General features: G+C 36.8%; 1 protein-coding gene and 1 pseudogene across 1 annotated transcript; both read right to left on the minus strand.

Moving 5' to 3' along the window:
* Positions 1 to 16,429: 16,429 nt before the first annotated feature.
* LOC149773015 (snake venom 5'-nucleotidase-like) lies at positions 16,430 to 53,095 on the minus strand. Its single transcript, XM_089946882.1, has 9 exons — positions 52,687 to 53,095; positions 43,223 to 43,436; positions 42,534 to 42,722; positions 40,562 to 40,759; positions 24,254 to 24,385; positions 20,719 to 20,841; positions 19,366 to 19,521; positions 18,488 to 18,691; positions 16,430 to 16,682 (listed from the first exon to the last, which is right to left on the minus strand). The coding sequence occupies exons 1-9, from the start codon at positions 53,023 to 53,025 to the stop codon at positions 16,492 to 16,494; spliced, it is 1,746 nt and encodes a 581-aa protein (XP_089803008.1). The 5' UTR covers positions 53,026 to 53,095; the 3' UTR covers positions 16,430 to 16,491.
* Positions 53,096 to 84,152: 31,057 nt separating this feature from the next.
* Positions 84,153 to 115,973, minus strand: LOC149773016 (snake venom 5'-nucleotidase-like; annotated as a pseudogene).
* Positions 115,974 to 144,179: the final 28,206 nt, after the last annotated feature.

A 144,179-nucleotide genomic window follows, 5' to 3' on the forward strand; every position in this document is an offset into this window, starting at 1 on the left:
ATGCATACTTTAACAAAAACAATCTATTGTCATGCGACCTCGCAGAAACTAACATAGCTATAGCCATATTGGGACAAACAAGTGCAACCATGTGGGACAGGGAGTTGAGCCTAAATGATTATGGAGCACATGATGGTGTGATGCTAATGCTACTTGTCTAACGCGATGTAGTACAGACCAACCTGATCTCCCTGAAAGATCGGGAACAAACAAGAATAACTGCAACGAGGTACACAAACACTTTACTAACACCTGCGAGGAAGCAAATTCGTCATACAGAGCACGCACTTGTACAACATAACAGCTTTCATTTTATTTCCCTCTTGTATTTATTTTTAGTTTCAGTTTTCTTTTTTGTCTATCATATCATCACAGAATGTTTAGATAGGGATAAGTTGCATGGGGACGAAGGGATCGACCTCTGGGGTGGAAGCATGGCCTCGCCCATTAGAGAGACTGCGACATTGCTATATGTCAGCTCCACATGTGGATCATGGGCCCCCTAGCAAAATTTATTTTTAATTTTTTTAGATAGGTCTTTGAATAAATAACGAAAATTATTAGCATAATTCGATCCTTTTTTAATCCAGTCGTTACACATACACAGTGAATATAACTACAATAACTATAGCACCATGCATATGACATACACAGGACTCACTGATCCCCGGCTCTGGAGATTCCCATGTGAATTTTATAGGCTATTGTTTTGTAAGTAAACAAGGCTCATTAGATCATTCTAGAAGGTTATTTTCCATTAGGTAATGGTCGCTTTTAGAAAATGTTAATGTGACCTGAGGTCAAGCAGAGATCTATATTACCTTGTGACTGTGAGGATGTAACCAGTCGTGCTTTAACATCTGGCACTTTAAGTAGTATTATGTTGTAACCAGTTTAGGCTGAATTTTATTTTCTTCAAATTATTAAATTTAAGTGATTATTTTCTCTGGAAATACAAAGTCTTCTGATACAATTCTTGTATAAAGACATTCATTGGAATTTATATTGAATTCAAACCTGGAATAATATTTCAGTGATTCAAAAATAAACTGTTGACGCATCAATACTTCGTAGACTATAACAGACACGTCATCGTCTTCAGGACGTTTTACTACTAGGACTTGTGTCTTGGATTATGTTTGGATTTAATTCGCAATTCTTTTTTCTCATTTTTGCTTTGTATTCTAGGGAAATCAATTATTTGTCGAATTTTGTAAAGCTTGTTCTCTTCAATATTTTCTGTTACTTATTTTAAGTACATATACTAGTAACAATTGATACCCACCATTACATTTCCCGTTGATCGGGAAGTTTTATACATTACCCTCACGATCTCATCGTTTTGCTTTTAACTGTTTGATTTTATTATCGCTGTTCGATAATAAACCTTTTATCAATTGTAAATAATTATACGAATAACCTTTTTATGGCGCTAAATAGCCTTAATGTGCTGGTGTCCCGTAAAAGTACAGTCAACCAGTCAATCAATCAATCCTCATCAGATTAATAGTAATTAAACAATAATTACCATATTAAGAAACTACAAGTTTCTGGATAGCAGGGTTTATTTTATAAGAAAAACACAAGTGATTTATGAAAATGTAGTTGTTTTCCTACTAGTGCGTAGAGAATATCAAAAAAGTTAACCGAAGTGAGATAGACAAAGCACCATTTTTGATCATTCGAATATGTGCGAAAGGCGAGTAAATGAAGCTGTTTTGGCAAAAATGACAAGAATATAAGAACAGGTAAGCAATATTTAAACGTGTATACAAGATATATTGTACATTTCGAGTTTATTATAGTCACTATTGGTGTCACTTAAAAGAAAAATAATACGTCTCCTCTTCGGCGAAGACACTCCCGATGTCATTTGCAAGTGCAACCACTGACTCTTGGGCTGCTGTCTGTGATAGCGACCAAGTTTGACTTCTTTGATGAAGATTTATATGGACGTCGCCGTTAAACTTTGCAAAAGAAAAAGGAAATTCATAACCAGGAATTGATTGTGATTTCCTTTACAGAGGAGCTAACAATCGCTGGTGGGTCTATTTCACTTGTGGCATGGCGGAAGACAGATGATAATGCAGGTGCGTTGGACAAAATATTTGAAATATTCTACTTTGTTCAGGGGAATAAGTTGATGCAGTTATTTAATGAGTTAATGTTTGTTATGTCCTGATATTTATATTACTTGACTTGGCGGATTCTTTCATCATTTAGCTTTTGGATGAAGTGTTTCCAAATACTATAAATTGAAAACATTATACATACATATGTGCCATTGGTATGTACATATATGGGTGACCGGACAAAATGGTAGCGGACAAAATGGTACAGACAAAATGATATGGACAAAATGTTAAGTGAACATAATGGTATTGGACAAATTGGTATGGATAAAATGGTGCATACAAAATGGTACGGACAAAATGGTATGGGACAAAATGGTACTAGGATTAAATGGTATAGACAAAATGGTATGGATAAAATGTTGCATACAAAATGGTATGGGACATTACCTAAAAGCAATTTATGTCATTATACCTGTGCATTTAACCCAGACATAAACTAATGGACAATGGTTATTCATATCATCTGAGATAGAGTTTATGTTGGTCTCATTTTTAAATCAGACAACTAAAATTAACTTTATGATGACCTTCATCAAACTGGCTTTCTGGCATTGAAATTAAGCATTTACCATGAAACCTAGGAATAACTTGATCTAGTGTTTGTGTCACGCTTCCATACTTTTCCTTGCTTTAAAAACAAAATTTGTCTTTTTTACATTTTCGTATTAATAAAATTGTAGTCGTACCATTTTGTCTATACCATTTAATCCTAGTACCATTTTGTCCCATACCATCTTGTCCGTACCATTTTGTCCGCAAACATTTTGTCCTAGTACCCATATATGTGTTCACAGATTACACCACAGTAGTTTAACTTTCTTACACACATTGACTTAACGTACCTGCTATACATGTATACTTCATTATTACTATGGTTCTCTTTTTACCTTACTGGAGATTTATTACTTCATATTTTGATGAGGCGTAGATGAGAATGTCAGGTTAGCAAATATTAACTTAAATATCCTGAATTTAAGACGATTACGTCAATTAGATTGCTTCTTTTTAAATATTATGATATGTACTTGTCATCATTAAGTATTTAGAATTTACCTGTTATACGCATATCAGTGGGAGAGAGTCATGCATTAGCCATCATTTCACCCATGATCCCATATACCATATTGATATCCATGTGAATATTTTTAAACCAAGGACTGTCCGGGTTTGGTGTTAATCACAGAAACAACATTATTCAAAGTATTTGCAATGATCCAGCACATTCTTGTATTTATTTCATTAACACCTGTTTTGGTCTTGTTTTTGTCTGTCTTCAGTATCATAAACAATATAGTGGCTGCTCTCTTCTGTTTGAAGGGAGATACCGTCCAGAGCAGACTGTATCCTTCCTTTCACTGCCTAACATAAAATAAACCAGAGTATTCATTTTTCCTTTCCTCACGTCTACTTTGTTCCCACAGGTGATTGTGAATAAGCAACATGTTTTTCAGGATCGCTATAAAAATTTACTACTAATTCTTCCTTTCCATTCTGGTAAGTAGGTTATGCCGACATTTACTGAAATGACAGCAAAGCAGAATTGCATGAGCTAAATTAGTATCATTGATATTCGATAAATGGTGTAAATATTTTCCGACCTTTTGTAAGGTAAAGGTGTGGGTTTCTCCATTGTCTGAAAATATTTGTTTAATTTTAAGTTTGGGTGAAGTAAAGGTTGTGGTCGAAGATAAGACAAATTACGATCTTTAAATAAAAGCATCAATTTATACCAGTATCTAGCAAATTACGTGATTGAATTTTTTTTGAAAAAAACAACAACATTAGTCTGCCCTGCCTTTTCGTGAAAAATTTAAATTGCTGTTGTAAATAAACGACGAAATTAATATAATTGTAATGATAATGACATTTAAATTTCAAACCTCTAAAGCAAAGCAAAATAATAACGAACTAGTTGAAGTATGATTCAGGTATTAATTACTTCTTAAATACAAATAAGTTGTTTTTGCCTGTCTTTATGGTGCATTTTCATGATATTTTAACTTTTGTCAGTCTGTGTACGATGACTCAGCAAACTAATAGATTTTAAATACAGTTAGAAATTCGAATAAAAATACAATTTTCGCAACGTCGTTATTAGATTGAGTGATATGAAAAGCACCATTTGAATTATCGATGACATATTATTGGACTACAACGGGACAGAACGATGTGAAATGTTAAATATTGTAGTAATAATTGATTTTACTATCCTCCAATTATCACTTCACGATAAATTTTCAGATCTTCAATGTTTTATTTATTTATTCCATTTAAGAAATTTACTTTTAAAATTTCGGCATCTCCACAAGGACTGCAGACCTAAGTATTACGATGTACATGGCTGTCCTCGGATACATTAGTAGTCGCTATCTTATATAAATATCTAATCGACTGAATTAATTAAGCACATTTTCGTTACCTCCTGATCACTTTCCTATCTCCCTTGAAAATGTTCACTCTACAATTAATCACAATGGAATTTAAAGAAGACCGACTGGGCCAAGTTTGAAACACTCTGTAAAACTAGGCTCAACAGGGATACCCTATTCAACGTTAACGACCATATTGAGCATCTAGCTTCTATTTGTATCGAGATTGCAGAACAATTTACATTCCCAAGTCCTCACCGAACTGTAAAAGAACCCAAAAATCTTGGGTCACAAAAGAATTTAGAGAGGCCATTAGACAACGCGAATCAGCACTGAGAAAATTTAATAACCGTCCGACGCCTGAACATTTAATTAAGTACCGTATTCTCTGTGCCAAAGCTAGCCGTACGATCAAAGAGAACAAACGAGATTAATGGAAGAAATATGTTTCGTATTTGAACTCTCGTTCCTCTATTAATAATGTTTGCGACATTATCCGCATAATAAATGGAAAGAGAAAACATTTATTTCATACATCTGAAATTGAACAATACAATTTTAGCTTAAAACGTGTCATAGCAAACATTCTTGCCTACAGTTTCTCGAAACTTTCCTCATCATCTACTTATTCGGAAGCCTTTCGAAGAGTAAAACATCAAAAAGAAAAGTAACCTTTTAAATTCACATCCAACAACTTAAAGTTCTAACCAACTGGTGTCACTATCGGACCTTTTGGAGGCTTTAAAAAGGGCACATGATACATCCGTTGGACCTGACGAAATACCATCAAGAACCATAATTAACATCTCTCTTGAAAGTCCTCCATGAATTAAGGTTTACTGGCAATGTATCTAAGATTTAGGTGGTGTGCGGGGTCTGGGCCTCATGTCCGGCTCGCCAAGGGAAATTGAAGCGTCTCTCACAGCCTCTCCTTTCCAGGTGTAGTGATCTCCACAGGACCCCTGTCTGGCTCTGCTGGGCGGGAAATTACGCGCATTACACTATTGTGTCCACAACAGTACTTTCATGCGGGGGTCCCTCTTTTCACAGAGCCTGCTGTGTTGCGCGACCAAGTGGCCGGATATATAAATGAGTTGGCAAACTTGACTCGTTAGCCTTGGTAGGCAGTCATTCTCTGAGAATGAAAACTCTGACTCCAAACCCGGGCAGATGGAACTTGTTAGCCTGGTCAGGCAGTTCGTCTAGGAGAAGGAAACTTTGAGTTCAAACCCATGAAGCGCCAAGGAGTGCTGGACAGTCTTAGGGCGTGATCACGTTGGGTCCAAGGATGCCTCGAGCATTCAGCATCCCTTCCTCGTCTATTGAATGATTGCTCTGCTGACTTGTGGATATCTTTGGGAGAAGGAAGGGCTACGGGAGTAAACAGAGACGGAAAATCCGGTGTGGAGCCCTTAAGGCGGCTGGGTGTCAACTACGACGTCCTTTCGGCAGCTCCTGTATCCCAGCTGGTGCCAACTGTCATGCTCAGATTCCTTTGGACCCCACCAACAAGGAGTAGAGGGGGATCCTGACGTCTGGGCAGCACAGGATCTCCAGAAACCACGCCCAGGCTTGCGCCCTGGAGAGGCCACTCCAGCCACGCGCTGAGTGATGAATCAACATGAAAGCTGTCTGTCTACCGGTTATAAGTCCCACCCGATTGGAGTAGGGAAGGGGGCGCCACGAGACAGCATCGACGGTGTGAGGGATCATCGCGTCCTACTGACCGACTAACACCCGCTTCAAGCCGGGCAGATTTCAGTCAGTAAGGTGTTGGCCCGCCAACGTCTGCCTGCTCCAGTGGGTGCCTGGAACTCAGTGTGTTGCTCAGGATGACAAACAGACGAAAACTCAGCACCAGAAAAAACTACAGGAAACCAAAAAAGAAACCTTCTACTCGATTCGCAAGCTGTAACGTGCACACTATGTACACATGCATCTCTGACGACCTTATGGAGTAGGACGACACAAGGAAGACGATCATTATCGACAGAGAGCTCAACAAACTAACTTTTAGTATAGCTGCCCTACAGGAAACCATGCTCGATTTCAGCGGCTCCCTCAGAGAAGAAAGACTACACCTTCTTATGGAAGGGTCGAGAACCTGAGGAGCCCTCCAGCACGGAGTTGGCTTCGCCATAAAAAACACCCTTCTGGCCTCGGTTGTGCCTCCCTCGGGTGGCACTAAGCGTATCTTGTCCATTCGCCTTGCCACTGCTGAAAGTCCTGTCAATAACCTCAATGTCTACGCCCCTATCCTTACGTCTCCAGAAGACCAAAAGGATCAGTTCTATGGGCAGCTGCACGAACAGATCAAAGAATGCCCTAAAGACGAGCCACTATTTCTCCTCGGTGACTTTAATGCCAGAGTAGATGTGGACCACGAGTCATGGCATACATGCCTCGGACCTCATGGTACTGGAAAGACCAACGAGAACGGTCCGATACTGCTGCAGTTGTGCATCTAACAATACTTGTGCGTTACAAACACCTTCGTCAAGCGTGAGCCACAACAAAAAGTGTCATCGAAATACCCCAGGACTCGTAGCTGTCACCAGCTTGACTTTGTCATCACCAGGCGCTCTGCACTAAACAGCGTTCTCTCCACCTGAAGCTACCATAGTGCAGACGGCGACTCCGACCACGCACTCGTGAGCAGCAGGGTGGGCCTATAGCCACCAACACTACAAATCCAAAAGGTCGCCCTCGCATCAACACTGCGCAGATGTTGGTAACCTCCAAGGTCGAAGAGTATGTGTCCGCCCTGGACCAGGTTCTTCAGTACCTACCAGAGCACGATGTCACAGCCAAGTGGAACGCCATGTAGGTGCTATCTACAGCACCGACATGTTCACGTTTGGCCAGAAGAATCAAGGACAAACGAAAAACCATTATAGCTTACAAAAAAAATGCCCCAATAAACGGACATTTGCTGTCCTCAGAAGTGCCCAACGCATCGCTAGACAGTGCGCGAACGAGTACTGAGAGCAACTGTGTGGCGGAATCCAGCGCAGTGCCGAGTCTTGAAATATCAAAGGCATGTACAGTGGCATCACGAAGGCCCTAGGCCCTACAGTGAAAAGATCGCCCACACCCACCTAAATCTCTGACCGAAAAAAAGATCACAGATCTTGACCAACAGATGGCTAGATGGGTGTAGAACTACTGATGACTGTACTCTCAAGAAACGGCAGTCACAGTTGTGTCCCTTAGCAACATATAGAAATTGCCAACCATGGAGGAGATCGACAAAGTGCCCACCTTAGAGGAGCTCAGCAAAGCCATCGACTCCCTCCCAAACGACAAAGCACCAGTTAGCGACAGCATCCCGCCTAAATCTATAAAACGTGGGAAGACAATATTGGTTCAGCCTCTGCATCAGCTACTCTGTCTCTGATGGGAGGAAGGAGCAGTTCCCCAAGACATACGCGACACTACCATTGTGACCCTTGACAAAAACAAGGGTGACCACAGTGACTCTGTCCCTGATGGGAGGAAGGAGCAGTTCACCATGGCATACAAGACGCCGCCATTGTGACCCTTGACAAAAACAAAGCTGACCGCAGTGACTGTAACAATTACAGAGGGATCTCGCTCCTGACCAGCGTTGGCAAAGTGTACGCCTGCATCCTCCTCAACAGGCTGTTGCTGCTTGCGGAACGTGTGTACCCGGAATCCCAGTGCGGCTTCATGGCAGGCAGGTCGACAACATGCATGATCTTCTCCTTCCGAAAAGTCCAAGAGAAGAGCAGCGAACAAGGTCAGCCACTCTACATGATGTCCATTGACCTCACCAAGACCTTCGACCTGGTTAGCAGGAAGGGCCCATTTGAACTTCTCAGGAAGATCGGCTTCACTCCCCCCCCCCCCAAAAAAAAAAACAAACAACCGCCGCAGCATGGCAATATCTTTCCATGCCAATATGAAGGGAACATTCCTATATGATGGATACTCTTCAGACTCCTACCGCATCAACACCGGAGTGAAGCAGGGCTGCCTGCGGGAGCTGACTCTTTTTGGAATCTTTTTCTCCCTTTTCCTTGCCTACTCCATCGAATCATTCATTGATGGCGTATATCTGCACAACATGTCTGACGAGAAGCTACTCAACCTGGCACGACTGCGCTCGAATACCAAAGTGAAGTCGATTATCATCAGGGAGATGATCTTTGCTGATGACGTGACTCTGGAGACCCACACCGAAGATGCCCTCCCGAGAATGGATACCGTTTCGCTGATTCCTGCAAGCTGTTCGAGCTCACCATCAGCCTGAAAAATACAAACGTCAGCGCGCAAGATGCCGCAACTGCCTCCATCAAAATCGACGTTATCACCCTGGAAGCAGTCAACAACTTTACTTACCGGGGATCAACCAACAGTAACATTCTTTCGCTCGATGTAGAGCTGGACAGAAGGCTTGGAAAGGCAAACACAATCATGGCCCGACTAACGCAGAGGGTGTGGGAAAACAACGCGTTGACAGAGCACACCAAGATCCACGTATTACAGGCCTGCATTATCAACAACCTGCTATATGAAAGTGAGACCTGGAGCACGTACATGAGGCAAGATCGCCGGCTCAACTCCTACCACATACGGTGCCTAAAACGCATCTTGAAAATCACCTGGCAAGACCGCACCCCACACAGCGAGATCCTCCAGCGTGCAAGTATCCTCATCATGTACTCCCTGCTGAGCAAACACCACCTTCGATGGCTGGGACACATCCTACGCATGGAGGATGGGAGGCTGCCAAATGGTATCCTATATGGAAAGCTGGCATCTGGCATCAGAAGAGTCGGTCGCCCCTTACTCCGTTTCAAAGACGTGTGCAAGAGGAACATGAAGGCATGCGACACTTCATCAAATGACTGGGAAGTGCAGGCCGAGGACCGAGGCACCTAGAGACTGAAGGTCGCCAAGGGCATAGCAGTCGCTGATGTAAGGAGAGGTCAGCTGGCAGCAGAGAAACGTGAGAGAAATAAGAGTGCGGAAGCAACCTCAGCAGCTAAGACTACCCATTACGGATGCAATAGGCACTGTCACTTGCGCATAGGCCTGCACAGACACAGCAGACGATGCCAAAACCACAGAGACAGACCACACTCCAATGGCACTACTCGCATGCTCTCCCGACAATCAGTCGCCTATAATGATGATGACCTAATATTTGGAAAGAATCAACAGTAATACCAGTTCCCAAGCCAGGTAGAGATAGGACAGATCCTACAAACTATCGCTACATTACACTGACGAGCTGTGTGTGCGAAACAATGGAACGAAAGATTAATTCTCTGCTTGTATGGTACTCGGAGGCTAACAATTTAATATCTCATTGTCAAACTGGCCATCTGGTTAAACTGGAAACATTTATTCGCGACATTATCAAAAAGGAACATTTAGTGGCGATGTTCATTGATATAGAAAAGGCCTCTGACACTACATGGAAGTACGGGATACTGAATTACCTGCACAATCTGGGTCTAAAAGGCAGTTTGCCCTCTTTAATATCAAGCTTTTTCTCAAATAGGGAATTCAAGGTATGATTCCGTTATATCCTATCAGATTTGTACGAGCAAGAGATGGGTGTACTCCATGGCAGTCTTTCATCTGTAACGCTTTTCAACATCAAAATTGATAGCATTACCAAGCGTGTAGCTCCTGGTGTGGATTGTCCTCTATACTTGACTATTTCTTAATATGTTACCGATTAAAGCACATGCATACATTTGAAAGACACCTATAACAAAATATAAACGAGATTCAAAATTGGACCAATACCAACGGATTTAAATTTTCAAAAATAGTATGTATGCATTTCTGTCAGTTATGAAGACACCATGACGAACCTAAGCTCACACTAGAAGGAACACGTATACCATTTGTTGAGGGAACAAAATTTCTAGGTATTATCTTCCAAACCGACCTTTATTCTACATATAATGAACTTGAAAGCTAAATGCTTGAAAGCTCTAGATTTACTTAAAGTGGTAGCGCCAGAAAGTCATATTTGAAGATGCTTGACCCATTACATCATCAAGGAATAATATTCGTTCTGGGAGCATTTAAGACATCCCATGCGAAAGCCTTCTCACTGAAACGAACTAACTAACTTTATCACATCGTAGAGAAATGCTTTCCGCACAGTAAGCTCTCAAATTATGATCAAACCCTCTGAACCCTGCTTTTTTCGGCTGTCTTTTAACCGAAATACAACACTTTATACCAAAATAAACCAAACACCATACCATCTTTTGGAATTAGAATGTCATCCAGCCTTGACAGTATAAAATTTGATCTTTCTGAACTTCAGAAAACATCCATTTCCTAAACACCTCCCTGCCTACTGAATCAACCAAAAGTACTTTTCACGCTACACGATGGAAACAAATTTTTGACAAACCCTTCTATCTTTCACAACTTTTATGAGCTCCTCACCGAATTTAAATCTATACAAGAATTTATACTGATGGATCAAAGGATGAGGAAAAGGCTAAATTTGTTGGAGGAAAACAAACAGCACATTTTCGCTTACCAAATGATACATCGATATTTTCAGCCGAAATCAGAGCAATAGACCTTGTTCTGCAATATATCGAAAGCATACATACATTAAACAGCAGCATCTTCTTCGACTCACTCTCAGTACAGAATAGAAAACTGAAACATCCATTATTAAGCAATATCTTCATCAAAATAACTGAACTGTACCTCGCCCAATATAGTATAGTGTTGGTTTCTCAGCCCTATTGGTATTAAAGGTATTGAAAAGGCAGATCTCGCTGCTAATAGGGCACTATCCTTAGAACCATCTGATTTGAAAATACCGTATGCTGATTTTAAACCAAGTATCAAAGAGTCTTTATGTCAAAAGTGGTAGGCATCATGGAATTATGCAATGAATAATAAACTTCATGCAATCATGCCTACCCTAGAAGAATGGGCCCCTTCCTACAGAACCATCCGTAGGGATGAGGTAGACATTGCTAGAATTAGAATTGGTCATACTTGCATAACCCATTCCCACATGCTAAAAGCCGAAAACCACCAGAGTGCGTTTCTTACAATGAACTATTCACTGTTAAAGCACATTATGATAAATTATTACGATCTCCAAATTACGCGCGATCTGTAAGAAGCCTTTGGTTTCTTTTAAATAATTATACATATAACCTTTTGTATGTCACTAAATAGTCTAACAGTGCTGATGCGTAATAATCAATCGTTCTGTGCCTGTGAAAATCACGTTGGCCCAACATTTCCATTATGTGTAAATAAGACGCGTAAAGTTAGATTTAAATGGTTCATACCATCCAAGCAGTAAAACTTTTCTAAAGTGCTCTTGAGAATATAACAATTACAACCAAGCCCATACTTTTATATTACGTCTGGAAAACTGCCATTTTCTTTTAGATTTCGTTGCAAAACATTAATAAAATACGTCAACAGTCCATTTATTAATTGTTCATTACATTCAAATTGCATTAGTGTTTGTGTACCTGTGTGTCATGCATGTAGTAGTTTACGGTCACATATCTAACTTCTTTATCTTGCATCATATTTACAAGAATTGCGCATCCGTGATTGTCGCAGAATAGAAACCGAGTGGGTTTTTGGACTAAATGAATAAGACAAACACAATGTGTGAAAGATGGAAATTTATGAAATGAATCAATAAAGAAAAATATATGGTGTAAAAATACAATGATTCTCTCACGCTCTCAACATACGATTGACCCAATCACTCTACACAAACATTCACACATTGAAAATAAACCAAGAATATGAATTCAATATGAAATACAGATCCAGGAAACCTCATGGACTGCAGATACGTTTCAAATAATATTATACAGTACAAGAGAGATTCACATAATCTCAAGTATGGACTCCGATTAAGATTCAAAATAATCTTATGATATTCAAATGTGTTTCAAATAATGTTATAAACTGTAAGAGAGATTCACATAATCTCTTGGAACACAACTAAGATTCAAAATAATCTTATGAACATAAAAATAAACCCAATTGAAACAACAATTGGACCAAACATATGCTTCTAGACACTTATACAGTCGTACGGTTCATTATCCTTGGGTTGGCCCACACTTTTATCGGCCGCTCGCCCCCTTCCCGGATCCACCACATGTACAGTCATACGTATACACACGTACAGACAGCATACAGCATCCTCTAATTAGCTACGTCTACGTCCGTGGCTCCACCACATGTACAGACATAAGTACATACATACATGCGTATCGACAGCACGCAGCCCTAAATACTCTGGAAACTCCAGACAGCTCTAAACAGCTTCAGATAGCTCTAGACAGTTCTAGACAACTCTAGTCAGCTCTAGTCATAGTCACAGTCAGCTACAATAAAACCAAACTGATAATAATAATAGGTTCTGTAAAATCTCTAGATATATGCTAATACATCAACCTCTAATAGTGACTTTTAATTCAAAGTTCAAACCTGCGTTGTAATAATTGCATAATTGCAAGATATGACTTTACAAATCGAATAAGCTTCGCATATCAAATGAAATATAAATTTAACACTTACCCCTATGGCTGGAGAACAATGGAGAGAGTACACTCCTTGACGAGATCCAAAACGACCAGTGTGTCAGTTATAAATTGATCTTCCTCAAATCCATTGGAGAGTGAGTAATAGTTAGGGTAAAATACTCGTGCATAGCATGCTTTTAATGTGACTCGTCGCAAGTAATTTCCGGCGAGACACATGTTAGTAGAGTCGCTTACCTGGAAAAACACTTATTCACCCTAGATAACGTTGTTCGCCTGTACAACGAAAAATAGTCAAATAGTCCTAAGGCAAAACCAAGTGGTTTTTTTGCCTAATTCTGTGACAGTGATATCATTCGCGACGTGGATATATATATATATATATATATATATATATATATATATATATATATATATATATATATATATATATATATATATATATATATATATATATATATATATATATGTGTGTGTGTGTGTGTGTGTGTGTGTGTGTGTGTGTGTGTGTGTGTGTGTGTGTTTATGTGTTTATGTGTATGCGTGTGTTCTAATATCGCATAACTCGGTTGTCACCACAACCTTGAATTCAATTATCACAGTTGCTGTTAAATTATAAAACGGTAAGATTCACTATATGTGCAATTGAGCCTAAGATACATTATTATGTTGCACACTCAGTGCCTCAAATATCAGTTCATTATCTTTGCGATTGTGCATTATTTAGTAAACAGGATAATATACATATCTAAACATTTTTTGCTGTTGTTGTTCTAAACTCTATTATACTCAGATTGACATAGTGACAATAAAACGGTTGTTTACCTTCAGTCTTCTGTTCATCTGTATGCCGTGAGCTTATATGGAACATATTTGAAATAGTGACAATAAAACGGTTGTTTACCTTCAGTCTTCTATTCATCTGTATGCCGTGTGCTTATATGGAATATTTTTAAAATAGTGACAATAAAACGGTTGTTAACCTTCAGTCTTCTGTTCATCTGTATGCCGTGTGCTTATATGGAATATTTTTGAAATAGTGACAATAAAACGGTTGGTTATCTTCAGTCTTCTGTTCATCTGTATGCCGTGTGCTTATATGGAACATTTTTAAGTAAAGATTCTGTTGAATTCTGTCCCTTCTGTCATGCCACTGAAACTACTTGCTTTTCTGCTGTCAACTCCACCACTACCGTACTGCTATTACCACGTCCACTACCATCATAATCTTCCTGATTCTTTAAATCGATCATTGTCAATGTTTCTTGTTTATTGCTAGCTAAAGAAAATACGCATTATTATTACTGCTGCTCTTGTTTCTACTGCTACTAGCCCAATTTGTTGATTCAACATGGCCTTCTTTGATACCTCTGCACATACATTTGGGTTAACAAAAGCCTAGTACACAAATACTGATTATAACAACTAAAGAAACTGGTGATGAAGGATGATATTGTAATCGTACTAGTCTCCATTCCTAACTGATATGGGCTAGTTATATAAACTGTATGCATTCCAATGTTGCTTTCCTTTCGCTTTCTCAAACTTTAGAAAATGTTCACAATATATCACATTAGCCACTGCACAAAATCATCCTTCAACTATTTTTAGCCTAAGTCATAGCAATCCTCATAGTACACAATGAATATATTCTGTACACAATGAATAAATTCTGTACACAATGAATATATTCTGTACACTCTGAATATATTCTGTACGCAAAGAAACAAAAATAAAGACTAGAAGTAAGTTGAAATAAGTTTGAATTCAAAGTACGCAGCTAATTTGAATGCAGATTTATTGTTTGCAAAACATACTTTGGAAAAATCAAATGTTTTTATGCTCTAGAGTTTAAATTTGTATTGTCCCTTATATCAAGGAATATGACTAAACTTGAACAGCTCTATGACAAAAGTTCATCAGAGTCTATGAAAGGTGTAAACAGCCTATATGACTCAAATAAAACAGCATCCATCCCAAGAAGAGGAACTATGTGTCTCAAGTAGAACAGCCTATAAGGCTTTAGTGGAACAGCCTCTGTCTTAAGAACAGCATATGTCTCGTGTAGAACAGCTTTTATGCATCAAGTAGAACAACCTCTGTCTCAAGAACAGCATCTGTCTCGTGTGGAACAGCTTTCATGCATCAAGTAGAACAGCCTCTTCCTCAAACATTACAGCCTCTATGCTTCAATTAGAGCAGTCTCTGTTTCTTAAGTGGAACAACATTGTGTCTCAAGTAGAACATTTATATGTCGCAAATAGAGCAGCCTCTTTGTCTCAAGTAGAAAAGTTGATGTGTCGTACGCATAGCATCCTAGGTATCCTACTACTGCAAATTCCCTTTATTGTGGTACACTGTGTACATTGTCTGCTATTAATCAATTTAAAATAATATCATTACAGACCCCTACTTTATCCAAACTGACTTTGCCACCATCTATTCTCAGGTTATAAGTGAAGAAAACATCTCCACCGGAAATCTCTCTCATATATATATATATATATATATATATATATATATATATATATATATATATATATATATATATATATATATATATATATATATAAGTTCAATGTTTTCAATGCATATGCAAAGTGTCGTTAGTTAAAGCAAAATAAAAACTAAAAGAAATTTGTTTGAATAACTTTAGCGTCATTAGTACATGTTACACTGAACTCACATTTTGTGTATCCTTGTGAGGTATTGCAAATGATATCATCTTTTAAATTGTTAAAAGTTAACAAATGAATGTTCATTTGATTTTCCTTTCAATTATTTCGCTTACCGATATGGAACCTCCACAGAACCAGCAAAGGGACACAAGCAGGCCTATGTAGTGACCTCACTTCCGTCCCAGTCTGAACTTGAAATGATTTTATATCTGTATGTTCGTACTTTTTGTGTAAGTACATTTGCAGAAAATATAATAGAATTTGGAAAAAAATTAATCTGAATTGGGCTCAACTATTTTAGAAAGGATGTATTAATCTAGAAATGGTTAACTAGTCTGGATCCCTATCGCCATGTTTACAGTTTTTCTATCCCTCAAGTCTAAATTTGATTTAAATAAATCGGGTATGTTCTTTCTTCTTCAGGCGCTACATCAAATAGCTGATTGAAAGTATTAGTACTAACCAAAAGTACTCGTACCCATGATTCCATGAATATTCTTTCATGTGTGCATAGTATGTGTTATGTTTATTGTACAACCAACTTTTCAATGAATGAGAGAATATTGTTCTTCATTGTTCTGATAAATAGTATTTCATATAGATTCCCACCCCCACCCCACCCACCCCAAAAAACCAAAACAAAATAAACAACCCTCCAAACCCCCAACCCACAAAAAACAAACAACTTTACATCTTTGGACAATTGATCATTATTCAGGTACAATGGAATGGTAAAAATGAGAATGCTGCAGATTCATTTATATAAATACGTTTTAAATTAATTCATGAGCATTGTCATTAGGTAATAATACATAAACAATAATATTTGACATATAGGCACAGAGAGTTGTACTTGATTGGAGGCTGATGTCTGTGTTCTGGTGAAAACCTTTATCCTTCCCTCGTTGGATGGGAAAACAGACCCAGAATGTCTCACGTACTGCAAGAAAACTTCACTGTCCAGAGAATCTGAAATAAATGCGACTAATGAATATGTAAATTATGAAGACAAGACATCAGAATAGACAAATGTATGCTTCATAGTGTGCAATAGCTGTCCAGATTATGGACACTTCTTGAAGGAACAGTTGAAATTATAAACACTTAGAGCTGACCATATAAAAATGACAGTCAAAATATAACACTTAAGGCTGCCTAATCAAACAGGGACAGTTGGAACTACAACATATATGGCTGACCACATCAGTTGGACAGTCGAATCTACGACACTTCAGGTTAACCACATCAAAAGAACAGTTGAAATTCTAACAAATCGGGTTGAACAATTTAAACTAAGACACTTAGGGCTGACTACATCAAAGGACAGATACAAATATAACACGTATGGCTGGCCACATCAAAGGGATAGATTAACTATAACACTTGGGTAGACCATATGAAAGGGACACTTGAATGTTAACACTCCAGGCTGACCAAATTGGAACGTTGAAACTATAGCACTTAGGGTTGAGCATATCAAAGGGATGGTTGAAACTGTAACACTTTAGTTGATAACATCAATGCGCCGTTAAAATGATATCACTTCGGTCTGACCACATCAGTGGGACAGTTAAAGCTATAACACGTTAGTTGATAACATCAATGCGCCGTTAAAATTATATCACTTCGGTCTGACCACATCAATGGGACAGTTAAAGCTATAACACTTTAGGCTAGCCACATCAGTCGACAGTTGAAACTTAAATATTTCAGGCTAACACATGAACAGGAGAGTTGAGTTGAAACTGGATCACTTGGGTTGACCACATAAAAGTAACAGATGAATCTAACACTCTGGAAAGTGTACATGAATGGAACACTTGAAACAATACCATTTCAGACTGGCCACATTAATGGGATGGTAGCAAGTATGACTCTTAAGACTGACCACATGAACCAGACATTTGAAACTATAACTGTTACGGCTGTCCCACATCAAAAGGACAGTTGAAACAATAAAAAATAGGGCTGACTGCCTCAAATGGATAGCTCAGACTATAACACTTAGGGTTGACAACACATATGGCACACTTGAACCTATCACACTTACGGTTGGTAACATCAATGGGAAACTTAAAACTAAAACACTTAAGTCTGACCACATCAATGGAACACTTGAATATATAATACTTATATTTTACCACATCAAAGGGACACTTAAAATGTAATACTTAATTTCACCACATCAATGGGACACTTGAATATATAACACTTATATCTTACCACATCAAATGGACACTTAAAATGTAATACTTAGTTTCACCACATCAATGGGACACTTAAATATATAACACTTATATCTTACCACATCAAATGGACACTTAAAATGTAATACTTAGTTTCACAACATCAATGGGACACTTGAAACTGTAGCACTTAGGGCTTACCGAATCAGTGGAACACTTGAAAGAATTACATTACGTCTTCCCACATCAAAGGAACACTTGAAACTAAACATTTCGGGCTGACTAACACTTAATGCTAATATATTTACTATAATTCTGATAATTCATACTATTTTGTCTCTGACCAATAAAGTTAGTAGTTCTGATAGTAGTTCTGATAACCAGCTAAGTCTTAGTATTTTTATTATAAAGTAGCAAATTTTCGCAAGTTATTACTTTATTACATGAGTCTTACCTTTTTTAAAGCGCTTACAAAAAGAGGTAAATATATATGCATGTGTTTAACCCCACACTTCTGATGACACCACCAGAAAGTGATACAATCACATTTTTGTGTCTAATGCAGATGCGACAAAACACACGACTCACTTAAAGGGATATGTTGAATCATTTCCTGCTTAATTATAGTGTAGCCGTCACCACCGTCGATGACGAAATCGGGCAGAAGAATTTTGTACACTGTGTTGTCATCCAAAAGACTGTATGATGGCGCTTTGCAGACATGACACCTCACCTCTACCGACACCACTCTGTGACCTTTAGGACTTCCAAGGTCATAAGCAACATTTAGACCTGGAAAGAATGGCATACTTTTTTTTACAATACTTAACACAATTTACAGCTGCTTCTAATTGAGGTATTATTTTGCATTGCAGTCATTGGGGCGAAATGCGCGGATAAAATTGAAACGATCTGTATCAAAATATTAAACTCTGACTCAACTCTATAAAATCTATACTGATTGACATAGAAGTTATAATATTTATATTCCTTCAGCAATGAACGCTATCTGACATATAAACTAAACTATGATTAAAGATGTGCATTAATGAAATTCATCACTATGATGACATGTGTACAAGGTTGTTTAGAAACGTTTTATTTGATATTCAACACCAAAATATTGTTGTGCATTTCATTTAATAAATATCGAAGGTGGCCTCGTCAAAGTTAATGGCAGATATATTCAGGGGTACTTAATCAAGGATAAATGTATGGCAGTCTTCAATATTAATAAAGAGACCTAAAATATGAATGAGTCTGAAATGAGAATGTGAGCTTGGTGAAAACAGAACAGATTGTATTCAACGGTTAATACAAACATTAGAGGAGATCTCAAATCGTAATGCTTTAAACGTTTATCATATAAAACAATATGAAATGGGTCTAGAAACGTATAATGATGACGTTCTATAACAAATTAGGATTCCTTAGAAGTAAAAGAACTAAAAGAAGACCAAAAATACCTGACATCTGAAGAAAAGCTCCAGGCCGGTTTTGGGGATCGTAATTTTCAACTGCATGCTCAAGCATTTTCCGCAGAGTGATGCCCCGTATTTGGATCAAGTCGATGTTATTTCCAAAAGGAAAAACAGTTAAAACATTACCCATGGTAATATTTCCTGCAAATTGGAGAACAGTCCATTATCTGTATTAAGGACACAAATTTGGTCGCAAAAATCCCCTTTGAATGGATTGTACCCTTCTTTCAGAGGTTAATATTTACATGGTAGTATAAAAATGATACAAATGCTGACCTCGGCTAGCGTGGGTACGTGGGAAAGCCTGCCAGTAGCTTCTCGTGGGTCGGTGGTTCTTTCCTGGGTTTTCCAGGGTTCTTCCTCCACCAGTTATACTGGCCGCCATATATGGCCTATCTTGTGCTGAAAAATGGCGTTAAACCCTAGAACAACAACAATAACAAATGCTGACCTTTATGAACAGGTATTCGTTATATATCAATGTTCCCTCTGGGGCAGGTTTGTTTAGTTTCATTATCAGCTGGGCGAAAGAATGAAAATTTAAGGAAACTAATAGCCTGAGATGCATCATTGATTATACGATTTTACTAAGAGAAACTATTAATAACTTCAATATGTATCTATCTATCTATCAATCTATATATCTATATATCTATCAATCTATCTATCTAACCTTTCTCTAATGCGTTAAGCATCATTCTTCATACACTATCATTATGTCATATTACAAATGCTATTTGTGGATTGAAATTACATTGAATGACTTTAGAACATGTAGTCCGAAATAAAAATGATGACTCATAATTTTAATATCTCAGCTAATAATAACACAATATTAAAACTATATCAGTGATGTCTCGACGGGCGATTTCAATTATTGTTGAAGTTTAAAATCAACATTTTTGTACGCCTATTGAATTCACGTGTTTACATGAAAAATAATACCATCGTCGCACAGAAAAATCATCTGCACCCAAATACACCTTGCATCAATTATCTCACAAAACATAGAAAATGGAATTACTGTTGCAAAAGTGTGATGAATAAATCTACAATCATCAGTTAGAATTATTGGCTTGGGGATATCCTGGCAGATTTCATATGAATCAGCAAATAATAGCTTCTGGGGAAGTCAGGGATAGATCTTTGAAAATATTTGCGCCAATCTGGCTTGTCACTGAAACGCAGATCAAACGTTTTCAAAATAAAATAGTTAGAGAACTTTAAAAACAGTTCATTGTGTATTTATACTTATATTTAAGCAACTAAGTGACAACAATCTTTGTCAGGTTTAGATGAGGGTACAACTTGCACATGCAAATTCAGTAAACGTTTTACCTGGTTCAATGGAGGCCCTAATTCCCCCAGAATTCACCAAAGCAATCGAGGCAGCCGCCCATGTATCATTTGCTTTCAGATAGTCTAGATGATAACTGATCATTGCATCCGTGTACAGATTACCTGTGTGATAATTAAATTAGAATATTTATTATTTTGTTTTCATACTTGACAATTAATAATTGAATGTTCTTGTAATGATGTTATTCATTTAAATCTTTAAGAGAGGACTCCATAAAAATATAGAAAATGTCACCGGTCACTATATACATTCATATTAATTTTATATTGAGCAATATCGTGTATATAGCCCTTCGTTTAGAGGCCATACTATTCTGCATCATTGTAGCACATATTTACCGTTTCATTCACCTCTCAAACAACCACCCTTTCAATTAACCATTTGTTGTTACGGCGGACATACCTTAAACTTGGTCTTGTTGTAGGAGACCAAAGTACAACCAACAGCTGAAATGGTAAAATGGTACAAATGGTATATACTAACATATCAGTGTCCGATAAATAAGAGCGGATATAGTGACGTTGGAGTGGATTCATTGTTCTTTTGTTGTTTGGTTTGTTTTTTCTTGGTCTTTTCTTTTTCTCTGCTGGCTAGGTTGCCAAATAAATGCACCTCAAGTTTAGACCTTGAGAGTCAAATCAAGAGTCTGTAGGATTATTGTTATGAGGTTTTGTCCCTAACATGGCTGATTTTCAAACACACATTATATTTCATATTTTCTTCTTCCTTCCTCCTTCCTTTACTTCTTGCTTTCTCCTTTCTCCTTTCCTCCTCCTGCCTTCCACTGTTGACTTCATATTCCTTTCCTTTCCTTCAACTAAAGTACCCACCTGGTGCGTGCACCCTGGAGTTTTTTTTTTGGAGCTTTTAGTTTCCAATCCTACTTCCCTTTTGCGAGATACGTCACTGCACATTTCGGGTTGGCCTTTCTTTAGAATACAGTTAATCACACAATTCCTTTTCCTAAGATACTGGAATCTGAGACAGACTCACGTGTCTGTACTCTTCCGAAATTCTAGGCACACTGATATCTTACTTGATTATAGTCACATATTACCTATTGGCATGCGCGACTCGTTCTTTTACATGCGTTTGCGTGCTACTTAATATGTGCGATTCTTCGCCATTACCATGCCACAAGAGCAAGCCACGGGAAACAAGGACGCCCTAATATCAACATTTGTCCTCGACCTTTGAAGGCCCTCACCATCCATACAAACAGGTCTCGTTTCCTTACTTCATTTATTACACTTTCTTGCCCAGTTTCCTATTTTATCGAACTGCAACTAACTTACCACCAAACATGTGGTAGTCGCATTCGTTTCGAATGCTCCTGAGTTGTGAAATTTTCTACTATGCAATAGTTTATTAATTTTCGTGTACTATGCGTACATTTATTTTCTAAACGTTTCGCGATATCATTTTGGCTTAAGTAGCTATACATTGTTTGGTAGCCGTATATAATTCGGGTGCTTGAAACGGTGATTTGGTAAGGTGATCAGCCAAAATCTTTACCAGGCAAAGCACGTTGTTGTTGGTCTAAAGCGGGCTTTCTTTGGTCAGAATAAAAGCCCTATGTGATAATCATGTGTGTGTGCTTTGGTGTGGGTTTTTTTAGGGTGTGTGTGTAGGTGCCATGTATGCTATACTGTAAGTTATAGATGTACAGTGTTATATATATATATATATATATATATATATATATATATATATATATATATATATATATATATATATATATATATATATATATATTCCTTTCTCTAAGTTTGGCGTGGCAATTTCATTTCAGTTATTCTTTTGCTTTCCCATATGATTTTCTATCTTCTGCTTCTCTTTAGCACCGCATTTTGAGCCGAGTGTGCACAATTGTTATTGTTGTTTGTCATTCTTCTTCTGTTCCTTATATTGGTTCTTTCTGGTACTTTTCCCCTTGTCCTGTTGAATTCCTGTCCCAGTCTTCTTTATATCTACCAAGTGTTTCCCTTGTTCTGTGCTGTTTTTATCTTCTGCTTGAGTCCTGCTCTTCTTTATTTCTCTTCTGTATCGCCATGTTGGTCTCTTTTGCCTGAATTTCAGCTGTTATACATCTTAACTTGATTGAACATTTTGTTTGTTTGCTTCCAGTATGCAAATGTTTGTTTTTACATTTTATTGTTGTGTTAAATAACGTAGCTTTCATTACTTGAGTGAATTTGTTATCGTTTAATAGTTATGGCCTTAGTTTACGATGTTTGTGTTGTTCTTGTTTTATTATTATTATTATTGCTGTTTTGATGTACCACATATGGCGTTTATGTTGTTACAAATGATATCAGTTACTTCAATGACGCTGCAGGCAAAGTTTTAGCCATATGTTTGTTGATGTAGTTTTTCGCTTTTGCGTCTGCTTTTTCATTGCAAGGAATTCTGTATGTGCGAGGTGATCCATATGAATTCAACTTGTTTGTTAGTTTGCTTTATTTGTCTGAGTAATTATCTTGCACGATTAACCATATTAGATCTACTAATTAGATTGGTCGGATGCCAATAATGTGTGGACACTGCGAATTACTCAAAAGTATTGTTTTAGTTGTGGATTTGATGTAAGTTAGTGCCACTAATACTGCCATGAATTTTACAGTGTCGATCGCACACTCGTCCGAAATTCTGTTTTCAGAACGAGATACCTAGTTTTGGAATGACTACTCCTGCTGTTTTTTATTAGGGCTTTTTGTTTTTGATCCGTCTGTGAGGATGTGGATATAGGCTTCGTAATATGTATCTAGGTAAGTTAATAGTGTTGCCTTAATACTATTGGCTTGTCCTGTTTCCTCCCTAATTCTCGAAATATAAAATCGATTTGTGTTGTGGGCCATGTCCACTCGGGGTCTGGGTAGTAAATTATCTGTTCCGGGTTAATATATGTGATTTGTAAGTCTCTTTTTAGATCTGCCATTATTTTTCCGCTTGGTATAATTGTTATTTTTACTTCTTGCGCAGAATGGTTTATCACACTTTGCGAGAGCTTGACGTTGTATATTCATATGCAGGTAATGTACAGTAGCATCATCTCCATACACCGTAGTTCTAGCTGAGGATCTCCGGTTGTTATCTGGAATTCTTGTGTGGGTGGATTAAGGGAAGAGTTTTAAAAAAAAAAACATTAAAGTGTACTAGTGTTATATGTATTGAGGGTGTCAGCTGTGCGGACTGGAAGCTCGAAATTTGTTAATGCACATCGGCAGGATCGTGATAATGTACTTTGACAGTAAAGCTTTAAGAAATGTTGGCAGTCGGAAAATCCTCCATCAGTGTTCCCACCCCCCACCCCCACCCCCACCCCGTAAACAGTTTTGTCTGAAACTGCTAACATTTATCACGAAAATATTTCCGAAGTATTTCCAAAGTATTTTTAGATATACAAGTTTTCACTATCAGCGGAAATGCACACGAACCATATGACGAAGCTCACGAATTCTAGACAAATGCATGCTTGTAATATGAACGAAATATATACATAATGATACGTACCTAGATTGCACTCCCGAATCCTGCACCAATACGTTTCACCCTCCAGAAGGACAGCCGTGTGACCAACAACTTCGTGCTTTTGGGCTTCTATAGGTTTCTGGAATTCCTTCACTTCAGCTAATGTCTCATTGTCTGCAAACGAAAAACAACCAAAAAAGACTCATAAATTCAAAGAATAAAGTGTGCGAAACATACGTTAAGATAATTGCATCACAACGTACACTGTAATAAATATAGACGGCACTTGGAATATCTCAAATACTTCTAGTACATTTAGGTCCAATGCTGTCTGTAACCAAAGTGGTTCATCGTTTATTGTCTATTGAAAATACGTCAGTGGCTACTAAGCATTGCTTATGTATATATATGTTTGGTCGATATAAAAAAATATGTATATATATATATTGTCACAAAATTTTATAATCCTTTTATTTATTAAATACATGTAATCCGGTTTTGTTTTATATGTACATCGATACCAGAGGGTGATTTATCTACATTGTATAAGAGCAGGGAGGTTGAACAGACCACTTGCTGTTAATTCCATTTATGAAAATTAAAGCTTCCTACAAAAATGAAAAATATAAGAACAATAACGCCAAATCGAAGCCTCTAACTAAAACTGAGAGTTTCTCTAATTGTGTCAGCTCATTTTTTTACTTCATTTTCGTCGTTCGTGTTTTCAAATTTGTGTGCGTGATTTTGTTTGCATTTCGGACACTCTTTTGTGTTCGCACTCTCCCTACTACTATCTTTTTATGCAAAGATTTTATCAAGACCTATACGATATCATGACCGAGGATCACATAATAATATACTTCGAGATTATTAATAAATTCATCGAGGTCATCTACAGATGGGGCTTCATCATTATCGGTGATAAAATCAATAATACCATAACCATCCTCGTCCAATAATTTTGAATTTTCATTAAAATCTTTAAGAACATCGTAACATCGCTGATCATCAACAGGTGGTGCCACTAAATATAACTTATCCCACATGAGCCATCTCATTATCAGATTAAGTAACAATAGCGTCTGACCAGACCCAGATGGATCTATGATAACTATTCTAATAGAATTTGGTAATGCTGGATGATGTTTGACTGGCTCTTGCTTTCGTGTGGCTGAGAAATGAATGATACCCATGTTGGAGTATTATAATAAATAATATGGATTTATATTGTGTTCAATACAGAGCATCACTACCACCGGTGGAATCACAACAATAACAACGGAAAATAAAAAAAACGTGCACTTACACGCAGTGTGTGAAATGTGGTACAAGCAAATACAAATGTATTTCGTCTCATATGAAGACAGGTGGTGATATCGCCGCTTCATTAGGAAAATTACAAGGAGTTCCATGGGCTAAATACCCATGAGAAAAAAAAAAAACACCTTCCTAAATATAATTATTGTGGTCCTGGAACCCGACTTGATATCCGACTTGACGATGTGATGTGATGTGATTTGGATTTTTAACGTAGCTTTAACAATTTTTCAGTCATATCGCTATGATGTCTGCAATGTGGCAGTTTATAGTGATGTCTAGCAGTGGGGCATCATGCCGCAGACATGTAGCACGATGTCCCACCCAGTCACATTATCCTGACACCAGGCCAACCAGTCCTAACACTAGCGACTTGACGAGCGAGATCAGCCAAGATCTGGAGAGTATCCAATAAATGTGATTGATCAAGCGTGCCATATTCATGATGTGGCGTATAAAAATAAGGATTTACAACAATGAAATATTGCAAATGTGAAGTTGATTCACTTATTAAATTTCATAAAATATAAACAAATCTCTCTGAGGAAATCTTGCTAGCGTCCTAGTAAGATCTGCAATGAAAGGTAATGGCCGGTCATTAATCAACCGATTTTATTATTATTATTATTATTATTATTATTATTATTATTATAATGGAATCGATTTATTATAGCCCAAGAGGATATTGGAGGGGCAGAGCAGCGATTAGTAAACTCTCTGATGCAGAAAATGTCACACGTTTTGTTGCTGAAAATTGGTTAGCACGACAGGAAATATGGCAAAATTATCTACCACCACCTAAACAAATTCAGTATGCACATTTTGATGTCAGCACTCCAAATAAGGTTCGTCAAGCAGATATTTTGTTTGTACCTCATGATGCTGTTAAAACTGGTAGACGTCAATCACGTACATACAAATAAGCGTTGACTGTCGGTAACCTTGCAAGTAGGTAGAAAGAAGCAGAACCACGATCAACTAAAGCAGCAACTGGCGTTGCATCTGCGTTGGAACGAATTCATCAACAAGGACCCTTGCAATGGCCACATTTACAACAGGTTGATCCTGTCAAGGAATTTCTTGGTGCAGTATCATCTCCAATGAAAAAATATAACGTCAAAATCAGACGAGGACATACCGTAATTCATCGTGATCAGGTAATTGTTGAACGATTTAATCAAACACTTGCTGAAAGATTGTTTAAATATCATTATGCAAAGGAAATAATTCAGAAAGACAAGAGATCTCGTTAATGGGTTGCAAGACTACCAAGTGTGAATAGCTGCGTTAAATAATAAAATTACTCGATTTCTATGAAACCTACCAATGCTATCACAACAACATATACTAATACAACGACATGACTTTTCAAAACAACCAATACTAGGCAATGTGGCTGTGAGGTATTTGTTATTTCTATGAACCTGGTGAACGTGGAGGTGGTAAAAAAAAGAGCGACTAATCCAATTTGGAGTGTGACGACACATAAAGTTTCCGGCGTGGTAAGATCCACGGGTAGACCTGTAATCTACAGAATATATTCAACTGCTCCTCAACGTGGATTTGTACGTGAACAATTACAAGTAATTACTGAAGACACACAATTACCACCGCGTTCACTTTTGTGAACTAGCGCCTTGACGTCGATTAAACTCAAGACAGGTCAGCATCACATTTTCGCGTGTGTGACCATGACCACTATTAATTATATATGGGGCCCCGAGTGGCCGAGTGGTCTAAAGCGCTCTCCGTTACGGATCACTGCCATTTCACCTCTGTCTGCGTAGGTTCGAGTCTCGGATTCGGCCAATGTGGGTATGTGAGAAAGCTTGCTAGTAGCTTCTCGAGGGTCGGTGGTTCTTTCCGAGGATTTCCTGGGTTCTTCCTCCACCATTAATACTGGCCGCCATGTATAGCTGAAAATGGCGTTAAAACATACAACAACAACAACAATTATATATACGGTAAACTGTAATATTACTGTGTTGCAGATCGCACAATAATTATTCTGTCGTTGTTTTAGCGGCATTATAAATTCAGAGTCGAGATAAAAGTCGTGCTTTTTTATGACAGTGTTTATAACTATTGTGTTTCTTACTATATCATCGCTATTGCTTTTCTGACTTTTATTTTCTGTGAAGTCTATAATAATATACCGCAGCTGAGAGGATCATATACCAATAGCGACGATGATACAGTCTCCTGAATATATTCACAATTATCATTTTCACACTTGACAACAGATGTTACATCATAACCGTGTAGTTGTTCTTTTCTCAATCTCCAACCATCCCATAACGATTCAGTGCCGATATTTAATGATATAAAATGAATCCGTCGCTACTTTAACGGTTACTTTAAGGAATCTGTTCACTATCGACGATAGATTTATTGAAACCTACGCGAGCATCGAAGATCTTAAATGAGTATACTGTGGTGAGTCGTCATCACTGTAACTCACAATTGTACCTAATTTAGTTCCATCTGACAAAAAAGTTGTTTCTCGGCTGATACATGTATTTTTCTTTAGTGCATTGGCGAAGATAAAATCTAATTCAGCATCGTCAATAACTAACCTACAACAGCTTTGTTTATGATCATGTGAACCACCTTGCGTAAACTTTCCAATTATCCTTCCACCGAGATCCTTTGCTTGTTTATTTTCATGATCAATATTATCTTCATCCTCAAATGGATCCAAAGATTGTTTTCTTTCTTCTGGTAAATAAACCTGTTTTTGTGGACGATACGACGTTAATATTTCACTCACTGTTAACTATAATAGAATTCCTGAATCAAGCATGTATCGTAACAATACTGTTGGTGCGAACATTGTTTCTCAAAAATATATGCCAAACGAGACATAACAAATCGGATGGAGATTTTCAGTAAACTTAAATGATGCAATTTGTGCAAAACCCGTTACGTCAAAATCTAGTAGAGGTCCATTTACAGAAACTCGAATCACTTCATGGGTTGGCTGACCGAATCTCTTAAAATATTCCGAACATTCTCCCGTTCCAAATAAAAAATAAAATAACACGCTGCTATATCAAATGACATCATATTTATGTAATCGTATTTGGTATTCCATACTCCACCACGTCCATGTTCGACACAACTTGATATCACATCATCGAGAAAATCCGACCAAGTCGGCTTCCACGTACTTTTCTCTCTGACGAAATGAGCCGCGACTGATGGAATAGTAAAACAATTACTGAGTAAATGTTCATAGTCGCTGGTATATTTTAACACAAGGTCTTTCTTTTCTTTTTCTGTACGAAGAAATTCTGTTCGATAAATGTCACCATTAGGTCTTACAAACTGTTCAAATCGGCTTTTTCCCTTCGATACAAAGACTTCCATCATGCCTTATCAGATCACTATCAACTATAGATCTTTGAAACAACCATGCAGATACAGGATCACTTTTGCTAATCAGATTAATTTATTTTTTATTCAGTTATTCTGATTATAATATATATTCTGATTCAGTCCTATAGTATTATTTTTAGTTCCATTTACCCCAACAAATTATAAAATCTTAATGATCATAAAATTTAATAACATTTGCCCCAACATATTATAAAATATGAAAGATTTTGCATAATTTTAAGTATCATTTACCCCATCAAATTTTGAAATGAGATCAAGGATCACAATTTTGAATACTATTTACTCCACCAAATTCAATAGTCAGTGAAGAATACGATTTTTTAAAATTTTTATTCCGAAATAATATTTATTCCGATAATAATATTTATTCTGATAATAATATATATTCTGATAATAATATTTATTCTGATAAAAATATTTATTCTGATAATAATATTTATTCTAATAATAATATTTATTCCGATAATAGTATTTATTCTGATTCAAATTTACTTTTTATTCAGATTATAATATTTTTATATAAGTTTCTATTTTGTAAGTAATATTTTCACACTTTCGAATATCATTTACCCCATCAAATTATAAAATCTAACTGATTTTCATAAATTTGAGTGCCATTTACCCCATCAAATTATAAACTCAGTCCCATATATATTACTTTAAGTACCATATACCGCATGAAATTAAGAACTCAGTCCCATATATATTACTTTAAGTACCATATACCGCATGAAATTATAAACTCAGTCCTATAATTATTAGTTTAAGTAACATAAATCCATCAAATAATAAAATCTGAATGATTTTCACAATTGTGAGTATCATTTACCCATCAAATTAAAATATCAATGAAGAATAAGATTATAATATTTATTCTGATAATAATTATTCTGATAATAATATTTTTCAGATTCAGATTTTCTAAATTCAGATTATAATATTTATTATGTAATTTCTTTTTTTAGTAGAATCTTCACATTTTTGAGTAACATTCACGCCATCAAATTATACAATCTGACTAATTTTTACAATTTTGAGTACAATTCACCTTATCAAATTATAAAATCTGACTGATTTTCATAAATTTGAGTTTTATTTACCTGAAATTTGACTGATGATCAGAAAAAATAAATGTTGTAATAATATATTTATTTGTTCCTTGACAAAGTCAAGGGCGAAATTATTATTATTATTGTGTAAAAAAATTCTGTTTTTAGTAGGATTTTAAAAATTTTGAGTATCATTTGCCCATCAAATTATAACATTTAGCTGAGCTTCGTTCTTTTGAGTACATTTACCCATAAAATTATAAAGTCTAGCTGATTTTTGTTATTTTGAGTAGCATTTACTCCATCAAATCAAAATCTAACTGATTTTTGTTATTTTAAGAATCATTTACCTCAAATCTGAACGACAATCAGTAAAATAATTATGTTATTCATATATAATAAATGAGGATTAAAAATCAATTGCTAACGTGAAGATCTATGATCCTACATACAGACTGAAATTCAAAATTTCATTCCGTAAATCAAGTAAACGTCCGGATTGGTTAGTAAGTTTGAAATGTATCCTTGATAATAGCGGATTATCACATCGCAAATATACCAGATTAATGGGTTCTTCTACGATCAAATATCCAGGATGTACTTGAGGTTTAAATGTGTATAAATATATCCCTGCTGAGCCTGACTGGATTTTAAGATCTATTTGATAGCTGCCGTCAATTGCATCACATACAAGACTGACTGTGATATGTTGATATTATATTAACATTTCCTGGTGAAATATGACGAACTGCACCGTATGGATCATTGTTATGTTTGAGAACATCTGCTGGAAGGGTTCTTTTTCTCCATGACTCGACGATTTTTGAAATGATTTCATTGATGAGATCATAAGTTGATGTTTTAGCTCGTTGGCGTTAAATCCTGGTATTACAAAATTTGGTAATTCTGTCTCAGTTATTTTATATATGTTCTGGAATAGCTGTTTTATTTTTAAGACATCAACTACTTCAACCATACTTCTAGTTACTTTATAAGTATTATCAATTACATTTTCAATGATAGTTTTATTGATAGACTCAAGATCAGATATAGCTGGTTTAAATATTGTATCGGTGCGATTGTCTGCTGTTTTGTATCTTCGCTGTAATATTGTGTGACGTTTGAAAGCAAATTTTGCAGTTGATCGAACATATATTTGTATTCTGACGTAATGTCCTCTGAAAATGTATTATATTCTTTGTTTAATATTATTTCACCGTATTTATAATCAGAAAATAAATTTATTACAGGAAGTTTTGTACCATCAGACGCATTAAAGGTAGATTCCACAAGATTCCATTGATATTTGTTTCGATATTCTAGACGTTTTATAAATATGTTTTCGTTAAGGGAAAAATCAGCGAGTTTTGGTTATGGTGGTCTTTAATATTCAGGTGGAATTTTAGGCCATCCTAATACGGATCTAATCGATGAAGAATATATATCTACATCATAATTAGATAGTCTATGTCTATTGACACTGATAATATTGGTTCGTAAACAGTGATAGCTATTTTATATAATTTTCCATTATAAAATAGAATTTTTGCTGAAATTCATCGCTAATTTGTTCAATTTGATAACTGTCCGTGGGAATTTCAATAACTTGCCAATCGTGAGTCCCATCTAGTTTATTTTTATTTGAAAATACCAAACAATTAATCGCTGGCAATCCACCAAATGATTTTGATCTAATATGTGGACAACTGGAATATAATCGTAATTGTGCTTGCAGTTGGAAAATTGACGCTAAATTCAAGATTGGTTGAGCTTGCTGATTTCATCGTGGTTTTTGACGGAGTTGTATTAGCGACGACTTGTTGTAGTAATTCGTTCGGCGTTGAATTTATTATTGTATTATAATAATGATAATAATAATAATAATAATAATAATTGTTATTATTAATATTATTATTATTATTATTATTATTATTATTATTATTATTATTATTATTATTATTATTATTTAAATCAGACGTAGATTATATCACTGTCATTACTTCTTTGTCAATCTTAATCATCTCCGTGAACTCAAAATCTGATATTTTTCCATCGATGAAACTTGATGATATGAACGAAGATAATTTAGAGTATGCTAGCGGCTCTGTTTGTATTTTTATTATATTTTCATGTCATTTTATATTTGTACATTACATTTTTTGTGATGATATTCAGAAAATCAGCAAGTGCTGTTGCAGCTGATAAACATATGGTTACAATTGCCGGCGATGCCATTGTTATTGTTGATAATAATACGCTGGTTTCAGCGATAAAAGCAGACGCTAAATAAACAATGATGTCAACAACAACTACACGTCTGCGATACTTTTTTAATTTTATTTTATTATATTCGTCAACGATATTATTTAGTTTTTTGCAATTCATATACCTGATTATATCTAAAACGTTGAACGTTGATTGGAATACTCATTATATTTTAATTACTAACTAATAATTAATTAAGGTGTTTCAGCGACAAATTCCAGTCACTACCAGTAAGACGCTACGGCTAATTTTTTGACACCTTCCTAATTTTTAAGGTAGAAGAAATGAACCTAATTATGATGACCCTAGCATTTATAAATTCACACAGAGGCTAAATATGTAATGTGGTTTAGATTTACTTTCAGTTAGGCTTGAAAATGGGTTTGCATCCTTTGGTGACTGTCTGTCACAATTAGACTAACACTGGAGATCAAATGAACAGCCGACTTGGCTTACGTATTTACATATGTCTACTACAGAGGTAAATATCTCAAAATCAAGATGGTTGAGGGATGATGAAAAGAATGATAATTTGTTATAGTACTAGTGAACTTTTTTCATGCATAAGGCATATACTGGTTCTTTTAACTGCCACAGGAAAATATTCAAAATAGCTCTTGATGAATGTAATGTTAATGGCAGTGTTGGTTCAGTATGAAAGCCACCAGTTGTATAAGGAATTAACATGATTGCCGCAGTCAAAATCTCACATGCGTGCTTTCTACAAAAATCATTAGTTTGTTTTTATTTGTATCTTCAGTGTAAACTTATTCTCATTTTTCTGCAATTGGTCATTGTCGGATGAAAATTCACCAGATAAACTGTCCATTGCGACATAACACAATAGACAAGGTTCCAGAACAATTATCGGTTGAATGATGCCAGGGATACGTGGTAAATATACTAATTTTCGCACTGCTGAATAAGGACAGCCTATATACACCAGTAACTTCCGCGGTATATTTGATAGTGTTATTTTGCTGTGACCATGTTGATGATTCTGATGAAACTGTTTATACCACGTTGATGATCTGCTTATTAGGAATTTTAATCAGATTAAATTTTTAACAATATCATGCATTCCACTGAAAACAACTTCTAGTTTCTTTTAACATCATCGATCTGGTTTTCGTTCTTCATAAGAATAATATTGATAATCGCGCACAGATTCATCTTTTAGAACTGGCGCATCCATGGCAAATGCTGTGTCTGACATACGCTTTAACATTTTATTATAATTGTTATCGTCTAACACGAAGACAACATCGTGCTATCAGACTAGCAGTTATATTGTTTCTGCTTCACCAGCCAATTCTGCTAGTATTTGATTTGCATCTTGATTTATTATTTTACTAACATGTGAAGGCATAACATCAGTGCTGGGTAATTTCAGTGGCTGTGGTTTTACTGGATGAGGTTTTCGTCGCATTAATCGTGCTAGTCTATCATTATTTGCCGAGAATGCGTTGCTAGCAACATCACCAACAGCACTTATACCTTTATCGCGAACAACGTCAATAGCTTTCATTCCCACTTGCTTTGCACTCTGTATTGCTTTTGGGGCTATCCTTCTAAATAGACCCTGAAAAACATCATCTTACAATGCTTCGTGTGTTGGTAATCGCGAATTTATCACCCTAACCAGTCTATGGTCTAAGCTGAGAATTATGTATGATCATCTTATTTTAATCGTTGTATCTAATTACATACCCTCAATCAATGTGATAATCATCAACGATTTCATCAATAAGAGACCGATAAACATCAGTATCCATGATACTAACTTTAAATAATCTCTGACAAATATCAGCTACTTCATTAATACTTTCTGGAGAATTATTACCGGCTCGTTTTACGCCTATCAGAATTTCTAATTGTTCAACATCTGCAAGAACACTATTGGGGCATGAGGTAACACGACCATTTCCTTGAGTGGCAATACCACTTCCAGTGGCGCTTGGGCCAGGATCATCTATACCTGTTTTGTCTGCTTTTTTCTTACTTTATGCTGAGCTTAATATCCGTTTTTGTTTTGTTTCTTTAATTTCCTGCTGTATTTTTTCTTCCTTTTGTCTCCTTTCTTGCTGTACTTGTTTAATATGCTCATCTACTGTCTGGTTAAAAATAGTAAAAGTAGTAATGTCTTCCTTAGATCTGATCTGCGGAGTATTAGTGGCGACACGATATACATCCTTGACCTAATCAGATTTTTTTAGACTTTTAACATCTTCGGGTTTTACATACTTATCTCTATTACGATTTGCAAACGCGGCAATATTAAGTAATTGACCTGGGTCAAGGATATCGGCAATACCTTCCGGTGTAAATTTATCCATAATGTTAATTTTAACTCTTGGTAGAGGTTGAGGCTCATCTTCAGGTTGTGGTTGAGGAGGTTGCTGGGGTGGTGGTTGAACTGCTTGAAGACGGCCTGCAATATCAACAGGTAATGTTTCAAGAGCTTTGTGTGCTGCCTTGGTTGCTGTAACAATTTTCTTTGTTGGTTCGACAATTGGTTTAAATAACTGTTCTGAACCCTCTGCAAATTCTACTTGAGACTCCTGACGCGCTTATAGTTGCTGATTGACAGCATTACGAACAGGGATATATTTCTTAATTTACTCTAGTCGGTCTCGAGCTAATATAGCTGTGCGAGATTCCATTATTGATAGAATAATTATTTAATTACTCACACACTACAGCAGCATGGAGGGTCCGACCAAAAATGAGTGTCCGAAAGGTAAACAAAAACACGCATACAAATTTGAAAAAACACGAACGACGATGAAGTAGTTGTTGTTGTGGGGTTTAACGCCATTTTTCAGCACACGATAGGCTATGTATGGCGGCCAGTATTAATGGTGGAGGAAGAACCCGGGAAAACCCCGGGAAGAACCACCGACCCACGAGAAGCTACTGGCAAGCTTTCTCACATACCCACATTGGTCGAATCCTAGACTCGAACTCACGCAGACAGAGGTGAGATGGCAGTGATCCGTAACGGAGAGCTCTTTAGACCACTCGGCCACTCGGGGCCCGACGACGATGAAGTAACAAAATGAGGTAACAAAATGAGCTAAGCCCAGTTAAAGAAACTCTCGGTTTTATTTAGAGGCTTCTGTTTGGCGTTAATGACCTTATATTTGTCATTTTTGTTGGAAGCTTTATTTTTCATAAATGGACTTACCAGCAAGTGGTATATTCATCCTCCTTGCTGCTTTGCACTATTTCGAAACAGTGAGTTCGGTTCAAGCTATGTCGAACGTGCAAAGTGTTTTCGATGGGAAGAACCGAATACTTTCAGCGCACAGACGATGTATGACGACATTACGGAACGTATTGTCAGTGAGCGGTCTACTTTAAGGACTTACACATCTTCAGTTTGCGAGATATGCGAGTTCTTAATTTCTTGTGTATATGTTATAACTATTGTACTACCACGTTTACTTTTTTATATTTTCTATGTAGTTTCGGCTTAGATAGGATAATGCAAATATTTTATATTCTTGTTTGTGACTTAGCAAGACATTTATATCAGCAATATAGTTGTATTTTTTTCAAAACGTTTAGTACCGTAGGATACTTATCGGGCACGCGTGGTTTTACTTCTGAACCTGTATATTGCTTTGTAATTATTGTGCCGATAATGCCATCTGTATAACTTACCGTATACAAAATCATTACCTTTTATCGTATATGCCTGTGTCATGCATAGTACACGATGTTAGATGTATTTTCAGCTTATAGGAGGTACAGCTGTAGAGCTGATAGAAGTCGACGTGGTACCAGCTGTAGAGCTAACCCTAGAATTGGACCATAACAGCTGTAAAGCAGAACCATAGCAGCCGTAGAGCTGAGTTAACAGTGTAGCTGGTCGAGTAGCAGGTGATCGGGCGTTGCTGACCGATTGATGGGCTCTGATTGCTTGATTGGCCAAGGAATTTAATGGTGGTCAGTGACTACCTGGAATAGCAACTGTCTGATTGACCAATGTGACAGTTAGCCATGTATGCTGGTGACGGAGTGTGTAACTCCATACATGTAATCTTTTAGCCGTTGGCTAATTATTTTTTGTGGGGGGTTGGGGTTGTAATAAACAGTGTTTTGGGATTGTAAAGATATTTGGTATATCTGTCACTTTGTTTTCTTCATTTTACTATTTGAGTAATATATCTCATTTTTTCACTATTTGAGTGAATACAATTTTACTATATGTGTAAAGTACCACATTTGTTGCTATTTGAGGAAAACATATTATTCTTTACGTTGTGTGAAATCACTGTGAATCATTCAACTTTTTCCTTGTACAATTTAAGGTCATTTATTTGTATTTTCATTTTGTTACATCATTAGGTTCGTGCGGAATTATATTAATTTCTCTGGATCTTATACTAGCACGTATTAATCAAAATTCTTTTCCCATTCAAGTCACTCATCATTAAACATTGTATCTGTATCACCATCAAAAGTGTTCTGTTGCAAATCTGAAATCCAATCCGGTTATATATATATATATATATATATATATATATATATATATATATATATATATATATATATATATATATATATATATATATATATACATATATATATATATATATATATATATATATATATATATATATATATATATATATATATATATGTGTGTGTTTGTGTGTGTGTGTGTGTGTGTGTGTGTGCAAGTCTCTGTGTGTGCGTATGTGTTTGCGAAATATTACGTACTTTAAAACATTAAAACGTTGACATATCTATCTATCTATCTATATATATATATATATATATATATATATATATATATATATATATATATATGCCATTTCAATTCGGCTGGCTAAATAATTCCACTAATGTGTAAATCACAGTTCAGTCATTAACAAAGTGCAACAGGTACTTTTACCCACAGTTGTTTGCCAGGTGAGAACCGCGAAGTGGTTGAAAAGAGTTTCCTGATAAGGGGCTCAAGATAAAACTAATAAATTGCGTACTTTACTCCCTGGTGTTGAACTAACTGGCTTGTTTTAGACAGCTTTGTGGTATTATTTAAATACTACATCAAGCATATTTTGTCTTGTAAAGTCTCAAACCGCTTAGTGTAGCTTCAGATGCGCTCTATTATTCACTTTTTTCTTCAGCGACTATTTCAACAGTGATCGAGTATTTCAACTTTGATCGAGTATTTCAACAGTGATCGAGTATTTTCATTCTAATCTGCCTGACCTGATTACATAGTTTATATTTGTTTGAGTGTGCTGTCAGAGATATCTTGTCTATATATTTAACCCGCGACCTTTGATCATTGGAACATAAATTTATAAAGAGTATAATGCAAACAAATAATTATATCCTTCACATTACTTTCTCCAAACCATATCCTAGTAACGCCGCGAATGTTCGTTAATTTTATTACCTTGTAAAACACTTTCCTTTCACCATGAGCAATTATGAATAGTTTACCTCAGGAACAAATTATTTTAAGTTTAGAAGAAGTAATGAGGCGAAGATTGCCCGATTTACAACAAGTGTTTGCATTCATTTTCTTCGTTATGAGCGGGCGATATGAGCGACTCTGCAGGGAACACACCCTGGATGGAAACCAATTTGAATCAAGACCACACTTACACAGTATGCATCGTTTTCCTTCATTTTTGAAACATCCAGGATCCTAATGATGGAACCACACATACCAGGTTTGAGCAAACTCCGATAATAAATATGGTTTCCATGGTGATAGCAATCTTATTCAATCAGATGCAATATTATATTATTAGCATGAATGGAACCAGCTCATTCTCAAACCCATACGAAATCAATCGGACCAGAAATCCGGTTTTGAGTGGTAACACCCTGAGACAATCAGTTGCAAAACCAATTCATTTAATATCCGTTTATCTAAATCATTATCGAAATCGGATACAAGATAACATTGGCCTTATTAACATTGTGGATCTCGCTCATTATGGAACTCATGATATTAGCATATATTTCAAGTTAGATCAAATTCGGATCAGAATATGCCTTCGAAAGGCGTAACAATCTCAGCCAGTCAGTTGCAAGATCACCTCACTAGTATGCATGGATCTCGCTCGTTATTAATCTCATCTAAGAACGTAATGATGTAAGTAAATATATATATATATATATATATATATATATATATATATATATATATATATATATATATATATATATATCACACGCTTGGTGACGTCAGATCAGAAATGCAGTCTGCAAGATCATCGCATTAGTATGTAGTGATATTAGTCATTATCCAATGCACCCAAGACTTAATGACATCGGTATATAATCCAAATCTCATCAAAACGGTATAAGACAAATGGCCTCCGTAGTAATAACAATCTCAGCCAATCAGATGGAAGATCATCCACAATAATATGCGTGGATTTCGGTTATTATCAAACTCGTCCTGAATCTCAATGATAAATCCAAATATTCCAAGTTTGATCCGATTCCAATCATAAAGATGGCCGCTTGATCAAGCGGTAAGAGGCAAATGCTGGCAAACGGACGCACACTGGACGCATACCATATATTAAGTATTCTTGATATTATAGCCAGGTAAACTAAAATCGAAGATGTAACAGACCTACCTGAGTTATGCTTTAGTAATCTGAATTAAATCTAGGATCTAAAGCTAAAGAGCATTCTTCGTTCTGAGCAAAGAACGTCCAAGTTCTTTTCAAAATTTGAGATCAATTTAAGAAAACGAAACACCTCGCCAATACAAGACGTGTTTATTATAATGGTTATCTCTACCTTTGATTTATTTAAATAATTTGCATTTAACTCAGATGAACCTGTGTGTTGCTTTCCTTAAAATGTCTCTTTAGTTGCTTTAAGTTTGCTTAGGAAACGTTTTGCTGATTTTCAACAACAGTATAGTTATACCCGAATTTGTTCTGCAGGTGGAATCATGTACTTTTTCTTTTAAACAATAGTAAAAACATACTCTGTGTATAAAGTGCTGTTACTTAAAATATGTTTTGTGTACATAATTTCGAGTTGGCATATTTTAGTTATACCGAAGATATTATAGCTGATACTAATTATTCTTTATAACAAATTTAAATTTAGGATGTTATTTTCTGGACACGTTTGGTGTAAAGAAAGGCAAGATTTTGTTTTAAAATCCTGGCAATCTTTTGATCCATCTATGAATGGACCTAACTTCAGACGAGGAACCAGCATAAGTTAACTGTGCAAAACAACCTACACGCTTTGGTTTGAGCCAACTGAAGAAAAGTAGTTATAACTGATGTAGAAATATGTCTGGTCTGGAGGGAAATGGAAATACTCTCTACTGCTATGTCTTGTCATTGGGACACACTCGTTCTTGAAATTGTTTCTCAGTTAAAAACATTCGAGAAGTATTTATCGAAGTACATATACATGAAAGAGTTTGCATATACGTGCTTAATTTATACCTCAGTTTAAATCAGTATTTAGTCGCATTACGCTGTGAGTGGTTCCAAGTCGGATGTGCGATCTATTTAGGTCTTCATCAAGGAAATAGGGACCAACTTTCGTATCAAGATGTGTGATAAAATGATGACACAATATGTAAGATGAACGATAAAATGGGCATGTAAAACATTGCATCCAAATTTGGGACATCTTAGTTTTTGTTTATATAAGCTATTAATATCACGATTATCTTCGACAAGTGAGGACAATAAAAGGACTCCAGGAAATGCCAGACTTGTTATGTGGAACTACCTTTTCCTCGATACCATGAGCATATCTCTGCAAACGGGGTATTTGGTAACGCAACTTGTCGTGTTTAACGCTCGCCTAGTTTGCAAAGAGAGTAGACACAAATCTTTCGTCGCATAACTCACCTTAGGATTAGCACACACACAGATAATACGTATAATTCAAAGCTACAGCTTTGACCGAGATGTGATCGCGCATTAAGCGATGTCATATATACTTGTGTGTATTTCATTCTTGCATGACTTGAGGATACAGCCTTCGCCTGTCAAGATGCTATCTAGAGAGATCAGTTGCAATTTACAAGACGGTGTGCTATCTACCAGAGCACTGATTCTGTACAGAGTAACAATATATTTCTTTTGTCTAATCGATGGACCGATTTCTTAAATATGTTTTAACCTGTTCATACTCTACCCTGAGAAGTTTTAGTACTAGAGTATGCATGTGTAATTGATAAATGTATTTATATATGTTATGCAACTACACGAATGCCGAAGAAATGCAGCCACTTGTTAGCTATTTTGAGTCTTAAAACATATCTTATTAACGTGTATGACCATTGAGGAAACTGTAATGTCGTTACCTTGTTTGACATTCTTGTCTAGTAATATCGGATTCCCGTTCCAGCTGGACACTTCTCCCTTCTCATCAAACAGCACATTAAGGTACCCCAAATATTTGGACCAAGCATAAGCGGTGACCACCAAAACTCTCCGGCCATTGTTTGTATTGACAATTGTCGGATATGGACCTTCAATCTCTTCGTTGGATGGTTTGGGTCCTAAATTAGAAGTGTAAAGAGAAATAATTGGCGCAAAGACTTCTGGCTTCATTTTCATCAAACTTCTCAAATAATAAATTATTTTGTGTTGTTGTTTTTTTTTTTATCTTTTTATATTTTGTTGCAAAATTTCAATGAATAATAGACAGAATAATAAAAAAAGCGTTATATATTTCAATAAAATCCACAAACAAACATTTGCGTAGCAAGAAATGATGGGACCTCCAGCAAAACGTAGTTCAAGAGTACCTACTCAATGAAAAAAAAAGTTACTTGGTGGGTATTTTGAGCCGAAGCTGGATCTTTGTCCCCCACCCAACCCCATTGCGGCGATTATTGCTAAGCAATTGACTACAGCTCCTGACTATGTTTTTGCAAAATGCTTTAATTAGGTATACAAGTTACTGATTACATGTAATTATCTTATACATTGGTTGGAATTAATATTTTTTTTCTTTAATCTCTCAGTTGTCTTGATTTGTGCAACGTTAGTGGTAAACCCGTTTCGTTTTCTTATTGATATTTAAATTTGTCACATAGCCGGTACACTTTACCTATAGTGTGTGTAGTTTAATAGTTCTGATATTATAACATGTAAAAATATTCTAACATGTGAACATATCCCTTTACGTGATTCTGGTTGGTCCAAATAAACCCATGAAATTATTATGCAGTATTCTCTTTTTGATTGGCTGCGATCGTGGGAAAACTTATTTAACCCCGCCTTCCGGGATTGTTTGTTTTAAGGGAACATTTTGTCGGTCTCTTTTAACACAACAGGGGTTTGTTATGTCATGTATACGATATCATAACGTAAAAAATTGCTAAAATCCTAAGACAACAACAGCAACAAGAAATAAAAATAAGGGTATTGCTCAGCTGATAGCGGCTGTGTGGGGTGTGGGTGGAGGGAGGCGGTAAACCTGTAGCATGGAATCCACCCTATTTACAAACGTGGTTTAAATGGTAACTTACAAAAGTAAATAAACTCATCTCTTTTCACAGAAGAATGTGGACATAAGTCTCCAATCTAATAGATGTTTATCCAACCACTGCATATTTACGCGGTAAATTTGTGATGCAATTCCGACTCAAAATGAAATTTTTTGACATATTTTGTAGTCTACTGTTCAAAGTCAAGTACGGCAAATATCCAGTCACAAATACATTACTGTAAATATGGGAATTTCTGCATCCAGTAAACCTTCTTTCAAAAGAATATTGCAACGATGTAATGTTTAGTAGTGAAAGTGACATGTTAGGTTACGTAGAAATGGATCGTATAATGCACTCAAGCGAGTGGTGCATCAAACAATGCGACACCGTGTTCATTGGACATTCTGTGTTGAAACATTATTGTGTCCGTGTAAAATGCTCTATTTATTCGGAAGGACGTTTGTTCTTTACTCATAATTAGCAAGAAAGTATAATCCTCTTTTAAACGTTATTGCAAATTCAACCTTGTTTGGGTCTATTTTTTATGCACAACAAATGAAACATACAACGTCTGTCAGAATGGACGAAATCATTCGTTCTTATTCTTCTTTCAATCGAAATAATTTTCACTGAAATAAAAATTATGTGATAATAAGAATCTCATATGGGTAATGATAATACTGAATTTATTAAACGAGTTGAATAATATCCAATTTTTGTTGTCCTGGAGAGCAAAAGCTGCACATTATTCAACGCGTTTCATAAATTTAATAATAAATCCTTACTCATTTGAATTATATTCATAATGGTTTAAAATAATACTGTCCTAAGCATGTACCTGTATAGAGAAAGCTGTGAGTATGACCTCCAACTATAACGTCAAGGCCGTCAACCTCACGAGCAACTTTCTGATCGTTGCCATATCCCGCGTGGCTCAATCCAATAATAATTGAAATGCCAGCCGCTTGCAGACTTTTAACCTCTTTTTGAACGCTCTGAATCGGATCAACAAACTTCACAGTGGGACCTGAGACCAGGAAAAATGAGAAACTCATTTGTTTACATTAGTCAGTATTCATCGAAAAGTTTGTTTTATGGCGATGGTTATATTATCAAAAGATCAACAAACGATCAACGGCTTTTTTGTCTATACAAACTAATGACAGACGTTATTTGGGATATATGCTGAAATCTGTAACCGGAGGAGTTTTATATGTTTCGGATATCTCTAATTGTAAGAGTCTTATAATATACTTGTAATAATTAATAATAATGAAAATTGTTAGACGCAAGGTTCTGTTAACGTCTTTTCGTCTTTGTAAAGTTCTAAAGCATTTCAATGACTTCGTCGTATGCCTCGCGGTTGAATAATATAACAATTCCTGATAATTGTATTGTCAATGTGTATCACTGAATTAGTTACATAAATGAAGACTTTGTGCATGCGGCAAAATACGTCTGAAAGTTAACATCCAAATGGAAAATTTTCTTTTGTCCAATTCGACAGCTTCAAAAAGAAAAATGTACCTGCTTTGGAAATAGAACCTGTTTCTTCAGTGATGTATCCCACAATTCCTATTCGTGTGCCATTTAAGTTCAAAATAACTGATTTGTTGAAAAGGCCCTGTAAACGAGGTTCACCGCTCACGTTAATGTTAGCACTGACAACGGGGATCGTTATGTTATTCAGAAAATTGGCCAGTCCGGGAACTTCAAGGTCGAACTCGTGGTTACCAATGCACTGTAAAACAGGAAGTAATGAGTATTTTGAATTGTCTTCATAGAAAACATCAGAGACGATTAAAACAGCTCAGAAAACTCCAAGTCACTAGGCGAACTCGATTTTATGTTTCGCCTACAATGCGTATACTTGACATACGATGTTGTTGAAAGCAGTGTTAGTAATAGTAATAGTTGCTGCTGTTATCGTGTTGTGTCCTTAACACATTAACCCTGAGGCGACGAGTTGACGTGGCAGGAGGTAGTAGTCTACTGCCGAGCTCTGTAGCGTCACTGTCATGCATAATACACTAAGAGGGTGGTATTATAGAAAGGCAAACAGATGTAGCTCTACAATGATACCAAATAATCTGGAATATCTAGTTGCACTACAAAATACAGATTTTAAAAAGACTCATTTTTGCACCGGACCTTTTTCTACCCAAAATTCTCCCGTGGTCTGTATCCGGTTTTGTGTCTGGATTTTAGACTTTTTGGTCTCACATCTAAGGCAAACAGGTATGAAAAGCAAACAGACAGATGAACCTTTGCAAAAAGTATTATAAGATGGGCATTTGGAATAGAGAGTGGTCTCGATACAAAAATAATGGCTCCGTATAGCATAAAAAAATAAAGTACAAAAATAATCCAACTTTTACCTTCTGCTCATGCGCGAGACAAATAGCCAATGGAAAACGATGTTTCTAACACAACTAGACAGTATGTCATTGAAAGATCACCTGTGATCTGGTGTTTTCGGATATATTCAGAAATAGCTTTCAAAATGTGTTTCCTACTCGATTTTCAGGCAAAAATGACAAAACGCTCCAGGGGTTACCGTGTTAACCGTCACTATTACATTCAAGAATAGATAATCATGGAATCTGATTCGTAGAAATCAATCTTTAAGTGTATTACTCATCACCAGCACAACTAGATCACAGATCAGTTGCTGTTTTTTTTCTTTCTATCCTATTGGATACTTTGAAACTTTACACATAGGCCCTTTCCAAACCATCGTTTTACAGTCGGAAAGTGAGATAAGGTGGCAGGGTCCAGTTTCGTAAATTGGCCCATGGCAAATTTCTTAACTTAAGGCTATGGGTGTGACCTTTTCAGCTATTATTGTTTACTATTTATAGATATGAATATATTTGTGAACTAGGTGTTTCGGGCTTGTGTTGTTCTTGAAATTGATGTCAGGCATGTACACTTTCCATAGTTGCTCTGCAGTATGTTGATAGTGAAATACCAATTGTCGGCTATGAAGAAGAGCTAGCCTCCCATAGCAGTAGACAACGTGGGTTCAAGGCACGTAGAGTATCTCAAAAACGGCTTGGATGACAGCTATTCTGAATTGCATCAAACTATTTAGCAGACAATGTTTTAAAAATTTTCATCCAGGGAAAGAGCTTGCGTTTGCAATCTGCGCACCACATGCTGTCAAAAATGGCCTTTGGATGTGAAAAATGCATGTATAAAATAGGGGTTGGGGTGCATAAACTTCTTCTGCTATGAACTGCCATTGACTTCTCTGGTCAAGTGAATACTATTCTTATGCTTTGTTTTAACATAGGTATCTAAAAATATTGGACCTTTTTGACCTCACTTGTGTATTTGATTTTTTATGATTTTTTATACTAGGTCGCAGATTGCGGTATTAAATTTGTACATAAAAACTGGCTCCTGCCCCCGTAAGAAAAATTGATGATTTTGTATGGTGCAGTCAGCCACATCTATTATACTTTTCTGTTTCTTTGTGTATATTTAAATAATTTTTATGCATTAGCTTCATTCTATTTCCTTCCTTTTTCCATATATCACTTAGTGTTGTAAGTAATACTCTTTGGAGAGAGAGGTAACTGTGTTTTGTACCTCAATGTGAGAACTGTTTACATCATGATAAAGTAGCATATTTTGGACTTAACTTACTAAATATGGGAACAAAATGGTAACTATAATGTATTGTCTTGCACTTTATGTAGCTGGCAAGGTCTGCACCCCTATTTGTTATAAATAATATTCATATTTCAATACAGACACACATAAACAATTGCATAGCATGTCAACATGTATTCTTAAAAGTAATTTTACTCCACAGGATCAGATAGAATTCAGAGGAATCATATATAAACATACTGTTGTGAATATTGAATGTCACCAGTGGAACGGTCTTAGAAATAGTGATGTATATGGCATATTACTTGGTATATTTTGGTGAGAAGAATGAAAGTTTTAGCACACCGACATAGTTTCTACCTTCATGACCCCACTCTGAAGTTGACATAAGAGATTCATATCTCACACTTGGGTGATGATAGGAAATGTTTGAGTGTTATGCATATATCTTGAAATGTTTATGTTCAGTTAATAAAGAGGTAAAAGCTTAAAATTAAATGGCAGTTTCATGCATTTGACAATACACATGCAGTTTCTCCTCTGACAGTCTTGTTTTCACTGAATGTTAAAAGTACATCAATATCACTTGCTTGTTTCTCTTCTTTTTGCAGGTCTCAGAATGCATGGTAAGAGATTAGGATTAATCGGTTCGTCATGCTGAAAGAAACAATAACTTGAATCTCATCCAGATACTCATTCTGATCTAAGTGCACAAGAGAGTGACTTTGACGGACAGATTTAGCTTCTGCAGGAGTTGTTTTATGGTACGTGCTTATCAAAAGCCAAGCCTGTGAAATGCTTTTTACCTTGAACTGAATTTTCCACTGTCAATATTTGTTCTAAACCTTATCGCATTATTTACTATGATTTTGTAAACTCCAGTAAACATTAAAGTCAGTTGTAAGTAAATTGGTGTCTGAGAAGAAGTTTCTTTGTTAAAGTGTAATGAGTAATTTGCATATATATATATATATATATATATATATATATATATATATATATATATATATATATATATATATATATATATATGGTCAATTTCATTGGCTATGTATCTATGAATTTATTTGATATGTCACTTTGTAAGTTTTAGGGTCACACACATCAGTATATCAATATTCCAGCATTGTCTAATGTCAATTGATTAAACTTTGACTTCTCCAGACTAGCCAGACTTGTGTGCAATTACCCTGCCCCCCCCCCCCCAACACACACTGACAGAAGCACTGATGCTGCTATTAGCCTCTCCAGAATGATAACGAAAAGTTAGGAACTTGTTCTTTTATATCAGTCTAAAAGAACTTCTAAATTACATGCTTTACTTAAATGTGCGATTTCTTTAAGTTTGCTAGAAGAATTTATAGAAACTTTTCTGAATTGCATCAAACTATTTAGCAGACAATGTTTTCAAAATTTTCATCCAGGGAAAGAGCTTGCGTTTGCAGTCTGCGCACCACATGCTGTCAAAAATGGCCTTTGGATGTGAAAAATGCATGTATAAAATAGGGGTTGGGGTGCATAAACTTCTTCTGCTATGAACTGCCATTGACTTCTCTATTCAAGTGAATACTATTCTTATGCTTTGTTTTAATATAGGTATCTAAAAATATTGGACCTTTTTGACCTCACTTGTGTATTTGATCTTTTTTATATTTTTTATACTAGGTCGCAGATTGCGGTATTAAATTTGTACATAAAAACTGACTCCTGCCCTCTAAGCGCATTTATTTTAAAGATTAATGCTCCCGACCAAGAAACTGAAGCCACTGTTACACAACTGTTTTCCTCCAGTAACTTTCTTTGGATTTTGGATAATGCTATGGCCTAGAGGGGTGCGATACGTTATTCCTGTTTTGGGTATTCCCTGTTACCTATGAGACCCATATGTATAGAGACGACCCGGATTTATTTGTGATGACACTACACTATTCTATGTATGAATGTATACATAATGAAAGAACACATCATATGTGAAATTAATGGAAATAATTCATGTAGTAAGAAGATTCAAAATTACACAAGTCGTACTGTGACTAGTTCACCTACATTTTTGTCGTAACTCTAATAAAATTAATTGTGACATTTTTTACCTGTTGATTAATATCCTCCACCTGTTTCATAACTTTTGTCCTACACTCTAGATATCAAGATCGTTGACACTTACACCAAATTTTACAGCTATACAACGCTGAAGTATAAGCTGTACAAATAACCTACGCCCAAATAGTTAACGGTGATAAGGCATATATATAACCTTGTAGTGGCACATGATCTAACCACAAAATTATGCGGTGTTGGAAAGTATGGAAGTGTTAATACACATGTATATACATATATACATTCCAAATCTAATTCAGCAACACAACTGGTAGGCCCTATCACTCGTGCATATTGTATGTTTATATGATATAACAGACGACTATATATATTGGACCGTAAAACTGAATAGGTACTCGAACTAACATAACTTGATAAACAATGGGTTATGTGACTTTTTCTTGGACATCACACCATGCGTTTTGACTAAATGATTTCCAACGAGCACAGCAAAAACTATACATTATAATAAATGTTGTTGTTGTGTTTTGGATTTTTAACGTAGCTTTAACAATTTTTCAGTCATATCGCTACGATGTCTGCAATGTGGCAGTTTATAGTGATGTCTAGCACTGGGGCATCATGCCGCAGACATGTAGCATGATGTCCCACCCAGTCACATTATCCTGACACCGGGCCGACCAGTCCTAACACTAGCCTCTTAATGCTGAGAGCCAAGCGAGGCAGCTGTTAGTAACGTTTTTGTAAGTATTTGGTATGACTCGGCCGGGGATCGAACCCACGACCTCCCGCATCCGAGGCGGACGCTCTAACCACTAGGCCACCGGAGAGGACCATTATAATAATTCAAACGAAGGCAAAATTAGTTACAAATATGATAACAAAGACTTGAATTAAACTGATTTCCCAATTGCTAGGAAAGCTTTTTATACATGATTTAGAATTACAAAGTTATCTTTATGACTATTAAAAGCAGACACATTAGTAAGTTGTCCGATGTAAATCTCATTTAACCTATCATGTTGTAAGATGCTAGAAATATGGGTAGAGCCATTTGTTGAGATATTATGTCACTATTTTTTCGTGATGTGAATTCGAATTCTGATGCACTGTATAGAAAGATGAGTTGTTACACATATATTCTGAGATCTGCAAAGCTTTACATCATATCTGTATTTGTGGTCTTACTTCTGCATTGCCTGAAATAGCTTCTAAGATCGACCTCAACATTTTATCACAATAGCAATAACCCTTCAAGGCAGTTTTCACGAGTGTGATTGTAAAAATGGACTTCAATACGAAAATTTGCATTCGGTACGATGTTGTTTTTCTTGGCATCTAGAGGTTTCTGTATGTGGGTTGGAACAAAGCAGACTTTACTCTTTGATGCCATTGTGGAGCTCAGCGCTGAAAGTGAGGCGAAAGATTTCACAACTGAGTATAGGTGTAATCGTCTTTCAAATTTCAAAGATCTTAGTTATATGAACATGCATACGCCCATATACCTATAACATGCATACGCCGATATATCTATAACATGCATCCGCCCATATACCTATGACATGCATATGCCCAGATACCTATAACATGTATACGCCCATATATATATATATATATATATATATATATATATATATATATATATATATATATATATATATATATAACACGCATACGCCAATATACCTATAACATGTATACGCCCATATAACTAAAACGACTGACATACATAAATGAAATAACTTTCATTTAGAGGAATGTTTTGTGATTAAATGTAATGTAAGTGATTTGGGGACTATTTGTTTTACAAATATGAATGCGGCAAAACGATATTCCTGGGTTCGTGAGCATCCACGATTGGAGCTACACAGGGAGTTGGTCCATCTAAGTGTCTTATTTTTCAAGATTTTTCCAGATCTATTTAAATTTTCTTCCGAATGTGAAATAGTAAACGTCGGTGGGTTGAGCTACATGATATATAGTATCAGCAGTTTCGAACGTTCATATATATATGTGTGTGTGTGTGTGTGTGTGTGTGTGTGTGTGTGTGTGTGTGTGTGTGTGTAACGCCCACTCGTTGAAAGGGGTGGGGGTTGATTGCCGGATTGTACCTTTTTTCAAGGTGTCCGCTTTATTCGGTTCTCGTTATCTAGGACATGATCGCCCTCGGTGTTATTGTCCGGATCGAGTAAACTTATAGGTATAATAAATAGAGATCTGAGAAGATATATAGAACAGAACGACTCGAGCCCCCGTATATAGAAATCAAAATTTAATCAATTACATAAACAATGGTGATAATACAATACATTAGAAATGTACACTTCTTTCTGTAATAAATCTTTCACCGAATTCAATAACAACAATATATTTATACAAAATAGCCGATCTGTTTTACTGATAGAATTAGTTTATATGATCGAGTGAACAATTGAATTCATTGCCTTGTACATAACCTGCCTGTCACTCCTATTTCAGTTCAACTGTTCTCTGTCCTTTCGCTTTTTCTTTTCCTTCCATTTCCTCTTTCTCCCCAAGCTTTTTACTGTTTCGACTCCCGTCGTCCCTCAAACTGTGTGTGGGTAGGTGGATAGGTAAGCATGAAGATGCACATATACTTGGATACGTCAGTGCATATGGACATCTGAGGATACGTCTGGGAATACGTCTGAAGAGCTAGTTTCCCAGTTTGTGTTTTCAAGCGTTGCTCGTTTATACCGCCAAAAGTGTGTCAGTCGACCTTCCAGACATCATGTCCCTTTGACAAATGTTTTACGAGACAATTTCTTCCAAATTGACTCTCGGAAACTTGTCATCTGTATGTAATTTCGTTACATAAAATGGAGCTGTCATGGTCCTATCTTTAGACTCAGTCGCGGATTTAAACTTGACAGCTATATAAAATTTGGTTAATATTCATGGGCAAATACATTTATATCTATGTTCTGCAATTTATGTGTATGTTTAAATTAAACGTTGATGCTGTGTCAATCAGCACTTGTATTCTTTTTCCATTTACTGCATCCATTGTTTGAGGCTACAACTCACTCATTTATCAAACCCAAATCTAGCACCATGTATATCAGACTAACCTATGGTCTCTAGGTTGCTGATGATGCAGAAAACGTTTGTACCATATAGCAAAACTACAGCTTTGAGTCGAAAAGCAATTAAAGTTGAGGAGTGAAAATCTCTCTAGCTGATAAAACTTAAGACCAGTAAAAATTTCGATGGCAGCCAAATATCAGAATCATAGATGTTCTAAGCTGGGACATGTCTTAAAAGTAGTGAAGGAATGAGACGACTCTCATACTGTGCAAATCTATTACAAAATAATCGCATGCCCGTATGTACAAATGTTAAATTGCACTAATATTTCAAAGGACTGCCTGAACTGTATAAACTCAAGGAAGGATGGATAAGGTTTGTTCTATTTGTGTTTGGTCCTTTATTCGTTCATTGCTCGCATTTTGGCATTGAGTTCCAAAACATTGTTTGATATTTGTAAGAAATCATTTTTAAAAAGTGTCATTGAATAATAATGATAATGATAATTATAAAATGTTATTTGGATGTTGCCTACTGGTATCAATATTTTTAATTAAATCAGCATTTATATTCTCTTGCCATCTCGCTTTTTGTGTGATAATGTATTAATGTCAACATATAAAATATGCCTAGTTTTGTGGTAAGCACAAAAATAGATACATTTTAAGGAGTGACCAACTCTGTGTGTGTGTGTGTGTGTGTGTGTGAGAGAGAGAGAGAGAGTTATGTATGTATATGTCCTTACATGTTAACTAATATTATAATTCGATTAGAGCTTTTAACGTGTGTGCGTGTATGTGTGTGTGTTTTGGATGTTTAACGTAGATTTAACATTGCTTCAGTGATATCACTACGATGTCTGCTGTGTGGCACTATGGCATCATGCCGCAGACATGTAGCATGACGTCCTACCCATTTACATTATCCCGACACCTGTCTGACCAGTCATAACACTATTGTAACCTCTTACTGCTGAGCGCCTAGCGAAGCAGCTATTCGTACCATTTTTATAAGTGTTTGGTATGACTCTAACTGGATTCGAACCTGTGACCTCCATCATCCGAGGCGAACGTTCTAACCACTAGATCATAGGAGTGGTCCGACCAGCTGTATGCAAAAATTGTTATATTTCAAAGTGCTGCTAAAAACACGAAAATAGTCAATAACAGAAGTATTTCGTAAAGTTGTAATAGCAACACTCGTACCGTCATAACATATGCCATCAATTATATAAATAATACATTATTTATAGGTATGTTTGTGAATTTTCCAGTGGTATTATTGTATTGATCTAGTGTTCTTCGTTTCTTAGGCAATGTATTCTCCACGATAATTTTCGCGGTATTATTGAAAAACGTAATAGGCACTAAAGCGAAATGTTGAGAAGGAACTCATCTTTTTCCCAAATAACTGTTGATGTTATGAGCTCTGGCGTGCAAATCTCTCATTTAAACACAGTTTCATTCTAAATTCATATGATAGTAATATGGAATGCAAACGTAGAAATTCATATTACGGATAAAACTTGGAATTTGATGGAGGAACATAGACGTTATCATCAGTTTCAGAACAGATTTATCGACTTTAAACCAAAACTCTGAATCACAATGAATGATGGGTACAACGTAGCTATACCCAATGACGTCACGGCAATGTTCGCTATATACAAAAAAAAAAATTTTGTCTGCGTAAATGTTGGATATATTCCAACCTGTAATACAGGCAACAACAAAACCCACATAATCTTTACTCGTAGCTTCTATATTCGTTAAAATGCAATATTTTTACCACACAATAAAATCAGTTGCCTAGCAAACGCCCATACAAACCATGTAACAATGGTGGCAAAAATTCCAGTCAACGACTTTTTATTTACACGGGGCACCACAATTAAGTTCGGGGGTTGGAAAGTACAATTTCTAACTACACCGTTGCTTGAGATATATATGTGGGATGAACGTAGGAAATGAAAACATATATTTATTTTCCTTTTATTTTGTTCTTTCAAATTAGCAATATTATTATCTACTATTGTATCTATCAATGTCATTTAATCCAAATTTCAAGTAAGCTTATAAGTTTTATTTTATCTATATACGATTGTTATATGTAAAAATATTTATACGGGCCATACGCTAAATAGTATATGTCTAAGAGTGTCTTCAGTAAACGTTTTTAATGCGGGTCATAGACTAAATATGCTCTCCTCTTTAAATACATTATTATTATTATTATTATTATTATTATTATTATTATTATTAACTTACCATGGCATCATACTTTAGCTTTTTCATAAAGTACGCAGATGCGAAGCCCTTATACTTAAAGAACCAGAGGGTCCCCGTAAACCGATCTCCGGCGTCAAGGAGGATCACATTTTGATGTGAGTCGCGGATTTCTTTAATTTTTGTCGCCTCCCGTGCAATGCCACCGAAACACTCTTCCTTCTGGGCCTGTTCCTCTGTACAGTCGCTAGAATACTTGTTGATCTGTTCAAAATGAGCATGAAAATCGTTTGTGTGAAGTAAAGTCAGATTAAAACAGCGTAAGGACACTAGACTGATGACCGCGACAAAGAAAAATAAGTAAAGCCTTAATGCATCCATGATCTACCACCTTCGCAGGTAGCAGTATCTAGTACGGGACTAGTTCACTTCAGTCCAAATGTCACGAATATTATAAACTTGCCCCTGTTTACGTTCCGATAATACCTTGACTTGACATTGGGCAGAGTAGCATACATAAATCCTGTGTATCACAAGCGCCTAGATAAGAACAGTATCGCTCAATGTCATTAGCACAACAAGAATGTATCATCGGTTATGCTAGGCGAGACTAATTCATAATCAGTGGCAGCAAATATAAATCCCAGAAATCAGTGTCGCTGTCGCAGTTTACGTCTCTATTTTCAATCATACATGCTATTTTTCTTTCGTTCCGTTTGTGCTCATTTCAGTCAACGTTTCCTTGCTTAGAACTCGTGGGACTTGACTCATGGCTGTTGGATTCATATAACTATACAAAATATGCAGTAACGGTGGCACAGTACCATCTTTGCTGACACAAAAGTGAGAGACCTTTCAAAAAATGCATGGCTATGCATAAGAAAGATGACAAAACATTAAACAAAACCCTATTTGATAGAACACGCCTGGCAGGTATTAGTAAGCTTAACTTGTATAATAAATTATTCCTATGTCTATTTCACCATAAATGACTTCATCCGACGAAAAGTATTGTCGATAAGTCTCCTTCGTGAGCGTTGTTTTAGATATTACAAAATATATATTCAATACAAGCGCTATCTGTGCCATAGTCAGAGGTACAGTTACATAAAATGTAAAATAATAATATCATTAATATTAATAAATACAGATCTCAATGTTAATAAATACAGATATCAATTTTAACAATAATAATTGTGTGGCTTACGATGCGAAAACGCTTAAAGAATATATCTTATTGTTTATGTGAATGCATGTCTAATGAAGTCAAAAAAGTTCTAATGATGTTTGATGTTACTATTTCTATTCCATCAGCTCAAGATTCTTTGCGTTTTTCTTCCATTGCATCAGCTCTGCATTTTGATACGACTCTATGGTCTTTAATAGAAAAGAGAGAAAGCAGCATATTTCGTAAAATTCTGCGAACAGTTTCTTTGCCTATAATACAAAATGAAACTTTAAAAAAGGAACTTAAAATATTGTAAATTAAATCCGAAATATTCCTTAAAGTTCCAACACAAGTCCACAAGTTTAGAGTATATCAAATAAATTCCAGTGGTGTACGTATGATGTACCTTATAGCCTCCAATGTGAAGATGTGTTAACGGTTTTGATGTATTGCAATGATATAATCCTAAATGTCTTTGAACGAATTCACAATAATTCACAATAATTCCAAGATAGTAGTTTAGTCAAAGAGCACATTGTATTTCCAATGAAACATTGAAAAAATAAACTAAACCCTCTCAACTGAAGGCAACTTGTTTCCACTAAGACTGATGTTAGGATATGGAATGAGTAATTCTGAGGCAAATATCATTTATATAAAAAGCTAGGACAAAATAACATAACCAGAATAACCAATCATTAACGAGATCTCTTAACAACATTATCTTCCAAAATATATAATAAATTTGGTAATACAAAGCAACATATATAATATTCCGAAAGTTATTTAATTTTCTTAGAAGAGCGTATTTTCTTAAATATTGTTTACTTGAACAAATTCAATTTTGCAATCCTCGTTCGCCATATTTGCAGTTGAATTACATTTTCTCCGCCGTGCTTAAATTGAAAAACATTTATAAACTGTTTCCGAAACTTTTCAAATATCGAACAAATCCAAACAACAAAGACAAGCAGAACTCCCGTTACAACAAGCTGATCTATCTAAAGACACTGTCTGTGGCATTGCTGAAATGCAAAAACTGCAAGACGTCTTTGCTCAAAGCAAAACATTGAATGTACACCCTCAATAAGTGCTTGGACATATGTTGTTTCAAGGCAAATATTTCAAAGACGGAAAATACATTCACGTCTATCATCACGGCGCACATTTCGATGTCATTGCCAGCATCACCGCATTCCAGTTATTGTGGTTATAGCAGTCGAAAGCAACACAAGCATTGCTGATCAAAAAGTGAAGGATGTTTGGCCTCTAAACCACGTCTTAACGAAGGACAACAACGAATGCATTGCCCTGCTTGCCAGTATATTTTTGTCTCCCCTACGTGTTACCAACAGCATCTGAAGACACAAGGTTCACATCGGAAAGGTGCTTGTTAACTCTAAAGTTTGTGTCCTACATGTGGACAAGTGTTCCGTGGCAATAATGCCAAGGCACACGTATGTCCAGGAAATAAACTATGTCACACTGGTCACCAAATAGTGGACTTGGAACACGAATGCTTCATTCTAAAATACAAATCGCAACAGAAGGATGAGGATGAGGAAAGAGGATAGGGAATTTCATCTTTTTCGATTTCGAATGCATGCAAGAGACCACCATTCACATTCCTAATTTCTGAGAGGCTCATAGAGCGTGCGAGAAATGCATCCAAGAACTGATCTTTTGCCATTGCCCGCACGGTAGCAAATTTCTGGAGGACGTGAAAAATCTTTTGAGGGTCTAACACGCTGTCTGATTTTTCCAATGGATCGTAGACCCTATCACCGAGACGTGGAGACTAGAGGGCGATCAACGTCAGAGAGATAGTCATCGCTATGCCACGGTGATGGTTCATAATTTCTCGGGATACGATGGACAGTTTCTACTGAAATACTATACGGAATAAAGCACAGAACGTCCTAATGTGACTTTGAATGGAACCAAAATCAGTTCTTTGGAAATTGTGCAAGTGCAGTTTAAAGATTCGATGGTTACTTGGCCATGCCTTTGAATCTAATGCCTAAATCATTTGGAATGACAAAAAAGGCCAAAGGCGATTCTCCGCAATTTTTCAGTACCGAAGCCAATCAACACGCTGTCCTGTCACATTTGGCAGAATCTCACTACGACCCTGACAACATGCGCACCGAACAACGAGAAATTGTCTACGCTTGGAACCACACATGTAGCGGACCCCTTCGACTTTCATGAAGTAATGTTGAAATAATGTCGTTCCGATGTGGATATTTTACGGCGATGCTGTGCAAAATTTCGAGAATTATTCATGGAACACAGAGTGATCGACCGCTTGGGAAAAAAGCCTGAACCATTGCCAAAGAGTGTTCTTTAGTGTACCGCAAACGATTCATGCCCGAGAAGATATTGGCTGTCAACCGCCCACAAATGACGATTTTTGTCAACCGTCAATACTAGACCAAAGCTCTGTGCTGGTTACATTATTTGTGTGACAAGGAAAACAAATGGATCAAACACGTCCCAAACGAAGGAGGCAAAAAGACTATTGGAGATTTTTGTGGATGGCTGGGACATAGAAAACCCAAAGATCGTGTACTAGATTAACGGTTGCTTATTTCACGGATATCCGATTTGCTGCCCTTAATGGTTCACTAAAAATCAGTTTTTATAACGTACCGTGGAATACTTGTACAAGGCCACTTGTCAGCGACGCTTAAAGTTAGAACAGCAAGGATATCAAGTGGTGGAAATGTGGGAACACGAGTACACTCACCGTTTGAAAACCGATCCCGAATTTAAGCGTATCGTGGAAAGTTACAAGCTGGTGGACCCTCCGAAACCGCGAAACAGCTTGCACAGAAGTAGGACGAATGCCACCTGTTTGCTATACTATGTAGACAAGGAGAAAGGAGAATAAATCAAATACGTGGACATGTGTTCGCTGTATCCTTACGTGTGCAAATATTGTCACTTTCCAACAATTCACCCACTTTTGTTGATGGAACATATCGACCTGGACAACATTCGACAAAACGAAGGATTGATTCAATGTAAAATTTTGCCTCCCACAAACTTGTATAATCCCGTTTTACCTCACCATTGCCATGGAAAACGGATGTTTTCCTTGCGCCGTACTTATGCTGAAACGTGCAACCAAGACCAACCTTGCCAACACACACAGGAAGAACGCGTCTTGACAGGACCGTGGGTCAGCGTAGAATTTTTTAAAGCTCTGGACCTGGGATACCAACTGTTAGAAGTGTACGAAATTTACCACTTTCCCAAGACAGAACAATACCAAGACGGAGTACTTGATCAAACCTTCTCGCTACTTCCAGATGATTCACGACAAAACCTAATATATTAAACACGTTGACGTCTTTCGTGAAAACTTGATCCTAGTCAATTCCGAAGAAGAACTGGACTTTGTACAGGCAGTCGAACTTGGAAATGTCATTTTTGCGGCTTACATGACAGCCCATGCTCGCTTAAAAATAGTAATAATCATTACACCAGTTAGGAAATCGTGTGCTGTATTTTGACAGGACAGTTGTATCTACATTGATCACTGTCACCCGGACATCGAAGGAGACTTTAGGAACCTGGACAGACGAGCACCCAGACGACAAGATTCTAAGTTTTTCTAGTGCCGGTTACCAACGTTACGGCTATGCATACCGAGAAGTGCACACTGAGTGTAAAGTGAAAGAATTGACTATCAATAATCGCACCAGTCAAGTAGTGAGCTTTAGGGTATTGAAAGAAGCCTTAAAACACACCAAATTGTCGGTCGGCCCTTGGAAAACCTGTATCAAATTATGTACCAGAAGCAAGTGCGACTTTCGAATCACTTCACTTTACGAGGATATTGGTCAGCATATAAAAAGGGGAAACGTCCAAGATCGATAGATCATTGTGACTACCATTGCCAAGCGAGGAAAGTGAATCCTTTTAAACAGCCACTATTCAAGTCCGTGATTCTCAAGTGAAGTACGGTGCTCTTCCTAGCGATTGCAGGAATGCCGTATTCAGTGAACTCAGCGATTCAATACAACATCATCAGAACTTTGCTATGACTACTACTACACCTACCGTGAACTGAAATGCTGTGCGTGTCAAACCTGTTGCATGCGAAAGCTGTGCCACTTGTTATCATGGAATTTTTACTGTTTTTTATCGTCAGCGGAAAGACTCGGCTTGCCTGGAACATGCCTGATGGTCTCCGCACTATCACTACCTACCTTTAGTGGGACAACTTTCAGTAATCTCTTGATGGATATTTTACACGAGAACATACGTGGTTTGCACGTGGTGTTGAGAGAACGCATTTACCAAGAGTTTGTAAAAACACAAGTCAAAGAACAATTGCATCGATTATGTCACCACTGTTTAGACAACTGGTACCTGAATGCTGATGACTGATTCTGATGAAGGAGTTCCAGTGGTCAGACATTGATTAACTACCCAACGGCCAGAAGGATTGGTTTGCTACTGAGTTTATTAACTACAAAATAGACATATTGAAACGACTTCCAGAGGAAAAGTTAGAGGATTACAAACCTTTTAAAAACAATTGCCGTGAAAGTATGTCAGTAACAGTAATCAGACCGCGGTGGAATGTCAACGCTTTTTACGAGCATTGAGTCCAATGAATCTGGGCCGTCGTGTGTTGTGTGTCTTAATGAATTTCTTTCTGGGAGTTCGTTTACCAAGCTATTATTTGTGAGCTTTTCACAATACCACCACAAACATGAGGGTGGTACCTGTAAATGTTCACGAGAGACTCGTTCTGTTAAAAGCCTTGCACTTTCATTTTGATACTTCTATAACTCTAGTTGGAGAAACGATTCGTCAACTTTTAGTTACTGAAGATGTTACGAAGATGTGTGTTTATCTTTTGACTTATACCCTCACTGGCAAAATGTAAGTGACTGTACAAGTTTTGGTTTCAAGGCTTGGGCAAAAGAAGCGGCAAACTGTGCCAAAGATTTGTGTTCATAACTTTCAACGTTCAGTGAAACAAACTTAACTTTTAAACCTGCGTTAACTACAGTGCCAGAAGAACCCTACACACAGCGAAACCCACCACATTCAGGACAGGCCTGTCATTGCCATGGACATCCCAGAAAGGTCATTCCGGCGGAACACCTGTGCGACTGTGGCAAATGATGTAAAGACTCTCGTACCCATTTGTTTCACTACTGTTGCCAAGACGGAGGGCCTGTCATGTACAAGTCACCGTCAACTTAAAAAAATCTATATAATCCACGGACACTTTTGGTCTGTTTTACGCATCGTCAACATTACGTTCCTTCAGTCTCATCTTCCCATTCGATTGATTTGTGCCTTTTACGGCATCAGTCGCAAAAAAATCCACAAATACGTGCTCGTGTCTTAGAAGCCAGTCTCAGAGAAGTCTTACGATGGTTTACGATGACAGCACCTAAATTACTAAAAGGCATCATTCACATTCCACATCAAGCCAAATGCCTTTTTGACAGAAACGAAGTAGCCTTGACACATTTGGCAGATGTCCGCATTGACACTCAAACCAAAGGCAAATCATTTTGAAACCTGGAGGTTGCGGTTCACTAGGAGCTGTCATCATTCGCTCCCTCTTATAATGAGATCCCAATCCCTCCGAATGTTATCCCCAAGAAAAAGGCCACTCCCGAACCAAACGTACACAGACGAAAAAGAGCAGTAGTGTCAAGACCAGGACTCGGTCCCAGAATTTTAAAAAACTCTCCAAACAAAGAATGGTCCCAAAAAAAATAAATAAACCAGACAGCAGCTTCTACCGGCAAGAGAGGCACTGTGGCCAGGATGTAATCATCTTACATCCCCAAACCACGACATAGATGCCAGACAAACTCAATTTGACACGCACCTTTTCTATTTTGATGGTGTATTGTGTCATGGTTGCTGCCATTGCCAATGTGAGTTTGAAACAAGGAGACAAATAATTGTGGACCATTTTACTGAGCAGTTGCATATATTACCTTCTCTTCAATCCTTCTCTGAAATACTCTAATGGCAACAACGGGAGTCTTGCGCCCAACGTCAGTCACCCTCCAATAATCGACGTCTTTTACAGACCGAAATAGTACGGCCGAACATGTACTGTTAGTCTACGACTGCGTACAAATTCCAACAGTCATGAAGAAATCACATAATGACAAAATCAATGAATTAAATCGATAATTTATTACTGTATCGCACGTTTTGATCTTAGACTAAAATTCTTACCGCAGTCTAGTCTATTGTTCAGAAAGGTATCGCGATTCTGAATTTGCGGAATGAGTCTTAACTCTCGAGAAAACATATCAGCTTTCCCACAGCACTGCTAACTTCAATGTAACCAACGCACGGTTTTAATTTATATGGTATGTTGTCGGTATTATTTAGGTACACTATAGGTAACGTAACAATTTGTTGATTCATTTCATGTTTATTTTTTATTGTATGTACAATTGGTTTTCAATTCATAAAATAATGTTCGTATATGGTGTCCAACTTTTTTAAGACTGATTTTTTATACGGAATTAATTGTCAATTCATATTTCGCAAATATTGAGAAAAGGGCTCAGGAATTTATACCACTGAGTTAGAGTTAATAGGAATTTTCTTATAAACTTCCTAGTACAGAGGCGGATAGTGTTATTACATGTACTCTTGGTGTGCACAAGTATAATTGCATGTCGATGACAATTTCATCCAGCAATAACCTTTAGCATTATGGCAAGCAAAAGTCCGCATGCATTATAGACATATTTCAAGTTGAAGGCGATCCGGAGACAGCTTATTTAACCTCCTCCAGACGCTGATAGATAGAAACATCAAGAGCTATTGCAGCATAATGGAAGTATTTCAGTTCACGATACGAAAATAATTGAATGTCATGCAATATTTTATTGTAGAATGTATTTATGAGATGGATTTAATTCAATATCACGCACATATATAATAGCTCAAGTAATGTTATTTGTATATGCGGTATTAACGTCATCACAAATTTATAAATAAATCATTGACTATTAGTTTTTCATGGGTTTCAAATTTCATACGATGTGCCAGGAATACAGTCATTATCAATAACGTTATATATTACTTTGTTTTGTTTTTTCCTTCTAATTTCTAGTGTGTTATTTATACAGCTGGCATCTCATCCTTATGATATGGTTCGCTTCAAATGTCTTGGAAACTACAGCAGTGCTTATTTGCTTATGACATCGTTAAATAAATATATTGATGCATTGAGTACAGGTATTGATTATCGAAATTACAGCTAAAACAATTACTACAACTACTGCTGCTACTACTACTGATACAGTAGTACTGATTATGGAAATGTTAAATAGTGGTTGAGCAGTGTTGAATGTTTGTTAACCGCTCAGTTCAGTTTTGTTCAAGATAATAAAGAATCGAACACAATAAAGTCAGCTATTACAGCCAACCAAACTAACGGTTATAAAATTTTTCGTCCTCGGGATCTCTTAGTTTTGGTAACTTTTCCGAAGACCTTTAGAAAAGCAGCTAAAATTGGAATGAGACACTTCTCAACTCCACTCTTTATTACAAATAACTAGTGGTTTTCTTCTATATTACATAGAGCTTGTGGTTTTTTCTCTGTATTACATATAGGTAGTTTTGTTTTCCTGTGTGTTACATATAACTAGTGGTTTTCCTCTGTATGAGCTCTTAGAATTTTTTGAAGCTTTTAATAACTCATTGAAAAAATACAAGCATCATTTGCGAAAATAATTTAATGAAATTCTAATCTGATTCAGATAATGCTGATATATTTTTCAAGCATTTGTTTTCTTCTTACGTCAGTCTTATTCATACACGGAAAACACAAGGTGATTTTTAACATTTCTGCAAATTATATTTAGAAATGTCAATATTTATAGTTTTTATAATAATAATAATAGTAATAATAATAATAACATGTAGTAGTCGTAGTAGTAGTAGTGATTTATGGTCAACATTATTTACTTCCATTTTAATACGGCAGAATCGATTTTCTTGTCTCTCATAATTCTGGCTGCCATAGTTTAGAACCATTGTGCACTCAATAATAATTAAATATATATATGTATATATTAATATTTAAACATATCCATTAAGATTTAAGCATATTTAGCAGTAGAGGTTCCATCTCATTCTCCCTATCGCTTGCTTTTTTCCAAGGCCGTTTTAAAGTCTAAACACTGTTGAATATTAAAAAACGCATTTTGGGCAAATATTATATGAGAGGAAGACATTGCAATGTCATTCAGATTAGATAAAAGACTATAAAAGATAACATCAACACATGGTTGTGCCGTGCTAAAATACAAATTACGTTAATACATGTAGAGGGAACGACCTCCTGCCAGACATTGACGTTTATCAAGGCTGGCATTCATTACATTAGCAAAATTACCTACTACGTTTTGTCATTTTCACTCAGTGGCTTTTCAAGGTTTTGTGAAATTAGGATGCCAATATATCTGTTTTAGCTTGTACTACAGTTATGATACTCGTCATTTCCTTTATTACATTTTGTACGTTTTAGTCCTTTCCGAAAATTATTTAACTGTTATGGTCAAGGTTGTATATACATCAGGATAAATATGAATTACAAATTAGATTTGTCAGTTTCCGTGTATTCGAACGCAATGATTATCTGTATGAACGTTTCATAAAAATATATTCCGATACGGCATTATTTTAACTGACTTTCTTTGGAGAATCCAAGGTACTGCCGTCATAAGAATTTGTGAGCGCTTGAATATAATACCTTGAAAGATATTATACAGGATATCTTTTTCCATTCCGTTGTATATTAATAGAAATTGTATCAGAGTATGCACAAATAAACTGTTTATGAAACCAGTTTAGAACATATCTGAAAGTGCTCATTTTGAAAAAGAACGAAGATATTAGCCGTTGCTACTCTTAAGTATTTAGGCTCTCATAACAGTAACACGAAAAAAGTGAAGCCAACAAGCTTTCTAAAATTTAACACCAAAACCTTTCTCTAGAAACACGAGGTGAAATAAGGAAAAGAACTTACGGTTTTAAGAATCGAATCTAAACATAATCCAAGAATAATCCAAGAATTAAAACGTAGCAGTCATAGTAATAGAATTTTCTAATGAATATGAGTTCGAGTCCAGACGAAAATCCAAAATGGAAGGCGATGACGTATAATATAGTGTCAACCGTTCTTTGTTCAACCACAGAAAATAATATTCCAGTTTTGAATTCCGAATAAACTTTTAACAAATGTCTTTGTCCAAGAATTCTTTATAAGTACTTAAATATTCCCATGGAAAGAAATTAATAATTCCATAAAATAGAATTTAAACTCAAACTTGTCACAAGAAAAGGAAAAGATTATTGACATCTTAACGTTTAAAAGTCAAACTGAAACCATCTCCCAACACATCACTATTAAATCTTGCTAATGTGCAATTTCAGTAAAACCAGAATTTCGAAATATCAACGTAGAAGCTATTCACATGTCTAAATCCACTTACTCCCAGTAGATCCCCGATTTCACTTTATCAATCCCACACTAAGAATGAATACAAAATACGAAAAGAAGTTGTCTACTATAACTCTTACTGATCATAAATCAAGGTCAGGAACTAGGTCAGCATTTGATACAAAGCTTTAATATTAGGTTTTCGATAAACTGAACTGAATTTCTGGAAAATATCAAATCCAGTAAATAAAATTTCATTACAATGCAATATAATGGAATATGACAAATTGAAACAAACAAACCATTAAATTAAATCAAATATAAATTAAATCAAATATACATAACACAATGTTACAAGTACTGTAATTGCTTGAATAGATTGCATTTTCCGTGGCAAATTGCTTTTGGAGGCATAGAAGGCGATATTGTAAAACGCAGGTAAAATGATCATGCATTCCCGGCTTGGACATTTAGATGAAAAGCAAAACTTTGTTTGCGTGTATGATTTAAAGAAAAACCAAAATCAAATCGTTCTCTGGACCTTGAAATGTTCGTGTATCAGTTTTTTGATAATGCTTAGATTATTCTCAATATAATATAATTTTGTTTGCTAGGAATTTGATATTTTCCAGAAAATTCAGTTTGACCTGAATCTTTTCATCAATACCTTTTTTATATTTAGTTCCCGACCTTGATTCAAGTCGAGACAAGTAAACAAATTTTTTTAAATATTTTATTCTTGGAGTAAAATGATTCATTTTTATCAAGGCCATACTGGAAGTACGTGATTTTCAGATAGAAACAGCCTCTATTTCGCAATTCTGGGTTTTCCGAAATTGCGCAATACTTAGATTTAATAACGATGTTTAGAGAGATTTTTCTCAGTTTGGGCTTTTATCTTGGACACTGGAAAAGTGTGTGTTTGTGATCAGGTTGGAGGCATATTTTAATTTTTATTTAAATCCTTTGGATTCTAAAATATAATTCTTTTTCCTGGAAATATTTGAGTGCTCATACAGAATTATTCGACAAAAATATTTATTTAAATTTTATTCGAAAATTCAAACTACGGAACATTATTGTTTGTGAATCAACAAAAAAACTGTAGTCACTACATCACCATACTGAGTTCAGTATACGTTGTCGCCTGCCATTTTGGATTTTTCGTCAGGACTCGAACTTGAATTTATTAGAACATTTCATTACTAGGACTTCAAAAATTTAATTCGTGGATTATTCTTGGATTATTTCTGGATTTGACAAAATAAACCCGTAAGTTCTTATTTTTTCATCTTTATTCGTATTCGTTCCAGGGAAATTAAATATTTGACAAAATTTTAAACGTTTGTCGTTTTCACTCTTTCTTTTGTTACTGTTTATTAGAACCTAAACATGTAACAAATACATTAGGCGCTTTTTCTTGGATATTTGAATTTTGGCTCAATATTTCAAAAAACTTTGTTATTTTTAAATTTGATTTTACCTAGTTCTTGAAAACATTTAAAAATCCCAAGTATTCTTTTACAATTTTGAAATCGTGACTGGATATCTTTCTCTCATGTTCTAACCAGAAACAAGTCATTTGGAAGACGATGAATGGTTTAACTTGCCAGAAAATATTATATTTTTTGAGGCAAAAGCTTCCTTAACAAGGCAAGAAATAAAATACGTTTTGGTCCAGTATTTGGTAGAAAGGAATGTTTTGGATAAGGTGATTTGGTTTCGGTCAGGAAAGTCTGTATCAGATACTGATATAAAAGTAAAGGAATTAAAATTAAATTACAAGATGGAATTGGAATTGAGTAAGCTGGAACGTCAGAAAGATAAAGAAGAAAAACAAATGCATTTTGAGTTACAATAGGAGAAAGAGAAAGAACAAATGAAATTATAGAAAGAAACTGAACAAATGATATTACAGAAAGAGGAAAAACAAATGCAGAGAAAGAGGACAGAGAGACAGGAAATAGAGAAAGAAAACAGATGAAAATGCAGTTATATAAGGAAGAAAGAGAGAAAGAAAGACAAATGCAATTACAAAAAGAACAAATGCAGTTACTGAAAGAACAAATGTATTTACAATCGAAGCAGGATGAAAAACAGATGCAAATGCAGATATAAAGGGAAGAAAGAGAGAGAGACGCAAATGCAAAGAGAGATGGAAAAGAAAAAATATAAATTTAGACTAAAATAAATGGAGCTGGCATGAGAAAACCAAATTCCCACATCAAATACAAATATATGTTTTGATGTTTCAAAGCATATTAAGTTAGTGCCCCCTTTTAGAGAAAAAGAAGCGGACAAATATTTCACTCATTTTGAAAAGGTTGCTGAACATTTGAAATGGCCCAGGAAGCAATGGACTCAATTATTACAATATGTATTTTTGGTGAAGCTAGTGATATTCCATTAATGTTTTCAATCTCAAACAGTCAGTTACCAACCCACCCATAAACATGGTCACATTTTAGACTGGATTCTTCATAGACCTGATGGTAACATTCTACGGTCCTCCCTGGTATCCCATGAACTTGCATCAGATCACCTCTGCCTTATATGCCATTTTGACGCATCAGTTCCTAACCCCACCCCACCCCACCCCCAACTTTATCTGCTTCTACGAGAAACCTCCGTATGATAAATAAAACCAAACTAATGCATGGCATCCAAGCAAACCTAAAAACTTGCTTACCTCCTACAGCAAAACAACTCGATAACTGCCTGCGTTCATTGCTAGACATTCTCCTGCTACCAAGCGCAGAGTATCAATTCAAAAGTGTTCTCCATGGTATAGCAGTGTTTGATCATTATCTACTAAAGCAGCAACTGAAGTTGCATCTGCGTTGGAACGAATTTATCAACGTGGTAGTCTATGATGGCTACAGTTGCTACAGGTTGATCCGGGCAAGGAATTTCTTGGGGCAGTATCATCTCAGACGAAAAATCAGACGAGGCCATACAGCAATTCATCGATGTCAGGCAATTATTGAATGCTTTAATTTAACACTTGCTGAGCGATTGTTTGGATATCAGTATATTTGTTTTGCTACATCATCGTTGATTTCCTGAGTTTGATTATTTTTTCTGTGAAGTCTATTCTTCTGACTCGAGTCACTGCAAGATAAACTAAATTTGAACAGTCGATACGATGATCAACAATCCAAATATTTGTATAAGAAATATTAAATCCTTGTGACGAATGTATCGTTATAGCATATCTTAGAGAATATGGCGTTTTGTATATCGTTCACGCGCTCTCAACAACACTGTCAGGAACTAAAACTACATCATTTATCACAAGATTTTGTTTGCTACCACAAACAGGAATTTCAACGTCGATATTTTGCCTTCGAGTATATGCTGGGCGATAACACAATGGCCGGTAGATTTGAAAATTATACATTATGTAACAGAAGTAATTGTTGTTGAACTGTATCACGAAATATCTTTATACTTGCGTCTATCAAATCATCTGGTCTCCATAAATTCCAAACATTTTTCACAGGAGTTTCTGAAATTATCCCACGCATTATTTCACACTGAACTTTATTTGGTTGTAGTCTCATTACGTTCTTACGCTCTCTCAGTTCGAGATAAATCTCTCTATGATCATCAATTATTTCTTCATAAATACTCTACGAATGTTTTAAGCATTCATGTAGAGGCACTCCAACAAAAGGCGGAGGCTCACCATGATCGCCATTCATTATCACAGCATTATCACAGCAGTATTTTTGTCAACACCCAATCAAGAAATATTTTTAATGTCTACAGCGACACTCTATATATTTCATCCCAGATAATAATCTTCGGAATATATTTTTCACCCATTCGTTCAGGAGTCCATGTATCTCCCTTCATCAGAAAAAGATGTGATAAGTATGAGATTTAACTCCTCGTTCGTTCAGTTCATGTAATTTTTCATTTTTGTCGACGCGATTTTTATTACTTTGAGCACATTTACCCCAGTAATTAAAAGTTTGACTGAGAATTACGATTTTGAGTAATATTTACCCCAGCAAGTTATGGAATGTGATCGATGATCACGGTTTTGAGTAAACAATCAGATTATATTTTAAGCTGATCAAATTCAATACAAAAATGTGCATAATTCAGAATCTGATCTCTATCACGAACAATCGTAATATCTTATCGTTGCGGTTCATTTAACGGTTCATGTGTTAGCAAAAATACTTCATTGCCGTATTACGTAATAATTATATTAACACTAAATACAAGATAAACGTACAATATTAACTGCGATCGTTGTTGTTATATTAACTATTCCTTGTGAAATAAGTATGCCGCCGACGTACAGGTCATCGTCGTATCTAATAATACATGTAAATGGTGCTATTTCTTTAGATGACGCGATAATTTGTGGGAAGCATTTATCGAAAATATATTTGACTGATTTTTTAGCCCTTTTCAATAATCTGTTGTTTTACGCCGTTATTGTAGTATTGTGTGATACTGGAAAATAAATTTTCTAGGCTATCAAATACAAGTTTACACTCAGGTTTAATATCGTTGGAAAGTTATTTGATAATATTTTCGTCGATAAATGGTCTATCACTCTCATATATATTTCTCCGTAATTTATAAATTGTTGGACCATCACGAGCATAAAATCCCATTCTAATTTCCAAGGTTCTCTTTTTCGATATTCTGGAGTATTTATAAATATTTTTGTCTTTGCATAATTCGGCACGTTGTGGTACTAACGGTCCTTGATAAACGGATGCTATCTCTGGCCGTCCTAATACGGTTCTGATCGATATATATATATATATATATATATATATATATATATATATATATATATATATATATATATATATATATATATATATATATATATATCGATGGCGAAATTTTTTATATCGCGGCTGATAATGTTGGTTCGTGAACAATACTAGCTATTTTGGATTCTTCATAAGAAACTACCAGAAAGTTATTTGCTTGCAACATACTTAGTGAATTTGATCTAATATTTGGCCAGCTGTGATATATTCATAATTGTGCTAGTGCAATTTCTTTCGCTGGAATTGGAGTTGGCAAACGATAGCTAAATTCAGGTTTCATAGCACCGATGTTTTTGACGGAGTTGTATTAGCGACGATAGGTTCTATTAATTCATGCGTTGACATTCTTGTTATTATTCAATAAACCGGAGGTCTGTTATAGTTTATCGTAGATTATCGTAGTCATTCCCAAAGGTATATGTATGCCTTCGTGGTAAATCCTAATCATTTCTAAGAATTCCTTATCTGATTATTTTTTAACAATAGCAGGCATTCCACTGACAAGATCTTCTAGTTTCTTCTAATATCATCGATATTCCTCTGTTCTATCGCGATTAGATCTGAAAATTATTTAGGATCTCTGATCACAACTAATCGTTGATTAATCGTTTCAATATCTGACATAGCTGTTGTAATATCGCCCAGTTTTGTGTTAATTTCAGAGAGGTTTACGTCAACAAACAATAGACTTCCAAAACTTTCTACAAAGATTTGAAAACATATTTACGTGGTTAAGTTGGTATTTTATTTCCATTAACGTTGAGTTCAGCTGTCGTTGTATAACCGGTGGATCGTAAACGATTAGCAATACTTTTTTATAATTTCATTTCTGATAGTTGCGATTGATACATTTGAGTTTCTGATTCTACCACCGTCAGTAAGTACTGGAATGTTATCCGTAGTAGCATCTTACGAACTATGTCGACTCCTGAAAAATAAAAACTTCATACCGGTCAACTAAATGGAGATTCATAAGATCAGCAATATCATTTCTAGTCCCGTAATTCGACAAATCAATATCATATTTTTCTTCTTTTCTTTGATAGAAGATCTTCCATAAATATCAACCATTATATGATAAGTAATTATTTAAAACAGAACTCGTGTACACATGTCAAATTTATGATATGCATCGAAATAATTTGGCACAGCATCGAGTACAGCAATTACTTCACGGCCACATATTGGCGGATCAGTTATTGTCTGTGTTGGTAATGTTGAATACCGGATTGGATTGTTTCAATGATGAGTGCTTTGCATGTTTTAAAACTTCTTTTGGTCGTGCCAGACCATACGAATCGAAATAAATAATTCCACGTGGATCAATCGCGTAGGCAACCCTGAGTACCTGAACCAGAACTTTAATGATACCTGTTTTAACATAGTTTAGTTGTTTCGGTAATTGGTGACGCATAAAACACCTCTGAATCATTTCTGTCTGTTTAGTTCATTTTGCTATTTTTCCAGTTGCTTCAGCTGTTCGCTCTAACGTGGGAAGAAGACCCACGGTAGCCTTTGAAACTCCTTCTGAAGCCTTTGTAACCAGTTTAAATAACAATTTTGTACCCTCTGTAAATTCCACCTGAGACTCCAGACGCGCTTGTAGTTGTTGCTTGACAGAATTACAGACGGGAAGATATTTCTTAAATTCCTGTAGTCGCTGTCGAGCAAGTTTAGCTGTGTGAAGTTCCATAGTTAGCGTAGTTATTGATATAATAATGATTTAATTAAGCTACACACACACATCAGGGAGGGTGACGACCAACAATGAGTGTCCGACGGCTAAACAAACACACAAAAACACAAGCATCAAAACTAACGTAAAAACAATTGTGTATTTTCATTTCCGTTGGTAAGCTTTATTTTTGCGAATGGACTCTTCAAAAATGTGGTCTGTTTTTCCCGAGTAGAACATATGTGCATCCCCGGCACTCGAAAAGTGTCCTTTTGATGGGATCCTTGGTAAACTGAGAGCACGGGTGCTGCCTTTTAACCAAACCAATACGGAGAATTAGAAAACAATTAAATCAAACAAACTCAAACTTTATTTGACTAGAATGACGAACCATGTAGTGTGGAAACATCCCCACACATCGTGGTGATACAATCAAAAGACGCTTCAAGACCGCTTGTGGCACTGTCTCCGTTTGTAATAGAAAATACCATTAAGGGATCGATCGACACTCCAAACAGGTGTTTAAAAAAAGTTGAAATCGGGATGCCTACTGGTTCAGTTTGATAGACGAGGACAAACAGAAAATATCCAGAAAATGAAACCTTTCTTTGATATTCCAGGAAACTCATTCGCTTTCGCAACACCCAATACGTTCATGACTGGGCTGGCGTCAGCGACACAGAAATCATCGAAGGGACGAACAATAATTGCATCCCATTCTTCCTCCAGATACATAGGTACATAGATTCCTGTCGCGTAATGTCTAATCTTATTATATCATTCTTATTTTAAATTCATAATGAAGAACACGTTCATAGACTGGAACTGTCGCGGACTCAAAACGAACTACAATAATATTCATCTATTCATCAGGAAACATTCTTAAAAGGCACGGACAATATCACACTTTAAAACTACTGCCTTTTAAAACTACTGCCTTTTCAACACTTACTCTAAAAGTGATGACAGCGCATCGGGAGGAGATGTTAACAATATGACTCCTCATAGCGTCATCCCTCTAAACACAAAATTTGCAAGCGATTGCTGTAAGCGTGACTCTACATCGACTGATTACTTTTTGTTCTATTTATATGCCACCAAATACCAAACTATTACCAAACGAATTAGATAATCTTGTTCAATAACTGCCCATGCCATTTGTTTTACTCGGCGGTTTTAATGTCCATAACATAATATGGGGATAAATCACATAAGTGACAGAGGCAAAATAGAAAACTTTTTTTCTAGACACGATTTGGGTTTATATAGCACCAAAATCTCAGACATACTTATATCCAGGAATATTCAATATCTTTTCTTCAATAAACTTCATTAGCATGCATCATTTCCATTCCCGTTTATCGGAAGCTTTATATTTTACCCTGACCATCTTATTGTTTTGCTTTAAACTGTTTGATTTTTTATCGCTGGTCGATAATAAACTTTTTATCACTTTTAAATAATCCTAATATATGTAGGCTATATACCTTTTGAAGTGCGCTAAAAAGCCTAACATTGCAGATGCTCAGTACAAATACAATCAATAAATCAGTAGAATTCAACTTTAAAGAGAATTAGGTTTCATTAATTCAATCATAACACAATATATGTTTCAAGTATTGTATACACAATTTCCACCATTTATTTGCTTTTATCAATGAGATTATGTATAAATCTTTAATCTAATGGTACGATTGTGGTAACAAAAAACTAAAAGGTGCAACAACCTCGCGATAAACGAAAAAAAGAAGGTTTTAAAAAACCTATGCAAAATTCGCCATTCGTTAGAATTCCAAAGAGATGCATGGTTCATCTGTGGCCTTCCTCTCAATTGAACATTTTTCAATGTTTCTTTGAATTTTCCATTTCAAGTTGCTCTCTGGATCTACATATCAATCGATAACTATCTAGGAATCTGATTGATATTTTTTTACGAAACTTTATATTGTTTTTAAAAACCTTACCTTACAAATTACTAATAAGCGAAATAAAATTTTCATCATTTTTTTATATTAATTCAAGCTTTTGATACTCAAATGAGAATTTTAAACAAATAATGAAACACATTGTGAAACATATTTACTGTCACTGTAATTTAAATTGCACCAAAAATGAGCTTTACCTCTGTAGATAATGGTTAAGTGACCATAATTTTGTCGCTAACCTATGTTGCTAATTTGTCGTTTGCTTAGATTTATTTATCAATCGCTTTGTCACAAATATGATATATACTGAGTTATAATAATTCTTATTTTGATTAGTGACAATCATTTTATCAGTAATTCTTGGTCGAACTTCTTCGTAAATAGTATTTGTAAGATTATTTATGCGGTCTGCTCCCCCGAAAAATATAGTTTTGTTCATACCATCCATGAATTGTTTAAGATGAAGGCAAAATCAGTACGGCATGTGTTTGATTCTTTATGTACGGTTGCTAATGGTTCAGTAATACTTCCAAAATAACGAAATAGAGTAAACATAACCTTTAGTTTGTGATGTTGGCTATATAACGACAGAGAAGCTGTTTTGTGTATAATGAATACTTCATTGCATAATCTTTGTTTTCAAATAATGAAATTTCAGGTTTAAAAAGAGACAAGTTTGCAAAAGTATTTTTTGTGTAATTTATTCGTTGAGATTATTTCACATATTTTACAAATCCCACATTCCACAATAAGTACCTATCTGCGTCAAAAATAATAAGGATATCCACGTGACTTTATCTTTCTCTTTATATCATTCAAACACTTGCTTTATTATTTTATTATTTTATTTACGTTATACTGCATAATAATAAATCTGGATTGTGTCATAACAGATTCTAGTACATAAAATAAATTTATTGTCCTTATTTTAAACATCGATGCAGGTATTTTTATTTCTATCCAGTTTGGTGGGTAAAAGTATGAATTTCCTTTACCGGTTGCAACATCTCTACATGTAGCAATAATTTTTTTAAAACTTGAATCTTGAATTCCTTCTGATTAATTTTTGTATCCAAGATGTAAACAACGTTTGAACTTTACTTTCTATTTCATTTTACTTTATTATGTTTAGCACAAATGATATATGATTTGGACTATAGATAATTTAATCTTCCATCACTACGAGTTTGATCGATAAAAATTTAGCTCGATATTTACTTGTCATTAATCTCTAATCATTGTTACCTACATGTTTCCACAAGCAAAAAAAAATATATATAAATAAATCCTACTTAATATATATGTCTCCTTTCTCATGTCTAACTCATTTAAACGCTAATAAAATGAGGTATGAAGTTTTGTGGTGATAAATCAATCGTTTTCATGAATTTTTTTATATTTATTTCTCCTTTTGTTAGAAGGCGAGTTCTAGAAAGCTGACGTATCATTTTGGGTGCGTGCAGAGCAATTACTTTAGTGATACAATACTTTCTTCTATCTCCGACTCATCACATCCTTTCCATTTTCCAAGCATGTATTTTTATATTATTATTTTTTTGCTGTTCATTCTGTTTGTCATTACAATTTTATCAATACTGTTCACATCATACTGTCTGTTGTATAAAAACAAATCCACCTCTGTAAATATCCCTTAAGTGTTCTCTTCCCTAAAGTAGTCCAATTAACTCAAAAAAAAGTTGCCCAAAATTATTTTGATGATTTTACATGAGTAAACAGACGTTTGAAAACATACACTTCTGTGTTGGGATTAATGCATCAATTCGCAAATATCTTTCAGTTGATGCCACTAAAACGCTTGTGTGTTCATTAGTACTTTCAAGACTGGACTATTGTAACTCAATTCTGTCTGGTTCATCTCAAATATCTCATCCAGAAACTTCAAAAGGTTCAAAACACAGCTGCTCAGATCATACTTAGAGTACCACACACCTCCCCACTGCTCTGTACCCTACTCTGGCTATCCATTTGATCCAGAATCAAACACAAAATTTGTTCTCTGTGCTACGTTTCACTGTCGGACTCTCGTCCAACATACCTTTCCGATCTCACCCATGTGTACACACCATCAAGATTCTTACGCTCCTCGTCTGACAATCGTATACTCATTATTCCCACTATGAAAACAAAGTCAATTTGGACATCGTTTTTAGTTTTGCATACCAGGGCCCAGTAACGTGAAATGAATTACCCACTGAACTTAGACAAAGTGTATGGGAAGTTTATATTATTCCTTCCGTTAATCGCTCCTTTAATGCGTATCAATATATACCAGGTTATGTGCTGGCATCGAGCGAAGAAGACGAAGAACAGTTTGATCTACGTACTTGCTATGATACAGGTATACAGTATTATTACTGTATTTTGTACCTTACTGGATTGCCTCATATTATGCCAATGTTTGACGAGAATTTCAGGTTAGGTAATCTTTCTTAAATAATTTTAATTCAAGATGATTACTTCGATGAGATTGCTTCTGTTTAAATATTGTTAAAATTTGTGATCAATAAGTATTTAGGATTTACCTGTAAGGACTTATACGCTTGCCATTGAGACCTGCATCAGTCATCGTGTCACTCATGATCCCATATAACTTGTGGATCCTCATGGGTGTATGTTTGAAGCAGTACTGTCCGGGTTTTGGTGATTGCCACATTTATTGAAAAGAAAAAAGGGACTCCCAGTGCCATTTATTCCTGTCAATCGCTAGTCTCTATAACGTTTGTTGAGACCTACAGACGGATTTCAAGTGTGGCATATGCTCTGTGTTTGTTAGAGAAAAAGAATTAGGGACTTTATCAAATTATATTTTTTCAACCTCAAAAGGAACAATCGTCCTAATGACAACTTGAAACATTATTGATTTAAGTTTTTTTAATTAAGACCGTGATGTAAAGTTTTATTTTCAAATTTGTGTTCAACTTGTTTATCTTTTACAAGGATACGAAACTGAAACCTATACATGCTAACTTGAGTTGTTGGTGTACTTTACTATTTGATTTAAATTATACCATTAACTCAATAACCAGCAAAGTGCATCAGTTTCTGTGTTTTTACAATACTTTTTATACTGCAGAGACAGAAGAAAATGAAAGACGACTTTTTTCAAACTGGTGAACACTTTGCAAAACAAACTTACTTACTTTCTACATCAAATAAAAGTCCAGAAATGTATAACATTCTGTGTTACATCATGCACTTATTTACAATGGATCAGTGTTTTAAATATTACTACACTATTCATTGTGTTTGCAATGATTCAAAACATTCATTACATTATGTTTCTTTCATTAACACGTTATTGTTTTGTCTTTATTTCAATATTATAAACAAGATACTCCTGGTTGTTTTCGTCTATTTGCAGGAAGATGTCAATCCACATCAGATTGTGTGTATCCTTTCCTGTCCGCATTCCACAGCGGGTTGTGTGTATCCTTTCCTATCCGCATTTAACAGCGGGTTGTGTGTATCCTTTCCTGTCGGCATTCCAAAGTACATGGTACAGATGATCCCCGTTGAATTACAAGAGCAACTGGATTGTCATCACCCAAAGTATTAGCTCCATAGATCCTGGTTAGGAATTGTGTCTGATGCCCTTGGTGTGTTGCCTTTTCCAGAATATTTTCCGATCCTTCAGCTTCATGTTTAGAACCGACCGACACTTATCAAATTTAATGTTATTTATTATTGAAACACTATATGGCCGTGCGTAAATAGCAATCGACTGATGAAATTATACCTCTTAGTAATGTTGGTTCCAATTCATCATCTCTCTTTTTCCTGACAGATAAAGATGAAATGGTCCATTCTTTGGTTTAGCCTTAATGGAGGAATAAACCATGGGAATCTTTGTTGCCCTGCACCCTAAAGAAAAACCATGCACAATTCCAAGTCGCCTTCAGCTTTTCTTTTTCTTCTTGATATTTGCCTGTTTTTCTAGTAAGGCATCGCCATCAGCAGAAATCACGTTCTAAAATATGTCACATTAAAATAATTGTTTAAGCTGGATCATTTAAAAATCAATTTCTTACAGGTTTTCATTATCATTTGTTAAATCTTACAGAGATATAGCTCTACTGCAATCTCATCAGTACTTAATTTTTCCATTTTAATTTTGGTTCCAGACGCCACATACATGACAGAGGCATGTAGACCATGAAGAAAAACAGACAATGAACGGGAATGTAAGTATATTCTGATATAAAAAGGAATTTCCACCCGTCAACAAATAGAAATGATAACTATAAAAATTATTTTTATCAGAAAATTCATTAATTCATCGTCTAACACAGAATAAATCTGAATATTCCCTTGCTTTGTTCTGATTCTTTTTCACGTTTACTTTGTTCCCACTACTGATATTGTGAAAACAACAGGTCTTTCGTGATCGCCAATAATATGTATTCTGTAGGGTTCCTTTCTGTTCACTACGAAGGTTTTGCCGTTATTTATTTTATGCTTCCGCACTTCTTATAAATTCTTGTAGCATTTAAATAATGGCAAAACCTTGTTGCATGAGCTAAATTATTTGCATTGATATTCGATAAATTGATGTGAATATTTTCCAACATTTTGTAACGCAAAAATGTAGGTTACTTGATTGTCTGAATTTTTTATGACTAGTGGTTTTTAATGCCGAAACTCGCAGTTCCACGTGTTAGGAAAGAATAGAACCAAGAGTTTGCAAGAGTCCAATGTATTAGCAAAGACTAAAACGAAGAGTATTTATGAATCCAATAAGAGAAGAGACTAGTACCAACAGTGTGTACAGGTAAAGTGCATAAGCTACTAATATCTTCAAAAGATCTCATGATCAGTAATATCTAATGACCTTTTAAATACATAAATCATGACGAGTGATTTTCTTTTGATATTATTCTGGAGCATTTCATCTATTTAGTCAAGGCAATTTAAAATGAGTAATTTGTTCTGAATCAAGCAGATCAATGTAGAATTTTTTATTCATTCGGATAGCCAAATAGGTGGTATGAGATCTGTTGCCCACCTTATTTTGGCAGGCAGGATTAACACAAATCGGCCTATATGTTGATGGTTCATCTTGTGTCCGCCATTATGCATCAAAAAATCTTTAGCTGCTTCAAGGCATGATGGAATGCAGCAGTTTCTAAGCAAATGTTTCAAGAGATCATCGAGAGAGTTAAATATAATATGAGAAGAAAGCCATATGGTTTCGTACTTATCCCATCGAGCCCACTAGCTCTTTTTGTATCAGTACGTAGAAACTTGGTCGTGTGTCTTGAAACAACATTTTATTTCATTCAGATCATTGCTGACAGATATGAAACACAAAGTCTTACTATTTAAGACTTTGTATTCGTTGTGTACATGTTCATAGCTGACTGTAGGTTCTTGGGGATAGAAAAAGAAATCGACGCGTTAATGTCTTTGAACTTCTTTCAAATGAGTTATACGTCTTTTTCCTACCAGAAATTAAATAAGAAAAAGACATTCCTTTAATTTCTCTGATTAAAGACGTTTCGACATTTTTAAAATTCCAATTATTGTTTGTATTCGTTGTTTACGTAACATAATTTACTAACCATTTTCATATGTCTTCTTTTTATTGGTGAGACTGTCGCTTATCCCTTCTGGATCTTAGTGGAGTTTGTTTATCAAGTAAGGATAAACAAAAACTATCAAACCAAACTTTAACTCAAAAACGAAAGAAACAAAAAAAAAATGTGTTATTGAAGGCTGAAGAAATTTCAGAAACTAAACAATCTGTGTTCAATTATTGAAAGATTTGTATGAGTGTTTTATACTTGCTATTCTTTCATAGATCCCTACAATAAGGACATTTAGGCGTCATTGATTAAATGAGAAACACAATGTATAAGTCTATTATTTTATATGCAAGCTTTACTGTGCGTTTGCTAATGTCAACGAGATTCCGTTTAAATCTATAAAGACGCATCTTTATTCTAACGGTAAGACTGTGGTAATAAAATAAAATCAACGACAACAAACTCAGGATAAATGCTAATGAGGAAGTTTTAAAAAATTATGTAAAATCCTCCTTTCATTAAAATTCAAAAGAGATCTTAGAAGTGATGAAAAGTTAGATCCGTACTCTCTAAAGCAGACTAAATACTGTACAGTTTTTTTCTAAACTGGAGGCGTGGCATTATTCGTCAAATACGACTGCAGTGACTTCGAGGTTTCGTTTAGCACAATTCATTGTTTTTCGTAACCACACATTAAAATGGGTGAAATGTATGAAAATTCTTAAAATAGTTGTACATCACTCTGGTCTCATACTTAAATGATGATGTGTCTTAGAAATAAACAAAACTACATACGTATTTTGTTCCGAGTGGGCAGAAAGAACGAGTGTGATAGGGCGTAGGAATATTCCGAGGCTGTCTGGCCGAGACTATGTTACTACCTTGTATCAAACGAGTTCTCTCCCCGACTCGAAACAAAGAACTTATATGTTTGGGGAAAAGAGCTCGTTTGATAAGGAGTAGGAATATTCGTATCGGTCAGACGCCCTGCACATATTTCTACGCCTTATCCAATTCGTTCTTTCCGCCCACTCCGAACAAAACATATGTAATTTTGTCTCTTGATATTTGTCTTATATCAGGCGTGTATGTGACCTTCAGAATAACAACAACCTTATTCTGGTTTAAATTGGTGAAGAATAAAAACACTAACAAAGCAATCCAACAGTATAAACCGGGAAAATAACACCGTTGACCTCAGCAAATGGAGAACCAGCAAGCTTAACTAATCCGTGTTGTTCTAGACGACATTAACCTGCAATCGGAACATGGTCACACCTTTCTCATATAATCGTATCTACGCCTTGGAAATAATTCAGTAGCGCCATTGCATATCTATGTACCCTGCTTACCAAACGAAATCAGATGCACATCACATAGCATGAAATTGATTATTACGGCAACCCGACAAAGATGTCTTTATTCATGGCAGAAAAAATCCCAATTTTTTTTTCAATCAAAAACTCACTTGAAATCTTTCTTTCTCTAAACATACCGAAAGATTCATAAGGAGTACTATAAGGCTGTTCTGTTTTGTCTAAAATAATTCAGCATACGAATGAATTATTCGGCATTTTCTGGGAATTCCTCTTTTATACACTGTTTCAATGTAGTATTTCCGATCTGAATTCTGTTATAAAATTACCAGGTGTTTTCATTGCATTACCCTACATTAATGAACTGACCAGTATTCAACCGTTTAATACAGTATTTGATTCGCTTGATATTGTTAATTACATGGTTGGTGATCCATGCAAATATCTACGTTATTCCCGGATAGAGGAAACAAAATAACCCCATAGTATAGACGCTCCTTCAAAAAGTGGCAAATTATAAATCTCAGCCACAGCTTGTAGGGATGTACATAAATAATTTCACAAATCGTGAGGTGGATTTTTTTATTCTTTCTTCATGATAACTTGTTCCAGTGAGCACGACAAATTTCTTTCAAGCTGAATAAGTTGATACAGGCAACACATGTTACACAGATAAGGGTAAATGTACTCGTAGTTTGGTGCACAGTTTTTGTTTTTCGGTCACACGCGTCTGATACACAAATAAATCAACGCGTGTATCAAACCCGTCAGGTTATTAGTGCAGTACAAATTAATCAGCTGATTACATTTCAACTCTTGGTCTGCATATTGCACTGCTGCCGAACAACTTGCAGCATTTCACTATCTATGGATTTGTCTGGTAGAATAATACCATTACTATCTTGAAGTGCGATCAAAAATTGATTTTCGTTAAGCAAATATATCCTGCGATACAGCATGCAAAGACACATTACTGAGAGTGAGAGAGATGGCTGCCGTTTTCACGAAAGAACGCTTTGGTTTTGGAAGTGGCAGAGTAGTGGTTGTTTCTATAGGATTACCCCTGAACTAAATCCCTTCACAAACTGTGTCTGACGCAGTCACAATACAGTCGTAAAAGGAAACTGACATTTAATGAACCAAGTTATTACAACGTTGAAAATACACATTAAAAGTTAATTTTAAAAGTAATTTGGATCTTTTGTGCTAAATAAATATTTACAAAACACTCGAAATTAAGTACAATTAAATTGTTAAATCCTTAGACAAGTGATTAAATATTTTACGCTTTGTAATTGCAATAATGTAATATATGTACTCGTATCAGTTAGAACTGATTACAATGTATAGTCTCTGCTGTGCTCGTTTGAAGTTATACGGCCAAAATACATACTGCAATAACTAAAAAGGTAAAATATGTCTTAAACAATGAGAAAAGAAAAAATATATATGTTGCTTTTGGATATTCAGGCCAAAATCAAGTTTCACCAAATATAAAAGTCACCTCAGCAACGTGTTAACTCTTTAGAATCTACAAATACTATTGCGTCCCTACCAATAGTCAATTCATTTGTTAATTCTGGTCCTTTGCACATATCTAAGTATACTCATGTTATGCATTCTCAATAACATTAAGTTAAGAAAGCAGCTAGAGCAGCTATTGTCAATATGATTATTTTGTTCCTTGCGAATGGCTAAAACTAATTCGCAATAAACATCAACAATTAGTTGCTTCATCTATCGCAATGTGTCATGTACACTTCCACATGGGTCTGCAAGGAACTACTTAGAAATGTTTTAAGAACTTTGACATAGAACGCACGATAGAATACAAGAAGGCGTAAAATAAGTCCCAAAAATACATAAATTGTCTATTAATTACATTTTCGTAAAGGGCATAATGCAAAATAGTTTGTATTGAAAAGATAAAATAATTTGAATGTTCCGGGCGTAAAATTTACCGACATTGTCACCACGTACATCGAATCAAACTGTTGGTGCATACATATTAGATCTAGGGACACTAGGAAAGAACCTGGAAGGACTGATGAGCGGCACGTGCAGCCTTGACAACTGGGCTGAACATTTTATATTTGTTTGTAATATCTTTACTAACATCTTTTAAAATATATCTGTAATTCAATATCTATAGAAAGAAGACTTCTTTCAGGTAATTAAATAGGTTTATAATTCTGATTTACAGGTAATCTCGTTTGTAGTCATGGATACATATGCTGGCTTGCTACATATTCAGACTCTCCTTGTGAAAATCACGAAAGCACAACATTTCTGTTCGGTTTACATACGACAGGTACAATTAGTTAAATTTTTTATATCATCAAAGCAAACTGTCGTTAGTGCTCTTTACAAGTTTCGAACTACAACCAAGACCATATCCTTATATAATATCAGGTAATTAAATATGTTTTTATGTGATTCTGATTTAGAGGTAATATTGTCTGTTTTCAAGGCTAGCTTGTTTGCATTTTTCTTACTGTGAGTGTGTCTGCGTGACTTGATTTTTAACGCACAATCACGTAAGCACATTTCCATTCGGTTCAAATATGATGGGCAAAGTTAGATTAAATATTTCATATCATCGAAGCACTAAAGCGTTACCATACTGCACTTTACAATTACTACCTAGCACGTAACTTTTTATTTTATCAGGCACAGAAGGCCATTTCTTTTCAGCTTTCTTTGCAAAACGTTAATATAAGTCGTCAATAGCCCATTTATTAATTGTTCATTAAATTCAAATGACATTAGTATATATATATATATATATATATATATATATATATATATATATATATAAACATCTTTAAACATGTTTTGTTTGAAACTGTAAGTGTGTGTGTTTCGGATTTTTACCATAGCTTTAACAATTTTCCAGTCATATCGCTACGATGTGTAAAGTGTGGCAGTTTACAGTGATGTTTAGCACTGGGGCATCATGTCGCAGACATCTAACATGATGTCCCACCCAGTCACATTATCCTGACACCAAGCCGACCAGTCCTAACAGTCTCTCGCATCCAAGGCAGACGCTCTAACCACTAGGCCACTAAAGCGGTCTAAAGTATTTGTTTTGCTTGAATCTTCTGATCATCTGTGAGCCGTGTGCTTATGAGGAGCATGTTAATATAAAGGTTCTGCTGAATTCTGTCCCGTCTGTCATACTACTGCCACTACTTGCCTGTCGTCTGTCAACCCCACCACCACTCTCCTACTGCTACTACAACCACAACTACCATGCTGATCTTCATCATTCTTGAAACTGATCCTTGTTAATGTTCTTCTTTTGGTTGCTAGCTGAAGAAACTACGCACACATTACCACCACAACTGTTCTTGTTCTACTGTTACTAGCCCAATTTGTTGTTTCACATGGCCTTGTTATTCGATACCTGTACGCATACTATCAGGTTAACTAGCCCCCAAGTACACAAATACTGATTATTACACAGCCACATGAACTGGAGATAAAGGGAGATATTTTATTCCTTCTCCTCCCCATCCCAAATCGATCTGAACTTGTTATAATAAGGTATATGCATTCCAACATTACTATAATTTTGCTTTGTCAAATTTTAGACAATGTTCACAATATATCACATCATTATCCACTTCTTCAAATCAACCTTCAACTGTATTTGTGTAGCCTAAGTCAAAGCAATCCGTATAGTACACAACTAATATCTTCTGTACACAACAAATATCTTCTGTACACAACGAATATCTTATGTACACAATGAATATCTTATGTACACAATGAATATCGTATGTACACAACGAATATATTATGTACACAATGAATATCTTATGTACACAATGAATATCTTCCGCACACAAAGAAAGTCTAGAAGTAGGATAAAATAAGCTTGAGTTGAATTACGCAATTAATTTGAATACAGATTTATTGTTCGTAGAATTAGCTTTGCAAAAGACATTATTTTTGATCTAGAGTGTGAAAGTTTTATTGTCTCTTATGTCAAGCAACACGAGAAAATTAGAACCGCCTCTATGACAAAAGTAAAATAGTTTATGTGTCTCAAGTAGAGTATCCTTTGTGTCCTACCTCAGCAATTTCCCTGTATGGTGATGCACTGTGTACATTACTTGCTATTAACCAATTTGAAATAATGTTTTTAAATGCCCTTAGTTTGCACAAACTGACTTCATGCCGCATATATTCTCATACTAAAAGTGAACAAGAGATCCTCACCGGAAATCTGTCCTATATATTTATGTTCCCTGTTTCATATGCATATGTAAAGTGTCGTTAGTAAAACAAAAGGAAATTCTGTTTGAATAACTTTAGCTTATATAGTACATTTAATCTCCAATTCACTTTGGGTATCATTGCACGATAGTCTAAATAAGATCATGTTTAACATGGTAAATAGATGGTTAACCAATGCATGGTCATTTAATGTTCCATTCATTTATTTGGTTTATCTATATGGAAACCTCCATATCCCCAGCAATGAGGACACTATCAGGCCTATGATGTGACCCAACCTCCACCCTAGTCTGAACGTTTAAAGGCTTGTATATCTATCTATTAGGAGAGAACTTTAAGTAAAAGTATTACGATTGAAATTTATTCTAAATTGTATTAAACGTAATTTTTCATTAATTTATATTAATAGTTTAGAAGTAGGTAAGCACGATGGGAAAGTGTAAGTTTATATGTATTTCTTGTATTTTAAATATAAGGCTTTATATATGTATCTTTAGAATTTAGCATTATATATATATATATATATATATATATATATATATATATATATATATATATATATATATATATATATAAAGCATGAGTTGCGCCAGTCAGAACAGCTGTCTTTTCCTTACAGCGATTCCGTACCTCATTCCCGAAAGATGTAGTCGTATCTTCACGGTTATTGGTGACACCCTTGTTAGAGAGTCTGAATTCCTTTTCTCTCCCCCCTCTCTCTCTCTCTCTCTCTGAACATGGGCAAAGACATTTTCTAACTTATGAGTATGATAAAACAAACGCATATCATAACATATCTATACGTGGTATCCAAACCCCATCCCCGGTTTGTACTACTTATGTTAGTATATTTTCAACAAGATAATATAATCTTGAAAAAAACTAATTCAAAGCTAGATTACAACTATTTTAGAAAGGGCGTATTAGTCTAGAACGTGTGTACTGATCCTGTTTCTGATCTCCATGTTTACCTTTTCCTTATCCCTCAAGCCTAAATTTTATTTAATCATGTTTCTTCTTCCCTCCACATGGTCTACTCTGGCTTACTGATTTCCATACATTTTTAAACAAAGTATTCATTGACATAATTATATAAATAATCCTACCATTCCAGTGTGCAGTGATGTCTTAGTTCTACAGCCAACTTTTCAATAAATGAGTGAATATTTTCTTTCATTGTTCGGATCAACATAATTTCATATATATTCTATTACTCCATCCCCCGAAAACCTTTCATCTTTTGGACACATTGATTATTATTCAGTTACGAAGAAATAATAAAAATGAATACGTTACAGATTCCATTACAGTACAACGTTTGAAATTTGTTTATGAGTGTTGTCGTTAGGTAATAATACATAAATAAAAATATTTGACATATAGCTACGGAGAGTTGATAGCTACGGAGAGTTGATATTGATTCGAGTCTGAAGTCTATGTACTGGTGACAAACTTTATCCTTCCCTCGTTGGATGGGAAAACGGACCTAGAATGTCTCAGGTACTGCAAGATCACATCAATGTCCAGAGAATCTGAAAAAATGCGACGAACGAATATGAAAATTAAGAAGACAGGACATCAAACAGAGTATGAACATTTTCTCGAAGAAATAGTTGAAACTATGACACTTAGAGCTGACCACATCGAAAAGACAGTTACAAATGTAACACTTAGAGGTGGCCACATCAAAGGGACCGTTGAAACTATAACACTTAAGGCTGACCACTCAAAATGAACAGCTGAAATTATAACATTTATGGCTGACCACAACAGCTGGACAGTCCAAACTACGACATTTAGGGATGACCACATCCAATGGACAGCTGAAACTATGATAAGAAGGGCTGAAACATCAAAGTGATACTTTAAGACATAACACTTATGGATTACCACATCAAAAGGAACAGTTGAAACTATAACATTTAAGGTTGACCACATCAAAGGGACTCTTGGAAACATATTACCTAGGGTTGACAACATCACTGGGACAGTTGGAACTATTACTCTTAGGAATGACCATATCAAATGAACGAAACTATAATACATAGGGTTGACCACATTAAAACGGACAGTTGAAACTATGATGCTTAGGAATGACTACATCAGAGAGAAAAATAAAAACATAACACGCCGGGCTGACCACATCAAAGGAGCAGATGGAACTGTAAAACTTAGATTCACCATACCAAAGGGACACTTGAACTATAACACTTAGGGCTGACAGAAAGGTACAGTTGAACCAATAGCACTTAGGGTTGAACACATCACAGGGGCAGATGAAACTATACCACTTAGAGTTTGTAACATCAATGGGACAGTTTGGGCTGTCCCCATCAAAGGGGCACTTGAAACAATAACACTTTGGGCGGGCCACATTAATGATATAGTTGAAACAATGACACTTATGACTGAAAACAAACTGTAACTCACAGGGCTGACTAAATCAAAGCGATAGCTGAGACTATAACACTTAGGGTTGACCACACATATGGAACACTTCAACCTATAACACTTAAGGTTGACCACACATATGGAACACTTCAACCTATAACACTTAGGGTTGACCACACATATGGAACACTTCAACCTATAACACTTAGGGTTGACCACACATATGGAACACTTCAACCTATAACACTTAGGGTTTGATACACATATGGAACACTTCAACCTATAACACTTAGGGTTGACCACACATATGGAACACTTCAACCTATAACACTTAGGGTTGACCACACATATGGAACACTTCAACCTATAACACTTAGGGTTGACCACACATATGGAACACTTCAACCTATAACACTTAGGGTTGACCACACATATGGAACACTTCAACCTATAACACTTAGGGTTGACCACACATATGGAACACTTCAACCTATAACACTTAGGGTTGACCACACATATAGAACACTTCAACCTATAACACTTAGGGTTGACCACACATATGGAACACTTCAACCTATAACACTTAGGGTTTGATACACATATGAAACATTTCAACCTATAACACTTAGGGTTGACCACACATATGGTACACTTCAATAACACTTAGGGTTGACCACACATATGGAACACTTCAACCTATAACACTTAGTGTTGACCACACATATGGAACACTTCAACCTATAACACTTAGGGTTGACCACACATATGGTACACTTCAATAACACTTAGGGTTGACCACACATATGGAACACTTCAACCTATAACACTTAGGGTTGACCACACATATGGAACACTTCAACCTATAACACTTAGGGTTGACCACACATATGGAACACTTCAACCTATAACACTTAGGGTCGGATACATCAATGGAAGATTGAAAGTAAAACATTTAGTCTAGACCACATCAGTGGGACATTTGATGTTGTAACAGTTAAATCTGACCAAATCATATTGACACTTAAAACTTAATACTTAATTTGACCACATCAATATGAAACTAGAACTATAACGCTTAGTTTGACAACATCAATGGGACACTTGAAAGTATAGTACCTGGGGCTGATCACGTCAATGGAACACTTTAAATTAAAACATTGCTGCTTACCAAATCAAGTGGACACTTGAAACTATAGCACATTGTGCTGACTAAATCACTGGGACACTTGAAACAATAAGACTTAGTATTGATATATTTACTGTCCTTATGATAATGATCATATTTTCTATCTGGTTCATAAACCTAGTAGGACTGACAACCAAATAAGTCTCAAAGTCTATTTATTTACATGTACCAATTAGCAAATTTTGAAAGGAGTTATTCCTTTATTACACGAGGATTGATCTTTTTAATGCGCTTACCAAAAGTGGGAATATGTATTTGTACATATATATCCCCACACCTCTGATGTGGTGTGATACCCTTACGTTCTTTTATCTCCTAGTGCATCAGAGACAAAAAACACGACTCACTTAGAGGGATATGTTGAATCATTCTCTCCTTAATTATAGTGTATCCGTCGCCACCGTTGATCATGAAATCGGTCAGAAGTACGTTGTACACTGTGTTGTCATCCAGAAGACTGTACGTTGGCACTTTACAGACATGACACCTCACCTCTACAGACACCACTCTCTGACCTTTAGGAAATCCAAGATTGTAAGTAACCTTTAGACCTGGAAAGAATGGCATACTTTTAACAATATTTAACACCATTTACAGTTGCTTCCAAGAAGGATTAGCCCATACACATCTCAGAAACTAGAGGTATTGTTTTGAATTGTAATCATTCCGGTGAAATGCCTGGATAAAAATGAAACGGTTTGAATCAAAATATCAAACTCTGACTCCCTTCTATTAAATCTAGACTTCTTGACATAGAGGTTTTGGATGATATTTATATTCCTTCAACAACGAATGTGATCTCGTATATAAATTAATATATGGTTAAAAATGTGTATGAATGAAATTCTTCACTAAGATGACATGTGCACAAGTTTGTTTAAAAACATTTTCTTTGATATTCAACACCGAAATACTGTCACGCATTTCATTTACTAAATGTCGAAAGTGGCCTCATCAAAGACAATAGCAAATATGTTCAGGGGTACTTAATCAAGGAAAAATGTATTGCAGTCTTCGATACTAATAAACAGACCTTAAACTTTGAATGGGTCTGATTAGAGAATGACAGATTGCGTAAAACAGACAACAGTTTATATTCAACAGCTAATACAAACATTAGAGATCTCAAATCTTAACATCAAAGATGTTTATCAGATTTATAAATATGAAATAGGTCTTGAAACTTACAATGATGATGTCATATGACAAATTAGGATTCCCTAGAAGTAAGTGTATTATAAGAAGACAAAAGAATACCTGACATCTGAAGAAAAGCTCCATGCCGGTTGTGTGGATCGTATTTTGCAACTGAATGCTCAAGCATTTTCAGCAGATGCATGCCCCGTATTTGGATCAAGTCGATGTTATTTCCAAAAGGAAATACCGTCAAGACATTACCCATGGTAATATTTCCTGCAAATTGGAGAACAGTCTAACATCCGTATTAAGGACACTGATTGGGTTACAAAAATCCCATCTGAATGGATGGTATCCTTCATGCAGAGGTTTATACTTATATGGCAGCATGAAAAGGACACAAATGTTTTCCTTTATGAATAAGTATTCTTTATATATCAATGTTTCTAGTGTCATTATTATATGCTCATTTTTGTCTCCGTTGACTTTACTTTGTCAGAATCGTGCAATATTTTACGATACTGAACACCTTCATATTGCGCGCACGCGCACGACACGTGTGCCTAAAGATAGTACAGTAAAAGTTAATGATGAGGACGAGTTCACTGAGTCAGAAACAAGACCTTCATTGAAGCAAACGAATGAATGTGATATTCGTAATGTCAACTACAAACGCGAAAGATGCAGTACTCGAAATACCGTTATGATCCCTGAAACAGTTATTTAGGAGAATATTCATTTCTTTTCGCACATAGTATGGTTAAGTCTATGACGCGTGCTCTATAGGATCTATAAAAAAAAAATAGAAAAGCATATCGAGGCCAAGGAATATCGCATATCTATCAGAGACGTACCATTTTACAAGTCTGTCAAAATACTAGATTCGAGAAAAAAACAATTCAACTGGAGATTTTGGTAGGTAACAAAGTGACTCAGAGCCAATAATTCAAGGCCACTGAAATGTATTTTTTCCGCTGGATAATTGGAGTGCAACATAACAGTTGCTTTTCAATTTTCCTCGTGTAACTATATGATACAATGTTAGGCTAACGATATAAGACACACTGCATGATACAGGTCATACCTGGGGGCCTTGCAAAAGCGAAATGCAAGTTACAGAGCATAAGCATGTTTTCTTAAGCTAGTAATAAGAATGGCAATGAATATACTTAACATTTATGCATCTTAAATTTCCTCAGAATTATACTTCTTAGTTAGTTCTTCAAATCCGACTAACATGTCCTGCAACAACTTATACACACAGAAGCTGTACTGTAAATTTGAGTAGCCTACATTTCCAGCCGAAATCCGCTCACCATATTCCACTGAATTAAGCCAATTATGAGGGGTGAAACGATATGTCGACATATCGATATATCGATACTTTTGCTGTAACGAATCGATACAAGAGATGGAGAATTGATACAAAACGATACTTACCATGCGTATGTTATTTTAGTCTACAGCAGTCGTGACCGCTTATTAGTAGTTTGTCTTGGTATTCTTTAAATACAGAATTCGTCTGAAACAGCATTTGCAGTCCTCATGTATATAAGTAAAAACGAAAAAGACTATTGGGAATACTCGCTCGCAGTCTCCAAATTAAACAATGCTTCATAATCTGATCCCTCCCCCCCCCCCCCCCGCTAATTATCTTAACCCAGCAGCATGTTCAGCATATAAGATACATTCCAAAAGTGTTCCACATGTATAATGAAGTGCTTTACTCATCATTTAATAACAACCTTTGCTCTATTTGAGACCTACACTACCAGTGTGTTACAAGGTGAAATATGTTACATTGAAATCTCATTGGTGGTTATTGCTTGTTCCGTTCCAGGTTAAATAATAACTACCAGTCAGAAATTAGTGTAGCTTATTCCCTGCGTGACAAACAAGAAGTACGAGCAAAGCAACAGAGAAACTTCGTGCATAAGACAATAATATGCAAAGTACTTAAAAAGAGATGATGTCATGGTATGCGATTGCGCAAATTGTGCAAACTGTGTACGAATTCGCACACTTGGAGGACAGTGATGCACGAGAATTAACGCAAATTAGTTGATAGTCCCGCATATGAAAATGTGCATGGGAAGTTTTTATGTATATTTAATTTAATTGGGTTATTTGTGGGGGGAGGGGGTTGTTAGTTTAAAAATTATAGTTCATTACATGATATTGTAATGTAACATTGTTCGCTGGACTTGACCGTGTCCAAAATTGAGTTCGTTTCTGCTTTACCCGATTGGCTTGTTTTATTTCATTTTATGGAAACAAATAATACATAGCTCAATTATTCTCTATGTGTATGGGCTTTATATTAGGACCATTATTAATAGAAGAGGTAAATATGTTTATTCGGGTCAAATGTTTGGAGTTTCCTGAATGAATTATAGATAATCTAGGTTACTGTTTTGTAAACATCAGGATCATTCTAGAACGTTATTTTCCAGTAGTTAATGGGTTTTTCTTCTTCAGGAAATGCTAATTCTGACATGGGGTCAAGTAGAGAACTATATAATCTTGTGATTGTGATGATTGTGTCATTCGTGTTTTAACATCTAACACTTTGAAGTTGTATTATGATGGGTGTAGTTGGGTGGAAATTCAATTTCATCGAATTATTGAATCCCATTGATTATTTTCTCTGGGAATACGAAAGTGTTCTGATGAAATTCTTGGATAAAGACATTCACTGGAATTTGGAGTGTATACAAACCTGGATTTATATTTATGTGATTCAGCAAAAGACTGCAGGCACATCAGCACACTAGGAGCTATAATAGACACGTCATCGCCTTCAGTTTTCTTTTCTTTTACTGGATTTTATTCAGGACATTAAATTACTAGGACTTGTGTTTATAATTCTTGTATTATTTTGGGATTTAATTCGAAATACCGTAACTTAGTTTTTCTCATTTTCACTTTGTATCCTAGGGAAATAAATTATTTATTAAATTGTACAAAGCTTCTTGTCTTTCACTCTTTTCTGTTACTCTTTTTAAGAGCATAGACTCGTAACGAAGTACACAATTTTTATTTAACCGCTCCTGTCACGACAACTGTTTTTCGGGTAGGCAACTGTTTACACATCTGGGTTCTTCAAGCATGACATGAATGGTTGTTTTTGATTGGTACATTGTTCACTGGAATATGCATTGTGGCGTAGTATAAACATTCCATGAAAGGAATTTTACAAATGCGTGTTTAAAATACGGGCTACCTAGAAAAGCCAAAATTTCTGATTCCTGGCATGGTTTTGTTCGGCAAATAATTTTTCGAGTTATGAAGTATATTGGTTTATTGAAGCTTGAAAATTGTTAATGGAGATACCAGTGAGTGAGTTTGAGCCCGAAAATTGTGTTTGATACGAGCCAGATGTACATGTTTGATGGACAAAAATAGACGGCATGAAGGTTAATCTTCATTTCAGGAATATTGTAGAAAGGGCGGAATAATGAACCTTTCAAAAAATACAGATGATTTGAAAGTTGAATGCAATTTTCATTTTTTTATCAACTAATTCAGCCCTGTGGATAATATGCTAGAAAACCATATATCCATATCAGAGTTAAGATAAACTGAATAATAAGAATGAAGAAAATGAAATTAAGAAGTAAACAAATTTATTTGAATATCTCGATCTGCACAAGCAGACTATGGCTTTGATGGACTAAAAACCCTAATACAGCATTATGGAACCGTTAAGAATTCTAGCATGATAGTAAACTACTGATTCAAGAAAGGTCGTTTATGTTATTGACAAATCCTATTTTGGAGCAGATGTATCCATAAGATAATATCTGTGAGCTCTGAAAAATTGTACATAACAACCATAAAGATCAGTTCCCCAACATATTCAAGCCGACAAATCTAGCTATGCATATGCCCCTTCAGAAGGAAGCATAGAAATATATACAGATAAGGAACAGAGTATTCTCAGATATAATTAACAGATTAATACTTGTACAAGTAGAAGTGAAATCCTTTACAGATTTTGATGTCAATAGAGCTCTAAACAAGTAGGTCAGAAAAAATGAAAGATACATGTTGAAGAGTTAGGTAAATATTGAACTATGGCCATTTTCTCCTTCCCCTCCTTCTTTTATAATCTCCCCTTCTTTCGGTGACAAAGGGTGAAGTCCCCTTAAAGATAACATCTTGCAGCATATCTCCTTAAATTGTACATAGTGAAAAAAAAATTTGAATTTCTCTTTCTATGCGGAGATGTTTAACCCTTGAATGAAGGTGATGATGGAATAAATAAAATTAGCACAGAATCAGACCACTCAAGTGTATCACCTTGTATAAAACTTTGTAAAACAAAATTATAGAATAGGACTGGTTGTTCCAGTAGCTTTCCTTCTTCACTGCCAAATACAAGTACCTCTGGATGCAGCAGTCTTTTGCATCTGCAGGAAGTAAAATGTGATAGATTTTGTTGGTATTCATCCTCATTTCCATGCCCTAGTTCAAGATGCACGAGGAAATTACTTTTTCTTCTCTTTTGAAGATAACATCGTAATGTCTTCCAAGTTTAAGTGAGACATGACTTTGTTAATAAGATGTTTTCCAAGCATTCATGCCATACAGAACAAAGGGCCTGGTGGCTAAAGTGAGTTAAATGTAACCACAATTAAATGACCTGAAACGCTTGGGGTGGGGGGGTGGGGGTGCAATCACTGACAACTAACAGGTAGTCTGTTTTGAAAGTATTTTAGTTTTCATAGGTGAGAATTGCATATAAATATATGATAACTATATCTCTACTTTTATTCTGCATACTGGAAATACTACCAGTCTGTCAACGTACATAAAATGGCACCACCTACCTTCCAAAGATGGAAGGATTATCAATAACATATGTGTATCGATATGTATCATATAGCAGGCTGTGCATCGTGAATCGTATCGATACGAGGCACAGGTGTATCGTTTCACCCCTACCAACTATCCAGCCCCTCATAATTAAAAAAGAAGAATTGAATTGGAGGAATATAGAAACAAAATCCTTGCGCATTCTTTCACAATATGATTCTAAATTTTGATTTTAAGTAGACCAAAACGACAATTCTTTTTTAACCTGATGTAGAGCGCGCGACTAAGTTAAAATGTCCCTTGGCGGAAATGTGTGCGCATGAATACTGTTATTGTGTAGTGCTGAATCTATAAATTCAGTTAATTATTTCTTGTTTAATCATTTATTATTAATCATTAGAAAGTTAAACAAAATGAGCATATAATAAAAAAAAGTTTACTGCATTTGTATGGGAAAATATGAAGTTGTTTCTTCTGAAAAATACTTCACTCCTCAAGGTCGTGCAGTACTTTTCAGAAAAACAAATTCAGTAACCTGTAATTATGAGATGTGCCAAATAAAGGAAGTTTAAATAATACTCTCTGTTGCAAAACTGATTGATTATAAATTTTACAAACGGAAACACGTGACATGAGAAGTATAATCTTGCATCAATTATCTCCATAAAATATAGAAAACAAAATTACTGCTGCAAAGGTGTAACGAATAATTTTACAGTCACCTGTCAGGATTATTGATTTAGGTATATCATGGCAGGCTTCATTTCAAGCAGCAAATATTAGTATATGGTTATGTTCAGAGGTATACCTTTGATAAATTCTTCGCCAATCTGCCTTGTCATCGAAATGGAGATTAATTTTTTTTAAAAATACAAAGGCTGAATAACATTAAAAAGATATATTGATTGTATATTTATAATTAAATGTAAGCCAATAAGTGACCATACTCTTTACCAGGTATAATGAGGGTACAATTTGCACGGAAAAAGTCAGTAAAAGTCTTTACCTGGTTCAATGGAGGCCCTAATTGCCCCAGATTGCACCAAAGCGATTGAGGCAGCCGCCCATGTATCACTGGCTTGCAGGTAGTCTAAATGATAGCTGATCATTGCATCTGTATACAGATTACCTGTGTGACAATTAAATTAGTACATATATTATTTTTATTTTATACTTAGCAATTAATGATTCAATGTATTTTTTGCGTTGCAATTGTTCATTTAAATTTTTAAGAGACAGGGCTCCTTATAAGTCTAGAAAATACGGCTGCTTGATAGATCACAGATTAGCTGTATGATAATTTAATTAGTACATTTGTTATTTTGTTTCATAAGTAACAATGGTTGAATGTACTGTTCGCATTGCAGTCATTATTTAATTCTTTAAGAGTCAGGGTTCCATATAAGTGTAGAAATTACGGCTGCTTGATAAATAAGTGTTGACTAGATGCATATGTTCACTTATATGCATACTCACACACATACATTAGTGTTAATTTTATATTTAACAATATCGTATATATAGCCCTTCTCGCCACCCTTTTCCATTATAAGACATCTTTCAAGAGAGGTTAATCCCCGTTTAGATGTCACCATATTCTGCAGCATGGTAGTACATATTTACCGTTTCATTCATCTCACGAAGAACCAGAGGGCATGCCTTAAACATGGTATTGTTGTAGGACAAACTGTTGAAATGGTAAAATGGGACAAACCAACATATCAGTGTCAGCAAAATAAGAGCGGATACGTTGCGCGTTGGAATGGGTGTCTTTGTTATTTTTTTATATTTGTTGTTTGTTTGTTGTTTTGTTTGTTTGTTTTTATGTTATTGGCGTTTTCTTTATCTCTGCTGGCTAGGTTCCCAAAACAAATCCACTTGAAGTATAGAACATGTGAGTTCAATCAAAAGTCTGAAAAATTTGAGTTTTGCTCACAAACATTCTCAATGGTCAATATCGATTTTTATGATATTTTGTCACAAACATGGCGGATTTACAAACCCAAATACAAATTGTAGAATAAAATCATATTTTCATAAATTTTGCACAAATCACCAATTTCTTTGAAAATGCCCCCAAAATACTATTACAGATTTATTATCAACTTACTGCAAAAAAATGAAAAGGATATTATTTATAGTTTGTAATTCTATACGTTTTGTTTTTTTTCAGACCCTGATACAATCTTTTTGCCTAGTGCGCATCCAGTTAGTCCTTCAATTCTTCTCAAAAAATCTTTAAGCAAAATGCAGTCATTTTATTTATAAATCATGAAGATAAGTATGTTTTAAAATATTTTAAAATGTGACTTCACATAAAGAATGGTCATAAAAAGTCACCTAGACTATTGGCATAATTAGTTTAGCTCATTTGGTTGAGTGATCAGTGTATGTCCCCGATGTCTCAAGTTCGAATCCGATATTATTTTCCATTTTCACCGAATTTTTAACCTGTCGTTATCAAGTTAAGTCCTTTTCCTTTCTTTTAAATAAGCAAATCTTTTCTGGTTTGTTTCTGCATATCGTTTGTCTAGAGTTTAAATATACACAGAAAAATATAACTTCAATATTGTATCATTTTGTTTTGCCGTCTGTTGATACAGCAGAGCTAAGGATACGTGACTATTCAGGAAAAGCGCTTTATAGCGGACGCTTTCTGATCAAAACGTGTTCTGTACTTTCAAACATTGTTCACTTCTAAAGAGGTTTAGCCAGAAACCGGTAACATTTACAGAATTCACGAAAATATTTCCAAAGTATTTTATGGCAATTTATAAGTTTTTACTATCTGCGGAAAATGCATACGAATGATGTAAAGAAAATCACGAATTGTAGGCAAATGCATCCTTGCAATATATGAAGAAGCTCCAAAGTGCTAAGTGGATGTAAATTTAGATAAGTACCTAGATTGCACTCCCGGATCCTGCACCAATACGTTTCACCCTCCAGAAGGACAGACGTATGACCAACAACTTCACGCTTTTGGGCTTCTAAGGGTTTCTGCAATTCCTTTACTTCAGCTAATATATCGTTGTCTGCAAACAGAAAAAGAACCCAAAAAAGCCTCATCAATTCAGAGAGTAAAGTATGCAAAATATATCAAGATAATTGCATCCCAATGTATATTGCAATAAATATCGACGACATTTCGAACTCCCCAGATATGTATAGTACTTTAGAACAACTGGTGTCTGAAATCAAAGCAGCATGCCATTTAATGTGTGAACGTGGACGATGAGCATCGTGTCAATGAGAATATAATGCAATCGTCCTTTCCGAATTCGATGTTTCATAATAATACAATGAGTGGTGATAAAGATGGCAAATTTTATGACATGATTAAACATAACTTTGTAAAAATGTGGTATAATGAAGCCAAGAAAGTATGCCAACGGATGATAGGAGTTCAATGACAAGGAAGAATACAGTTATGAAGAAAATGGATTAGAATTAAAATTAAATATATCGGACCTTCATATATATGAAGTTCCGATATATTTCATTTTAATTCTATTCCATTTTCTTCATAACTGTATATAAATACACAACACACACACACACACACACACACACACATATATATATATATATAGCTAAGAATTGTGTCGAAGAGAATATGAATAATACAGTGAGTAGTGATGAAGGTGGCAAATTTTATAACATGATTAAACATTCGTTATATAATACAATTCTTTGTGAGTTAGTCCCTAATATATATATATATATATATATATATATATATATATATATATATATATATATATATATATATATATATATATAACCAAAATTATTCTACGAACAACATCAACTTGATATGTATAAAATGTGGAATAATGAAGCCAAGAAAGTATGCCAACGGATGATAGGATTCAGTTATGAAGAAAATGGATTAGAATTAAAATTAAATCGATGCAACTTTATATATATATAAGCACTTTATTGAGATGATGAATTTGAATGGCGAGCGACACATAAAATATTCCACCTGGAATTGGATTTAATATATTAAGCAACTTGTTCCCAATAGCCATTCACAAGTTAAGGAAGTTATTCAATAGCTTAAAAGAAAACTATTTTTTATTTTAGAAAAAGAAAAGATAATTAGCTTTGCATATGTATACATATATACCATGGTTAATTCGGCTGCCTAAACAATTCCTGTAATGTGTAAGTCACAGTTCAATCGTTAACAAAGTGCAACAGGTTCTTTAAACCACGGTTTTTGCCAGCTGAACATTTTAATGTAATTGATAAGAGACTCTAAAACAAAACTGTAATAAAGTGTGTACTGTAGTCTCTAGTTTAAACTAATTGGATTGTTTTAGATATATGGATGGTATTTTATAAGCACCACATCAAGACGTTTATCCTGACTTGAAAAAGCTTAAAATCGCTTAGCGAAACTTTGTATGCGCTCTGTTATTCACTTGTTTTTCATCCATTGTTTCCAAAGTGATAGGAATAATCATTATACTGTTCCTGTTCCGATCACATACTTTACATGTATCGAATATGCTAACAATGATATTTGTTTTGTTTCTGGTTTTAACAACACTTTTGCACACATTATTGACTTCATGACTAGACATATATATATATATATATATATATATATATATATATATATATATATATATATATATATATATATATATATATATCAGATGTGCGATACGTAAATGTTTAGGTCCGCAATAAAGGAATAGGGACCAACGTTCGAATCGAATGAAACAGCATATATAAGATTTCCAATTAAATAAGTATGCGACAACATGGCATATAAATTCGGGACATGTTGGTTTTTGTTTCTATAAGCTATAGATGCCAGGGTTATCCTCGACCAGATAGGACAATAAAAGGACATATATGTATGTAGGTATGTATTAGTATATGTACAGTTTCTTTCAATGTATGATTTAAAGCTAAACTGTGACCGTGATGTACTCGTGCATTAAGCGATGATTATGTATATTTCCTTTTGGGAGTATTACATTTTCACATGATCTGAAGATGCGGACTTTGCCTTTCAAGGTGCAAAATAGTAAGATAACGTGCAATGTAGTAATATAAGGTTCAGTTCAATCTAGCAAGTCATTAATTCTGTGCAGAGCAATAATATAATTTTTTAAAAATTTAATAGATGAACGTATTTCTTAAATATGTGTAACCTGTTCTTACTCTGACTGGAGAAGTTTTAGTACTAGAGCATGCATAAGTAATGGATAAATTTTAACTATATTTGTTATACTATTACATGACTGTCGATGAAATGCAGCCACTTGGTAGTTATATCGAGTCTTAAAACATATCTGATTAACGTGTATGACCACTGAGGAAACTGTATTGTCGTTACCTTGTGGGACAGTCTTGTCTAGTAATATCGGATTCCCGTTCCAACTGGAAACTTCTCCACTGTCGTCAAACAGCACATTAAGGTACCCCAGATATTTGGACCAAGCATAAGCAGTGACCACCAAAACTCTCCGGCCATTGTTTGTAGTGACAATGGTCGGATATGGACCCTCGATTTCCTCATTGGACGGTTGTGGCCCTAAATTAGAAGTGTAAATAGAAAGATAATTGGCGCCATTAATCTAGACTCATTTTCATTCCACATCTCAAATAATAAAGGTTTTTTGTTTTATTTGGAAAATCTAAACGGATACTTGGAGTTATAATATAAAAAGTGTTATATATTTTAATAAAATAAAAAAGTGTTTCTTCATTACGTTTATCATTTTAATGAGACGTCATTACAGCAATTGGAGGGGCATGAAATGATTTGGCTTGCAGCAAAACTTAATTCAAGGGACCCTGACGGTGAAAAGACAAATGTGTATGGTGGTAATTTTGGGCCCCCACCAGGCTCGTGTCCGGCACCCATGCATCCCCACAGTTGCGGGGGTTGTATGGGTTGTTACTACGCCATTGATTATAGCTCTTGCATACCTTTTATTTAAAAACAAAATACGTTCATTTGGTGTACACGTTATTTCTTACGTATCAATACATTGGCTGGAATTAGTACTTTTTTATTTCTGCTCTCAATCGTCTTGTCATGCGAAATGTTAGTCGTAAACCCTCTCGTATTCTTATTGATATTAAAATTAATTATGTTAATGTCAGTTAAAACAATACTATGCTTAGCGCGTACCTGTATAGAGAAAGCTGTGAGTATGACCTCCAACTATAACGTCAAGGCCGTCAACCTCACAAGCAACTTTCTGATCGTTGCCATATCCGGCGTGGCTCAGTCCAATAATAATTGAAATGCCAGCCGCTTGCAGTTTTTGAACCTCTTTTTGAACGCTCTGAATCGGATCAAGAAACTTCACAGTGGGACCTGAGGCCAGGAAAAAAGAGAAACTCGTTTGTTTACATTAGTCAGTATTCATCGAAAAGTTTATTTTTAGGCGATGGTTGCATTTTCAAAAGATCAACAAACTTCACAGTGGGAGTGGAACCTGAGACCAGAAAATAAATCTATAATTTGTTTATTTTAAGTTAATATTAAATTGTATGATTTATATAATATACTTTTATCTATCTATCTATCTATCTATCTATCTATCTCTTTCTCTCTCTCTCTCTCTCTCTCTCTCTCTCTCTCTCTCTCTATATATATATATATATATATATATATATATATATATATATATATATATATATATGTGTGTGTGTGTGTGTGTGTGTGTGTGTGTGTGTGTGTGTATCTATCTGTCTGTATATTTATCCCTCCATCCATCCATCTTTCTTTCTATCTATCTTCTATCTATCTATCTATCTATCTATCTATCTATCGTTGCATAAATGTATGTACGTACACCATGAACACTATAAGGTGCACAGTTCTCTTAAAGTTTATTCGTTTTAACATACATATAAATCAAACAAAAATTATTTGTCTCTTTATTAAAGTTCTAAAATATTTCAAATAACTTCATCGCTTGCCTCATGGTTGGCCTCAAAATAGGAAAAGAACCAGTCTGGATGATTTCATTGTCAATGTGTATCATTGAATTATTTACATAAATGAAGACACTGTATATCATGCACATTACGTATGAAAGGGATGAAAGGTATCACCCAAATGGAAATTTCCCTTTTGTCCAATTCGACAACTTCAAAAAGTAGAATTACCTGCTTCGGAAAGAGAACCAGTTTCTTCAGTGATATATCCCACAATTCCTATCTTTGTGCCATTTACGTTCAGAATGATTGATTTGTTGAAAATTCCCTGTAAACGAGGTTCATCGCCCACGTCAATGTTACTACTGACAACGGGAATCGTTATGTTCTTCAGGAAATCGACCAGTCCGGGAACTTTAAGATCGAACTCGTGGTTACCAATGCACTGTACAACATAAAGTAATAAGTATTTTGTATTTTCTAAAATCGAAAATATCGGTGACGATTAAAACAGGTAGGAAAACTCCGATCCACGACTTGGACTCGAGTGTTTGTCCCGCCTGCAATGCGTATATGAGACATAGGTATTAATTGACATACGATGTTCCTAAAAGTGTTGTTAGTGTAGTAGTAGTAGTTGACGTTGTTGTGTTGATCCCTTAAGTGTCTCTTTGAAATTGCTGAGTATATAATCATGACATGTGATGGGTAGAAAACCATCTTCAAGTGTACTAATGAACACCTGCAGAATTAGGTCACAGATCAGTTGTGGGGATTTGCTTTTTTTTTTATAAGAAGTGCAAAATAGTGATATGACTAAATACAAGGACTACGATGGAATCTTGCCAGGAGTACGAGTCCTGGACAAACGAAAATTGGCAACTTTCTTCTACAGGCATGGTTTCAAAGTAATCGCATGCATATATCACAGAAAATGTAACAAAAGCGTAAATACCGGCCTTGACCGAAGCATCTGTAAACAAAAATAAACGAGAACAAAAAACAGATTTTGGAAAGGAAGTCACAACAGCCAATAAAGGACTACACCGAAAATATAAGATGATGAAATACATATAGAAGAGATGGAAAGAATGACAGAAGAAAAATAAAGTATAGCAGGCAGAGAAAAAACAACAAGCAGAGAAGGAAAGAAAGCAAAAAGAGAGAAAATACGAACACAAACATAAAAAACAAAGAGAATGAAAGAATACAAGAAGAGAAGCAGAAACAGAATAATACAAGCAGCCAGCAGAGGAAAAAATACATGAAGAGAACGAAAGAATACAAAGAGAAAATAGGAAAGAAGGAATGAAAGAAAGAAGAAAGAAGAAAAAAAGAAAATAGAAACATAAAACTGAAACAAAACTGGAATATAACGAAAAAACAGGGAAAAATAAAAGATAAAAATTACTCCAGAACCAATAATAATGTCGGATCTGATAAAGAAACTCAAAGAATAAATTTCTGTGCGAAGAACCCTTTAAGTGAAGATGCACTAATGGCTATTATAGCAAGCGGAGTCAAACCAGAATAGACGAAACCCTTTGCTGACTAAATGAAAAAGAACATGTATTGCAACCTAAAAGGGATCTTTTTTTAAACAATTAAGCTATAGCTACATAGAAGTGAACGGAGATAAAGGAAGACTCTACTAAATACATAGCGGATTATTAATAAATAACCTGCAGAAGGTAAAGTTTTAAACACATTTATAAATTACAGATTTTAACTATATAATATTTGCAAAATGTAAAAACCAAATTTTCCGGACATCTCAGAATTACAGCAATATATGTCAAAATCTCCTGAACACCTACTGGATTCCATCTTCGCTAGCCAGGGTTTCGATATGTTAACATAATCTACACCTTGGCGGATAGAGAGCACATAAATAGAATGTACACATAAATAAGCAAATTCATATATAATGGCTTCTCTCTAGTACATAGTCATACTTTCGATGTTAAACGTTCAATATGTCCTTTTGAAGTAAATTGCCTCCAACATTTTCGGCTGATATACAATGTACCTATGTGGCACTCTGCTGGTTAGCTGGCATTACATATTAAAGAAAGCAAATCATGAAATCCAACAGATGTCGCTGGGACAAAGCATTGAAATATCTCTTCGATCCGCCAAGGTGTAAATAGGGTCAATATATCGGAAACCCTTGTTAGCGAAGATTACTGAGTTAAGAACGGAAATCTGACTCTAAATCTTCTTTACCTATCCACCATAAAACCAAAGCGTGACAATGTTTTCAACCATCCGAAAAACCCGATAAACCACTTTTCGCTACCAGGGCATCTATAAAACAACACACGTATCTTCACAGCAGAAACATAGCAAAAGCGAAGAGGCACACTCTCCCAACAGGTAGAGTTACCTTCACAGGAACCTTCCCCCTCCTGACTCCATGCATACAATTATTTTTAATACGTTTGCTACAAATAATTAACAAATGCGTATGCAATAGACATTTATGTATTTATTTTGCGAACAATTAAGTTCCATGACCTATTTTAGCGACTATTTATCGTAAACAACTATATAGATTAAAACATCAATACATAATACAACCATAGTAACTAATAAAGATTGCCTACGCTAAATCGTAGACAACTTCACAGATTAAAAACCCAATTTATAATACCCCTATAGGAAAATAACAAGAAGCCACTAAACAACGACACAAGCATGAAGACACCTTTTTTTTAAATTTCATCCTTTGAACATTATTGTATCTCTTCAAATAATTTACCGATAGAATAAAAGCTAAATTTGATCTTGCCAGTGTCAGTCTTCTTACAACGGGATTCACAAACAACGTTGCAAACTCTATATCGCCACAAAAGAGGACAAAAGGAAACTGACTTTGGCAACAGTTACTACAAAACCATTTAACAAAAAGGGAACGCCGGACAAAGGAAACGGATTTGCTGGATTTTCAGTGCCTAATGAGATGGGAGTACGAAACCCATGGTCAATACAAACAAGGGATAAGATAACTATCAAATATGACAGGACAAAACAAAAAACAACCTCGACAAACATGTAATAAGGAAAAGCTATGATATGTATTTATTATTCTTTTATCACAACTATACATATATATATATATATATATATATATATATATATATATATATATATATATATAAAGAGAGAGAGAGAGAGAGAGAGAAATAAAACATATGATACCAAATCATAACTTCAGGAAGAACGATGTGTCATCTCTAAGTCCTAACAAGCAAGACATGTCAGGATGGGCTATGGGGTGTCACCATAATATCCAGTGATATTCAGGGCTTAATTCAGGTCAAAAGTAAAACTGAGTGTCCTCTATTCGGACCGGGAGCCACTTTCAACAGCGGCTATTTGTGTAAAATAAGTTACAAAAAATAACGATACGTCAAACACGATCAATTTGCTGTTCATATTACATGCAAAGAAATTTGACGATATCGTCTGCTTTGCTGTGAATTGTTAAATTCCGACGCAAAAAGGAAGGGAACCTTTGACAAAAGACTATTACAACGCAAAACTCTTATCAAGATCCTTATTTATCCCAATGTGACACGTGTTCAACCATCTTCACGTGTTGCTAAGTTATTTCTTCAAAAGAAACCAATTAACATTTAGTCCAGTACTAGTATGAGAAAGTCCGATGAGAGAGTACTGCTTTTAAAAATTACCTATAAATGACCTATGTAACAAGTCTATGCTCTTAAAATAAGTAACATAAAAGAGTGAAGACAACAAGCCTTGTAAAATTTAACAAATAATTTATTTCCCTAGAATGCAAAATGAAAAATGAGATAAACGAACGTACGGTATTGCGAATTAAATCCAATTTATAATCCAAAAATTAAAGATACAAGTCCTAGTAATAAAAGTCCTGAATTTAACTGAATTTCAAGTCCCGATGATAACCAAATTTGAAGGAAAGACGTGTCTGTTATGGTCAGCGAAGTGCTAATGTGTCAACAGTCTCTTGTTGAATAACAGAAATATTATTCCAGGTTTGAATTCAGTATACATTCAAATGAATGTCTTTAAGAATTTTGTCAGAGCACTTTTGTATTTCCAGAGAAAATAATAACTTGAATTCAATACTTTTGAAGAAAATAAAATTCAGCCCAAACTGGACACAACATCATACAACTTATAGTGCTAGTTGTTAAAGCACAACTGGGAAAATGTTCAGTCACAAGATAATATACTTGTCTACTTGACTTCAGGTCACATTAGCATTTTCTAAAAACAACCATTACCTAATGGAAAAAACCTTCTTAGAATGATCTTAATGAGCCTTGTTTACTAACAACACAATAACCTATTAAATTCACACGGTCCCTGACCTTGATGAACATATTTACCACTTCTTGTTTACCTGAATAATGATTTGGCTAATAAGCTCATACACATAGAGTATAATGAAGCTATTTTTAGTTGTTTACATTAATGAAATTTAAAATAAAAAAGTCAATCAGGTCAAGCAGAAATAAACTAAATTATGACAAGGTCAAGTCCATTAAACAATGTTACATCACAATAACATGTGATGAAATAATTTTTAAAAATTCAAACTAACAGACAAGCATTTAAATTAAATATACATGACATCCATATACATATATACCTATGTGATCTAATCTGTATAAGGAAATACTATGAGAACATATATGCCTAGCAGAACATCGATACGGAGGAGGCAAATATTTATATGCAAGGGGTAGAATGAGGGGAAAGATCTAAAAGAGCAGAAGGAACAATGCGAAGATTTTATTAGAAGTACAGAGATAGAAGAAGAAAAAATAACCTCTCTCGCGAAAGGAAATTCGCAGAGGGATAGACAGACTAATTGTAGTTTGTATATAAAGTTAAATAGGGAACCAATACCAATATTGGAATCCCTATACAACTGCATTTGAGGAGGGGGGTGACGAAATCAGTGAGAAAGGATTTAATATCAATATTATATAAGAGAAAGGTGGATATGGATTAGTTGAAAATCTGGAGAGCCATCTCCTTGCTAAATGTGGACTAATAAATTCTCAGTAGAGTTATATCTAACTGGACAAACAAACCATTTAAACAATAATAAATGTTAACCAAAGTTGCGGGGAAAAAGGGAGGGCTATTCAAAACAACATCCCCAGTATACAGACCGTGATAGACTATTTAAAAATAACTGGTCATAAATGTGCTATGGTACTTTTTGACCCGGAAAAAGCCATTGACAGAATAGAACATAAGTACCTAGAAATGTTATTAGAGAAATTTGATTTCCGAATGTTTTTCTCCAAAATTGGACCAAATCTTGTATAATGAAATTTTTTCAAACGAACACGTGAATGGAGCGGTAACAAAGAAATTTGATATACAACGTTGAACAATCAGTAAGGCATGTATGCCGTCTGTCCTTGCTATTATACATAATAGCAATATAAAGTATATGCCAAAATATAAGAGGCATCCAAAACATCGCAGAAATACCCATACCATATTTGAAATATGAACTAAAAAGTTTGAAATGCTTAAACATGGTGATGACTTTACTGATTTCATATCTGATGTAAATTTCCTTTAAACACCTACAAATTGAATTTGAAACTTTCAGAAAGGCCTCGAGATATAGAATTAATCACGAAAAAAAACCCCGAAATCTTACTAATAGTAAACTCGAAGGGGAATCACACAGGACTCACTCTTCCCCACCTATCCTATTAAGGGCAAGGTCAAGGTCCTAGGTATAATCTTAGGGCACAAGGCAGCTTAGAGAATTACATAAACATGGACAGGAAAAAGTGAACATGGACATCTGGGTGTATGCGCTGCTCAGCATAACGGATAGTGCCTAAGTGGCAGAAACATACGTGTATAGTAACGCTAACTATGAAATGAAATCAATTGATATCAAAAACAAACAAATTGAAGATTTGGATAAGCCAAGTATCCATTATTTATGGAACGGAGCATTACATTATTTACCAACAGAATACCTTTTCAGAGACAAAGAACAGAGAGGGATAAACATTTCAAATCTACTCTATACAAAATTCGTAATCATACTAAATAGAACAAAGCTAATAAAAGCAAACGAGCATTTGCATGGGAAGTTTATATATCTCTTGGTTTTGGATTTACGCTGAGAAACAATGCAGACATTCAGAGAAATGATAATTTAGTTAAACAACTAGAGGCACCCAAGATGTACAGATTTTAAAAAAAATATTATTATTAAAGTATAGGGACAAAAAACACGAGTGGGAAACTGAAGAAAAAGAAACGTACGAATTGGTTAGAGAAGACTCAACAAAGAATATGCTAATGAAAGTCGAACAAAAGAATGGGCAGATAAAATGGGTGGAAGTGTGAGGAGAGTAGTTGGGGGTTAAACCTCTAAAGAGCCAAAGTATGTTCTTGAAATACATGCACGACACATTTCTTACGGGAGAAGTGGTGCTGAATCGACACATGATAAAAAAAAAGATCCGAAACTGCCCACAATGCAGGAGAGCAAATCTTACACACAAAAGTACGTAATCACCCAGTGTGATGAAAATAGAGCAAAAAGGGAACGTTTAAAGAACTTAATCGGCCAGAACGTAAGGTACCATGATAATAATATATTGTATTTAGACCAAATTTCAGATAGAAATAAAATCCAAACATTTATAGATCATGTAATTACAACAATGTTGAAATGCAGGCAGGTTATCAGGATAAAGAGGTAGATTACTCAAGGAACAACAATTTCCTCCCAAACCCTGCAGGAAGAAGACCACTGTGGTACACCGCCCTGCCTAGGCTGTGGTTCCAGACTGTGCTCTGGCTGGTGTGCTCCTCTCTCCCATTTCCCAGGCTTCACAGGCTTGATGAAGGAAAACAAAGTGTATACGAATACCTAATATTCACCACATACATAAGGGAAACTCACTTTCAAGTAACACTACTTTAACAACTACAATCTAGGTACAAGAAGTCTTCCAGACGGGAACAAGGGTCCTGTGTGCCGAAATAAGTATTGAGCGTAGATACCACGGGGCTCTATCACATGGCGCTACGCGAAGCAGACAGACATGAGGAGGAGCCAGATAAAACACTGGTGCACAGCACATGGGTACTCAAACAGCCAGACAAGGGGAGACATGTACATACCACTAGCATGGCTTCCCCACACAATAACAGAACACGTGCAAACACGGACACACCGTCATATATGGAGAATAAATCTTTATATATTATTTTTACTCTTTGTTTGCCGTTTGGCCTTTTATTTTTTTTAGAACAAATTTTTGGACGAAATGAGATAACATAATCAGCCTACATTAAAAAGGGACTAACATAAAACTTGACCAAGATATGAAATGAGTAGCGGAATCCGGAATGATAGCAAAAAACATACCGGAACATAGAATGGAAAATTAATACGAGAGGTGACTTGCAGATACTGCCTATGAGTCATATTAGTAGTGTATGGGTGCATTATAGTGTGAAGGGGACTTTAGTGTTAGATCGGCTGGATGTACCCTAGGGTCAAAGGGAATTTAACAGGGGAATTTTAACATAGGTGGCCGTATACAGCGTCAAGGGAATTTTAACAACGGATTGGGCCTGTTTAGCGTCATGGGAAACGGAACAGGATGATGTCATGGTAATGGACACTGGCAACAATGTTACAAGTAGCTGACCTCAATCCGGCGAAGCAGGACAGCGGAAAAATGCTATAACGCTTGGCGAGACATATAATTTTATATAACGCCTGGCGAGGCGGAACATATAACTTTATAAACATAGACAAACAAACAAACCAAAAAAAAAACGAATACACTAATATGTCAATAAAAAAAAACTGTCTTTTCGAAGCATTGGAGTGGCCCTGAAAAAAGCATTTGGGATTTTATGTTAACACCATTCAGTTAACATAGAGGGCATCTCACGGATCTTCTTTTCTTCTTCAAACATCGTCTGGCCTCTGGTCTGTAGATTAAGACTCTCTTCAGACAGCCATGTCTCTTCACATAGATCCTTCTTTTTCAAAGGGCTATCTCTATGATTTGGGCGATAGCCCATGATGATTTGACAAACATGGGATAGTGCGAGTTGAACAGTATAGACGATACGAGGGTACACGATTCTAAGTTGTCGACATCTTGTGAAGAGAACATGTGAAGTGAATGAAGTGAACTGCGGTTATCTATTGTGGAAGAGCGGATCGAAACAGATTGAGTTCTTTCACCAACCCAAACAGACGGGTTAAAAAATTTAGTCAGAGTGCGGAGTCTGTCTTCCAATCCGAAGAGAGCTACCTGTGATATAACATTCCTTATATAGATGCGCTAGCGTCTGTCTACAGTGAATCAATGCGACAATGTTAGAACATGACGGAAACTAAGAAGATGATGAAATGGGATGCACCGGGTGTAACGACGAGAAGTGATGGCATAGCATTGGCTACCAAAGTAAACACGGTCCTACTTCCAGAAGAGACCGATTTTAATTGGGATTTAATGGATTTTTTCTCTACTTCACAAGAATTTGTTCCTGTAACAGCAATTTTGCCGCCTTCTCCCTCCGTACCACACGTCGAGGATTTTAAACAGAGGCAGAAAGAAGAATTTGGGAAATTTTTGCAACAGCAGAAAAAGCAGAACACGCTTTTTTCATTCAACCATGCTCCAGATCCGGACAGCAACGAAGCGAAGAAGACAGTAGCAGAGATCCTTTGAAGAGCAATAAATACCGCCGAGAGACCAATGGAAATAATCATGCAAAGCTATCTCGGAATTTCGTTGCAGACAGCGAGTATGTTGCCATCGTATACGGCTTCACAGAGTGCGATCGAACGACGAAGAAAAAAAAAACATCTTCCATACGCCAACATAATTTCGTAAAACGATATTGCCATTCTATAATCTCTGCAAAAATCTGCAAGAGACACTCATTTGCTTCTGTAGGGTTCGGGTGCGGATGATGATATTCGCATTCTGATGTTCGGAACAACTGAAAAACTTATCCTTATACAGCAAAATGATCACTAATGTATCGATGGTACTTTTTAAGTTGCGCCGACATCATTTACTCAGCTATTCACTATCCATGCTTTAATTAGCAACTCGGCCTATCCTGTACGTGTTGCTGCAGGAGAAAACAGCATGACTATGAACGCGACATGCAGAAACTTCTCGAACTGTAGCCTGGTCTTAATCCTGCTAGCATTATGGCCGATTTCGATAAAGCTAGTCTAAACGCACGTGCAACCATTTTCGCAGGAGCACGGTTATCAGGATGCTTCTTCCATCAAGAACAATGTTTGTGGCGCAAAGTACAGGAATATCATTTAGCGGATGCTTACCGTGATGATGTACATGTTCACATGTATGTCGAAATGTTTTTAGCCTTCAGTTTTGTTCCAGTTGAAGATGTTCCAGACGCTCTTGATGAGTTGGTGGAAAGCAACCCTCCGGAACATACACCAATCAAAGATTACTGGGAAGACAACTATGTGGGAAGACAAAGAAGAAACCGTAGAGGAAATACGAGATTTCCTATTAATTTATGGACATACGCAACCGTGTAAACGACAGGTTACCACGCACTAATAATTTGGTTGAGACATGGCATTGATCGTTTCAACAGACAGTAGACTGTCATCATCCGTCTGTCTACAAGCTGGTTGACCACTTTCGCAATAAGCAAGATCATGCTGAGATTACGATCGAAGGATATCGAGCAGGATTTAGACAGCCTGAGGCATCGAAATCAAAGTATGTCAGACATAACTGACGTCTGCTAGCTTTGGTTCCAAAATATGGTAACGTACCCTTGATCGAATATCTGCGCGGAATCGCACATAATGTTGCAATTTGAAAAATTATAGATATAAAAAATGAAAATTATATCAATTTTTATAATCATTTTGCCTTGTTTGTTTGTCTTGATTATGCGCATATCGTTGCATTTTGAACAGTGACAGAAATAATACACTGAAACTCATATTAATAATATTAAACATTTTTTAAATAGCGAATATTTACTTATCTATTTGACATAATAACTTTTATAATGTATGCCTTGTGCGCTTTTGTCGGTGAACGCTTTTATCGGCGCGCATTGGTAGGCGTGCTTTTGACCTGCGCGCTAACGACATGACGGCCACTCGAGGACCAAAAGAAATACTTGGAACAGAAAGGCATCACTTTAGACCACGTAGAGAAAAACGAAGGTCGACGATCCTTTGCCAAAGTGATGTTGTACTGTTTGTGGGGAAAAATGTCACAACAACCGAGTTTACCCAAGACATAGTATTTGTCCGATCTTTCAGGCTACTTCCAGATGATTCACGACAAAACCAAATACATGAAACAAGTGGACGTTCTTCGTGAAACGTTGATCTTAGTCAATTACAAAGAAGAACTGGACTTTCTAGAGGATGACGAATTTGGAAATGTCATCATTGCGGCCAACGTGACAGCCCATGCTCGCTTAACCTTGCACGAAGCTTTAAAACTGTTAGAAGATCGTGTGCTTATTTTGACACGGACAGTTGCATCTACATCGATCGCTTGTGTCACCGTCACCCTAACATCGAAGGAGATAATTTAGTAGCCTGGAGAGACGAGCACCCCGACGACAAGATATTTGCTACTGGACGACACCGCTCCTGACGTCAGTCGCGATGGCATGACGTTGTGTGACCCTTCGAACCTAAGTTTGGCGAGAATAATTACTTGAGATCGTACTTGTTCCCGTACGAAGCTACATGTCAGTAACGGAAAAACAACAGGCACGGTATTTCTAACGACGATTATGCAGGAGACTACGCTTTATGAACTTTTGATTTCACTCCAGACCAAGGCAGCGACAAGGAACATTTCCACCCTATACAATCAGGCCAAAATCGTGTGGAACTTCAGTTTAAAGATCCTCTGCCCAAGACGGTGAACGTCATTTTGTATGCCAAATTTGACAATACGATACAACTCAACAGTATGAAAGAAGTCATTCTAGACGACTGGAAGCTATGGAATACCTCTTTGAATGGTAGAGAATCTTTGGAAATGGAATGGAATAATATCGTTTAATCAAAACCCATCAACAAAGACGAAGACGGGACGGTCATATATAGATGGCTAGAACAACAACAACATTTAGTCCCCTGTTTCGCCAAAGACCTAGCAGAAACCATTACAGGCTGTATCAACAAAAATTGCTATGGATGTCACAAACGATCATCCCAGTCAAATTCAACACGATAAATGCATGGTGATGACTCAAGAATAAAAATTGGACGAGCATCTAGAGGACGATTCAGGTCTCATTTCGGAAGAACCAGTGTTGCATCAGTGGTATAAAGACTTACGTGATCATTCATCCCCTCCATTGACTGCTCTAGAGATCCATCGCATCCAAGCTCTCTTGGCCCAAAGTATGGAAACGAAGCGAAGAGACAATGACTTGACAGAGATTTTCAAGCTAAACGTCAGAACTGAATTGATGACTAATTATTACCTGTGAGACCAGCAACAAAACAAAAGAAAATGCATACCTGGGAACTTTTTTACCTTTTGAGCAACAGTTTATACACTGCTTCTTGAAATCCTGTTGTGTGCGCTAAAGATGAACCGCCTCGTCGCAAACCTAATGACCATCAAGCTTATGTCATCAATACGGACGACAGTTATCTCCCAGGAACCCACTGGGCAGTCGACTACCTTCCCCAACGATGCGTGTGTGGAGTATTTTGATTCGTATGGATTACCGCCTTTGGAAAACTACATCATCGTCTTTATGAGAAGAAATGCCCAGACGACAAGATTAAACAACGTGTAATTACAAATCACAGAATACATGGTGTGTGGACAATATTGTGTGTATTTTCTTCATCAACGCAGTTTTTAATATTCCTTTGAACAATTAATGACTTTTTTATCGTGGTTCTTCTAGAAACGATGAAAAAGTAGATCGATGGTTTTGTGACCATTATGGATATATCGTGTCTTTAAGTAGGACAAGTAGTGTACGTCAATGGCCCAATGACTTTCAATAGTCAAAGTCTAACTTAATTTCACAACTTTGTCAACCTTGTCAAAAGTAGTTTGTTATTTGAAAACTTGTAATGATGTTATATGATGTGTTGGTTAATGATTTGTAGAATAAAAAATTTATGTTTGGAAAATTGTTGGTGATTTATTTTTAAATTTTTTTACTTCCATGCATGCTTATTGACTTCTCTCTATCCCTCACCATAAGATAAACTATAACGTTCAGACTCTAAAAACAGCAGGGATGTTTTCAATCGCTTTTGCGCTTCAACCATATAAATCAAGGCGATCTCCAGTCAGACCATCCTATGTTCACTCGTCCACCTATGAAGACGACTTCAAGACTAACCAAGTTGAACGAAGCCCACGTGAATTCACATCGTGTCAGGCAAAACCTGATACCCAAACCTTATGAGACAGAGAATGTCAGGATGTTGAATACGGCTCAAGACCTAATAGGAGAAGTGTTTGAAGAGGAAAGCAAGAAGGGACAAGAAGAATGGACGGAGAAGTATAGACTTCAGAAGCAGAGAGATCAGCAGCAGCAGCAGCAGTCGCAGGAACCAGACTGAAGTTTTGTGGACTGTCAAGTGGACACGAAAAGAGATCTCCTTCTCTTTCCGTTGAAGCAGACACTATCCTGTCGGAAAGCCTGCAGCCAAACGGGGACGCAGTCCTAGACGATAAGAGATTGTCATAACTCCCCAATAAAACATCCCTTTCAGGAATACCCCAGCACTGTAGAAAAGAGATAATAGTCAAATTACCACAAACTATTTGGCTGTCTTTGTGTTTGTCTGTGCTATGAAACCATAGAAGTGTGCCTATAAAAACTTCGTTTCTTTGACTATGTAAAATAGTGTGTGATTGTGTAGATAAAAAATAGAAGTGTATCTATAAACACTTCTTTTCTTTCACTTTGTAAGATAGTGTGTGTGTGTTTGTGTGTAGATACGAAAAGTGTGTCTATAAGCACTTCGTTTCTATGACTTATATGATAGTATGTGTTTGTCTTTAGGTAAAAACGTGAACATGAGTGTTTCTTTTAAGTCCGCACGTTCCATGTTATTGATGGTGGTATGGGCATTGTTAGTTTTTGCGTAAGGGGAATGTTTTTCACGTCTGCATTTCAGGAATATAAAGCAGAGCGTTAGTAAGTCTGGCTAACCATCGTCAACGAAACAACAGTGACAACATCAGCAGAATCAGTAAATTACTCAAACTCCAAATGCACATGGAGTGTGCCATGCACATACTTGACGATCTGGCCATGGAGGTCATAGAAGAATCAGCCAGGAGAGAAGAGTAGGAGGAGGAGAGGAAAAAGAAAAAAATAGAAGAAAATGATCCTGCTTTACCTCATACTAAGGCCATTGTGTGAGGTTAATCCTGAGGTGAGGACACCTCCACAGCCACATCAGCAAGCAGGACAAAGGATAATAAGGGAGAGAGTCTTCAGGGTCCCGCAAACTGAAGCATAGGATGGTGAGGCCACTGAAGCTGCCTCTGCACTTCCAGCAGCTACAGTCAATTGGGACAATGACTTGAGCCGCCGTTATGTCTGTGGTGTCAGCCCAGGGAGATTTCACCATTAACCATGTTTATTTTGAGTTAGAGAAAAACAGCTTTTCTCAGGGCTAACGAGATCGCTAGAAAAGAGACTAATTCAAGTTGCCAAGCGATTTATCTGTCTTTGTGTGTTTGTTTGTAGGAATTGTAAAAAAATGGAAGTTTGTCTGTAAACACTTCATTGTATGCGTGTGGCTTTGTGTGTGCATGTGTGTGTGTGTGTTTGTTTTCCCCTAACAATAGACATTGTCTCTAAACTAAAGAATATTTGTGAAAGTGGAATAGTGTGACTATATACAGTAACTCCTTGGCTAGTCTGTGTTGATAGTAGATTTATTTGGTTTTTTCTCTTCTCTGTGTTGATAATAGATAATGGATTGTCCCTTCTGTAAGTGTCCTAATTTTACAGCTGCTAATCTCACTCATAGATTGTTCGAAAATATAACACAGTGAGATGAACATTTACGCCAAGAAGATCACAAAAGCAGTCACGTCAGTAAGTTGTCCAATGAAAAATTCATTTAACGTATCGTGTTTTAAAATGCTAGAAAGGTGGGTAGAGCCATTTGTGAAGATATGTAACCACTATTTCCTCGTGATGTGAAGTCAGATCTGATGCATGTCACGTTGTCTGAGAAAATTTGTCAACAATTCAGCTTCATGTTTATAAATGTCTTCTGATAGAATTTGTAATTTTAAGTACTTTGGGTAATCTCAGTACGTGTTATATAATATTACAACTTTAGACCGATTCTGAAACAAAGAAACTACCTGTCCGTGAATTAGCCATTGCGGTACTGTCAAATTCTCGGTTATTACCTTTGAATAACCTTGCTGAGGTGGGAGAAACTAGGTTTGTTTGCAACTAGCAGTGATGTCATCGGTCGGGTTAGGCTTAGAGACCGGAAACCCAACATTTTAACACCTCAGTGATACCACCTTCACTTAGTATTATTCGATGCTTAGGCAATAGAAACTCGTCAATAAGTTTTGCTCTATTATTGAAAGAAACGTAGTTGGAACAAAAATCGATTTGTTTGAAACGAAACTGGTCTTTTCTCATAAATCAATTGACGTTATTAGCCCTACCATTAAAATCTCTCTTTAGAAACATTTATTCTAAATTAACATGACAGTAAAATTTGGAATGCATTTAGTCGTCAAACATGGAGTAAGCCAATGGTCATTCTGACAACAAAACCAGTGAGACTCTCCCACCCCTGTGGTTATCCCCAATAACGTCACGGCTATAATCGCGATATAACGGAACGGTGTATATGTAAACCCTGCGGTTATCGTAGCATTTCGTGGTTGTACAAGAGCTCCGCTTCGTTGGGTGTCAAAACTCACATGTAGACGTTGGAAGCTTTGTTCTAGAACAAAGGACCCTTGTTGCTGTGTAAATCTCTTCGCGTTGACAGATGGCCTGAGGCTCGTCTGTTAAACTAGACCGACTGGGGTAGAATTGATATCCAATCGGAACTGAAGTAGGGTGGGGCCATCAATTCTAACTAGAATGTAACGGTCATTTGGGCTGGGAACGGATTAGTTATTGTAAGCCATCGTATCGGTCAAGCAGCAATCTTTTCCGAGGAAGCCACTCGTGAACTGGCGGGAAAACCCTTAGTACATTCTAAGGACAGAAAGCTTCGTAAAGGAATCTTTTGGGGACAGAACTACCTGGTAGTTAAGTCCCGAGTCTCAGAGAGGAGAGACAGGATAGAACAAGGCAGTAGGCAGAGAACAAGCCTAGTAGCTAGATAGAGAGAGAGAGAGAAGGAGGAGGAGGAGAAAAGTAGACAATAAGGGGTAGAGTATAGGAAGAATCGTAGTACGGAGAACGCCGGAAGGAGCAAAGGAATTGGCAGAGTAGAACACAGATGAGCAGAAACCAAGTACAGGGGAAAGCAATCTCACACTATAATCACGTGATGAAATAGGTTGTTACATGGTCGAGAGGAAGAAGATTGGTTGAGAAATTAATATGGTTTAAATTGTATTAAATTGTTATTCTTTTGAATTTCACCTTTGTGTTCTCAATAATTTAATTGTCGGCATTGCTGACTGGGGGCTCGGAGCTTTACCTCTCTCTATCACTAATTTCACTTCCTACAAAAACGAGCCAGAGTGGGAGTTCCATAGTAATTTTAAAAAATATTGGGAGCACCCCACCCCAACTCATAGCAGACGTCTTAGAACGCCATATATATTTATTACTAAATGGAGATAAACAGTTGTATCAATATTTGTATTACGTATAATGCACACTTAAATAAGTCGTTCTATTGCTAATTCGTGGATCATATGTTGATGCCATGGTGTTGTCAAGGTTTTCTTGATAAATTATAAAATAAAGATACAAGTGATATTGAATTCAATTTGATTTCAGTCTGATGAAGCATTAATGCGAAATCGGTCACACATTCTACATGTTGGTGTTGTTTATTTTATAATTTTTATATATATAGTTCATCTTGCAACACAAAATCCCATATAGTTTGACTGGTATCTTCGATATTCGTGAAAATGCAATGTTTTTGTACCATAATATAAATCAGTTGCGTAGCAAACAATCATTAAATGGGAGGGAGGTTGAAGCAGAATTAGTGTCCTCGTATTTTATTCTTTTAAATTAACAATACCATTTTCTACTATTGTATAGGTCAATGTCATTTGGGATTACGAGTTTTAATTTATGAATTTACGAGTGTTCTACGTATAAACTTTTAATGCGGCCATAATGTAAGTATGCTCCCCTCTTTAAATACGTTATTATTATTATTAGTAGTAGTAGTAACTTACCATGGCATCATACTGTAATGTTTTCATAAAGTACGCAGATGCGAAGCCCTTGTACTTCAAGAACCAGAGGGTTCCAGTAAACCGATCTCCGGCGTCAAGGAGAATCACATTTTGATGTGTGTATCGGATTTCTTTAACTTTTGTCGCCTCTCGTGCAATGCCACCGAAACACTCTCCCTTCTGGGCCTGTTCCACTGTACAGTCGCTAGAATACTTGTTGATCTGTTCAAAATGAGCATGAAAATCGTTTGTATGAAGTATAGTCAGATTAAAACAGCGTACGGACACTAGATCGACGACAGCAATAAAGAACAACAAGTGTGTCTTTGAAACGCCCATGATTTACCAGTAATCGCCAAGATACACCGTGAGTACGGTATCTAGTACAGGAATACTTCACCTCATCCGATCAAACATGATGTTTTATACTTGCCCCTGTTTACACTCTGATGCCTTAACTTTTAAACTTGCCCCTGTTTACGCTCTGTTACCTTAATTTGACCTTTGACCGGTTGGCAGACCTGAATCCTGTATAGTATATGCATCTGGAGTTCAACTGTTCATTCAACCTCATTAGAACACCGTCTCCTCTGCTATGTTAGTCGAGACTAATTCATAATCAGATACAGTAAATATTTGTCCTAGAAATCAGCGTCGCTGTCGCTTATTAGGTCTATTTTGAATCACGTATATTTTTCTTTCGTTATTTGTCTTCATTTCATTAAATTGTTCCCTATTTAGAACTTGTGGGACTGGACTCGTGGGTGTTAGACTCATACAACTATGCAAAACATGCACTTAAAGTTTCATATTTTTTTTTGATAACAAAACATGTTTTATATAGAATAATTTCATACATTTTACGACTTTTGACACACACCCCCATGTGATTTATAGGGCAATACCAATGCTAACTTCTGACAGAGGTTCCTTCTTACAGTCCCAATGTGGTTATTTGATCTGTTTTTAAAATAATTTTCAAATTCTTTCTTTAAAAAATTAACTCTTTTCATAATGTTGTGTTCAAACAACCAATATGCATCAGGTGTCATCTGCTTTACTTCTTGTCGTTTTGCATACACATCAAGTTCTACTGTATCTAATAGTACCTGGCATTCGCTACTAGATTCCGCAATAATAGACCACAAAACCTTAACTATAATTTGAATGGTTGTGGGATTGGACTCGAGGGTGTTGGACTCGTAGAGGCCTACATTAAAAATACATGTACTTTTAATTTTGTTTTTTTTTTGGGGGGGGTGCACCAGACAGATCCCCCCCCCCCAATCTAGCCAAAAAGTTGTAAAGGGTTTATGTGTTTATGTTTCCCCCGAAGGTGTGTTGTTTGGTTGCTGTTTTTTTTTTTTAAATTTAGAATTTAAGATTATTTAGTAATTTCGAAAGGGGTATTTCAAAATTTTTCCTAGCGTGTCTATAGGGTTGTTCATCCGAGAGTGATTTCCATTACCCTCTCCGAGTTCCTTCCCTTGTATTTTTGTCGACCTTGTTAGGGTCGCCTATGTCCCATGTTTGCTATATGAGTGTGCTATGTGTTATGATTGCTATTTTTTGTTTTCTTGTGGGGACAGCATATTGGGTCAAATCTATTCCCAGTTGTCTTATTTTCTCCCGTGTTTACATTACACCGGGAGTGTTCTTTTAATTTGGAATTTTCTGCGAGTAGCGTTATACTGTATATAACTTTAAAACCCTACTGGTTTATGTGTGCGCTATATGTCGCTCTCGTATATTGAGAAAGATTGAACTGTGCTCGAGGTGGGGTCTGTACTTTCTTTATTTTATGTATGTCTCCCATCTCGAGCAGGTTCTCTTTTATTTAAGTTTATGCCAAAGTTTCAAAATATTTTTAATTATATTTTGTCTTTTTAGTACAGTATGGAGCTGTACTATGGTTAGTATTTTTTATATAAAAAGGGGGGGGACCTAGTGTGATGTATTTATATTGTTAAAAGTGTCACTTATTTCTATATTTTTGTCATCCCTTCCATAAGGGTTCCTTTTCCAGACTCTTCCATGGGCCTGTTCACTTCGCGTAGCGCCATGTGGCATAGCCCCATGGCGTCCTTATCTGTACTTTCCTCATAGGGGATATTATCATCTGTTATCTATTGTTATCATCTGTCCACATGCTTTCATAGTTGTAATTTGTTATTTTGTATAGTGTATTTTTGTTAAAGTTCCCATCAAGGTACAAAAGGTTTTGTGGTTTGTATGTCTCATTTTTTTGTATTTCTATTATAACTTGTTCTCTATTGTTTTTGGTTTGCATGCATTGTAATATTGTGTGTGTTTTACTAAAAGGGCCTTTCTTACACAGTGGACACTTTGGGGGGTACTCTGACCATATGCCGTCTCACTGCAGCCTCTCCCGTCAACCATGCATCATGCATGTGTTTGAAGCAGAAGAGTTGGGCGAGGTTTCATTTTCTGTTATCATTGTATGATTTGTTTCTTGTAGCGTGCTATCTGGTTCGCTTGTTATTACAGTCTCTCTTGTTCCTTCTTTGCTGTCATATTCCGTTTCTGTTTCTGCTTCAATTTCTGTCTCTATTTTTGTTATTTCTTATTCTTCATTAGTCACGTCTTTTTCCTTTTCGCTCTCATTTTCGGTTCCCATTTCATCCTCATCTGTGTCTTCATCTTCCTTTATCTTTTTGGGTGTGCTTTTTCTTATCTCGGTTGGTTCTTTCATGGGTGTTGTATTTTTCTCTTGTGGTGATACGAAGTCCGCTTTTCTCTTTTGTAGGTTTCTTCTGGATAGGGGTGTCGACGTCAATGGTTTAATTCCCATCATTTCATTTTCTGCTTCTTCTTATGTTGTTTCTATTTCCAGTCCTTCAAATCTATTTTTGGAGAGTATATTACTCTCCCTTGCAGGTGTGTGGCTTTTTCCAGTTCTGTTCGGGCTCAAGATTTCTTCCCATTCCGAGTTTTTTTTGGCCATCTCCAATATTTGTAATGTCAATTTCCGGGAGTGAGTGTATGGTATCTTCTTCCGCTGCTTGCTTTTCTTCTGTTATCTGCCGGATTAAGCTGAGTATTTGTTCTTGATGTTCTTTTTGTTGTTGTTGTTGTTGCTGATCGATCTGTTTATTTGCGGTAACTTTGCTTACATAAGTTGTTTCATTTGCATTTATCTCTGTTGTTGCTCTTGTTCCTGGGCATTCTCTGGGGCCATGCCCTGTTTGATGGCATAAGGGGCACGCTCTGTCTTTTTCACAGCCCTTATACCAGCTTTTTAGTCTAAAACCTAATACATGGAAATATATAGGTATCCTCTTTGCCTCTTCTCTGTTCACGAAGATAAAGCGTATCCCGGATTTGATAGGGGCAAAGCCCCACACAGTAGCCATCTTGTGTGTGATGACTTTGGTTCCGAACTTTATTCAATCTTCTGCACCAGTTCCGTGTTATCAACTTCAAGTGGGAGACCCATAATATGTATTTCGGTTGCTTTGGGTTCGATTTCTCTTATAAATGGTGGTGTTTTGGTGACCGTAACCAGCATTCCTTTGATCTGTAGGGTAGCAGCAGAGGGGGCGAATCGGACATTTTGTCCAATCGTTATTTTGCTTAATTATTACTTTCTGCACTCAACGATCTAGTGTCGTCAGCGCCTGGTAAAAAAAAAACAACGTCGGTCCATCCTACACGATGGTGACGTCATTTGGTTTAATTAACACCTTCTGCGCGCCGATCCCCAGCGTCGTCAGCGTCCGGTAAGCACATCGACGACCGCGTCGATGTCATTGCCCCCCCTGCTGCTATGATCTTACAAACAGAGTGATCACTAACTCCTCCTCTTGCAGATCAATTAGGTTATTTGACTGATCGGTAAGTCTGAAATTAATTCTCGTTAAAAACCGATCATGGCATCGCATATAGACCGGATTAATCGGACTCTCAATGATCAAAAATCCCGGAGGGGCTGTTGGTGAAAACGAATAAAGGATATACCCCTGTTGAGCTTGATTTGATTGCTTGGTATCCACCTGATAACTCCCTTCGATAACATCACACACTAGATTGATCGCTATCACTGATGCGATATTTACGTTGTATGGAGCAATATGCCTACCACCATCTCCGTTATCGTATCTGAGGATAGTTGATGGGGGGGCGTCCGCGGGTGGATTCTCAGGCCATCCTAGTATGGTTCTTATTGAACTGTTATAAATATCAACAATATACCCCGGTGTGCTTATTTCAATCGTCGACGATAACGTCGGTTCATGAACCGTAATAGCGATTTTTGATTCTTTTCCTGTGATCGATTTTATCCTGCGTTGAAATTCTTTATTGATTTGTTCTATTTGGTATGACCCAGTTGGTATTGTAACCTCCTCCCAGTTTGGGGTCCCATCGGGTTTATTTGTCCGTGCAAAAACCAGCGAGTTATTAGGTTGTTGTCCGTTAAATGCGTCCGCTCGGATATTAGGCCAACTGTGATATACTCGCAATTTTGCCAGCGCTATTTCCTTTACTGGAACCGGTGATGGGAAGTTCACACTGAATTCGGGTTTCGTTGATGTTATCGATATCATACTTGTTTGTACCGGAGTGGTGTTCTCCGCGATCCGTTGAAGTAATTGAGACCCTTCGGGGTTCAGCGACATTATTATTATTCGTTGTTTTTAGTGTCTAATTTTAACAACCAGGTGGTTTCGGCTTCCAGTTGAAAATCCTCGATTTTTGACATCGCGGAGCTATATAACTGGACCATCGTGGAGAATTCAACATCGGATACGAACAAATTATCAATCGATAACGAGATCAACCCGGATAATTTCGAGTATGCGTCGGATACTATTTGATGTTTTACTGTATACTCGTTGAGTTTTTTCTGAAAACACGATGATATCTTCCTAGTGATTGCGTTGGCAACTCCAGCAACTGTTGTCATTGCGGAGACAGCGATTGGAACAGCGATCGGGGTTATCGTGGTCACCGTGGATAAAATAACACCGGCGCCAGCTACTATACCCGACACCGAGTACACGACCGCGTCGATGGCGGTTATTTTACGACGGTATTTTTTTATTTTTACACGGTATTGTTCGGAAAGCGTTTTCAAGTTCGCGGAGAATTCTTTTGCGGTATCGAATCGATATTGATGTGACGTCGGTGATACCTCTGATTCAACTTCCTTGGTGGTCATTTTTATTTTAAAAGAGCTAGTGTTTTTAATTACTTAGATTCGCTGCAAATTCCACATACCATGTAATGTTTGCCCGGGCTAGATTTCTATCAACGGCATAAATTGTAAACTGTTCAGTTGCGTTCTTGTCTATAATTGTTGATATTGTATTGTTAAACCCGGATGAACTCGACGATAATATATTAAACTGCATCATTGAAACCAGTGTCAGTCGATAAATACCCTTAACAGTTGCGGTGATATTTACTGTATTCTGTGTAGGAGTCCAATCGAATGATCCATGCCGAATTGTGTATACTGTGTTGATGATGTTCTCATGAGGGATTTTTATTTTTTCGAATTGCTCTGCTACTCTCGGTAGTCCGTCTTTAATCGCTTCAACATCAGTTTTAATCGTTCCTATTTCCTGTATATGCGTGTCCACATCTTTTTTGTTCGCTGCAACATTAGTTTTGATTGTTTCTATTTCCCGTGTATTCTCGGTTATACTTTTTTTGTTCGCTGCAACATCAAGTTTGATTGTTCCTATTTCATATGTATGCACGTCTATACCTTTTTTGTTCGCTGCAACATCAGTTTTGATTAATCCTATTCCCCGCCAATACGCGTCTACATTTTTTTTGTTCGCTTCAACATCAGTTTTGATTGTTCCTATTTCCTGTGTATGCGCGTCCACACTCTTTTTGTTCGCTTCAATATCAGTTTTGATTGTTCCTATTTCCTGTGTATGTGCGTCCATATTATTTATGATCGTTGTAACATCAGTTTTGATTGTTTCTATTTTCCGTCCATGCGAGTCTACATTATTTATGATCGTTGCAACATTAACGCCGATTGTTTCTATTTCCCGTTCATGCGAGTCTACACTCTTTTTGTTCGTTGCAACATTAGTTTTGATTGTTTCTATTTCCTGTCTATACGCAGTGATATCATTTATAGTTATTGTGATCTCATCCGGCTTGGTATTTTTTTTACCAAAGAATTTATCAAAGTTGTCATCGATCCTGTTAACATTTTTTCGTAACGAGGTAAATTGGCCCGACAGCGTCGTAAACTCCAAAATAGTATTTTTTATTGTTGCAAGATTTGGTTCGAATACTATCGGGTACCCAAAAAATCTATCGATAGTTGTTTTCACATGCCCTTCGAGTTCGATTATTGATCTATTCAACCTTATAACACCGTCTTGGATTAATTCTATCGTATTCTCTATCTGAAATATATGTCTACCCGGTTTGAGTAGTCCGTCGCCGGTATACAACGCTATGGTGCCATCGGCGGCATCACGCTGTCGTATTAAAACGTCATTCAGCGACACATTACTGGATTTCAATTTACCCTGGCGGTCTTGAAATACAACTATTTCGCCCGGGTCAACACTTGTTAGATTCAACATATCAGCGATTTCATCCTCAATTAGTTTTTTTATGTCGGCGGCGGCCGTTTCCGTGGATTCTTTTAGCGCCGAAACCGGTCGCCCCCAGATATCAATCATCGTTATTGTAAATGTTATTCTCTAAAATCCGTTGAGCTTCTACGACCCCACTAGTATATTCGTTTACAACCATATGAGGTGGTTTTCGCGATGATGAAATCGCCGCAAGTACGTTCAATACCTCACGGCCACATATCGGCGGGTCGCTTAACTGCTGTGTTGGCAACGTGGAATAAAAAACCCGGGCTGAACACGCCCGGATATACCGCATGAACTCTTTCGGCGGGGCTAACCCGTATGAATCAAAATAGACGATTGCACGCGGATCAATCGCGTATGCAACCCAATGAGTTCCCGCTCCGGAGGACCCATCGAGGTTAATTATGCCGGTTTCAATATTCCTTGGTGCCGCCGGTAATTGATCCCTCATAAAAACACCTCTGAAGTTTTTTATCGCTAACGCGTTTGCGGCGTCTATTAAATCAAAATTAGACATTGGAGTCATTGACTCAGGAGTCATTGACTCCCGAGTCAATAAACGGTTCCTGGTAGTCTTAGACCCTTTCCCGAATACCATGAATACGGGGTTCCCGGTAGTCTTAGACCCTTTCCGGCCACGGGTCGTTTTTTTTTGTAGCCTTTCCCGGTTGCCTTCTTTAATGCCATTCCCGCCGCGGTACCAACGGCTCCTAACGCCGCCGCCTTAGCCACTGCTGGTGCGGCCGCGGCAATCAACGCTGGAATCGCAGCTAACAGTGGAAATATCCCACCGGTCCTTTCCATGTTTTTAATTGCTGCGGCTGAAAAATCTATTTGAACACCCTTTTTATTCTTCATCGCATCATTGAAATGTTTTATTTGACGCGCCGTCAACGATATCTTATGATTACCACCCGCCATCTGTGACGGCTTCAGCGTTATTGTGGTTCCGCATTGCTTAGCCGACTTTGATCGTAATTTCTTGACTTGACCATCAGTCAACTCTACACTGACGACACTATACGACATTTTATTGTAAACGCGTTTGTGCTTTCAATTACATGTTTTCCACTGGTGCATCAACGATTCTCATTCGTCCACCAACACCTTCCAACAGCATTGATTTATCGCTGAGAATGACAGCAACCGCTCTATAATTAACACCACCCGGGGCTATACGAGCTCTGAAGTGTATATCAACGACGGATTGTCTCGTTAAATCAAGATGTTCCAACGAAAAGTAATAAATCGGATACAGGTTTTTAAAATCAAGTTGTGATATTTGCAAACCAGTGTCGACGTTTTGATCACGACCCATATATGACAGCAATCGATGATACACACGTGCGATATGGTTGTTGTCGTAATTAAGCTGTATATCCTCGGATGGTTCCTGTTGTCCGTTTATTCTCAGCGAAACATCCCTGACTCCTAATTGATCAAATATCATATGGCTGCGTTCTTGATTACCCAATCGTTCCCTATTCTGCAGCGCTATGAATATATGACGCGGGGCTGAAACACCCTGTTTTGATGCTAGGTGCCATGTAAACGTATCGGCGACGTTATCTTCTTTAGCATCAGTTGTTACCGCTAGCCAACTCAACAGCGATTTCCCTCCCTGTTCCATAAATGCTAACAATCGTGCTTCCGTGGTAACTGATGGAGTCAGCACCGGCATCCACAATGCCATTTTAGTTAAAATGACTTTACCGGCAGCGACGCCAGCAGCATGCCATATTGCATTGTTATCATCGCCCCTTCGCGTCAGCGCGATTGTATGCTTAGCCCCATAGACAACTTTTCTGACATTTCTGCAGAATCCAAATATGTGATGGAGTGGAATCGCGCATGAAAACTTTCGGCGTGGTCCTTGCAACATTCCTACTCGTGCTGCGAATCCTAGATTGTAATCATTGTTGGTGCTTTTTATAATATTGAAATTAGCGCCTGGTCCTGCTCTGCGGTCTGGGTTATTTGCTTCAGCCTGTGGGTCAGTTGCGGTATCTCTTTCCACCAGCACGTTGATGTACTGAAGATGGTCAGCGTTATTGGTGGTGTCCTTCGAAAACATCATAGATGGGCCCGCCGATCTTGTATAATCATCCGAGTATCTCGCCAACCCAATTATCGTTGTTGCAACATCAACCTCGCGTTCTACTGATTCAATTTCTCGCCCGTCAATAAGATATCTGGCGCTCTCAAATAACGCCATGATACCGTTGTTGACGAAGCCAACTCGAACACGATGGTCATCTGCGTATGGTGCATTATCGGCGGCATTTGTCACGAGTTCTCCCTCGATTTCGATAAACGCTTCACACGGCAAAAAGTATTTACTGGTATCTTGGACTTGAAGTTCAATTCGCGATCGTAGGTCAGGTTGCGCTGCATAATAAGAATAATATTGATAATCACGGACAGAATCATCCCTGCGCACTGGGGCGTCCATATCAAACGCGGGATCAGCGGTTCGCGCAAACATTTTATTATTTATCATGTTGACGTTTTCAATTGCGATTTTTTCGTCGTAAATTCTTTGAATTTAAACCACTCCCCGCTATCGCGTTCATGAGCGCGTTGGTTGCCGCATCGGCGGATGGCTCAGCCATTGATGGCTTCGTCGCCAACGACTGAGTCGTCGCCGCCAACGACTCTAATTTTTCTTCCACGGCGTTATTTATTACTTTACTGACATTTGCAGGCATCACTGTCGTTGATGGCATCTGTTTTTTTCTCCTGGATTTCACCAACGACATTAGTTTGTCCCGCGCGGCTGAAAGCGCCTTTCCGGCAACATCTCCAATAGCACTAATACCCTTATCACGAATAACATCAATAGCCTTCATTCCTAATTGTTTGGCTAACGGCGCTACTTTTGGAGCCATTCTTGTAAATAACCCCGCAATGGTGCTACCGAGACCATCTCCATAGTACGCGCGGTAAACAGGCAATCGCGAGTTTACCACGTAGACGAGTACTGGTTTATCATGGTTGTAGTGTATGATCATCCTTATTAAAAACACCAGTTTTCCAATTAATCATCCACGAGTTCGTCTATGAGCGTTCGATATGCATTAATGTCCATAATACCGCCTGCAAATAACCGCTTGCAAATATCAGCGGCCTCATTGATTATTTCCGGAGAGTTATTTCCGGCTCGTTTTCCTCCGATTAGTACTTCCAGCCGTGATATATCACTGAGAACACTACCAGGACAGGTAACGCCGTAGGATTCTTTACCAACAGAGTATCCTTTTCCTTTTTTTGGTGTTATACTCTTAACTTCCTTGTGGAATGCGTCGTAATCGGATTTACTACGATGTGGTAATGCATCTTTATGTTTACTCGCTAAATACACTATTCTTGCCCAGTCCTTTAACGACTTTATATTTTTCTCGTAACCGCTATTGATATGCTTCTTATCTCGTATGCTCTTAGCAAAATTGTTGGCAGCAAAATTAATTAATTCTTCCCTGTTGCTGAAGCCTCTAATTTCATCTATTGTGCTCTTCTTGAGTACAATACGGGGTATATTCCCCTCTTTTTCTTCCGGTATTTCTTCTTCTGGTGTTTCTTCGGGTATTTCTTCTTCTGGTTCTTTCGCAGTAGCGCCTAGTTCTTCCTCGTCGGCCATTGTAACATAAGGTTCTTGTGGTTCGGTTATAGCGAGTGGTGGTGGCCTCCGTGTTGTAGCAGCCGCTATTTTCGCAGGGAGTGTTTCTAAAGACCTTTTTGTTTGTTCGGTCTCTGCCGCTATCTTTTCAAGCGCACCAAGAACGGGTACAGTTGCCGCCGTAACATCTTTGGTCGCTTTAGTTACCGGGGCAAACAGTTGTTCGCTTCCAACAGTAAAATCAGTTTGCATTTGTTGCCGCGTTTGAAGTTGTTCTCGGACCCTGTCTCGTAACGGTATGAACTTTTTAAGCGCTGCTAGCCGCTCTCTGGCTAGCCGAGTAGTAAGTGATTCGCCTACCATTATTGCAATTGCGAAGCAATTTCTAATTTCTCGCCGGAGTTTTCGTCTATAATCCTTCTAATGTTTTTGATCTTACTAGAAATCTCCCGGCGTCGTTCATAAACACGTCCGAGTTTTTTTCGTATTATTTCAACGGCAGTAAATAGTCCAATGAATGCATTTGCGTCATTGTGGTACAAGTTTTCATTAATCGTATGTTGTAATCGTTTTATAAAAAAGTACTCGCGGGCCAGGGTAAAACGCCCCCGTTTTGATTGCTCGTTAATAATTTCATAATCGGATAATATTTTTTCACTGTCGAGACCATCAGATAATTCAATTCCTTGATTTTTTAATTTTGAAATCTCGGCTAATATATTATTGATGTCTTCGATATTCATTATTCTTATAGAACATCTTGTTTTTAAATAAAAAAAATGAAACCCCCGTGTATCAATTCCGAGGTGTTCATACTTTGTTTTCTTCCGGAACGGACAATTTATTGTCAGCGCCGGTGGCCTTGTCAGCGCCATAGGCGCCGGTGACTTCGTCACTCGCTGATATTTACATATGAAAATCGAATTCTGTGTCCGGTCCTTTTTGAGATCGCTGTTTGATATACTCGTTCTGCAACAAATCGTACTGAGGCCCTACAAATGTCGAAATATTTTCCTGCCGCATGCATGGAGTGAAATGTTTTTTCCTCGTGCGTTGATGTATTAAACGATTTGACACCTCTTGCTTGATTTGAACACTTACCAGTTTGGCCTTTTTTAATATTTTCGCTCTGAGAGATAGCTTGCAGATTACACAGTCTGTTATCTTGACAATTAGAATTAATGTGATCAATAACGAGGCCATCTTTGATCAATCCGTTAAACGCTTCATATACCACCCTGTGAACAAAATACGTCTTCTTTCCAGCACTAAATTGCAAATACCCCCGATTATTCACGGTACCAACCGGCTTCTTCAGTTTGCGGTTTCTAACAATGCCGTCGCGAGATGCCTCGTAACTGACGAGCACAGGATGCGGCTGAAATTCTTGGTCCATTTGTATAATAATACTATTTGTCTAATTTATTATTTGGTTTAATTATAAATCTTTCAACGTAGTCTTGGGGGGTTTTGATGACGAAGTCTGCGGTAGGGTCAATGACGGCGTTTTTAATTCGCTTGTCATAATAGCGTTTTAGTTCCCTGTATCGCTTTCCGCCACAATTAATACATAACTGTGATTTTCCTCTTACACCGACGTGGCAAACCAAGCACGGGAGAGGGCCAAGAGAACCATTACGAACGCTTTGTAAATGGTATCCGCAGAATTCACCTCTACATGATTTATTGCACGGGGTTGTCGACCCAATCATCAACCATTTGCAGTGATTCATTATACTATATTCTTTCATTTAAATACTTGTTTTAATTATATGGATGAGTTTGAGAGATTGGCAGCAATTAAGCCCCGGAAAAATATTAAATTCAATCTCGATAGAGTCCTCAAGGACACACCAAAAGCGTTAATAAACGATAAAACCCTGTTGAATAAAATACGCGATTGTATCAATGAATTCAAGCGTGATGGCGCATCTCACAGTTGGTCAACATTTCGAATTGATGGCATTGTTGATGCTACCATGAACGACAACCGCGCAGCAACGATAATATCACAACTTGACGGTAAAAGATATTTCTTCAGAGTAAAATTCATTGTCCGGGTGAAATCAGGCGATTGGATCATACGTGATAAATTTGAACCGGTTCTCAGCGACAAGAAAACAGTCATTGTCAGCCGCGACTCCAAGCCGGGGTTGTTAACCGGAATTGACAGACCATACTATGAACGAGCGTATCCTGAAACAGCAGTTGTTTATGGAATATACCCGTTAAATAAGAAACCTGATATCGGAAAACTGAAACCGATGAAACAGTCAACCGGGATAAATTGTGTAGCAGAACGAATAATAGAGCATTTTACAAATGCGTGTCGAGGAAACAAATTGACTGATTTACGACGTAGCAAAATCAACCAGTGGGAACTAACCGTAAAAGAGCGTGGAGCGACCATCAGCGACATAGCGAGATTAGAAACATCGCTGAGATTTCCAATAACCGTTACAACAATAACCGGTGAAGTATTATACGAATCAAAGTACAAATCGAAGGGAGCCCCAATCAAAATTATTGATCATAACGAACACGCATGGACGCCCGCGATCACAATATTTCCACGGGATAGAACAGTAAAGTATATACCCGAAGAATTCCTGGGAGAACAATTCTCCAAGGACGGTTTTCTCGCGGAGAGGAAACTATTTGATGCTATTGCCTACTTGTGTAAAAACGACCCTGTATCAGTGTGGTTACTTCGCAGCGCTGAAAACGATGCGGATACCTTTGATCAGTTTGTAAGACCAAACGGCGAATTATATCGTACTGAAGCATTTCACAACAGGATGAAAAAAACCGCCATGGAATTTGAAGAGCATGATGAACAACTGCTAACAAATTGTTTTACGATTCCATCGGTTGTAGCTCATGTTGCAGCAAGGAAAAATGCGTGGAGACCAACGCGCAAGGAATTTTTACCAGATGTACAATCCAGTTGTTTGGAATACTATCACGGTGGACTATGGAACACTGAATACAACCGCGACGCTATGATTTCCGTTGATATGGTTGCCTGTTATCCAGCGAGTTTTCTCGGGTATGGATCCGCCGCTGAGTATTTCAAACGATTTGGACACCCCAGACATGAAATGACTCGTGTTGCTATTAATGGACCACTGCCTGATTTTGATTTAACCGGATTCGCTCGCATAGTATCATTTGAATTCGCGGCAGGACTCCATCGCTGTTGCTATATTTGGATCGGTAGACACATAGCTGAAAAGAAGTGGTTGCCAATAGCGCTGCTACGGTATATGATTGATTGTAGCATGCTAGTTTCGTTGATTGTCAGTGACGCGATTATATCATACCGGGCGCAGACTGAAGTCTGGTTACCAGAACCAGAGCGTCTAGATAGCATAATTGATGAATCCAGAAAACACATTGATGCCGACGAGGAATATATCATCGAATGGTCCAGGAGGATATTCAACCAACGAAACCACGAGGCAAAAGATCTCGGTAGAAGAATAATTGGTAAGTTTACACAAGGTGGAAAAAACTGCGATTACAAACGATATTGCTCACGGCTGATTATAGATGACGCAGAATATGATTTCGTAATCAAGGACGCAGTGGCAAAAAATAGATACGTGAACTGCAAAACAGCTTTCTTGTCCAATGGAACGAGGTTGGGTACAGTTGTTACCTACAGCGATGGAGACAGCCCGGCGTATCCACATTTGAGGGCGTCTATGCTGGGTTATGCCGCTATCAATTTATTCTCGATGATAAATAGATTTCCCGATACCGCGGTTAGAGTAGCAGTTGATTCGTTTTATATTGACGTAGCGTATAAGGGAAACGTAACCGAGTTTACTAGTCCGGACGAGAGTTGGGGTACATGGAGAATTAAAGAAGAAATACGACGCGATTATTCCCCGTCAGCAAATGTCATCGTTGAGAACAATTACCTACGCGGTGATAAATTGTCAGAATGGTCTAATGCACCATCGTGTTCTGATCCAATTTGTAGACACAAGACGGTTTATTTAAGCGGCTGTGGCGGGTCAGGAAAGACGACTCGGGCAATTGAATTATTTCGAACGCGGGCAAGTATAATCGTGCTTACACCGACCCATAGACTAGCGCGAGAGATAAAACAACGAAATGTTGACGCCGTTACTTATCACAGCTTTTTTCGATACAGCGGCGGTGAGTGGACTCCTGATCGAATGGGTGAAAAATTTATTCCCGACATTATCATCTGGGATGAGATATGTACTGTTTCGTTAGATACTTTACAAATGTTTCTTGAGTGGTTGCTGCGCGCGAATACAGCGGTAATCATGTGTGGGGACCATGGCCAACCACCACCATTTGTCGGCGAGGGTCCACATGATTGGTTAAAGGGTTTTGTGGACTATTATGAAGAAACCGATACTGATTACCGAGCACTTGATGAACAACTGCGCGAGGTTAAAAAACTAATCAGATTACAGCCGGATAGAATTCAATGTGAAATAATCCGCGAGGTGATTCCGGAAACGCCGTTAAATGAATTCTGGGAAACATGGAGACCAAACGATTTGATTGTAGCGAGCAGAAAGATAGTCAGAGACACACTTCAGCGGAAGTTGTTTGCGTTGCATAAGGAAAAGTTTCCAACGCGTCCAGTGCCGTTATGTTATAGACCCGCGGACACACGGCGGCAGAACATTGAAGTTGAAATCCCTGGCCCGACAGCGTCAGGGACAAAAAAACAAGTTCTCGTGCTGAATGATATCGTGCTCGTTGATATCAGCGTCGTCGAGGACGCGCTATGTGCTGATAAATCCCCGTGGACACTAGGATACGCAACAACAATACATTCCTCGCAGGGACTGACTATCACGGACACAATTGTTTGGATGGTTGATAATCGCATCGAATGGTCGAATCTAGTCTATCTTGCAGTGTCCAGAGTACGAAGGATAAATCAGCTTCGAAGAATTGTTATTGACGGAGCCGGTGACGGAGTCACTGACGAAGCCGGCGACAAAGTCACCATCGATGCAAGCGTCATTGATAGAAAACTCTCGGGTTACCGCCAACAGGATAAAAAAAAACAGCGGCGTTTTGATATTGATGCCGAATTAATAATTGCGTTACGACAACAACAGAATAATCACTGCGCGAGTTGCAATTGTGTAATGCGCTGGCGTTATTCGGATAAAGACGCTCGCCAATTTACCGTGGACAGGATCGATAACAGTCTCGGTCATATCCGTGGTAATGTGAGGTTGACCTGTCTTGAGTGCAATAGACGCAACGGCGCTAGTTAAGACCACGTGGGGGTAATTGAGTATCGTTAGGTATCACTTGTAGTTGCTCGCGTGTAAATCCGCGCTGAGGAGCAGTTGAATCCAGTCTATAGATCGGTGGTCTACCAGTTGATCGTGTTATCGTTGATATGTTATGTGTGGTAACACTCCAAATAGGATCAGTAGCTCTTTTTTTACCACCTTCAAGCTCTCCTGGTTCATATAGATATCTGACAGTGACATCGCCGAGAATCGGCTTGGAAACGCTATCTATTTTTGATCTTCCGGGTATATACTCGTATTTAATCGCGTCGCTGGGCTTCATGTTGATTGCTCGGGTAATCTCGTTATTTAACGCTGCAATTACACCTGGCAACCTTTTAACCCATTCACGAGATCGTTTTTCTTGGATGAATTCCTTCGCGTATTGATATCCAAATAACCGTTCAGCGAGAGTCCGATTGAATCGTTCAACAATTGCCTGATCACGATGTAGCGCAGTATGACCTCGTCGTATCGCGACGCTATGATGTTTCAGCGTTGATAAAACAGCGCCGCGAAATTCACTACCGGGATCAACTTGTAATAGATTTGGCCAGCGCAGAGGGCCTCTTCGATAAATTCTTTCAAACGCAGCGGCTACTTCAGTTGCCGACTTTGTTTTTAACGGCTCCGCTTGTTTGTATCGACTCGCAACATCAACTACGGTTAGCGCGTATTTGTAACCGTTGTCATGCGGCAAAAATAGTATATCAGCCTGATGAACTTCATTAGGTACGCTGACATCAAAGCGCGAGAAGTTGATTTGTTTAGGCGGTGGTAGATAGATTTGCCATATAGCCTGTTTGGATAACCAATTAGCCGCAGTGGTCTTTGTTACCTTTGCAGCGCTTGCAAGCTTACCAATTGCGGCCTTCCCCTTCCAGTATCCTCTCGGAGAATAATAGATGGATTCCATGTTGTTATTATAAACGCTATCGTTTTCAATTACCAGCGCGAGAAGCTCCGCTTCCAATCATTAATTTACCTTTCATAGCCGATTTTACCAACCATGAAGCCAATTTTTCTTTGAATGATTTATCAGGAATAGCATTTAATGCGTGAATTAATTTTACATCCGCGATATGACGCTGTTGCAGATCGCTACTTTTGTAAGCAACATCATGAGCATGACACGCTTTATCGATAGCGTTTATTGGATACTCACCGGGTTTGGGCTGATTTTGATCATCGAGTCTGATATCTAATCGTGTTCCGGGGCCACAGTAGCTATATCCTGGGAGGTGCTTTTCTCCTGGATACTTTGCCCACGGTGTTCCGGGGAGTTTTGATAACTTGGCTGCGATGTCACCTCCTCGCTTTTTTTTAAAACATCTCCGGGTCTAATAGAAATAAATCTAAATTTCTTTGTACCGCATTGTACACACTTGCCAGTAAGGGCCGATCTGTTATTTCTTGTTGTAGCGGTTGTCATATCATTTGTGCCAGTACGTACTCTACACTTCACACAATATAGATCCATAATTTATGTATAGAGATATGAATATAATTGATTTTTCGGCGACTAAAACAAGAGAACCAGTTAAGCATGTTGCAGCGTTACCAAACTCGATCCGGATGATTATCATCGGACCATCTGGATCCGGCAAGACGCAATTGTTACTCAATTTAATAATGAGATGGATGAAGTGGGATAAGTTGTATTTGGTTGCTCCTAGCGTAGATGATCAACGATGCTACGAGGTGTTGAAAGATTTCAACGAGAATGCATCAGCGATCGCTAAAAAAAATGTTATTGAGTTTATTACAGATATCAATGATGCACCAGGTATTGATGATATTGATGGCGACGTTAACAATCTAGTCGTGTACGATGATGTTATGTTAGACAATCAAAAAAACCCAGCTAGGATATTTTCCAGAGGCAGGCATAAAAACACTGACGTGATATATGTCACTCAACGATACACTCAGATTCCAAAAGTAATTAGAGACAACTGCAATATTCTTGCTGTATTCAACGGCGTTGATACACACACGCTACGAAATATTTGGCAGACATGGTGCGGCGGTGACATGGACTTTAATGGTTTTCGAAACTTCTTTAGTCATGCTCAGTCGACCCCACATGGATTCGTAACGATAAATTTACATGATCCTCGGACACGATATCGTATCGGACTTGACCAAATATTCGGTTAGTTGTAAATAATTTTCATTGTAAATAACCACTTAGCAGCAGAGGGGGCGATGACATCGACGCGGTCGTCGATGTGCTTACCGGACGCTGACGACGCTGGGGATCGACGCGCAGAAGGTGTTAATTAAACCAAATGACGACGCGACGATCCCCCAACGACGTCGTCGTTTTTTTTTTACCAGGCGCTGACGACACTAGATCGTTGAGTTGCAGAAAGTAATAATTAAGCAAAATAACGATTGGACAAAATGTCCGATTCGCCCCCTCTGCTGCTAGGGTATCCGTCTCTATTAGGGGGGTTCTCTGTTTAGGGTATAACACTAGTTTATTGAGCCCTCCATTTTACAGTGCGTCTATTTTTCCTATGTCGATTCCTAGGGTGTTTAGTGCTTTTAGTATCTCACTTTGCCTCGGCATGGTTTGTGTTATCCCGAAGTCCAGTGTCTGTACTCCCTCGGGGTGGCAAACAATGAGTCTCGTGTCCTCAACCATGGTTTGGAAATATTACTCAAGTCTAGAGCCCCGCGGCGCTGACCTGGCTGGCATTGTACCTCCTTCTATGTTTTCCGGGTAGGCGTTTGAGCTGAAGTCAAGGCTGAAAGGTCGCACACTACTATAATTATGCTATGCTAAGAACAATCTTGTTTTTGGGGAAATTAAGGCGGTCAATGTGTCTCAAAAATAGGTTTTTGTAAATCTCTTTAAGCCAATGTTTGTTGTTTCTTTGGTATTATGTTGGTAGCTTAAGGCAAAAGATTTAAAACAAAAGGTTTAAACTGAGGTAAGTATATATCTCAGTCCTGCCGGCTGCATGCTAATCCCAGCCGGGATTAATACATGCAGTAAATAAAGTCGAGATAGAATGTATGGTTAAATACAATATCAAATATACAAAAGGTGTTTGTGTGTATAAACGTCTCACCAAAATTCTCACTTAAACTTGCTTTGTCCTTGCTTGGTACGCGCCATTGCCAAATACAAACTGTACTTCTCAACAAGGAGTGTAAGAATAACCACAAGCAAACCGGTTATAACGCACTTTTCTATCAGTACGTGTCAGGTAACATTTTCCAGTACAGTAAAAACTGGAAGGCGTTGTATTCAGATGTCAGGAGGTAGTGGTGGCATGATGTGAGAGATTTCGCACTCCGTATGGTGCTACGGTTATCGTTATCTAGGAGATGATCGACCACGGTGTTATTACACGGTTCTAGTAAATAATACTATAAAATATGACATCAATGAATGAATAAAGAAGATCTGACCCGAGATATAGAAAAGAACAAAATGAACCTTTGTATGTAAAATATAACAATTAAATCAATCATATAAATAAAATGAAATTGAACATGACATTTGAATTATTCACTTTTTCTTAGAAATAGAGTTTACAATTTTTTATGCAAAATACAATTGACCATTCTCTGATGCTTAGAAGAAATTTCATCATACAATTGAGTGACTTTTCGAACTCAAATTGCCGGCATCTAGACATCACTTGGTGCCTCCGTTCCTATCCAAATCAGTGTTGGCAATGGGTGGGCAGTAATAAATAAATGCATTTTGGTAAGTCTCTCCAAATATCACCCACCCACCCACCTCTCTCTCTCTCTCTCTCTCTCTCTCTCTCTCTCTCTCTCTCTCTCTCTCTCTTCGGGTCGCTAACGGTCCAATGTGCAGAACAGTTAGGAGCTACTATTTCGTCAAAAATAAAAATATAATACCCAACCTAATACGTGTCAGATTTTCTTCTCTGGGATAGAACAATATTCACATTCAATATTACGTCAGATAACGTTTATCGAAAAGCAATACAATAAGGTATGGTCATCTCGCCACTTAATACGCAGTCATAACCATCTTAAAGTGAATTTGTGCCTTTTCTAGCGGATATTTGCATCCTACTGGAATATCATATAATTATACCTCCTAGGTAAACTATTACATCCCACTTTCATGTTGACGACTAGACCAGGTTACAATGTTGCCACACAGGGGTAAATATGAGAGAAAATGTTAAGATTGTTTGTATTGCTCTTTCAATCCACTTGTGCGTTGTTATTGTTTTCTCCTATTTTTAGAATCTCGTCCGGCCATTAATGGGCGAGATATACCACCTGAGCCAAATGTGAAAAGAGCAGAAAAGAAACTTTATTAGATAATAATAATAATAATAATAATAATAATGAGGACTTTGTATAGAGCCTAATCTTTAGAAGCTCTAAGCGCTTTACAACATTAGACAACACCTATAAGATAAAACATTTATATAATAATATGATTCCAAAAGCAAAAAGCACCATGAAATTCGAAAACATAAAAATATGCTGAGAATATTTAAGGTAGGAAACATTATTAGGTCTTTAAGTTTGTTCTTGCAGTCGAAATAAGTGAGTTTTAAGAGCACTCTTGAATGTGATCGCTGTATATTTGTGTCTAAGTTCAGTGGGCAATTCATTCCACGTTGCTGGACCCTAGTATGCAAAAGAACTCTGTCCATATGACTTTGTTTTCATAGCTGGAATAATGAGTATACTATTGTCAGAAGAGGAGCGTAAGTATCTTGCTGGTGTGTACACACGGGTGAGGTCGGATATGTATGTTGGACAAGAGTCCGTCAGTGAAACGTAGCACAGAGAACAAATTTTGTGTTTGATTCTGGATCAAATGGATAGCCAGTGGAGGGTAAAGAGCAGCGAGGAGGTGTGCTCTGATTGTGGTACTCTATGTATGATCCGAGCAGCTGTATTTTGAACTTTTTAAGTTTCTGGAGTAAATATTGAGATGAACCAGACAGAATTGAGTTACAATAGTCCAGTCTTGAAAGTACTAATGAACACACAAGTGTTTTAGTGGCATCAACGGAAAGGGATTTGCGAATGAAGCTGATGCGTCTCAGCTCAAGATACGCGGCACCGCATATGTTCATGACATGTTGGTGCAATATGAGTGTACTTTCCAGGGTAACACCTAGGTTTAGTACTGACTGTATGAATTTAATGTTGGTGTTGCTGATATTTATTGTTTGAAGTTAAGGATGTGAATGAGAAAGTCTTTGTGTTGTGATCAGAATGGCCTCAGTTTTATCATCATTCATCTGCAGCTTGTTACATGTCAACCATGATATCACATCAGCAATGCACCTCTCTACACCTTGGATGGTAGCATCAACTTCAGTTGGGTGGCTAGATTTGTATATTTGGGTGTCATCAGCGTACACTTGGTGAGACACTGGATGATGATCTCTGACACTTGAGAGCGGCTGAGTGTATAGAATGAAGAGAACAGGTCCAAGAACAGTCCCCTGTGGAACACCACAACAGAGATTAACTGGGCTGGAGTGTATTCCATTTGCAGACACAATTTGTGTCCTGTTGACCAAGTAGGACTTGAACCAGAGTAAGGCTGTATCATGAATGCCACACACATGCTGGAGACGGTGAAGTAATATATCATGGTCTATTGTGTAAAATGCTGCAGACAAATCAAGGAGGGTGAGGACTGTAATCTTTCCGCTATCCAAAGCAGAGTGAATGTCATTAACTACTTTTAGAAGAGTAGTTTCAATACTGTGGAAACGGCAATATGCAGAGTGTACATTGCTAAAAATAACTGTTTGAATGTAGATGAGATACAAGCTGGGTTAGAAAAACCTTTCTAAGATTTTTAAAAGAATGGAAGATTAGAAACTGGGTGTAGTTCTTTAAAACGTTATGGTCTAGTGATGATTTCTTCAGCAGTTTTGAAAAATGATGGGAATTCCCCGGATGAGAGAGGGGTATTAATAACATCAGTTAGCGAAGGCAATACTGGATCTAAGCACTCAAGCAGCAGTGATGTTGGAATTGGATCAAGTTCATATGACTTTGGTGAACTCTTCATCAGGATTGTACGTACGAAATCCATAGACAGGTTCAAATGCTGCTAATGGTTGCCGCTGAAATTCTGTATCCCAACTGTATGGTGACGAAGAGTCAGTTGAAATTGTGGTGTCAAGCTTATCTCTAATGGTTTGTACTTTGTCACGGAAGAAATTTGCAAACAGGTCCGGAAGGTCGTCTGGAGAGAAGGTAGTTGGAAGGGGTGTAGATTTGTTCCTTGACATTAGCTTGTTAGTAATCTCGAAGAGCTCTTTGCAGCTGGAACTTTCCATGATCTTAGTACTGTAGTGGGCTGATTTCGCTGCATGGACTATATTTGTGACATTCTTCTTAGCGGCTTCATAGATTTGGTATGAATAGTGAGTCTGGTGGAAAGCCAAAGCCTCTCAGCTTTACGGCGGTCTCTTTTAGCGGGGTGAAGCTGGTCCCTAACACTGCTATAACATGGAGAACACTTTTTTAATTGATAGCTGGTAGCTGGGGCATGTTTGTCGAACAAGGAACGCGGGCAGTTATTGAGACACGTGTAAGGTAGTCATTATATGGCAGGATGTGCTATTTGTGACTTTGAGTTCCTTATGAACATTTTCACAATTGTAAGTTCTTGACAGATATGCTTAAAAATCCGATGCGATAATGTCTTTGAAATCCTTTCTGTTGCGTTCTGTGTTCTTATACCGGAAATTAAAGTAGAAAAATATTTTCCATCAATTCCTCTCATGAAAGGTTTTACCTTATTTCGAAATGTGTTAAAATTCTACCAATTTTTCTAGATGTGGTAGAACTTGCACATCTTGCTAGCCATTTTTATATAATCGGCGTGCCGTTCTGGTTCAGCCTGTCACGTAACTCTTCTGGATCTTGGTGGAGTTTGCTTATTACGTCAGGATAATCAAAAGCTTTCAAACCAAACTTTAACGCAAAACGAAAGACAAAAATCATGTGTTATTCAAGGGTGAAGATATTTCAGAGAATAATAAATATGTGCCTAATTTTTGAATGATTTGTACGAGTGTTCTACATTTGCTATTCTTTCATAGATGCCAGTTTTAGAGAGAAACAGGTGTCATTATTTTATCGGAAACACGATAAATAATTTTAAATTATTTTATATACAAGCTCCACTGTGCATATGCTTGTTCTGTTGAAATCTATAAAGCCTCTTCTTTATGATAAATGTACGATTGTGGTAATAAACCAAAACAAAACAAAATACAATGGACTCTGGATAAGCACTAAAAAATGAAAACCTATTTAGAAATTCATTTATGTAAAATCTGCAATTAAAAAGAGTTCTTTTGATGTCATGAAAGGTTAATACTTGTTTTTTCTCTATCAAAGTAGATATCGTACAGTTTATTATACGTCAAAAAGGAGACTGCCATGACTTCAAAGATTCGTTTAGCACAAATCATTGTTTTTGTAACTATGCATTAAAATCGATGAAATGGGTAAAAGTTCTTAAAAAGTTGTACATCACTCTACTTTTATATTAGAGTGACCATTTCTTCGAGAATATTATTGATATTTGCCTTGTATCAGACATCTCTCTCTCTCTCTCTCTCTCTCTCTCTCTCTCTCTCTCTCTCACGGCGGGTCCGGATTTGTAATATAAGCCCGATGAGTAATCGCTGCGTGTTGTAAGAAGCGATTGAGTGGAAGCAACCTGTTGGCCCTGGGTTGCGACCCATGTCGAGGGAGAAAAGGATCATTAATTGTTGAGGAAACTGGAGACTCAAAAGCAGCACCCCGATGCAACACTGTACTTTAGCCTCTGGGGCCCCGAGTAGCCGAATGGTCTAAAGTGCTCATCATTACAGAACACTGCCATCTCACCGCTGGCTGCGTGGGTTCGAGTCTCGGGCTCGGCCAATGTGGGTATGTGAGAAAGCTTGCCGGTAGCTTCTCGTGGGTCGGTGGTTATTTCCGGATTATTACGGGTTCTTCCTCCACCATTAGTACTAGCCATCATGTATCTTGTGTTGAAAAATGGCGTTAAACCCTATAACAACAATTTTGGCCTCTACTTGTTCCTACAGGAATGGTCGAGATGGGCTGAAGGACTTGTATGCAGAGGAGACTGCTCCATGTGATCAAGGCAGATCAAGATTTTATGCACACTTATATTATGTAACTCCTGGTACATGGTTTTATTATTTTTGTACTTTTTATTTATTTTTTACCTATAATTATTACCAGCCGATCAGATACATTCCTTCCTTTACATACAGTATTCATTATATCACCACATATAGGCTGGCTCTATAACTCATACAAAATTGTTGCAAGTTCCTATATGTTACACGAATGTTAGATCCAAACCATAAAACATAATCATTTAAAAACAGCAAAGGCGGCAGCGAACTATGCCACAGTCACTGAGGGCTTTAGTATTCATTTTAAAACATTCGTATACCAAGTCACAGCACTCGAACAATATTATCTGAGAAAATTACCTATACTCATACTGAACCTCTGAAATGGGATTGGGCAAAACGTAATCCAATTATTATGGATACAATATATATTATTATCACGAAAATTATTCTCGTTAAGTCTCCCCCGTGTGCATTTGTTCAGATATCACCAAGTATATGTTAAATTAGTCTAATCACATTCGAAGGGGTTTCTTAAACTGAGAGATGTTTGTATGCATTGGATAAATCGCTTTTTCATCTGAATTCATAAACTCTCACCTGAATAGCCTGGAGATATGGAACAATTCATGAGCGGCATGTTTGGCCTTAAAATTAGTACACTTACGGAACTTAAGGTTTATCTCCCCTTTTTGGTCATCATACATCACTACAAATGAGCACAGTAAAAGCTAAATGTTTTACATCTAACTGATATTAGATTACCATACTTTAAATGCAGTTTCCAAAACTTCACCAAACACTGGCCAGGTCCAAAACATTTCAAAACTGTTGTGAAACAGCCCGTATAAAATATACAGAAGAGCGCAAGCACGGATTTATTCACACCGCAGTACTCATATATTCAAGCCATAGTGTATGATGATACAGGTAAGTTAAATTAACTTTGCAATTTCATGTTTACGGGTAAATTTAAACATTAATTTGGATGTTTATGACTAAGTCTGATATTGGAAATGACTGGAAACTAAGAACAGCTAAATTGTTAGTTTCAGTGACAAGTGATGAAATATTGTACCTATATGTAATTGAATAATCTAGGCACTTCTGTTAATTAGAATTAATTAAAATGTATAGCTTCTGCTGCGCTTATTTGAAGTTGGATGCCCAAAATACATAGTGCAATGCCCAAAAAGGGAAAATGCACCTTAACCAATGAGAAAAGATTTTTTTGGAAAAAAAAACATTGTTGACTTTGGATATTCAGGCGAAAATCAAGTTTCAGGAAAGATGAAAGTCAGGGTAGCAACGTGTTGACTCTTAATGGTATACAAACAACAAAATCTTCCCATAGTCAAGTCATTTGATAATTCTGTTTTTTTTAAACATATTTAATTCTGCTCATATGATGTATTCATTAAAGGTTCATAAAAGAACTACCGCAGGATTTGCAAATTTGATCATTTTGTTTTATACGAATGGCTAAGAATGTAATTCGCTATAGATATCAATAATTAGTTACTTCATCTGTCACAGAGTGTCATGTACGCTTCCATAAGGGTCTCATGAAAGGGACTATTTAAATATTTTTGAAGGTCTTTGACACAAAAAGCTCGAAAAAAACAACAAGTTAGCTTTAGGTCCGCTAAAGATATGAATTTTATATTAATGACAAATTCGTAACGTGAAACTTAGCAAAGATTTTGTATTAAAAAGACGAAAGGGTGTACATATTCAGGACGAAAAAGTTACCGACTTGTTCTCCACTTAAGTCGAGTTAAATTGCAGATGTATGGATACTAAATCAGGCGGCACTCGGAAAGAAAGTTGCATTCCAGATGAGCATCAGGTGTAGCTTTGAGAGCTACGGGGTTGAGCATTTATCTGTATGATGCACGCGATTTGTGGTTGTATTATCTTCATTACCAGCGCTTGAAACCTACATGATGATTATATTTTGTATACCTGTGGTTTAATATTCATAGAAATTACTTTATTTCGGGTAATTTAATCCTTATATGCTTCTGTTTTCCAGGTAATATTATTTGTGACTAAGGTACCTGTCAAATTCCAAGGAATCAACATATATACAACTTATTAACAAATATATAACAAAAATGCCTGGTTTCTGCAAACATTCGCACACAGTGACACTTGTTAACCGAAATTTGAAATAGTATCATTACAGACCCCTACATTGCACAAACAGACTTGCCGCCATTTACCCTAATGCTAAAAGTCTACTAGTAAACCTCACCGGAAACCTGTCACATGTATTTATGTATATTCCCTGTTTCCACTGCATATGTAAAGCGTCCTTAATTAAAATAACAGGACAATTTGTTTGAATGACTTTAGCTTTTTTTGTTAGATAAAACCTGTCACGTATTCTCTGGGTCTCCTTGCGAGGGAGTCCAATTAATATCCCTCATTTAAATGATTACCGTATGGGTAATTAGTGCAGGTTCATCTGATTTTCCATTCAATTATTTCTTTTATTTGTATGGAAACTTCAATATCCCCAGCTAAGTGGACGCCAACAGGCCTATGAGGTGACACCACCTCCTTCCCAGCCTGCAACATAAAGACCTTTATATCTTTATGTGGTCCCCAACCCCATCCCTATTTTCTACTATCTGAGAGAGTATATCTTGAACAAATATAATAGAATTTGGAACACGCTGTTCTGCATTAGGTTCAACTATTTTAGAAAGGGTGTATTAGTCTAGATTCTTATTGCCATGATTCCATTTGTTCTATCCCTCAAGCCTAAATATTTATTTAATCAGGCTTGTGCTTCCCTCTTTCTCCATTACTTCGGTTGTCACGTTTGCCTGCCCGCGATTGCGTAAGTCAGGAACAAAGGAATGGGCATTGCATTATTGGATTAAAGTCGCGTGCACCATTTGGTATGTGCGACTGGTTAGTTTGTACACGTTTGTGTACTTTTTGATTTTTGCGTTTAACCGCTATTAAGACAGCTATTACAACAATGCCTCCCATACAAGCAACCGAGATAAGGGCGCCAAAATGACTCCTTCCGCTACCGAGGCTGCAACCTTATATTTACAATTATATCGAATCCATGCCAGGTTTCCTATCTATCGGGTTGTCCCTAACCTAATGCCAAATATGTGAGAGTCACATCCGAATCAAATATTCCCGAGTTGTGAATTTACCTATTGTAGAGTTTTATAATTTTCGTGTACAATGCGTACTTTTATTTTTTGCAAAACATTAAACCAATCGATCTGGCTAGGAGTAGCCATAACATTTTTGTGATCTCCATTAGTGTCACATTTCGTAAGTTATTTAGCAGCTTGTCAATCTGTATCTTTTCAGGGACAGAGTTTTCGCCTTAAAGGCTTTCGGGGGTCAAAATGAAAGCCAAATATTATAGGCAATATTTAGAGCCCTACAAAGGGCTGTTTTTTAGTACTGAAAGGTGCCACGCCGCTCGTCCAGCCTCACGATTTGTTCCGCAGTCCTTTTATCTTGTTTGATGATATCAGGGAATGCGTATCCATGATGTGTACCGATGTAGGAGGCGGCTTCTGTCACTTGGCTGAGGGGGTATCCAGAGAGGGCACGTTTGTAGAATTGGCGGTGGACTCTGGTCCCAAATGCCCATTGATATGGTCTTGGTTGATAAGTGTCCAGGGACCGGAATGCGACATATTGTACAGCTCTGGTGAACTGACCTGCAATTTTTATGTCATGTAGTGGCAGATCCAGCCCCATTTCAGTGTACTTCTCCACTAGGGGGTCAATATCCTCCTCTCTTTCTTCTGCTACCTCCGTCGCCCACTCTTTAACCGCTGATACTTGTTCTTCTTTTTCAGTTGAAGTCGACACCTCTAAGTCAGCTGCCATGACGTTGGCCATTGTGGTGGTTTGCCTTTCAGGTTCGACTGCCCGGGACATCGGAGAGGGAGCGTTGCGTTTTCCAATCTCCGCTAACATATCCGATATCCGTGATATTACTTGTTCTACAGCTAAGTTTGGTTCCTGGGCCCCTTGTTCCAGAACCACACTTTCCGGCGTGGGTTCTGTATTCAGGACTGTCGGCTGCAGGCAAGTTGTGTTTGTTGTTCTCGTTGTGGTGGGGCTGCTAGCATACTGGGTCTGCTTAATTGGCTCCCGCTGTTGTTGCATTTTTTTTCTTCCCGCCACGTCGAGTGCTAGGCCTAATTCTTTTTTCCTCCTTTTCTTCCCAAATCAATAAGAGCGTAGTTCTTTTGTGTTGTGCCCTTAAGCTCCAGCCGGAGGCTATCGTTAGGCCAAGCCCTTTGATTGAGTTCAACGCCTGGTTAGGGATTAGTGTCTTCGCCATTGTTACGTGTTGTTTCTTCTGTGTTCGCTGCAGACTGAGGAAGAAATGGGTTAGCAGACATGTGTAAATGTAGATCCTGCGGTTATCGTAGTAATTCGTGTTTGTATAAGAGCCCTGCTTCGTTGGGTGTCAAAACTCACATGTAGACGTTGGAAGCTTTGTACTAGAATAAAGGACCCTTGTTGTTGTTGTAAATCTCCCCGCGTTGACAGATGGCCTGAGGCTCGTGTGTTAATCTGGACCGACTGGGGTAGACTTGATATACAATCGGAACTGAGGAAGGGTGGGGTCATCAATTCGAACCAGAATTTAACAGTCATTTGGGCTGTGAACGGATTGTAAGCCATCGTATCGGTCAAGCAGCAATCTAATCCGAGGAAGCCACTCGTGAACTGGCCGAAAACCCTTAGTTCATTCTAAGGACAGAAAGCTTCGTAAAGGTCATTGAGTTATTTGCTCGATTGTTGCAACGTCGTATGATCAGGATAATGCCGAAATGCCCTTTATGTAAAACAGCGAACTTCACCAAATTGCATACGATTCCCAATGTGATAAAAGTAAACATAATAGG

Source organism: Sinohyriopsis cumingii, unplaced genomic scaffold (assembly GCF_028554795.1).
Source record: "Sinohyriopsis cumingii isolate HCF-2022 unplaced genomic scaffold, ASM2855479v2 utg000913l, whole genome shotgun sequence".
Classification (NCBI taxonomy): Eukaryota; Metazoa; Mollusca; class Bivalvia; order Unionida; family Unionidae; genus Sinohyriopsis; species Sinohyriopsis cumingii.

Bases quoted from the DNA above. Each gene is read 5' to 3' on its own strand.
- LOC149773015 (XM_089946882.1), bottom strand. From the start codon at position 53,025: ATGGATGCATTAAGGCTTTACTTATTTTTCTTTGTCGCGGTCATCAGT. The intron at 40,760-42,533 runs GTACATGCTTAG...CTTCTAATTTAG, and splicing joins TCACAGCTTTCTCTATACAG to GACCCAAACCATCCAACGAA. The intron at 18,692-19,365 runs GTATTTTTGGTC...CATTCTTTCCAG, and splicing joins AGCTTTTCTTCAGATGTCAG to GTCTAAATGTTGCTTATGAC.